The sequence below is a fragment of the Catharus ustulatus genome, chromosome 6 (genome assembly GCF_009819885.2).
Source record: "Catharus ustulatus isolate bCatUst1 chromosome 6, bCatUst1.pri.v2, whole genome shotgun sequence".
Taxonomy (NCBI): Eukaryota; Metazoa; Chordata; class Aves; order Passeriformes; family Turdidae; genus Catharus; species Catharus ustulatus.
In genome coordinates, this window is record NC_046226.1 from 38,592,532 (window position 1) to 38,735,394 (window position 142,863).

At 43.5% G+C, this 142,863-nt stretch overlaps 3 protein-coding genes across 5 annotated transcripts; 1 reads left to right on the top strand and 2 right to left on the bottom strand.

Moving 5' to 3' along the window:
* Positions 1-310: 310 nt before the first annotated feature.
* Positions 311-64,696, top strand: INO80 (INO80 complex ATPase subunit). 3 transcript variants are annotated; one of them, XM_033062631.2, is made up of 36 exons: positions 311-607; positions 7,789-7,974; positions 9,213-9,379; positions 9,476-9,543; positions 11,095-11,256; positions 12,985-13,105; positions 14,306-14,520; positions 15,537-15,590; positions 17,037-17,240; positions 18,499-18,694; positions 18,888-18,955; positions 19,275-19,484; positions 20,053-20,133; positions 21,243-21,338; positions 23,922-23,981; positions 24,565-24,707; positions 25,752-25,836; positions 26,342-26,459; positions 26,839-26,924; positions 27,893-28,060; positions 28,503-28,636; positions 29,308-29,375; positions 30,490-30,583; positions 31,700-31,877; positions 37,265-37,405; positions 42,151-42,376; positions 47,570-47,697; positions 51,856-51,950; positions 53,916-53,988; positions 55,383-55,541; positions 56,823-56,925; positions 57,492-57,580; positions 58,353-58,508; positions 59,594-59,753; positions 61,942-62,142; positions 62,733-64,696. In XM_033062631.2, the coding sequence occupies exons 2-36, from the start codon at positions 7,832-7,834 to the stop codon at positions 62,948-62,950; spliced, it is 4,668 nt and encodes a 1,555-aa protein (XP_032918522.1). In that variant the 5' UTR covers positions 311-607; positions 7,789-7,831; the 3' UTR covers positions 62,951-64,696. The 3 variants fall into 3 exon arrangements, with proteins under 3 accessions (XP_032918522.1, XP_032918521.1, XP_032918523.1); XM_033062630.2 differs by lacking the exon at positions 311-607 and adding an exon at positions 1,237-5,795; XM_033062632.2 differs by lacking the exon at positions 311-607 and adding an exon at positions 1,237-1,416.
* Positions 64,697-76,477: 11,781 nt separating this feature from the next.
* CHAC1 (ChaC glutathione specific gamma-glutamylcyclotransferase 1) lies at positions 76,478-78,893 on the bottom strand. Its single transcript, XM_033062657.1, has 3 exons — positions 78,644-78,893; positions 78,524-78,559; positions 76,478-78,274 (listed from the first exon to the last, which is right to left on the bottom strand). Exons 1-3 carry the CDS (start codon positions 78,878-78,880, stop codon positions 77,843-77,845), a joined length of 705 nt encoding a protein of 234 aa, XP_032918548.1. The 5' UTR covers positions 78,881-78,893; the 3' UTR covers positions 76,478-77,842.
* A 26,876-nt stretch (positions 78,894-105,769) lies between these two features.
* On the bottom strand, positions 105,770-117,270 carry DLL4 (delta like canonical Notch ligand 4). Its single transcript, XM_033063770.1, has 11 exons — positions 116,686-117,270; positions 116,295-116,558; positions 115,825-115,882; positions 114,875-115,144; positions 114,127-114,187; positions 113,888-114,018; positions 112,343-112,512; positions 111,049-111,268; positions 109,884-110,592; positions 109,027-109,135; positions 105,770-107,612 (listed from the first exon to the last, which is right to left on the bottom strand). The coding sequence occupies exons 1-11, from the start codon at positions 116,737-116,739 to the stop codon at positions 107,607-107,609; spliced, it is 2,052 nt and encodes a 683-aa protein (XP_032919661.1). The 5' UTR covers positions 116,740-117,270; the 3' UTR covers positions 105,770-107,606.
* Positions 117,271-142,863: the final 25,593 nt, after the last annotated feature.

Here is a 142,863-nt window from a genome sequence, read left to right on the forward strand (position 1 = left end):
CCGGGACGCACCCGCCTCCTCGCGCCAGCATCGCGAGACCCCGCCCCGCCTCGCGCGAGACTCGCTGGCTCACCCGGCCGCCTGGCCGAGTCCCTTCGGCAATTTCCGTCACCGCCAGACCCTACCAATCGGCCGAAGGAGCGCATCGATGAGCAAGGGCCCCCCGCGGGGTCCCTGCGGCGCCGAGCCCCGGCAGTGCGGGCGTGGGGTCCGTGCGGCGGCCACGGTGCCGCGGGCGGGGCGGCGGGGCCCAGGCGCGGGGCCGAGGTGGCGGGGCGGCATGCGGGGTTCGATTGATCAGGCCTGGGCATGGCGCCTCTCCTCCCCCCCGCCATGGCTCCCCGTGTCCCTGCTCCTCTCCTCTCAGTGAGCGAAAGTGGCCGCCGCCGCCGTCCCAGCGCCCGCAGCCGCCGCCTCCTCCTCAGCACCAGCGCGGGCGCCATCTTGGCGAGGCAGGAGCCGGGAGCGCCCCGCGGCAGGAGACAGGCAACGCCAGCCCCGGCAACGCGGGGCGAGAGGCCGGGTGGAGCAAGCGGGGGAGCGAGCCCGGGAGACACCCCCAGCCCCCCGCCGCCGCCACCGCGTCGCCGCCGGGCCCGCTACCCAGGTGAGCCATCGCGGCCACTGCGCAAGGGCACGCCGGGCCGGGGCTGTTGGAGGCGGCAGTGGGGGCGCCGGCTGGGCAGGCCGCGGCTTCACCCCCCGCGCCGACCGGCGGCCGCAGCAGCCGGGCCTCTTCTTAAAGAGACAGGCCTCTTCCCCGCCCTGCCCGCCGGATGCGCCTCGCGGTACCGGCGGCCGTGAACCCGCCGTTCGTTCCCCCACAGCCCCCGTCCAGAGCGGCGGCGGGGCCCCGCCAGGCGCGGGGGGAGCTGGGCGGGGGGGGTCGGCGGTGGGGGGCGGGGGCGCCGTCGCGCACCTGCGGGCGCACGTGCGGGCGGTGGCGCGTGCGCGGGGTGCGGGCGCGGGGTGCGGGGGGGGGGGGGGGTGGCGCGCGGCGAGGGCGGCGGCGCGGCCGGACCGGGAGCGCCGCGTCACCGGCGGGAGCGCGCGCCCGCCGCCGCCTGTGGGGGCGCGCCTGCGGGAACGCGCCCGCCTCCCCCCCGGTGCCGTCAGAGCGCGGCCTCCGCCCCGGCAGCCGCGGCGGGGCCGGACCGGGCCGGGCCGCCCCTGTGCGTGAGGCCGCGTGGCGCGGCGCTGCCCTTAGAGCCCGGCGGGGCGGGGGCCGGGGCTGCCCCAGCGCTCCCGGAATAGCCACCGGCACCTGCAGGAAGGGGCCGCCTGCCAGACTCGTGGCGTTGTTGATGGAAAGTGTCTCCCGGGTGCCCACGAAACGTAGTTGCGTGCTGTGTTCGCGCTGGTGAATGCGCACTTCTCTAAAGCTGCGCTGTAAAGTCTGCTCCTGTTTGCAAACAGGTAGCCTAGTGCGGTTTCTCTCTGTGACTCTGTACAATTTCTGTTCATGATTTAGCATTATACATTCTCAACATTGCCAATCTGCTGTGGAAGATTCTCCCCCTCTGCGGTGTTGCTGATAATAATAAATTGCTTCAGGTTTTTTTCGCCTTTGCATGAAGAAAATGGTGCAAGTCAAGTTAGTTTTTTATAGTGAAATGTGTAAAATTCAGATTTTAGTTTCCTCTCTTACAAACAAATCTACTGCATGGTTTTGTACAGCACTTCTGATATGCCCGTATGTATGTGACCAACAAATTTTTTAACTTACACGAGTAATTTTTGTTGTCGCTCCTTTAGTGAGTATGTATAAGAGTGTCGTGACTCTGAGAGGTTGGCAAGATAGTGAGGGAAAAGTACAAGAAACAGAACTGTAGCTTAAACCTTTTTCTAGGGCTGAGGAATGTTGCCTGTAATTTTTCTCTTGTGTATTGTCTCACACGTATATTGTTGAAGTTGCTGAAAATACTGCCTCCAAATTCGTGATGGTTCAAATGAGCAAGTTTTGTTCCATTTGGGTATAACTCAATAAGCTGTAAATTCTGTAATAAGCATTCTCTTCAACAGGCTAGACTACATGCTAGAGATTGGTTTAGATGGCAAGTCCTCTTGGAACTTTTTTTAGACGTAGTTCCCTTTTCGTGGTCTGGGGTGGAGGGAGTAAAAAGCAAACAAAACTGAAAATATCCATGCAGTTGTTATTTTGTGTGCGCAGAATGGTAAAGTGTGACGGTAACTTGGTGCTGCTGTGTTGAGCAGAGTATAAATGCATTGTCAGAGGCCTCCATAAATACTAAATAAATAAATATTAACTGCTCTTTTGGGACAAGTGTTACTCTAATTGAACAATTAAATAATTAGGGTTTTTTTTTCTGCTGGTTTAAATTTGGAGGCAGAGCTCTGACATGCCAAATTTTGTGTTCAGTACATTTGAAGGTATTCTGCTGTTTACTCCATATACGCTTCTGATACACTGCTGTGTAGCTTTTCTTTTAAATAATAAATTAGCCCCTATCTCTAAGTGAGTTTTTTTGGGAATTGGAAAATCTGGAGCCGTTGCCTCACTGACTCCTGTCTGTATTTAAAAGTGATTAAAAGGTGGAACACAGAACACTGAAATGCTGTCTCATTCCTTGGAAAACAATATGAAACCTTACCACAAAAGCAGAACATCAAAGTAAAGCATCCAGTTTACCTAGATTTCATTGCTCAGAAAAGCAATTTAAATGGCTTTTTAAAATTTCAAACTCAAATGGTGTGAACTCAAAGTTCACTTGTATATACATTAATTTTATTTGCTCAACTTGAGGTTAGTGGAGGGCTTCAGGTTCATACGAAATACTGTATTTGCTTTTTGAAAAACCATGGTGTCTTGCATATCCCTGTTATATCTAAGACACTGCCATGAAAAAAAGCCCCATATGGGAATTTATTTGCTTTAAAATGTGGTCTATAACTCTGGGAAATTGTTGTTAGTGTAACTATACATTTACCAAAGCAAGCTAAAATTTGAGCGGGGAAAGGAGAGCATGTAATTCTCTGTCAAGCAAAATAGTTCTTCAAGATTTTTATACCACCACAGTTTCCTCTGTTGGAGATTATATGTATGAAGAAGTCTGACAAAATTATGCCTAGCTGCTATTACAGTGCTAGTCCATGTTTTCCACACAGATCTTGACTGAGTGAATCTTCTGTTTGGATATGTATATATTTGTGTCAGGATTTATTCTGGAGATATTACTACTGGAAAATCTCACAGCGTTAAGTATTCTGCTGTTACAATGAGACCTGTATGTCTCAATTCTAAATTTCTTCAATTTCTTCTTCTTCTGTCAGATTACAAAGCACGAAAAACCTGTGTGTGGGAAAAACCCAGAAAACTGCTAAGATTGCAAGGCAGCTAAGGTGGCATAGAATATTGTATTTTTGTCCAGTTTTTAATCCTGCTATGGATAAAACTTTCAATGCTATAAATAAATGAGGAATACATACTTTGTGTGATTTCAGGTTTTTGTCCACGTGGATGTTTTGTCAGTGTGCTTACAGTGATGGGATGGGCTAGAGAAAAGAAGCTACTTCTGTGGGCTGAAATACTGTAACAAGTGTTAGTGCTCACCTGCCAGCTGGTCATGCTTCATATCCATGCACTTAGTGTGTGGCTGGTAAAACTGAATTGCTTTTACCTCCCTGATTTGCCTTGCTAGGAAGAGGTACTGTGCATCAGCTGCAATCCAGTGCCTTTTACTTTCATGGCAGCTTGTGTTTGTGTATGTGCCCTCAGCAGGAGTGGTTATCATTATTTACTGTGATGGTTGACGTTAGTTGTAAAGAGCAGAAAAACTAATCCTCTGGGCCTTATCTGAAGTACAGAGGTGGCAGCAGCTGAAGGGAAAAGCCACAAGAAACTCATGGATGAAAAAGTACTGCTTGAAACAGCTCTGCAAAGCAAAGCCCATCCAGCTTGCAGCTAGGCACAAGAGCCAGGTTTTGTACTTAGCACTTACGGGGTTCCTGTTGGATACCAGTAAGAAAAACTTGCTGGATGTCCATTCAGAAATACACAGTGGATATTTGTTTAAGTTGGGAGAATCTACTTTTAAAGCTAAGCTGCTTCAGGAGACCATGCTTTTGCTGTTTTGTTGGTGCAGGTCGGTGGGCATAAAATTAAGAAACCTTGTTATAAAACCTAACTGCGCTCAGGAGATGTCCTTGGAGGATTCTCCTCCAGTGCAGGGTGTTTACTTACTGACTGGATGCTGTAAATGGGCAGGTTTGAGAAAACAAGAGTGGGGGAAGAAATCCCACACCTGTATGAACTAAGCAATGTGATTTAAAACAGGATAAGGAAGACTCTTTCAGAACTGAACTTAGATATTTAAAAAATACGATTATTATGAAGGTTATTTGCATGAAATTACTACATTCCTGCTAACACTTTACCTGTACTTTTAGTAATTTAGTGGTCCATATGATACAATTAAATGGCTTAAATGTGAACTTCTGATTAAGAATGCTAGGAGATGCAAAGTGCCAACCTGGCAGTGCAGAAGCTATTTATTTCCAAATACTGTTTTCTAAACTTTTCAAACTCTGGGGGAGAGGAAGGGAGAAAGTGAATAGCTATTGAATTTGATACTGAAACTTAACCTAAAGTTGGTATATATCAGTAAGAAAGTCATGATGGCACAAGGATTACTCTGCAGCTTCTGCTTATTTTGCCCCTGTAACATATGAGTATTTGCCTAAATGTTATCATTAGTAATGAAATCTTTTGAAAATCTGTGTTTTGTCCTTAAACTGAGTAGGCAAAAGGATAGATTTGTTTCAAAAATGTCAAAGAAAGGTGGAATGAATGTCATCACCATGTAGATCACTGAAGCAGTATGGTCGTGATGTCTTAAACAGTTATGTACAGTAGTGTACAGTACATACAGTAGAAAGGCTGTGTGCCTTTCATTTGTTTGTTCCTATCTTCTCTCACTTCAGTATTCAATCAGTTTTTGCTATTGGAAATCTTCGTTTGTTAAAATCTAGAGTGGAAGTGAAAGAATGGAGAATAAAGAATTATCTATCACTTAGCCTTCTGTATTATTACTTTGATCATCAGAGAAGCACTCTGTGACTGTCAGCATATAAATAAAGTCTGAATTAATTGTCTGAGTTATTAACTATTCAGAATGCTTGTGTAACATCTTCCAAATTTCTTTTGGGCATTGTAAATATGTTTTAAGGATATTGTTAAGTTCTTCCGGGCTTATTTGTGTATTTGGTAGGCAGGATACAGATTAGGAACTGTTTTGAGGACAAGAGGTCCTCAGGTAAAGAGGTATAGAGGAGCAACAAGAGGTATAGGAGCCTTGTGGAGCAACTAAAATAGGAAGACAAGCAAAAGCATGTCTTTTTATGTGGGTGAAATGTAGAGTAGTTATACTATGTCACGTCAAGGAGGACTTTATTAAATGTGGAAATACAAGGTTAAGTTTTGGGAATGTGGTTTTTTGCAAAGAGGAATAATACATGCCCTTGTTGATGGATGCGTTTTGAAATGGAATGAGAAAAGGAATTACCATACTTTTTTTGCTATGATAGGGAGACATTTCTGGTCCTGTAATATATGTAATTTTTATTAGTGCTCATAAGGAGAGGAAAACCTCTTTTCACCTTCAAGGTGTTCTTGTCTACCACCTCATGGATGATCTCTTCCATTAGAGGCACAAGTTTCATGTTTCCTCTCATTTTTAAACCCTTTTACCTAATTTCTTCACAGAAAGGGTTGCCAAGCATTGGAACAGGCTGCCCAGGCAAGAAGTTGAGTCACTGTCCCTGGAGGTATTTAAAAGGTGTGTGGATGTGGTACTTGGGGACATGGTTTAGTGGTGGACTTGACAGTGTTGGATTAGCAGCTGGACATGATGATCCTAGAGGTCTTTCCCATCCTAAATGATTTTGTGGTTCATAGCCCTCTCTCTGAAGACAGTTTTGATTGTTTGGTTTGGTTTGGTTTCAAATGCCTGTTAAGCACTATGACATAGGTAGATGAAAGTTCCTTGGAAAATGTGCATTTTACTACCGTTATCATAGGGCAAGCTTTCAGGTGATGCTAAGCTCTGCTGGAAATGAGTATTTGGTGACAGAGGGTGGTCATTCAATTGCTGTCAAGTATGCAAAGACCTAATATGTAGAAAGCTTCCATGTAAAAATAATTTTTATTATGGAGTTGTTACCTTGTGTAACAAATCCTAGTGTGTTACTGGTTATTCTCTGTGGATAAGGATGTTAACTGAAGACCCAGTATTAAATTAGAAATAATACTATTTCCTCTTGTTCAAGCACAGCCATTAGTCTTAAGATGAGAATCACTTATCACAGTTTATTGTAACTTTGAAGTTCTGATTCTGTTCTGTAATTTTGGAGGATAAAAGATTTAGAGAAGGTTAGATGCTGGGTTTTGGATCTGTTTATGTGAAGAGAGAGCAACTTGAAGATTGGATACTCTATCTGTATGTTCACTTACATAAGCATAAAACAATTTAGTCGTTGATTTAATAATTAAACAAATATAAAATGTCTTTCAGTAAATTAATGTGAGGTTTGCTTCGGGTAGAAGTGCTAGAAACCAGAAGAATCCTTCAGAAGAAGAATTAAGTCTGACTGGTTTTGAGTATCCTGTTCCAGTGAGAGGTGTCACTGCCTATGGTGGGGGTTGGAACTAGATATTCTTTAACCTAAACCATTCTATGTTATTTTTGTCTCCACCAGAAGTAAAAGGTTAAGATATTTATTGAATTGTTTGTTTGTAAGTATTTAAGATCTTGACAGCACTTTCATTTACACAGTAACAACTCTGGCTTTGTTCTCACTACTATTGTAACAATGATGGCATCTTTTGTAGTCAAAGAAAAGTAAAATTTGAGTTGACAGAGCTGCTATTGTAACAGTTGTTATGATATCCTTTGTAGTTGAAGGAAAACTACAGTTGACAGAAATAAAGTGTTTTGATATCTTTGCATCTAGAGTGTGTAGTATGCAAATATTGCAGGGGGGTGCATTTAGCTTTATTAAGAATCTTAAATGCAGAGAAAAAAAATCAGGTGGACTATTTTTACTAGTTGAAAAACATAATGCTAGACTACGTTCTAAATTTGTAAATATTAAAAATATGTTGCAAATTGGTTTTTATGTGTTATTTTTCTTTAATAAAATAACAATTGCACTTTAGAATGAAAGGGTTTTTGTTTGAGTATTTGTAGCTTGTTTGCCAACAGGTAACAGCTATATTTTCAATGCTGAAAGAGTAGCATTGCTTTTAAGGTAATGGAGAAATATTGCAAGTATTCAGTAGACTCCAACTGTGAACTGAATAGTAAAAACAAGAGGGGAATAATGTTTTTAGTAGTTGTTCCTTTCTGGAGTCAGTTATTTTGTGTGTGTGTGTGTGTGTATATATATATATATATACACATATATATATACGTACACCTTCTGTTCAGGGTTAAACACATTATCTTCAATAATGATGGAAGCTTACTTTGCATGCTTGAGGACTGTCTTCATAATACTTTGAATTTCTGTCACCACTTGGATTATCATACTAGGTTAAAACAGTGCTTGTTCCTATCAAACAGCAACCACAAAATCGTAAACCAGGAAACTAAGAATCCAGTTTTTGTCTGTGGTAGTAATGTGGTGGAAAGTTGAATGGCAATTTCTGTTTACTATACCTCTTAACTGCAACCTAGGCTTTTGCCCAGAATTGCCTTGGTAGATCTGTCTGCTCGCCAGGTTTCCTCCTTTTAGAGTTGTGGTGCTGATGGCCCTTGTTTCCTGTTACAGCTGCGTGTTCAGAGGCACCTGTGCATGAGGAGAAGTTTGTTCTATGGCCTCGGAGCTGGGTGCCAGGGAGGATGGCAGCTGCTCAGAGCTGGCAAAACCCCTCTATCTGCAATACCTGGAAAAAGCTCTGCAACTGGATCAGTTCTTACGACAGACATCTGCCATCTTTAACAGGAGTATATCCAGGTACAAAAGCTTTTCCACTTTCCCTTGGGAGTGCCAAAGAAAGACAGGCATTTTTATTATATTGTTCCCAGCCAGCACCATATTAAGAATTTATCAGTGACCTGTTAATTAGAAACTCTTCTGCTTCAAAGGAGATGAGGTCACTTGGATTGTTCAGCCTAGAGAAACGGAAATCCAAAAAATACTATTAAATTTAATAATAAATCTAGCATTAGCTTTGAGTTCTGAAACAAAGCCTTTTTGATTTCTTCTGTCTGGTAACAGGACCTGAGGGGATGGCAGGAAGTTTTGTTAGGGGAGATTTAGGTGGGATATTAGGGAAAGGTTCTCTATTTGCAGAATGGTTGGGCTCTGGAACAGGCTCCTCAGAGAAGCAGTCACAGCACCAGCCTGACAGAGTTCAAGAAACTTTTGAACAACACTCTCAGGCACATGGTGTGATTCTTGGGGACTCTCCTGTGCAGGGCCAGAAGTTGGGCTTAAGGATTTTTGTGACTCCCTTCCAACTTGGGATATTCTATGATTGGATGAAAGATTTTAGGCTGTGCTTCTCTCAGTTCATGGCGATAATACAGTGTGTTACCAGCTCATGTATGAATTAGTACAATGTTTTAAAACTCTTTTTTGTAGCTAAGTGGACAAGACTTTCTTTGGTGAGGAAGCCCTAAATAGATTTTCGGGGATACTTACAGCCTGTAGTCATAAAGAAAATGGAAAAACTATTGTGAGATGCAGAATTTGTGTAAGTTGTAGCAATGAGGCATCATCAGTGTGTGTTTCTGTCCCAGAAAAATTAACATTTTAATTTCATCAGTGTTTTGGAATTGGAGAGTTACAGAGCTGATAACTGAATGGGCGACACATAACAGATACATTTACAAGCATGTAGTAAGACTCACAACAAGGTTAGAAAAAGTGTATATATGTATCTCACGTCCCAGTGAGTGTGACAGTATTGTGCTTCAGTTTGACTTGTAGTTCATGTTTCCAAAACTAGATAGCTAGTTAAAGACTGGAGGTGACGTTGATAGCATATCCAGGCTGATCTCATGGTTAAGTATTGCTAAGGGGTTAATGGGAAATTATAACTGCAGTATTTCTAATGTGTAAAATGACATTTGAAGCTGTCTCAATTCTCAAACCTTTAGACAAATGCCCATAGGTAAGAAAGCTGGCTGGGCATCTTCTCTTTTCAATATTTTCCTGTCATTATCACTGTATTGTGGATCTTTTTGCAGTGATGAAAGTGAAGATGGATTGGATGACAATCCTTTGCTGCCTCAGCCTGGGGATTCCCTGATGCAAGTTAAGGAAGAGCCTCCAGACTCCTTGCTTGGAGAGTCTTCTGGAGCAGGGAATTCTGGGATGCTGAACACACATTCCCTGAATGGAGTACTCGAGCCAGGTAGGCATGTACTAGGTTGAATCTCTGCTTTCTTTGGGTTAGTCTGGAAAAGCATTATTTCTTAAGAACTTTTTTTTTAATTTTTTCTCTAAACAGAACCAAAGTCTGAAAAAGGGAGCTTGTATAATTTTTCCAAACTGAAGAAAAGCAGAAAGTGGCTGAAGGTAAGAATATTGTAAAGAAATGCAGCTATCTGCATCTAAATGCAGTGGAATCTGTGAGTAGAGTTACTCTCAGCCATTCTCAGTCACTTGCAGAAAGCTTGGGTAGGAATGTTCATTAGCTGGAGGGCAGAGAGGCTCTACAGGGGGACCTGGACAGGCTGGATCAAGGGCCCAGGCCAGTTGCATGAGCTTCAACAAGGCCAAGTGTCAGGTGCTGCACTTGAGTCACAACCACCCCATGCAGCACTACAGGCTGGGGGAAGCAGGGCTGGGAACCTGCCCAGCAGAAAAGGACCTGGAGGTGCTGGCTGACAGCAGCTGAACATGATCCAGTGTGTGTCCAGGTGGCCAAGAGGGCCGGTGGCATCCTGATCTGTATCAGCAGTAGTGTGGCCAGCAGGACCAGGACAGTGATTGTCTCCCTGTACTTGTTGTCCTTGAGCCCTGTGTCCAGTTTGGGCCTTTCACTGTGAGAAAGACATTGAGGTGCTGGGGCATGTCCAGAGAAGGGCAATGGAGCTGGGGAAGGCTCTGGAGCACAAGTCTTAGGAGCAGCTGAGGGAGCTGGGGATATTAAGCCTGGAGAAAAGGAGGTTTGGGGGGGACTATATTGCTCTCTACAACTCCCTGAAGGGAGATTGTAGTGTGGTGAGGATGAGTCTTTTCTCCCAAGTAACAAGCAATAGGGCAGGAGAAATTGCCTGAAGTTGTGCCAGGGGAGGTTTGGATTATATATTAGTAAACTTTTCTTCACTGGGAAGGATGATCAGGTATTACAACAGGCTGCCCATGGAAGTGTTGGAATCACCATCCCTGGAGGTGTCCAAAAGGCATGGGGATGTGGCACATGGGAATGCAGTTCAGTGATGGACTTGGCAATTAGTTAACATTCAGAATCTGAATTTTAGTACATTCTCCAAATTAAACTGATATACTATAAAATGTCTTAAACTGAGATTTGAGACTCAACTGAAAAGTAGTTTTTAGGTTGAACTCGGTACAACGTCTCAGTGGGGATGGCAGAAGAGAGCAGAATGGTACCTTTATGCTGCCTTTGCATTTTCACTGTATTGTAGCCATCTCAAGTTAGCAAAATCAAGTTGCCAAGTTGAACAAGCGCCAAACATGCAGAAACTGATGCAGGTAGAAGTGGTGGAATAGTGAGACAAACTACAAATAGGGTAGGGAAGCACCTGCCAACCACACATCGCAAAATACCCCTGCTGCAATCCTGGCTTTTGTCACTGCTGCTTTTCTGAGACCACAAACAGATAAAGTGGACTAAAATTATTTAACTATCACAAACTAACAGAAAACTACTTTCCTCCAAATCAGAATATGTATATTGAATTCACTGCTACACAGGAATGCTTCTCGGAAAACTGATTTTCTATGAGGCATTTTAGATGGACACTTTGTAAGTGCTAAGTATCATTGTTGGACCAGACCCACACTGCTTTATTAGGCAAAGGCTCAAGAGTACTTTGCATGAATAAACAATTGAACACAGGGACTTGGGATTGTTAAATTAGTTCCATTTATTCTTGTTAGAGTATCCTTCTGAGCGATGATTCCAGTGACACAGATTCACCAAGTGATGAGGATGGAGAAGAGGAAGAAGAATTTTCTCTTTCAAGGGAGGAACTTCACGACATGCTGCGATTACACAAGTATAAGAAATTGCATCAAAGTAAATATAGCAAAGACAAAGAGGTAAAAACTTAGAATTTTTACATTTCCTTGATCTTTATTCTTTCCTTTAATAGCATTATTTTAACTGCTCTTATGTTTTTATAAAAATTCGTAATTTTGTGGACTGAAAAATACATTGGTAGACAGTAACTAACATCACTTTTAGACAAGGCTTATTTAATCAATAACCTGCATAGAGTGAAAGATGCTGTGAATGTCAGTAATGTAAGCAACTTGTACTGGCACATGTTATCTATAGCTTGCACAGTGCTCTGTCCCAGTCACTAGAGCAAATAATGGGTGTTAGAATGCAGGATTTGGATGATATATATGCAATGTATATAAAGATGGAGATGTTGTGAGTTAAATTCTAATACAGGTCGTAGCTGCTATTCAAGTGTATTTATATCATCACTGAAGTGATGAGTAGTAAGGTGATGTTTACAATCTTGAAAGGGAGTGCCTAGTTCAGTACCTTGTCTTTTTGTGTCATGATTTGAAGCTTTACCTGATTATTTTTCTTTCTTTTTACCTTTTTTTTTGTGTTTCTTTTGGGTTTTCTTTTGATATTCTCTTTACTTTCCCTTAGAAGAAAATAGTCTGCTACATTTTTGTGTTTTGCTTAAAGTTTAGCCAAATTCTATGGCTTAACAAATTCCGTGGCTTCTTTGATTCTAATAATATATTTTTTCAAATTATAAGGTCTTTTGCAGAAATGTTCACTGCTGATTTGAATTGCAGCAGAAAGTCTTACAAGGAGTTATCCTATTCTGTTATCTGAGAATGTGTCTGAAGTTAAAATTTATATTCTTTTTTAATTTCTCCAGAAAAGTGAAGAAATATTTTCCCACACAGGTTTTTGCTTCTCTCTACTTCTTTCCTTTGCTTACTTGGAAAGCTCTGAACCAATATTTTGTTAACTTCCTGAAATACTGCATAGCTATACAAATATTCATACACCACATTTTTACACAGGTCATAATTTTGTTAGATTTTACACAAATACTTATTTCCAGACTAGTAAGAAATAATACCCAGTGAAAGTAACCAGTGAGTGTATTGTCAGATCAGCTGTACTCAGTTATGGGGGGAGGGGAACATATATCAGAAAAGTTTGTTTATACTCATGGTCTCACTTTTCAAACATTTTCTATTAACTTAAAAGTATGCTTAGGTTTTAAATAGTTAATTTCTGAGTGGTATTGCCTTTAATTTGCCTGTTTATGTTTGACCTGTGTGGAGTTCTTCAGTACTTCATTTGAATAATGCTGGGAATATACTGGCATTTTTCATCATTTAGGGGAAAAAATGCCGAGGCAGCTATATTTTTGCTTGACAATCTGAGCATCCTTGTGGAAATCTTTTAAATGCCTTTTCTTTAAGCCCATCCTTTTACATCCTTTGGAATGATAAAGTAGAACATGTATGTAATTTGGGAATGCAAGCAGAACAATAATTGAACCACTTCATGTAATGTGATGTTTTGCTGGGCAACACCTGTATGGAAAAGGTAGAGCAATATGTTTTGAAAGTGCAACCTTCATTGCCTGCTCTTCCCTCTTAACCAGGTGGGCTCGGTTCCCAGTGCAAAACTTGGAAGCCACCCCTGGGAGCAGTGGTTTCACTTTAGACACTCTGATAGTTGATAACAAATGCTGAATGAAGTGCATGCTTCCTGATGTCTTCTTTATGTTCAGGATCTGAGCTTGTTTTGGGTGTCTCTGTCACCTGCTCACTTTCACCCTTCAGTTGCAGCAGTACCAGTACTACAGCGCGGGGCTGCTCTCTACCTACGACCCCTACTACGAGCAGCAGCGCCACCTGCTAGGGCCCAAGAAAAAGAAGTTTAAAGAAGAGAAGAAAATAAAAGGTAAAGTCACTAACCTTATTCTTTTAAATGGCTACTGTGGTTTAACTTCTTTCCTATGGTGTTTCCTTTTTTTAAGCATAAATGTTCAAAACTTGTGGGTTTTGCAGGGAAATGCCAACTTCTGACAAAGAAAAATGTCTTCAGAAAACATTGTGCTTTATTACCTGGCTTCTAGAAAGCTAGGGAGGAAAAAAGGAGAGTTCACAGCTTAGTATTTTCCTTGTGGACCTTATTCAGTGGTTTGGAATCCATAAACATTCTTTCATATCATGGTCATTTACTCAAGAGTATTTTGAAAACATGATAGGTCCTTGAAAAGTGTAAGAATTTACCCACTACTTGCTGCAGTTATTCCTGAATATGTAGTCTAAGTGATCAGGAAGTTACAGAGAATGAGAGTGTTTTCTGGAAAATAGAGGGAACTCAGAGTTGATGTTTGATGTCAGTTAGAATAGAATTATATCTCTGATATAACAGCTGGAGTTTCTGAAATGCACATTTTCCAGGAAGTACAGTTTCCTTTCTTGTTTGGGCTGGCAGTAGTTGTAAATCTGTAAAGAAGCAGAGAAGGCTATGAACTGTCAGTGTAAAATGAACTCTCTTAGTGTAAGTACTTAAGTTTGAGTTGTGTTTTAAAGGGGTTATTTCAGACTCTCTTCCTTTCTTTTTGCAAGTTCCTTTAATTGTGGTGGTTTTTTCTCCACTAATCTTGCAGCATCCATAATTTTGCATACTCACAGTGAACATTTTGAATATCTGATAATGGTATGTTTCCTCTGAAAGCTGGTATGACATGACAACATGCCAATCTCTTTTAATGCAATCTTCTCATTGCAGAGAAATTTGCTTTGAGACTTATTGTACAAAATGATAATGTTGTCACCTTTGAATATCTTACCGTTATGTATAAGCAAGAAACATTGCACCAAGTCCTAGACATTTTACCTCTCAAGGCATATTTCCCTCAGTGGAAGCAATTGCATTTCACCCCTCTATTAAACAGGAAAATCTTTCCATTATAAAGCAATGAGGAACTGTCTAATAGTATAAATTAATTGTACCAGAATTGGAAAACATAGTTTTGGCTTTTTTGTTGCTTCCACATATATATTGACTAGGAGAATTTACTCAGGAAAGGTGCCTGTTTACATGCACCCCAAAAATAGAAGTGGTTTTTTTATGATTGTTATTGCCATGCAGGCAAGTTGAAAAAAGTAAAGAAAAAGAGAAGACGGGATGAAGAACTCTCTTCAGAGGAGTCACCACGACGCCACCATCACCAGACCAAAGTTTTTGCCAAGTTTTCCCACGATACACCACCACCTGGGTCCAAGAAAAAGCATTTGTCTATTGAGCAGCTTAATGCACGTCGGCGGAAAGTGTGGCTGAGCATTGTTAAGAAGGAGTTGCCGAAGGTGAGCTTGGCTAGTGGCAGTAGATCAGTGATGATACAAGAAAGTGAAATAGAAAATTAACTTAGTGGGGACTTGACACTTGAAAAACAGTAAATAAAGTAAGACCTGATTTTTCTGGTGGTCATTAATGACCTAACTAGAATTCTGTAATCCATAAGCAACGCGTAGTTGAAATATCACTGGTGGTACCTAAATGGATCATGTAGTGCTTTGCCATGGCTATTCAACCCTCAGCAAGGAAAAGTGCAGTAAGCTCAGCTCACACTGATCTATAAGATGGCAGTGTAGAACAAACCAGTGTCTAGGTTTGCAGTAAAGTTCAGGAAAAGGGTGTTTCAGTCACAGCACCTTGTTTTTCAAACCTTACCTCAGAAACAGACTAGGGAAAAGTGTTCATGTCGTTTACCGGACAAGCTTCATGCACATTTGAAACAGAGGGCTGGGTTCACTGTTGATAGTTTTCTGAGGTGGTCAGAGTGGACTTTAGAACCTGCTTTTTGAAGTTCACAGTTAACAGACTTTGAATTCTAGGAAATTACAACGAGTTATGACTGTATCATCCTTTATGAACTTAAAAGCCAAACACAGGATATGTGCAGTGAGAGAGACCATATTTTTTCAAGATTAATTTTGATCGTGCGGAGAACATGGGATCAACGTAAACTCTAAACATCTTTGGGAAACAGTGGAAAATACTGTTGGCCTCAGTGATAAAAATGGAATAGGAGAATCCTGCTTTGCAACAGAAGTAATTAAAGAAACAGTTGTGAAAAAGGAGGTGTTTTGCATGCTTCCTTCAGGATTTGGAATATATTTATGTATGCCTTTAGTAATTTAGGGAGGAAAAGCTGTTTCAGTCAAAATGAAGAATACTTGCAGTACCTATTCTCAATTATACAGTAGTGTCCGTGACTGAAGTTGGCACATGAACTTGCTGAAGACTAGATAGTGATTTTTTTCAAAGTACTGTGAAGCCGTTACCTTATACCTAATTTACAGGTTGTGTTCTTTTACAGGCATACAAACAGAAAGCTTCTGCCCGTAACCTCTTCCTAACCAACAGCAAAAAGGTAGGTGGTGTTTAATTTCTTACTGTTCCTTGTACTGGATATAATAAGCAAACTCTTTTAAGTTTCTTTCGTTTCTTGCAATTCTGACAATACTAGCAGGGCAGTATAGGAGAAAGCGCTGTATACAAGTAATTGTGATTTATTAGAAGGCTTTTCATTTTTTAGTTGTGTCATTTTGTCTTGTTTCATAAGCAATAGATGAAACAACTAACATGAGTTCCTTTCATGACATCTTTCTGACTTTTGAAAGATTTAGTTTGTACATTTAAGTTTACTGATCTTTGATACTTTACATTAGTGGCTTTGGTACACTTTGACTTTTGAGTTGCCCATCTATCCACTACTTAAAACTTGCTGGTTTTAAGCATGCTGGTTAAAATCCAGGGAGTTTTTGGAATATTAAGTGCTTTAATTTAGATAAATATGTAGAGGACCTGAGATTAAAAATAGAGCAATTTTCAGCTTAAGTGATTACAAAAGCAATCCATCTTCTCATCAGTCTTCTCTGAGAATCAGCATTGTTTCTACCTAGAGGACTTTACTTACAAACACTGGTTACAGCTTTCTGAGACTTTTCAAGGGTTATGCTCAAGTGTCTGGTTCATTTTTATGGCTAATGGTGAAAAGATAATCAAGTAGATGACTGAAAATTGTTAGAGACAAGGTGATGTGGGAAATTTGCTATTCTGTATATACATTATCGAGAAAGGGAGCATTTTCCATGTAAGGGATGCAGAAAATGGGGCTTGCTTGTGTATGTTTAAAAAACTTGGCTGTAGGATTTACAGGTTTTAAAGTTCCACTTTTTTATGCCGTATTTTGTTTTATCGTTTGAAATCTGTTGTTGATGTGCAAATTATAGTGAAAGGAAAAAAACCTGTCACAAAAAAACCCAGCAATTTTGATTGCTATGACAGTGACATCGATTTATTTATACTAGAACAAAAAATTACATTGTCTTATGCTTCTTCCTGAAATAGTAGCGAAACTGTAAAATGCTTCCTCATTTTTCTGTATATTCATGTGAAAAGGATTGTTTTCTACCAATACTGCTATTGCAGTATTCTTAAGTATATTCATATTGAAAAGGGAGAAAATAACCCCAGAGAAGTGCCAAGAAATAGGTGAGTCAGAGCTGTAGGCAAACCTTGAATTTTGTTCTTCTGACGTAGGTCTTTTAAGGACCTACCCGTCAGATCAGTCTTCTAAGTATTATGCTATGTTGAAACTGTCTTCAGATTTTGTCTTCTCCACTATCTCAGAATTTTTGTATAAGAGTGCATTCTCTCATGTCACTTCAGAAACATTGCTGCTGAGTAAAGTATCACCATTTTGTCTCTTTTGAAATATAAGACTTGGTTATAATTAAATCTGATATTGTTTATTGCTGACTTTCTTTACAATCTGCCCATTTTACCACTGTTCCCAAATCTTATCTCCCTCTAGCTTGCCCACCAGTGCATGAGGGAGGTACGTAGAGCTGCTATCCAAGCACAGAAAAACTGTAAGGAAACTCTTCCACGAGCGCGTCGTCTCACCAAGGAGATGCTTCTCTATTGGAAAAAGTATGAAAAGGTGGAAAAAGAGCATCGGAAACGAGCTGAGAAGGAGGCTCTGGAGCAACGCAAACTGGATGAGGAGATGAGAGAGGTATAGCAAAATCAAAGATTGCTGATGTTTAATCTGCTGACGAGACACAGAAGTGACTGGATAATTTCTAAATCCAAGCCATGAAATTGTTATTTGTTCTGTTTCAGTGCTATTCCACATATTTTTTCTGATACCTTGTTTTTGTTTATATAATTATTCTAATGTTAGCAAGAGGTGATTAAAAAAAGCCCTTCAACCTGCCTGAATCCTTTATAATTGAGTGAAATTGAGGAAGAAATTAGAGAAGCAGTGCATGTCTCACAGACATACACAGCTCAGTGTTGGTAAGGGCCATGTTTTGTGATGGTTTGTACATCTTTCTGGGTCCAGAAGGGAAGGCAGTTTTGTTGACATTGAATTTTTTTCCTGTCCTTTTCTTTTTCCTTTCTGTAAGCTGATACTGTAGCTGATGTATGGGGCACAGAATTTTTCTGTGCTTGCTTTTCTGTTCACCAACTAGCAACTTCCTGAACTCCATTACAGAGTAAAAGGGATTGAATTTAAGAAAGTTTCCTTGTAAAATCTCTGTAGTGAATCTGTGGTTGTTGCTTTAGATGTGTATGCCTTAAATGAGGAAAGGTTGAATCTTTAGAATGCCTTATATTTAGTTTTATGCTTAAATTATACTTGTATTGTTTGTGTTCCTGTTTTTCTTGCAAATTCATAAGGATTTTGTGAAGTTTTCTGCTGACTCAGGTTAATAAGCATTTTTTGCCAGAGCCTAAGGGTGAGCAGAGCTTCTGCAAGGTCTTGCTGAATGCTGAGTAATGATAATACCTCAGCTGTATGACCTATTGGTGTATTTCTTGTGTACTACCATAATTCCCTCTACCACTAATAAGTAACAGAATGTGGGAGTGAGGTTGCCACGAAAGCATTTCTTAACTGCTGATTTCCTTTACTATAGACCACTAAAGTCATGCTATTTTTTGTTAATATTTTAATTTTTCAGTGCAAACAAAACTTTTAAACTTTCTTTTATTATATTATTGTGTTTTTTGTCATAATTACTGAATTTAAAAAATTTCTAATTTATAACAATTTTATATTTTAATATAGGTATTTATGGAGTTGGTCAGTGTTCTTATGTGCAACTAATAATGTAGCACTTAGCAAAGTGATGTGCTTAACGTAATCTAGATAGATTAGTTGATGATACATTATTAGATAATTTTTTTTGTTTAATTCTATTTTTAACATTAAACTCTTTTCCTGTCTCTTTTTCCCCTTCTTTTGTTTTTCCCTTTTCTTCTCTTAGGCTAAGAGACAGCAGCGAAAACTTAACTTCCTGATCACACAAACTGAATTATACGCCCATTTTATGAGTCGTAAACGAGACATTGGTCATGATGGGATACAGGAGGAAATCCTGCGCAAACTGGAAGACAGCTCTACCCAAAGGCAGATTGATATTGGTGGAGGAGTAGTGGTCAACATCACCCAAGAAGATTATGGTAAGTGATTCATCTACAGTCCTTTCCTTGCACTCTTCTGAAATTTACTGTACTCTGTGGGTAATTGTGCAAACTTAACAATTTCAAGCACAACATCTTTCTCTGCAAGAGGGAGTGCTGCAATTATTGGAATTTATCTGTGAGTTTGGGTGGTTACTGCTGCAGAGCTCTAATATGGATATGGTATTTTCAGATAGCAACTATTACAAGGCCCAAGCTCTGAAGAATGCTGAGGATGCTTACCAGATTCATCAAGCCCGGGTATGTGTTTTTTGGATCCATGAAGTAAGAGAGCAGGCAAAATAATTGGCAGAGGCCACAGTACCAGGATCTTTCATAGAGGTTGAGTCAAATAGGTTAATCCGGGGGCCAGATTTTAATTTAATTCCCTTGACACATTTTGTGCTAAATAAGTAGAAAACCAAAGTATAAAGATTTGGGTTATAGGAACAGGCTCATTTTCTCTTCATTTCTGGCGAGTATCATGTTTTAATGTGAATTGTAAAGCCTTTTACAATACAGTTTCTTGATAAGTGGATGTATTCACCGTCTTCTGCACTACCTTGCTCTTCCTGTTCAGACCAGGTCATTTGATGAAGATGCGAAGGAGAGCCGGGCAGCTGCTTTACGGGCTGCTAACAAGTCTGGTACTGGGTTTGGAGAGAGCTACAGCTTAGCAAATCCATCTATCCGAGCAGGAGAAGATATTCCACAGCCTACCATTTTCAATGGAAAACTGAAAGCTTATCAACTGAAAGGCATGAACTGGCTGGCTAACCTATATGAGCAGGTATATTAGTACATCTTGCAAATTTTTATAACTTCTGAGATTATATGAGTCATTAAAGTTGGCCAAAAGAATGTACTGTTTTTTAAAAAGACTGTGTATAGTTGATCTTTAATGTATTTGGAAGAAAGAAAAATATTAGGTAGGCCATGCACCAGTGTTCTTGATTATTGAGGACAAAACAGTTTGAATGGGACATTGACTTCAGTGTTCCTGATGGGGTTTATACAGCTGTATCACTTAGATCATACATGGAGGAGACTTCAACTTGGAGTTGCATACTGTTTCAGGCTTGGGTCAGCTGATAAACTGCAGGTAGTCTTGTCCTTGTGAGTGTACCCAGGTCACAATAGGATCATGAGGTGCAGAGATGTTTAGGAGAAAAATTAGACTGAGAGATCAATCAAATACAGTTGAGATCAGTTACCTCTCAGGAGCAGATGTAAGAGATGATAAAGTGTCAGAGTTGTTAGTGTGGCTGTTCTCACTCAACTCAGTAGCAACTCTTCTGCTTGGGATTTTTTTGCTAAAAGTAGTAAAACAAAGGTGTTCATGCATGGATCTTTTGCAGGGCATCAATGGAATCCTGGCAGATGAAATGGGTCTGGGTAAAACAGTACAAAGTATTGCTCTCCTTGCACATCTGGCTGAGGTAGGTGGATTGTAGCTTGTTCCTGATACGCATCCTAGAAGATGCATACATGTTGGAAATGAATTTTGGATTATAAAGCTTAAATGTCTTAAAAGGTATTTTATACATTGTTTTCAAGTAGAGCTATTGAAATAGTTATAAATATGTATATATGTCAGTTTTTATTTATATAGAGTCTTCATTTATTCACAGATAGTATCTTCTCACACTGAATGTAAAAGCCTCAGGAGAGAACAAGTTGTACCCTTGATGGTTCACTGAGTTTTACAGATCAAAGTGCTCAAATTCTGAGCTTGAGGCAATTAGCATTAATTTACATATTCCAGTGGGGTTTTTTAGGAAGCATAGTGATTCTTCTGTGCCAGGGCAGGCAAACAAACATAGTAAACAACAGGAGCTTATTTCTTAATGCAGAAATAGATACATTTATTTAAAAAATAAAGGTCTTGATTGCAATCCAGTCACTTGCCCTAAATAGAAGGTATCAGTGAAGTGACACTAGAAGCAAAATTAGCTGCACTAGTGACAATTGTGTGCACTTCTTTATGTTACTGGCACTGTTGGCCAAAATACTGTAAAGGTGTGTGGAGCTGGAGGTTCTTGAGCTCATCTGTGTGGAAGGAATAACAATCTTGTCTCCCTGTGACACTGCACCTTGAAGTTTTAGAAAGTTATACGAAGTTCTATTCTTCTGCCTCTCTTTTATGAGGGCCAGCTTGTAACTGCTAATATATTAATGGATCAACTCAGTTATTCACCAGAGAGTACTGTAATTTGTGATGTGTCAGAGCAAAGTTTTTCAATGCCACCTGAAGTTCTTTTTCTTATCAAAATGGCAGGGCTATATAGTTAATACCATAAAGGTGGCAACTGTCAGAAACAAAGGAGTTTGTTGTGGGAGCAACTTTGCTGTTATGAAATAAGTCTTGGTTAAACATTAGGTCTGCTCTGTTTGATTTTATATCACCCTGCATGTTTGAAATGTTGCATACAGTTCTCTGTCATGTAGCTACTGTCATTTAGTAGATGTAAAGCCATATCTAACCATCTCTATATTACCTCCCTTCAATTATTTTTTTTTAATTTAATTTTTTATGTGTGTTTTTCAGAGAGAGAACATCTGGGGACCTTTTTTAATAATTTCGCCTGCCTCTACCCTGAACAACTGGCACCAGGAGTTTGCCAGATTCGTACCTAAATTTAAGGTAATGAGCATGTCCGAGAAGTTCTTTCTGTTTTCTCAAAAAGATGTAAACAGAAACAGAGTAAACCATTTTGTTTTCCTGAGTTCTGTATCACATATGGGTGCTTACTGACCTTGGAATGTGAATCTCTGTAATGAGACTGTTTCTGGTATTTTTTTCCCTCATCCTGTTTTTTTCTGGAGTGTTTAGTTATCTAGGGCTTAAAAATATTCTTTCTTTAATCACATGACTTTCATTTTGCATCGACTAAAAAGACACCTTCTCAGTAAGGAACTACATTAGGACAGCAAGGGGGCATGTAATTTTAACATGTGGGCCTGGCAGCAGAACCAAGAATTACATACCAAGTTTTATGTAATGTCTTTAGGGTTAGAGCTGTGTTTTCAGTCATTCATATGAATTTGAGTCAGATAAAGATTGCATGTGAACAAATGCTGAACAGATAAGAGGGAAGCAAAGTGTAATTATTACAGAAAAATAGAAGAATCATGGACATACCATTAATAAGAAAAAGGAGAGAAGAGAAGCATAAAAATAACAAAAAGACTGAAAGAAAACAAATGGAGTTTTTCAGATATATTGTGAATGTGAAAACATAGTAAATAGAAATAGTAAATAGTAAATTAGAAAGTGAGGAGCTATCAGTTACTGAAAAACATGCTGCTTATCTGTGCCGCAGTGGAAAACATTGGAGTGCTGCAAAGGAAAACTTGAAAAGAAACGTGTACTGCTAAAACAGTACTGTTATGTCAGAATTCAGGATATTGTCAGAAGCTTTGCAGTTACATCTGCAAAGAGGAACAGATCATAGTTTAAGAATTTGAATTGTTAATATGGTAACCTTTGAAATGAAGAAGTCTTGATTGGGTTTATTTGAAACATGAGATTTTCCTTTTTACAGAAAACAATAGAAGGCACCTAGTTATGAGTAGCCAGTATACCAGTGACATCAGGCTAATTGTTTGAATGTCTTGGCTACTTTAAAAAGTTCAGGGAAAATACTTTGAATATATTACTGTAAGTGATACTTGATTTTTTTGATCTGGGGCAGGACAAAATTAAAGGACTTAGCTTTTTTCAGATAGCTTGCTTTGGAGATCCATGATAAGACTGTGTGTTGGTTGTGGTGTTGTGTAGTTTGAGATATCTGTGTGAGGAGAAGAGAGAATAGTTCAATTATGCTAGAGCATGGTTCAGTACTGGATTATTCAAGTGACTTGCATTTTGGAATAAATTGGCATTACCAAGCCTTTAAAGCAACTAATGAAGAAATACAAACACTTGTGTTGTGGAGGTACTCAAAAGAAAAAAAAAGCCAACACAACCTAAAAATAATCCATTTGTGTCTTTTCATAGCCTAAAATAATAGGGGGTCTTGATTAGAAAACTTGAGAGCTGTTGGCCATTCTGCTTTCTCCCACTTCCTTTGATTGGTTCATTGTATAGAATAGGCAAGCAACTGATTATGCTTTCTCCTTCTCAGGAATTAAATACAGCAAATGTTTGAAAAATGCAGTATGGATGCTTGTAAAAAGATAGTTTTCTCTTTTTTGACTTAAACCCTGAACTGCTTATATCATTGTACAGCTGTTCTTTGGCACGATGATGTTATTGCATGCTGATGTTTACCTCATCCATGGAACAAAACATATTTTAAAAAAAAGTTTTCTGAACTTGCTGTCACATGTTTCCAACTTCAGTCTTTTTCAACTAGTTTTGTTTCTGGCTCTAGTCATACAGAAGTGTGCAGTCACTTCTGTTTGTAGTAAATCATGTCCATGGCAGAATATGTAAACTAAAAGATCACTTTTTGATCAGTCTGGTTGTTTTACAAGCATCCTTATTTCAGAACAGTAGGAAGATTTTTGAACCTGTTAGTTGAAGTAAGACTTTTCACCACCTCAGAAGGCAGCATTCTTCCTTCCTCCCAGACCTCCCAGTCTCAGCTGACTGTAGGTCCTTCCACCAGGCAGGAGATGGCAGTACAATGTTATTAACCAGTGACAGGAAGACAGTGCTCTGCAAAGCTCTGAGTAATAGGACCCATGCAATTTTGATCTGTAGATAGTTTAACAGTTTTCTCTGGCAACTGTGCTTGCTTTTAAAGTTATTGTATTAAATATATCCAGGCCAGACATTTTAAATTCATCTTAGGATTTTAGGGTCAGTTCTGAAGAGAAAACCAACAGGACCATGGAGTTGTTAATCAGGCAACAAGCCATCTAGTCCTCTAGGTTTATCTATAGCAGTTGAGTGCAGACCTCTTTCTGTCATAAGCAAAATATAATTTTTAATTTTTAGAAAAACCTGGCTAGATGGCCTGTGTTAAATGCTAATGGGCATTTTTAGATTCTCAGCATAGCTTGATTAGGCCAAGTTGCTTGGTATACCTTTTGCTGCAATGCTCTTTTTCGGAATATTTTTAAATGCTTTTTGATTTTTCTTGGTGGTAAAAAAGATAATTTCCCTTTTTGTTGTTCTGGCGAAAAGAGGTATGTCATTTTGTAGACTACAGACTATAAAATTCCAGAACTGGTGTCATTATTTGAAAATAATGTCTTTCTCTTTTTTTTACTGTTTCAGGTGCTACCTTATTGGGGAAATCCTCACGATAGAAAAGTGATCAGAAAGTTCTGGAGTCAGGTAATACCAGCATAAGCATGTGCTTTGACTTTCTTTGTGCAGAGTAGACCAGAAACTGTTGCTACACATCACCAAACTAAACTAATGTGTGGATGCAGTTTCTTCATTCCTGTAGTAGCATTTTCATTAAGATAATGAGGTGAAGACTTCTCTTATGCTGAAGAGCATTAGCACTCAGTGCAATTCAATGCAGTGTGGAGTTCAGACAAAGAACTAGAGCTCTGTAAATAAAGCAGGAAGTTTCAGTGTCAAGGCCTGTTTGTTCTGTTTGAGTAGCCTGACTCAGAATGCCCCAATCCAGAATCCCTGCAGTTCTGTCAAGATTGATCCTTATTTAACAATAGCATTTTGTAGGGTTCAGTACCCAGGTCTTGTCTTGCACGTTAAGAAGTGTGTGAAATTGTTCAAGGGTGGAAGTCCAGATCCACTCGTTGAGTAACTGTGATATAATTAATTTTAAAAATCAGGTGGGGAAAATGCAATAGTAATGAGAAGATTGTAAAACAGAAGTTTGCAATTGCAGTGAACTCTTGACAATGTATTTACACTATGTGGACACTTGTTTCTTCTTTTGTGGTTATAGAAGACATTGTATACTCAGGATGCTCCTTTCCACGTGGTAATTACCAGTTACCAGCTGGTAGTGCAGGATGTGAAGTATTTCCAGCGAGTGAAGTGGCAGTATATGGTGCTGGATGAAGCACAAGCACTCAAGAGTAGCTCCAGGTAATAAACTAACTGGAAACAAAATCTTTTCTGTGGATCAACCTCTTGGGGGAATATCAAGAGAACATAAAATGATAGAAGTTAAAATTTACGCACGTAAGACCCCTCAAGTATCTGACCTAGTTAAATATCTATATAACTCTCTGACACTGAATTAATCCATTAGGTTTTTTGCATTTCGATTTTCCAAATATGTAATTAAAAGGTAGCTCTGGAGCAGAAGTTTGTATGGAGCAGAGGACAGTTAAACAAAACAGTGTGAAATATTGTTCACTTTCCCTTCTGACTACTCACAGAATTCTGCCTGGTGAATGGCCTGCGGTCTTTAGCTTATATTGCTTATATTGGCTCCATTTAATGTGTTATTTTGATTCCTTATGCAGTGGCATTTCCAGACATGAATGAAGGTCAGAACCCCATGAGTACTTGTTGGCTGCAGTAAAGCCCAATCTGTGTCATGAGACTCTATGCCAGAAAATTTTCTGTTTGTTTTCAAGTAATGGATTTGTCCGTCTTTACTTCTGTAATTGCTTTCCCATAACCTTTGTCCAAGTTGCCACTGTGCTCAGTAAGTTGATGACTGCTTTAGATGCGGCCTCATTCTGACCAAAGTTTGTCTCTTCAGCATTCTTGGGAAATCACCCCTCTAAGGTGATTTTAATGGATAGCTTGGTGCTCCTGCCACAGCTGCCTATACACTTCCTCTTGTAAAGTCTGAAAAATACATGACATGACATTCAAAGTACCTGTTTCTTTTGGAAAGTTAATTATTCTGATAATGAGATTTTATTAGTAAGAATTTGTTTTAAAAATGAGTAAAAAAGATACTTAGAAAAATAAAATAAATTATGTTCTCTTAATATCTTTTTAAATTGGAAAAAGGCTACTTTTGAAAGACTGGGGAACAGCTGTAATAGTTTTGTCCAGTGACTTCCAAAGATCATTTGGGAAACTCACTGGAAGCAATTGGCCTTAAAGTACCCTATGTTTCATATCATTCTACAGTTTTCTCTAGAAATGATTTTTCTTACTTTTATTCACCAGTGTTCGTTGGAAGATCCTACTACAGTTCCAGTGTCGAAACAGATTGTTGTTGACTGGGACCCCAATCCAGAACACGATGGCTGAGGTATTTGGGAGTTCACAAGAGTGGATTTTTCTTTATAACAAGAATGCATACTAAATATAAGTGAATAGTTGAGAAATCTGTTGTATTTGTGTGATTGTGAGATTGTGCTTGTAGCAAATCACTGGCAAACAAACATGAATCAACTCTGTGAGGGAAAATTATAAAAACTTGCCACACATTGAAATAAAAGTAAAACTAAAGATATTTGAAGTAATAGATTACAGGATGAAATCTAATTCTAGTGACTTTTCCTTTTGTTGGCTGAAGTAATTATGCTGTATTTCTTGCTGCTTTCTAATGGGGTTTTTTAAAGTTACTATCTGTGGAATTTTGGGGGGGATGCAGAAAGAAAATGCAGCTGGGATTTTGTTTAATTTTGCCATGTCTCATGATCACTAGTAAGGTGATTTTGCTTATAACGAGCTGCAAGATTTTGGGATCCTCAATTACCTTGTCCACAGTAGGATGACTCCTGCTAATCTAGTGTTTTCTCCTCTCCTTTTAGCTGTGGGCCCTGCTGCATTTTATCATGCCAACACTGTTTGATTCCCATGAAGAGTTCAATGAGTGGTTTTCTAAGGACATAGAGAGTCATGCAGAGAACAAATCTGCCATTGATGAGAGTGAGTGCAGTGTGTAACTGCTGTCATTTTTGTATTAAGAATCTGTTCCTTTTTGAACTAATAATGGCTAACCTCTCTATGAGATACGGCATTTAAAGCAGAGGGTACATAATGGGATTGGAACATTACTGGATTGTTGTCAATAGTTTATATTGAAGTTTCTGTTTCTGACTGTAATATAGCATGTGTAATGAATAGAAAAACAGCGTGGCACAGCACTCATTTAGAAAAAGAAAAATCAACAGAGAAATATCGACTCCATGCTGTAAGAACTCACATGGGGGGGAAATAGCTGAGCAGTAAGGGACTTCGTGTAAAGCACCATGTAATTTTCTTCCTTGAAATAATTGTTCTTTCTTTCCCCTTCCCTTTATTTCAGACCAGCTATCCCGCTTGCACATGATCCTAAAGCCTTTCATGTTGAGAAGAATCAAGAAGGATGTGGAAAATGAACTGTCAGATAAGGTGAGAAAAAGTATTTCTCTGGAGTGAGTATTACAGCTGTGTTGTCATAGCTCTGTTCTGGATCTGATTTTTGCAAACTCATTTGTCAGTTTGCGTACCTGAAATTTGACTGTAGACTTCTCTTGGAGCTTCACTTTCTTGCACCACATCCCAGCAATGTCATTAGATGTGCATGTAACTGAAGAACCTCTAACAACCTTTTTTTCCAGGGAAAACATTTTGCTACCAGTTAAAAATGAAACCTCTTTAGTCCGCATTAACTTGACATAAGTATCCCTAATGGCAGCGAAAGAGATTGATGCAGCAGTGACTGGATGACGAGCATTTCAGGTTGCCTTTGTGAAGGATTTGGCAGGGGTTTAGGATTTTTTTGCCCATACAAGAGTGAGAAATACATAGTGGCAGCATCACGCTCTTCTCTCTTGTCAGTCTCTTTTAATTTCACATGGATGTTAGCAATACTACATGATCTTGTGGTGAGCAGTCCCTGGGTTTTGCACCATTGGCTGAGAGACAGCTAGTTTGTTCTGATGTGTTTATTAATTTTATCGTCTGTGAACTTCCCACAGACACTGTTGTTGTGCAATGCACCCATCACTGTTGTGGGCTCCTGGTACTCCTTATTATTGCTCTAAGTGGGGAATTGTAGGATGGTAGAATTGAAGTCAGATTTTAAACTGATCAGCTGCAGATGTGGTTTCAGCTTCTTAAGAATATCTGTTGACTTAGTTATGTTCATGTACTTTTAAAGTCTCCTACATCCTTATGCGAACTTTCCAAAACACAGCTATCAGTTAAGTCCTTTCCAGGTTAGATCCTGAAATGCAGATCTGAATGCAACTGCCTATAGATGTATTTTTTGAGAAAGTTATGTTTTTCTCAAGGTGTTACTCGGCTTTATGTACACTGATGTCATCATCCTTCATTTCAGAGATAGAAATGGCTAAATCTGTATTATCATTTTGCAGATTGAAATTCTTATGTACTGCCAGCAGACAAGTCGACAGAAGCTCTTGTACCAAGCTCTGAAAAACAAAATCTCTATTGATGACCTCCTGCAGTCATCAATGGGCACTACTCAGCAAGCACAGACCACCACTAGTAGTCTCATGAATCTAGTCATGCAGTTTAGGAAGGTAAGGCTATTTTAAATAATAATTTTTGAAAAGTGTGATTGTTCATTAGCACAGAACTAAAATATGGCTTCTAGAAAACACAATATTTAAAAAAATCTGGCATAGGTAAGCAAGTTTGCATGCAGTTCAGTTGTGTTTTGTATGCAGTGTAGCTTGATGTTGGGTGAAGAGCTTTGGCCGTGCATCTGCTAACTGGTTTGGTTGCAAAGGTTAGTTTGGTTGAAGGAAGCCATTCACTTGGGAAGAAGAGGTAATAGCTGTTTTGTGAAGAGCAAAAGATATGGTGCTGTATTCAAATTTGAGCAGATACACTAAAATAACCATGCAATATTAAGCAACACTGAGGTTTTAGTGATCATTGGTTATGGTTGATTTGGGATGTAGGTGCTGCATTGGACTAAGTTAATTCCTCCCAGCTTTTGACATGCTCTCTGTCTTACAGGTGTGCAATCACCCAGAGCTGTTTGAGCGACAAGAGACTTGGTCTCCATTTCACATCTCCCTAAAGCCATACCAGATTTCCAAGTTCATCTACCGTCATGGACAGATCAGGGTCTTTAACCACTCACGGGACAGGCAAGCCAATTCTACTTCCTATCCAGTTTAGCCTATTTAGTGTTATTACTCATAGTTATCTTATTTTTGTAAGTCCTAATCATAGAATATCCCTTTGATTGAATAAGAAAGTCAGGAAAAGGAGTTTGGAGTTGTTGCTGCTACTGAGTAATAGAATTAAGCTTTAAGATTCTTAAAACTAAAAAACCCACCTGATTTCCCCTCAATGAGTTTTCACATTCTAGGAAGTTATCAATGTCTGTCTATTGCAACATGCCATGTGAGCATCTGCTAGTGTCTTGACAGCTTTTGATGCTCACCTTGGATGGGGAGAATCCGCCGAAGTGCAGTTTGCTATTTCCTCAAACCATGGCAATTCTTGATTAATTTTGTCTGCATTCAGTTATGAGAAGTGCTAAGGGAAGAGACAAGAGCGATGATCAGCTTTTCTAGACCATATAATGCAGTTCCACAATCAATGATGTGTCTCAGTGTCAAATTAGCAGCAGTGCTTGTAAACTGATGGCACTTTCCTTCTACTGGTGTGCAATTCCAGATATTCAGAGTTCTAAAATACTTACAATGAAGAAGTGAATGACTACTCTGTATCTTCTGCTGATTGTATGATTGAACACGTTATGTGTTAACGCTTTCTTAGTGATGTTGTTTCATTTTGTTCTCTTCGTTTTCAGGTGGTTACGGGTTTTACTTTCGCCATTTGCACCAGACCACATCCAGCAGTCTCTCTTCCACAGGAAGGGTAGGTTTACAGTCTTGGGAGGCAAGCTGGATTTTAATGTTTTCTTCAGGGGGAAGGACTGAGAGGCCAGATGAATTAGTTTTCAAGATAATCTGATCAGAATTTACTAGAATTTTGTTAGTGTTTGTACATGCATTTAATTTGCTCGGAGAGGAAAGGATGGAAAGCAACTGGAAGAATCTCTGGATAACTTGTCATTTAGTTACTGCTTAATCTTAGTGCAATATCTTAATTCAGTCTGTCTTGTTTTAACTTGCTTCAAGAGATTAGTGCTACCTTTTTAGTCTAATGTGAATTTTTCAGAGGTTCAATTTCAAGAAATTTTGGATTCATTCCAGTACAGTCTGTGTTGTATCTTAAACTGCCAACCTACTTTCAACTCAAAGCTAGATGAGATGCAAGTGACCCAGAATCTATCAATGAGCAAAAACCCCAGAAAAGCTGCTGGTATTGACAGATAGAATTTATTATAGATGATTGAATATTTTTCCTACAAGAGCTAATTAGATCACTGAGCTACTGAGATGGGAAAATCTTCAGAAGTCTAAAGCAAAGGAGATACTGGCTGCATTACTATGCTGAAATCTGTTAGCATGGACCCCTTCAGCTAGTGTTGGGGCTATGCAATGCACATGGGTGGGCCTGCAAGGCTTTTCCCTCCCAATACCTGCATCTCCTTCTAACCCATTGATGTCCTGAGAAGGTGAGAGGGAGCACGTGAGACAGGCCTCCTGAGGTACGCATGTTCTGGTCAGCTGTCTGGAAGATATTTGTTCGAATTTGCACATATGCACACTGCCTATTGATTCTTAATAAGTGAAACTAATGTTCTTACTGGCTGCCCTTGATCCTAGAGTGTATTTCTCTTTTTTGGTAAGTGCCCTTCTCTTACCCACACTGAAAAATGAACTGGAATGTGGAGTCAGGCAACAGAAATTCAAATTGAGTTTTCAGTATTTCTAAAAGACTAGGTTAAATTAGGATCTTCCATTTACTCACCTAGATTTGTCATGTGTCACAGAATGTTTATCCTGAATTGATGAAGTAAATACAGTTTTCAGTTATGAGTGTCTGTGAAATGTGTTGGCCTAACTTCAGTATTTCTGTGATCTAGGCATCAATGAAGAAAGCTGTTTTTCTTTCCTCCGGTTTATTGATGTCTCTCCAGCAGAAATGGCAAACCTTATGAATCAGGGACATTTAGCCAGGTGAAGACAACTTTTTTTTTCTATTTTAGTAATTAAAGTTAAAGTATAGATTATGTCAGTTATTCCTCTCTAAAGCTGCATTTTCTATGCCTCCTAGTATTATCATTTCTATGTCATTATCTAGTACTAGAACAACTTCTAGAGTGTTCCTCCAGATATAGTGCACCATTATGCAATGCAATTTTTGTTCCCTTGTCACAAGAAACTCCATGTTACAAAGAGTTGCCATTGTAAACACACAAGATGGTCAAAGGGCAAAAGCAGAGTTTGCTTAGGGTTACACTGCAGGTTGCTGGCATAATCAGGTGCAAAATGCAGACTTTGGAAGGCCAGTGCAGTGCAATTCTTACCAGATGTACTTGAGAGTATGTTTTAAGCATACGAGGAATACCTGTGTGCTGTGATAGTTGTTCTTGAGCCCTGAGCCATAGTGCCTACTTTCCACCACTTTTTTTTAATATGGAATGGAATTCTGAGATGTAGGCTTAGCACTGTGGATTTATAGCATCAGCTGCATTATCTTGAAAGAAGAGGTGATCTTTTAAGTCAGTGTACTATGAAAAGGACTCTGAGTGAAGTTAATAGTGATTGTAAGGAATTTTAGACTAAAAGTAAGTCATTATTAAAAATATAGATGTTCTGCTTTAGGGCTTTGTAGGTTTTTTTTTCTGGTTATTTCAAATTACTGTTTCTTGACTGCACTTCAGTAATGTAATTCAGATTTCTCTTGATGTGTCTCGATGGTATTTATGTTAAATTCTGTATTCATTACACAGGTTGTTATGAATAATTTATATGTAGAGTAATTTACAAAGAAGTCGGTGCAGTTTTAAACAGTAGTGGCTAACTGGGGCTTGACCATTTTAGATTAAAGTACTTCAAAGTATATCCTGATATAATCACTTAGATTCAGTTAAACCACCTTAGAAAAAATTGAAATAAGAATAATTTGAAGAAATTATTCTAGTAGAAATAATTTACTTTAAGGCAGGACCTTGTAAGCCTGATATTCTGAAAAAATCCTCCATTTCTGTCAAATAGAGTTATGCTGTAAATATATTCAAGCCTTTCTTTCACAAAGCAGTGAATAAATGCATCTCCTGTGTTTTGTTTCAGATGGTTAGCTCTTTTCCTGTCTCTGAAAGCATCATACAGGCTCCATCACATGCGTTCCTGGATGGAGACTGAAGAGGACAGAGAGCAGGGGTCATGTTTTCTGAGGAACAGGGATTTCTTGCTTGATGTAAATTTCCCACTGTCTTTCCCTAACTTGCACAGCTGCACTTTGCTGCAGGTAAGCAACATTTCTGTGATTTTGAGACAGTAAAAAATCCTTATGAGTGAGAAATGGGGAAAACCATTCTGTCCTTATAAAATAGGGAAAACAAACTTGGAAATAGAATGATGATACTGTCTCCTTTTTTAGATGCAGTTAAGAGACTTTAGAATGCTGAACAGAAAAATAGTTTAACCCCTGTCTCCATCCCATGTGGCATTACATTTCAAAACTTGCTATAATGAATAAATCAGTTGACTTAGAAGATTTCAAAATATTACTGGAGCACAAAAAGTAGGTACAGGAGCAAGAGAACTAGACTCATGATTTGTTAGGCATAGACCATATGTAAGCTTAAGAGTTTTGTGATGTTTTTTATGTGCAAAATGCTCATTTTCAGGCTGAAACTATTCTTTTCTTATCAAATTCAATACATTGTGCAGCAGCTGGGGAAAACAGAGACCAACCTGACAATGTTTGGTATAGTTGGTAGACAAGCATTTTCAGTGGTGTATTTCTACTATGAAATTTGCTTCTGCTGCTACCTGGTAGATCCAGATGTATTCCGATTACTGTGTAATGCAAGATCATTTTTGTTAATCTTTGGCCTAGGATATGTGTGAAGATTTTACCTTTTTATGACTAAATTGCAGTTGATTTCCTGAGTTAGATTAAGGCTCCATTGATTCAGTTCACTGGGAAATAAGTTCACAGAAGTGATAGCGTGGAGTCAGGAAAGCATCTAGGACAGTTATCAGATATGCAGTAAAAAAACTCTTTTCCGAAACAGTGAGATCATGCCAAATTTCTCTAGGGAATATTGCTTCTGCTCATGAGTCTGGAAGGGGAAGGAGATAGCCAGAATTCAATTGAATAGAGTGTAGAGGAAGTTGAAACTGAAGACGCATAAGCAGTAGGAAACCAACCTTGGACTTGGTGTCATGTTTTGCAGCATTAACAGCAAAGCCAACAAAATGAGTCTTCCTAGTTATCAAACAAAGATCCAGCCAAGTGAATGTGTGTGCCTGTTAACTCTGACTGTGCTGGTATTTCAATAGTCTGTGTTTCTGTCTAGCTTGATAAAATCTCTATGCTGTATGAATTTGCTTTCAGGTTTTTTGAGATTGCAGTCAGCTGTTTCTATAGTGCCTGCAATGCTTATCTCTGAGACTGTAGTGTAGCTCTGTCCTGTTGTTGATATGGTTAAGGAGAATTTGTGTGGTGTCACAAGTATGGCAGTAAAGAAGATGGTATCAGAAGTTGTGCGCTCTTAGAGAAGGTGTCATTCATTTTTACATATGTAGAAAGACAATCTAAGTCCTTACATAGCCCTTGGTTTGGTGTGTATGAATATCAAAATGAAAATCATTACATTTTCTGCAGGACAGAAGATGGGTTAAGATTATAGATTTTAAATATAAGATGTGGAATATGCATGTGTAGGTTTTAATATTAAGGATTAAATGTAAAGCATTTGGATAGGCTGCAGACCCACCTATACCACAGTCTAGCAAAATTTAAACATAACTTTGTTTTCTCCAAATAATTTCTATTCTTTGAGGATGTCAGTACTTGTGTCCTAGGGGTTCCCAGGGCTGTTGACTGTGTAACTAACGTGTGTAACTAATGACTTTCGCAACTTATACATTCAGCACAGAAAACAGCCATCTAGGGAGCAGAGTTCTTCAGTGTGTGCAATACAGTGCATTTGTGATAACCCCCGTAAATCTAAAGGAAGAATAACCTTGCAGTTATGACAGATACTTTAAAGCTGTTTTCTAACCTGTCTATTAAACAAATTACCACCTGAAGTCACTTTAAAATAAGCTGTATTTACAGAATTTTGTTTGCAGAGCTTGCATTTAGAACACCTTTTAAAAAAAGAGGTGGTTTGGGGGGTGCAAAACCTAAAGGAGAGTTGAAAAACAAGCTGCCTTTTACATGCCTGGCTTTTAACACTGCACGTTAGTGTGAGTGGAAATGAACTTTTTCCTTAGTCTAAACTGGAGAAGCTTTCAATGTAACATTCCCCAAGGCTTCCTCTTTGGCTTCATAAGATAATAACATGTAGGGAGTGAGGAGGGTGAGAAAAGAGGAAAAAGGAAATGGTAAAAATCTGGAAAGGCTTTTCTTAACTGCTCAGATCAGCATTTCCGACATTAGAGACAAAGTATGAAAATAAGTCAGTAGAAAAAGAAACATATTTATTTTTAATGGATATTTCTGAAATTGTAGTAACATCTGTCTAAAGATAGTATTATGTTTCATCATGTACATACAGAAATTGCTTGCAGAGTGGGAGGTCTCCATTGCCCCTGCTCAACACCTCCACAGAATATGCGTTGCGTTTGTATGCATTGAATCAAATTCATATAAAATCTGCTCTCTTTACATGAACCCTTCTCTCCTTTCCTAATTTTATTTCCATTAAAAAATTTAGGACTGTTAATGTGCCTAAGATGCTGGTAGCAGTCACCCATATTTATGTGCAACTCTATTTGCAATATAGGAGAGCCTTTTCCTTTACTTATTTTGTATTGCATAGTTGTAGTAGATGTGTACATTCATGGGTTTTAACAATTTTTCTCTTTGGTTTCTGGCTTTGTTGTACTAAAGTATGTGAGCCGTTTCAGAGCTGGGCTGGGCTCAGTTCTGTAACTTTACCCATGTGTGTGGTTGATGGGAAGCTGATGGGTTGATGGGTTTCCACTGTCCTGTTATATCTGGTGACTACTCCATTCATGAATACTTAACAGCTGCATATGTCAGAATTCAGAGGGAAGTTTCTTATGTGATCTGCTCATAATTTGTACACAGGTAATCTAGCACTCAGAGCCAGATTAATGCCCAGGTACAAATATTTTTCTCTTATTTGGGACACCTTCTTGAAGCTTTATTTGTGTTTCCTCCTAGGTCCTTCAACTGCCCTCAAATCATCTTAAATAGGTCTTTGATACTGTTTTCCAAAAGAGAATTAAGTAACAAACTTGCATAGGTTTGGAATTACTGTTTGTTAACTTCCTCTCTATCCATTTCTTGTATTCTGACTTTCCAGGAAATAATTACCAAACCCCTGTATTGACCAGGGCCACAATCAGTATATCAGTGCTTGCTGTCATAAGACTTATGGGAAAGCTCTTGTGACTGCTGCAAAGATGATGATTCTTCATAAAATCAGCTGTACTCCCTGTGTGGGGTCCAGGGGTGGGGAAGTGAGAAGCTTTGAGCCACAGCAGCTGTTCACTCTTCCCCCTCTAACTGTTGCTGTCCTTTCTTTATTCTCAGCGGCAGAACCCTGCGCCTCCTGATACAGGCATACCCATACATCCTTGTATGAGCCAGCTGCAGAAAGCCTTGTATTTTCATAGCTGTTAAATTTTTAGTTTGATCAGATGTGTATGTGAATAGGCTTCTGGAGAGTAGACCAAACTAGCACAGGAAGTGGCACAAACATATCATGGGAAAGGACTCGCCCTTTTCAGCAGCAGTGTTGGTGCTCTGTTGCCACTGTTTCTGATTCTAAGATGAGTAAACCAGCATTCATATTCATTGTCCATAGGCATGTATTCCCAGGCCTGTGATTCCCACCCTGCTGTTTGAGCACATAATGTGTTTTACCAGGTGGTGAAGCATGTCCCAAAACTCACTTGGAGCAGAGGGGCAAGGGTTTGTTTTCATCTTGGTCAGCATCTTAATGAATACAGGCTGCTAGGCCAGCAAGAAGGGCCTCTGTGGGGACCAGAGTAAACATGTGAAGCAGTTGTTGCTTAAGCCAGCGTTACTGATTAAGAGTTGTCAGCTGAGTAAGCGCCTGGTTTTGGGATCACTTCACATTATCCAGTGTGGGCCAAGCTTTGACCTGTGCTTTTTAGCTCTGCTGAGTGTCAGTGAAAGACTATTATCAGCTTTAGGCTCTCACCTTTTATATCTAGAGAAGGCAGTGTTCAGTCAGAGTATGAACTTTATTTTTTCCAGCTCCAGCCCATATGAGTCTCAGTGGCAGCAGCCAACAGACATGCTTAGGAGCTAGGGTTGAGTGCAGGTAACACTGGCATGTATGTACAGTCAGACTGTTTTCCTCTCTTGTCAGCAGGTTTCAAATGATATGTGCTTGCCATCTGTATCTTGACCAGGGAATGGAAATGAAAGGGCCCAGAACGCATGATCCATAATAGACTCCTACTGTGGGTTTTTTCTAGTGTTTTTTGGCATACATAGGAGTGCATATATCCAGTGTATGACATGCTGTTCAGGGTGTCTGCTTCTATCACGTACCTGGATGTTTACAGCATCAAATACTGGGATTTCATAAAATTGGGAGGCTTTGTAAAGTAAAAGTAGCATACTAATAATTTTGGTGCATTAGGAACTGGAGCAGAAAAATACCAAAACTTGAGATCCTGTTTATCTTTTACTTAAGTGACCTTAGGTTCTGGCTTGAATTGCCAGAAGGGCACATCCTGTGGTCCTATGGCAGTGAGAGGTATACCTCTTAATGCTTCTCAAATTATTGCTAGTTTCCTACTGTGTGCAGAATAATGCTCTGCATGCTATAGGAAACAAGTATAATCTAGAACTATTGATCTCTATGAATATAGAAGAGTCAGAATAAAAGCTGAGTGGCTTAGTCTATAAGCAGTTTATTTCATTGTTTGATGCAGCTATTTACAATAAAAAGGAACTATAACTGATGCAAGCAAAGAAAATCTGATTTTTTGTTATTTTTCTGTGTAGAGCTGAGCATCTTCAAAGAGCTTTCCTTTCTTTAGACTGTACTGTCATCTGAATGTCCCCACTTCTGAGTCAGTGTGTTTTTCTGTATCAAAAGGACATTTTACCAAATTCCAGGTTTTAAACATGGGTTTCTTCATGTATGTAACCCTGCTAGCACTTTTAAAATTTTCAGGATACTATTTAGAGCCTTTTTGTACAGGAAAGAAGGAAAAAGTTGGAAAATATGCAAGTCTAAAGATACCAATCCAGCCTTATTTCAATTCTTAAATTTTTTTTCTCTATGCAAGGTTTTATTTTAATTCAGAATAAATAAATGAGTAGCTAGAAAACACCCTGAGGGTCAGACCTACTAGAAGGTTCCTGTACTTCATTAGAAAAGCTAAGGTCAGAAGGTTCAAAGGTGGAAAAGCTTGTTTCTGTATCCAGCTGAGCATCCAGCCAAGTATTGATATGATCTATTCTGATTGCAAACATTTCCAGATTTGAACGTTCTGATAATTGCACAAGGTTTCTTGACATATTCACAGCAGAACATGTGTAGAGTTTTCCTTACTCAAAGAGAAATATGTACAGAATGTGCTTTGGCTGTCTTCCTCGTGGGTGGATACAAGATTTGAGAGGAGTATTTCTTCACAGACATAGTAACTTCTTAATTTTAATTTTGTTTTCAGAACCTTGTGTTCAGCAGCCACTGTAAAGCAGTTACTGGCTATTCAGACCATGTCATATACAGAAGGAAATCAGCTACCTCATGTGTACGATGCTGCCAGGTGACGGAGCTGCCGTCCTTCCTGTGCATAGCCAGTCCACGGGTAAGTCCAAGTTCAGTTGTAAATCATGTATTTTCCATTGTGTTTTAAACCTTGCTAGAATTGTGTCTTAGGAACACAGTGATAGATGACTTTGGTTGAGTAAAGCTGTTGCGAGGATATCCTTTTGCTACAGTATTCAATTGTGGGGTTTTTGTAGGGGAAGTGGCTGTAATGTGTACTGAGGGGAAAAGGAAAGTTGTAAGATACACCCAACAGGAGTTCTGAGATTTCACTTTCTCTCCTAGAACCTAGAGCAATTATAGAAGAGATATTAAAGTAAATTATTAATTGATAACCCAAGGGGGAGATTTAGGTGTAATATTAACAGAATGAGATGATTGGTGGACTCTGGACAGAAGAGGGCTGGGAAGCCATGCTTTTTTGAAAAGGATGGTTGTTTTCTCTCTTACGCTCCAGAGAGGAAATACCAAATTGCAATATATAAGGATTACTCAAGTTGACATTTTCTAGGTCTTTTGGATGTTAAGTGCTACTGCATGGGGTTGTCCATCATATCTTAAATGAATTTTGAAACTAATTAGTTCCCTGGACTGACACAAGAGACCCTCATTAGGTCTATGGCTATTGCATTCCATGTTGTTGGATATTGACAAAACTGGGCAAAATACAATTTTATTGCCAGCCCATACAGATGTTATATTCTTAAGTCACTGTTGAAGATAGTCTGTAGGCCTCATCAAATCATGTGCAATTATACTTCTACATCTGGAGAAGGGTGGATGGCAAGCAGGACCTCTTGCAAATGCAAGTTCATTACCTACCTGCTGCTGCTCAAGCTGAATTTATTTGTGTCAGCAGTTCTAGAGGCTGGGAATTCAGCTGAACTGCTGGAAGTCACATGTCGCCTCCCTGTTACAATTACTACCTCACTGGAGAACGGGAGGGTTGTTCTGAGAGTACATTGTGAAAACCACCTCCAGATTCCTTTAATTTGTCCCTCTTTGTACTTAAATTTGCGTCATGGATGAAGAATATGCTGAATTGCTCCCCTACAGCAGAAAGGGTGGACAGGGGCTTAGAAGGCTACAAATGGAGGGAAAGGCAAGAAGAAATCGTATCCGACATTTATTCTAGTGAATAAAAGTTATTTGTTTTGGTTTGGCTGCTGTATAAAAATGATTAAGTGTAGATATGTGTTTTTGTTTCTAGGAGTACAAAGACTTAATTTTTTGCTTGTTAGAAACTTTTAGCAGGAGTGTAAAAGACCTGAAAGAGCACATACGTTCCCAGAAACTGTAGCCTTCTGTTGTTGTTTGACCCGTGATGAATTTTGGGAAGTTAATGGAGCAAATGATAGAAATAGAAGTTAATGTTTATGTAGCAGCTGGGAGAGGGGGTCATTCTTCTTTCTGTGCAGGCAGTTTTTGTGAGTACAGATAGGTCTCAGTTACAAAAAAGGTAACTTGGAGAATGGATCTTGCATTGTCATTAAGAAGCTAATTAATTAAATTTTGAGTTATGCTGTTTGGTTTAATTTCAATAGATTTCTTACACACTGGAATATCATATGAAGGAATTTTGGTCATACCACAATGTCTGAAAGGTTAACTTTGCATGCAGATAAATGCAGGAAGCATTTTGGTATTGCCTTAGCTTAACTAAGTTGTTTAATTTAGGGTGGAGATGCATTCATACATCCCTATCACTGTACTTCTGATATGTCTCTGAACCATGACTCTTACAATCAGTCAGTTTGACAATAATGTGTTGACAGAGAAGGGTTTAGTACTAAGGACTGCTTTACCGTTTGTTAAACCACAAAAACAAACCTGTGGGGAAAAATTTTGAAAAAATGTGCCATGACAAAATAAATAGGACAGTGAATAAACTTGAATGAAAGATTTAATTTTTTTTCTCTGTTTCAGAAAAGTGTTGTTTTCTCTTGTAAGGGCATGTAGAAGGTACAGGACTCTACACTAGAAATGTGTGCCTGCATTCTTAAAAAAAAAGGAACTGGTGGTAAAGATAGTCTTAGGTCCTCAGAGGTCAGTCAGTTTTGCACAGGATTTGTAGGAAGATTAGTTCTTGTTAATGTAGAAATAGTACTGAGGCACAGAGTTTGTCTCAAGATTGTCTCCTACTATTTCTTCCTTAGATTGAGGTGTTACTGAAACATGACTTGTAGAATCTTCTGACTTTGTTTGTCTTGTAAAAATCCTGGTGTACAAATCTGTGTATTCTTTTCAGTAGATAAGATATGTTTAGAGAAGTTAGTCTGCTCTGGTTTATGTGTATTGGCTGTCTGTCCTAGGGGTGGAAAATCTTGGTCCTGGAAGTCAGTATGGCAAGTTGTCTGTGCTTGAAAAGAGTATTTGTTCCAGTCTGTTCGGTGTAGAAATATGACCTGAAATGTGGTGGTGAATAGTGTCTCTTAACTTAAGTCTGTACTATCATTTGTGGTTTATAGCAATGTTCAAGTGACAGAACTTGCTTGCATTTTGAATTTTTTGTATTTTGAAAGAGGTTTTGCCCTTTCTCACAAAGGTCAAACATATGCTTTGACTGCAGGTGGCAGTACAGGATAGCAGCAACTCTTAGGAGCACCTTTTAGTGGAAATGTGTTCAAAGTATGAACATAGCCCCTTTCACTTCGCAGTGTTTTGTGTGGCTTTGTGTAAGACCCATAGATAGATTTTAAAATAGCTCTTGGCATCTTGAAAAACAATGGCTTTACCATTATTGCAAAGACTGTGTGCTTCTTTGTTAGTTTTTTTTGTGACTACGTACTACAACTGTGGTCATTAATCTGTTTAAACAATTGTTTGGTCCTTGTAAAGAGAAGTCTCTATGAGATTAATTTATTCCTATGAGAAGAGCACCTGTAAAACTGGTATGGGCTACAGTTCCAGCTAGGAAACCTTGCTTAGTACCTGTTAGTACCTGAGTTATCTGGCAGATGTTCAGAGAGGTACAGCCAACATCTCAAGATACCAGGCAGTCCTGAGGTATGGGTTGCTCTCTTTACATTACAGTTCTAAAGTGCAGTTTAAAACTGGTGCTAATTAAACTATCTATTGCTTATCATTTAGATAAGCTGTTAAAATATCTCCATTTGCATGATACAATGTTGTATATATTACTCTCAATATGCAGCAGTTTCATCACACCAGAGTAAGCTGGAACAAAAATTGAAACCCCCTTGAAATATAGAAGGTTTTCATCCGCAATACATAGTTCTTTTATTGTGTTTAATGTTTCAGGTGTCCCATTATCACCCTAATTCCTACCTCATCTCAGTTCTGCAGGAAGTTCACTGCTTACTGTTCACCATGAAAACCATGAAAAGGTTTTGTGACAATATTTTAAACTTAGATGACTGTACATGGGGGATTTTTTCATTGTACTTCTGAAATAAAAGCAACAATGACTTCTAAATTAATGATACATTTGCTTCTTACATTGGTGAAGAAATTGTCTTGGCATTTCAAATTTCTCTTTTGCTAGCCTATACTGTAAAGTTGTCTTAATAGTAAAATTTATTTTCAATTCTAGATATTTTCATATCTATTGAATTTCTATTTTAATTTCATTTCTATTTTCATTTCTACTAATAGAAATGGAAATAAATTATAGCACATTATTAAGTCTTTAGATAGTATGTAAAAGCTTCTTTTAGCCTCTATAAACTTGGTTATACGTAGTTTCTGTAAACACCTCAGAGTGTTTTCCCAGAACAGGCTTACATTCAAAAAAATATTTTTTTTCTTTTTTCAATTTTTGTGTTAGACAGTGAATTGTTTTAGCATTTATATTTGTGTTTAAGTGTTGTGATTGTGTTTACTTTGGATCATAGTGTCTAACTCTTGGTGAAGTATCTGAAGTTAAATCCAGCAGAGCAGTCTGTCCTGCTTTGTACCATGGCTCAGTTTCACTTTTGGTTGTTGTCCTTTACTGTGGTAAGGGAGAGTTAAGAGAATACTTCAGATTTTACAAAATCCAGCCTTGTCTGCTGGAACAGAGATTTTTCTTCAGCACTTTGCAGCCATTGGCATTCAGCTGTTTGGCTCATGTGCACCTTCCACTCTGTACAGATTTGGGTGGACGAGGCAGAAAAGGGGGAGTTAAACTGATGGAGCTGTTCCAGAACAGCTCACATGGCATGAAATCACACTTCCTGTGTTTGCAACACTGGTCTGTCCAGCTGGGTTGTATATATTGAAACAGGTAATAGGGCATAGGATTCATAGAATGCCACAAGAAAAGGAGGACTATTTCTGTGGCCTACTTCACTCAAAGCAGCTATAAAGCCCAAGAAATACACTGTTCCTTTGTTTCCCCTTTCTAATTTATGAATCTCCCTAACTTGAGTTATCACATGAATTTCTGTTAAGGACAATACCTGTTGTTTCTGTTAAGAAGATAAATACTTGATTGCGAAGGGTGGAACTAAAAATAAATAAATAAATAAATTTTGGCAAAAGAAGAGGTAGAGCAAGGATAATACTCTTCTACTTTGCTGTCAGTTGTGTAGTAGCTGGCACAAGGCATAGTTTATCAAAAGGCAGATTTTCTGTGCATGGTTGTTCATACGGTGTTTTCTGTGGTGTGGAGAGATGTTGTATCTTTGCTTGGTTTAAGTCCAATCAAAGATTGTTTTCTACTTCTACATATTGTAATGACTTTTAATATTTGATCCTGTGGTAAGGTACTTGAGCTGGGGATTTGGGGAAAGGGAGAAATGTGAACTAGAATATTGATTATTATTATTATTATTTTACTTGTAGGTAACAGCTGTGCCACTGGAGTTCTACTGCAATGACCGAAGCGCAGAATATGAGCGCAGGGCACTAAGGGAAGGAGGAAGTCTTGAAGCAAAGCAATGTGTACTCCATGGATCCCCTGAGCTAGCAGCTGACTGGCTGAATCAGTGCTCCCAGTTCTTCCCAGAGCATCCAGGAGGGCTGCTAGGGATCAGGCCTCAGAACGGCTGGTCTTTTATCAGGATACCAGGTAAGTTTGGAGGTTGTAGTGGAATGGAGATGAAATAAATAAGGACATCTGTTATTTGATGGTAATTTATGCTTGGTTAGGAATGGTTATGTGTTTGTTTTTCCTTCTGAGTGAAAGTTAACCCTGGTATCTTAAAATACACCATGATTTTGCATCCTCTGTCTGAAGTAAATCTTCGATGGATACCAAAAAAATCTAATACAGGTTTTTCTAATGCTTAGAAGACTCTCTTTGCATGTCAGTCCTCCAAATGCTGTAAAGAGATAGACTTGCCCACTAAAGCACAATCTGCTCTCACAACCAAATACTGTTTTGAGGTTGGAGATTGCATGAAATTAGAGACATACCTTGCCTCCCAAGGTGTTGGAAGAGCTTCATATTGTCCTGAAAGATGTTTTATTGGTCTACCTAGTGAAAAGATTAAAATTACTTGTAGCAGTCTATCATGAGAAGGATAGGTTTGAGGACCAAATTCAGAGGAAATTGGCCTGGAAAATAAGGCATGAGGGATTTACTGAATTTCGGTTGAAGTAAAGATGACTTATTCATATTTCCTTGTAAAATGGGAAAAAGGTACCAGTGTACCAGAAAAATAAATGTACTTTGTTTTTTCTTAGAATTAGACTACAGTAATCCAAGAATCTCGTAGGATTTGAGTGCCAGTACTGTGGTGACTTTCATGGGCCAGACATGCTCTAGCTGTCAGAACATGGTCCTGAGAAGCAAGCAGAATTCTGCAGAAAGTACTAGAGATCTGATAGATAGCCAAGAGGAAAAACAGCTTACACTGCCAGATGCAAAGTTATTCCCAGACCCTTTTGGGTCAAGGATGTTTGGCAGGGGAAGTTAGTACAGTAAAAGGAAAATGGCCTTTTGCTTGCTCCAGTCAGTTTAAGAAGGTACCTTCTTAAGTGTTTGGAGTCATTTGAAGCACATGCACGTTTGTACCTAAGTAATGGAGAAGCCATTTTTCATGAGCTTGCACTGGATTAATACTCAGTCATAGTTGATGATTTTATAATATCTTTAGGTATTCTCTTTATTGTTTTCCAGTTATTTGGAAAGAGAAAATTATTCTCTGTAGCAGAAAAGTGGGAAGTATTGAAGAGATAATTAAGATAGAGGACATGGATAGAGAAATGCAGAAAAGTAGCCAATGCAGAAAAGAGCATTCTCCTGAAAGACTTCCATTTTAAGCTGGGGACTTTGTTATCAGCAAAAAATTTTAGAGGAATAGAGGTAGGGTGCAAGAAGCTTTCAGGAGTAAAAGAACAGGTGCAAGGTTAGGCAAATTGTTGTCAAAGCACAACAGAATTTGGTTGAGAAGGAGGTTGGGATAAATGTGTTATGTAAAGCTGGCTTAATTTAGGAAGTGTTGGACCTAGAAGTGGGGTAAAAAAGTAGTTTTGTACAGCTGTGTTTTAATGAAGTAGAAAGCAGCATTCAAACCTAAACTTACTCTAAGAGGAGAGGGCACACACCACAACAGGACAGCTGTGTTCATAGATGCAGGCACGGTGCCTTACAGAAAGTGAGTGATGTGCTGAAGGAGCTGTTTGCCAGGCAGAAGTCTAGCAAATGTCAAATGGAGCACTTGCTGTGAAGGTCTGTGGCAAATAGGTGACAAGAAAACAAGAGGAGCACCTCTCCCTCCTAAACCCTGATCTATCCTCTCCCAGACTCAGCGTTCCCAGTACCCTGGCAGCAGGCTCAGCTGTGATCACTGTGGGAATCTCTTGAGGTTTTTCCTGTTCTTTGAAAGAAAAATGGTCCTGGATTAAATGGCAGGAAGTGTCTGAGTCCTTTTAGTATCGATAAAAAGCACTGGCCTCACTGGCTGTTTACTGTGAGAGCCAGCTAGCTCCTCACTGACCCCATTGTGCCGTCAGGAGGGGAACCAGGGGTGTCAACTGGAACCCAGGCTTTATCTCTCTTTCCTCTGCTTTTTGCATGTCCAGAGGCACTTTTTCTCATTCTCCAGAGAGAGTCGAGCCCAGCTACAGTCATGAGCCACAGCTCCTGACAAAGGTTATTCTGAGTCATAATCATCTGTAACTATTCTTCCCAGGCCCACTGTATCCCCTGGTAGATAATTTATGTCCATATCCTAGCATGGCTGGAGGCAGTTGAGTTTGGTTTTTTTTCAGACTGAGAGCCATTTGATCTGGTTTCTTTTTCTTGTTTGTGTCATTCAGTACTGAAGAACCCAAAAATTGTGTCCTAGGGAGAGCTCTTTGACAGTGCAGTACAGGACTCTTTGACTGACTTAAAGTTTTAAAAGTTCCTTTTAAACAGAAAAAAAAAAAATCCAAAGAATTTGTAATGTGAAGTTGTTGCTGATCATTAAAAGTAAAAACATATAGAACTGCAAATTTTGGAAATCCCCTTTAAAAAAAAGTAATAGTTTGTCTTTTTCTTCTCTAGGTAAGAGAAAATTAGAAGTGAGAGAAACTAGTGGTGAAAGACACGTTTGTGGTTTTTTTTCTCTTTTGATTAATTTTGGTATTTTCTGAAGATGGCATGAGTAAAATACGTTTTCTGGAATTTGTTGTTTGAAGCACTAGGTGGCAGGCTTTCAGCATGGAAAAATACTTGATCTTGGAAAACACAATGGCGTCAGGATAGCATGCTTGAAGGTGCCAGGTTAAGGACAAATTATTTTCTCTTCCAGAGACGATAAATCTTTTTTGGTAGTACTGTTTTGCTCCCCTAAAGAAACCTCAAAAACTTTCTCACTAGTGCAGTCTGCTCTGCTGCTGAAATGTTGGATGATTTATGAACTGTTAGCGAGTTGCTAACTTTTCAGATGTCTGCAAATAAATTCTTTACTTGTAATTTGCATTTCATTGCAATTTAAAAATAGTAACTTACACAATGGAGACCTCAGGAGCCAGCAGCAAAGGACATGCATCATTTCCAGTTAGCAAAGCTTAATTCTACCTATTCATGCCTTTGTGAGGAAAACTGTAGCATTTTACTTTTGGAAACTTGCTAATATGTTAATCCTATCCTGTCAACACTGATTTTTGAACAGACCCTGCTGGTTCTCTGAGTTTCTTCCAGTTAGATAGCTTTTAGTTAATAATCATGTTAGTTTGTCACGTATATCTAGACTTTTCATGTAGCTTCACTCAATATAATTATCGATATAATTTTTTTCTGAAATAGCAAACTGACAGATTAGAATGAAAACTGAATGTCATGGCTGTATTTATAGTTAAAGGAAATAATAACATTTTGCATAAAGAGTAAATATTGCTGTTTTACAACAGTTTTTAGCAGCCATAGGTGTATTTTAAAACCAACTAGCTGTAAGTAATTTCCATTTTGCTTAATTGCCTAAGTTGAAAATTTGGTTTTCCTTAGAAGAACACATGAAGCTATTAATGATTTATACGTAATTGAGACTGAATGCTGTTCGAGACATGAGTGCATCATTATGCATTATGTTGCACTTAGAGCAAATGCAGTCTGATGTGTGGGCATGAGTTTTCCTTACAGTATTTCCTTGGCTTGGCTCTCCAGTTAGTGGAGTCCCTCAGGTAGTTGCTAACAGTTCAAGCAATGATGTGGTACTTGCTCCGGGCAGAGCAAGAGCATCACTGCCAAAAGGAAGAGAAAAAGGGGGAAAAACAGTCACTAGATAGGCAGACAAACAAGAAAGAACTGACTTGTCTTGTGTTGGGCTCTCAGCTAGTGAATTGCAGGTGCATGGCTCTAAAATTACCACAGGAGAGAGGATTCACGGTATTGATTTATAGAGCAAGTGGAGTAGCTAATTATTTTAAACCATATGGAAACTCACAATTTTTTGAATTTCAGAAAGGAGATGGTTGGTTGCATTTTCTGATGTTCTGATGCAGATTCCAGCATCAAGTCTATTATTTGTATTTAAGCTAAATATATTTTTGAAAGAGAACAGCTTTATTCCTGCTTTTATCAGCAAGCTCATAGCTGTACTTGCAGGAATTGCTTACTACTCTGCACATCACCGCACACCTACCACATCACTTATGTACTTACTTGTGGGGACTATATTACCTGCTGTGCTTGTGTGATCTTTTTAGGAGTGCTGTTATGTGATCTATGCTCCTCTCTTCTACTAGTATGAACCTGCTTTGGGTTATATTAAAATGCAAGGTGGTCAAATGAAAGAATTAATTTTGCATATAACTTTTTTTAATTGAGATGTTGGGCAGGACAGTTAAATGCCTTACAGAAAGCGAATTTTCTTTAACCCATGAGTTGATTCATTCTATGAAACAGGAAGTGTGCAAAAGTGTTACCTACTAGACATTCGAGAGCATTACCTGCTAGACATGTTGAAAATACTTGGGTTCTGTACTAGCCTGCACCATCTGCAGTTGTCAGCTTTCCGTTTTGGCTGTAAACCTAAGTTCAGACATCCAGAAGAATAGAGAATCATCAATGGCCTTTCCAACAGATAATTTTTTGGAAGAAAATTTCTCTTCATCCTCTTTCAACAGTAATGTATTGTTTACTGAAGTTTATGTACAGAATGTACAAACAGGAAGGTCTCCTTCCTGAAAAATACTTCATGAGCAGTGCTGAAATAGAGAGGACATGAAGTATAAAATCTGAAGTGACTGAAAAGATTGCCATCTGGAAACATTTCTTAAACAAAACAAAAGGGAAAAAAAAAACCAGAGGGCAGGGAAGAACTGGGCAGTGCTGTGAGGGGATTGTTGTTTTACAGTGACCTAGACAACTGTTCTTTTCTGGGGGCCTGAGGGGTTTGATCTGTGGAGGATAAGGCTAAAGCTCAGCAGGCAGGTATCAGCAAATGTGCAAAGGACAGCATTTTCATGTGTGAAGTGGCAAGTATTTCTTCAAGTGTTAAGGCATATAGTGCTTGTTGATCTGGACAGAATAAAACCTTAGATGAGGGATATGGCTGTCCAAAAAAGGATATAGCACTTACTTGAGATCAGTCTGTAGTGAGATTTCGATGCCTGTAGCATAGATGTGTGCTCCCATCCCAGCAAACAAAAGTTATTGTTACCATTGTGATTTTAAATATCAGCCAGAAGGGATGTTGCAGTTTCTTCCATTACACCTCCTTACTTCAGAGATTATAATGCAGTGAAGTGCTAGGAAAACTTAGAAGATAATTTGTTGCATGTATCTGGGTTTGCTTTTATTAGTTACCTGCTTTTCTTCTATTCTTTTTAGATAAAGAGAGTCTGATCACTGACAGTGGAAAACTTCATGCTCTTGATCTTCTGTTGACACGGCTGAAATCTCAAGGACACAGAGTTCTCATTTACTCCCAGATGACTCGGATGATTGACTTACTGGAGGTAGGAGAGCTACAGCTGACAGAAGACAAATTATGAAGATGGAGATTTAGCAACACTGTTTTGGAGAAAGTGCAATAATTTGGATGTAGCAAACTTGACATAAAATTACTATACCAGAGTTAATTACCCAGTTAATGCATTAATATGAGACTGTAAGAACTGCTGTACAAAGTTAGACATAAAGTCCAACCTAGTGTTCTACTGATACCAGTGTATAACAGCAGATGGTACGGGGAAAATGTAGAAGAATAGTGATACTTCACCATTACTCACTCAGTTTCTAGCAGTTTGCTGTTCAGGGGGGTTTCTGAACCAAGTATGCCTCCTATATACTCAGTAGTCAAACATGGATTCTCCTTCTATGAAGTTGTTCATTTGCGTCTTGGCACCTTGTTAGATGTTGGCATTTGCACTGCCCTGTGGCAAGGAGTTACATGGCTTAATTATCCTCTTCTGCTGGTCTGAACTGCTTCCTTCTTTTTTCATTTGATGCCTACATGCCCTTCTATTGGAAGGAAGAGGAAGAACAGTGGTAAATTTTACAGTGTTTATGTTGCTTGTAATTTCACAGATCATTACCGTTTCTCTCTAATACCTGATTCCTCTGCAGAAGTTTCATAAGCAGTGAAGAGGTTCTCTGGATAGGAAAGAAGTAAGGAATGAAGTCATAATTTAAAAACAGACATTTGCCTCTGAAGAAAAAAAAAAATAACTCTTTATGTGATGAGCAGCCATGCCATCAGGGAGCTAGGCTACTGGCTTCTCCACAATAAACTGAAGAGAAAAAGTGAGAAGCCTGAATCAATAGCTGCCTAAGTCATGAGTTCTGTATGAACAGGAGAGTATTTTAAGGTCAGCAGTTAATAGTTCAATAACAAATCACAAGCTGAATTTTGTTTTTGCTGCTGTGAGGAAAAACAGAACTTGCATGGTTGCAATTCTGTATTTTGGCACTTTGCCTAGGATTGCTTTGTATGCCTCTTTTTTTGGCAAACATTGGACATGGTGTAGGTTTGTTGATACCCTGCATTACACCATGAAGCTCATAATGCTGTGTTTAGTACTTCTGTCTTTTCTCTTAGTGTTCCATTTGAAAGATTGTAAGCACACCATTTTGCTGTTCCATCTCTTGAACATTCATCTTCACTTGTGCTTTGTTATCCAGAGAAGCCACCTACTAAGACCTCTGTTTTTCTTTCTCCCCACCCAAGTAACAGAAGCTGAAGTTAAGCAAGCTAAAAGTAAAGACTCAATTAATAAGAAAATCCTTGCAAAAGCTGTGTCTCTGTAGATATTTATTTTTTTTCCTGATCTATCAAAATATATCTGCCTATTTGAATATGAAAAAACACAGGATGTCTTTTTTAACAGTATTTGGATTATATTGCACTAACCTAATCTATGCAGGGCAGAGAGCACAAAGCACATTGTTTACAAAGTTATAAAACCCTGTTTATGTAGCTTCAGCTGAAGAATTGCTGTGTAGTTCAGCCATTATAAAATGGCAGATATAAATACAGTGAGAAAAATTATTGTTTTTCAAAAGAAGAGGATAATTTATAATTTCAGTATTGTTTTTTTCATGCAGGTGTGTATTTCACATTTTTAAAGGTTTTGTTTGTTTTTCTCCATGTGATTGCTTTCTTCTGTAAGAGCAATTGTCCACGGTTTCAGTGGGAATCAGATTGTATTCATGAGATGAGGGATCAAATTATGTTCTGCATGAAGTAAAATGTCTTGGTTATACTCTACCAAAAGTTAATGAGTTGTGTGGAAACATAAGAGTACTCAATTTAGACTGTGAAATAATATGAAGGGAAAACATTTTCCTGAGAAAGTATCAAGAGTGGAAGCCCAGAAGAGCACCGGCTTTAGCAGCACTGTGTTCTCACCATACTCAGCCGTATTGTTTCCTGTGTAGGTGCTCTGTTGCAAGGGTTTTTCATGGTTGTTCTAGGCTGATGCTTCTGGTGCCTTGGTGACCCCTTACACTAACAAGACTGGCAGGTAGATTTTTCAAGCAGGTCTAATACAAGGATCTCTGTATGAGGCTGAAGCCTCCCTTAGGCTTCCCCCACCCCACTCCATCCCTTGTGGGGAACTAGGAAAATGAGTAGTCATCGAGTGCCTTCCACAGTTGCTGTAGAGAACAGGTATATTTACTTCTAAATATCTTCTTTGCCATCAGGGTTCTCTCTTTAGCTGAAAGCATACCTTTTCTATGAGCGATCAGAACACTGAACTGCTGAGAAGTGTAGCAATGTGGAGCTTCTTTTCTGAATTGAAAGGGTGTACTTTTAATATTTGGGAAAGTGCTGCACAAAACCAGTTCACAGCAAAAGGATGTTTCATATGACCACTGTTACATTACTGTGAGATATCCACCTTGGTCAGAGGAAGGTGGATGGAGGCAGACCAGAACCTGTTAGGTGATTACCTAAGGGCTAATGTGCAAAGCTAATTTGCAGACCTGGGGAAATAAATGTCAGTAGTGCAGGTGTAGAATAACTTGTTCTTTTGCACATTATGCCTTTGTGAAAATGTCTGAAGTCTGGAACAAGGATGAATGCACCTGATGGAATGAATGAAGTTGTTTTCTGTACTAAAGTTTGTTTAGAAGACAGATACTGAAAAGATGATTAACAGATGAGGGAAGATTAAATCAAGTTCAAAGGATTGAATCATCATAAAGGCAGATAGAGATAGAAACAAAGAAATGAAAGAAAAAGGTTCCTGTGATAATAGTAAAAGAATTTATTAAATCTAGAGAAAATATGGCATAGTGCCTAACTGACAACTCTGTATCTCTGGTTTTAGTTGGTGACAGAAACCTGTCAGAGAAATTGAATAAATTAATAGTTAATTAGGATTTGTTTGTCTGTATAGTGAAGTAGTTGTTCTCTGCTTTGAGCTTCTGTTGTTGTACTCCAGAAATCCAGTAGCCATGAGCTCTGTTTCATAGAGGTAGTCCAAGTGTTGTTTTGGCCATTTCCACACTGTTTTATTTATCTAATTTTCTCTTCCATCTGCCTCACGTTGAAACTTGCTTCCTCTGCATCAGTCTTTTTCTCATTTTCCTTATAATATGACTGCTCTTTCACTATTTCTGCAGAACACAAAGGACCAGGAGCCTTGAAGGATAGGTGAAATGGAGAACTGGGCATGTACTGTCAGAAGGTTCAGTGCAAGCACTGCCATGTCTTCTCACAGCACATCAGTACTGTGGCTTGGAGCAAGATTAATCCAATAGTTCTTGCTGCTAAAGCACTGTCTGTTCCTTTGTGTCTTCGTTTGCACTCATGGCCTCTCAAAAAGACTCATGCACCAGTATGGTTAAACCTAACTCGTGTAACCAGTAGGTGTTGCCTCTTGTCAGCCAAGCAAGGATCCCATTGTTTAAGCACCCCAGAGGATATTTTTCCAGAGAAACTCTGATTATTTGAGCTTTGTATGTAATTCAGATTTTATTGATAGTTGCAGAGGTATCAAAAAATGCTGAGAACCTTAGAGCATGAAAAATATGTCTCAAAGGAAAAAGCCTTTGCTTACAGCATTCCTAACTGATGCCATTTGATTTGTGCCTCAAACACTGGTTTTAGTTCTGCTGCTTGGCAGGAGCTATGGGCTGACACACCAGTGTAATGTTCAGTGTTCTTGTATGCAAGAGATTCACAGGCACTTCACTGCTGAGATAAAGCCTGGACAGACATTATACAGAACCAGGTTTTTAAAACTACCAGTCAAATGGTGTAAAATCAACAGGGAGCAGGTGTAATTGGTTTGTTTGGAAAGGTTTGCTTGCCCAGTTTTAGACTCTGTGGAAACAAACTTCCCATTTTAGTGATTTTTGTTTACCTGCTTATTTATAGGAAAAGGAATGTACCAGGTCTGCAGTGCAGCAAATGTATCCCCAGCTCTGAACTGAGATTGTCATTTATCTCTTACGTGAAATGTAGAAGCTGACATATGATTGAGTAGCTTTAATTTTTGGATTGTATTATTATCAACTATTGCTTACAGAACATTTGTTGATGATGTTTATGGAACCTTGTTGTAATTAGCAATCCTGCTTTTATTGTGTGTAGGGGGGAGTTCTGAAAAATCCAAGACTGAACAGTTGCAGGAACAACTGTATTTTTTGGTGTCTGTTCTTTGCAGGAATACATGGTTTATAGGAAACATACCTACATGAGATTGGATGGCTCTTCAAAGATTTCTGAACGAAGGGACATGGTAGCAGATTTTCAGAACAGGTAATGTATTCTGCAAGATGTGTTTGTGCTAAATACATGTACCTAGGAAATTGGTGTAAGATGTAGTGAAAATAAATGAAATCCGCATTTACCTTTCCTTATAGCAAATTGACCTAATTTATCTGAAACAGTTTTTTGGTGGTTTGCTGACCAGTAGTCTGTGATGTTGATATGAATCTGTTAAAAGAGTACTGGAAGCAGTTTTATTGTTGCCACCAATTGTACTTCTTGCCAATCCAAATAGGCTATTGCTTAGAAAGACGCTCAGTAGGAAAGTAGCATGTCCAATGGTTATTAAATGCTTTGACAATTGACACTGTAAAGATGAGATTGAAAATCTTGCATGTACTAGAGTACTGAAAGTGACCTAGTTTTCTGCAAAACAAACCATTTAACCATATTTTACTAAGAAACCTTAAACTGGTATACCAAAAGATAAAATGGGGATTTTATTAGCTAAAAAGGTAGGGTAACTCTTCTCATGTAGTAAGCCAAAATGGATCCTGACAATTTTAATAAGCAAATCAGGGTGCATTACTTATAATGATTGAATTTATGGTATTAAATTTCCTTTTAATCATGAGATACGGCTTGGTTCACAGTAAGGTTATCTTGCTGTATGTTGGTGTGAGCTTGTAAGGAGGTCACTTTCCTATTTCTGTGGAGTTAGGTTCATACATAGTTTTTATTGCAGGGTGAAAGCAACATTCTAGACTTGAGAAAATTCCTTATGTTATTGGTCCCAAAGTATTGTAGCCAAAGATAGGAGTCAAGGCCTCTCAGGTCACTGGTTCATGAGGTTGAAGGACCTGAAGGACTGTGTTGCAATGATGACTCTTCTCGTGAACTTGGACATGTGCAGAAGCGAGAGGACCATGTAGGACCTTTCTTTCTACCTGTTTCTAGGTGACAGTTTAAAAGAAGTGAAAAAATGGTTTTATTAATGAATAGAATTTGTTTTTATTAATGAATAAAACAGCTGAAGAAAAATAATAATTTCAGCAGGAAATCCCTTTGAAATGTAGGTCAGCCAGTCTAAACAAGAATTCCTATTAAAACGTTAGTTGAGTTCCTCTTATACATGATTTACTTATGAGAAATATTTCCAGGAAAAAAAGCATGACTGAGACTAAACTATTCTGCAGGATATCCTTGCAAAGTGCTGAAAATATATTGCTATGGGATGATAATTTGTTCACGTAGTCTGTGGCTCTGTCCACTTTCCTTCCCATATGGCATATCCAGAAGTATTTCACAGCTGGATGTTGAGGTGACTGTCTATACACACATCCCAGTATTGTTACAAAAGAACAGATTACCTGCCCAAGGATTACCTTCAGTGCAAACAGACACCTGTTGACTCCTTTGACTTTGTTACCTACAAGATAAAGTCTGAAGATTGACAGCTTGGTTGTCAGCATTGTAGTACCTAAAGGATGTGGCATTCCAGATTGTCTTCTCTTAATCAGAGGAGGACAATGTGTCAGTGTCTTTGGAGTCCTTACTAGCGTACTGTCTGCTTTGTTTGTGTCAGCCTGCTCACAAATCCATAAGATGTTGAATGCTTCTAAATACTGCTGACCCTGCAGAGGCACTAGTGTAGTTCACAATCTTAGCAGAAACTTTGATTTTGCTGTTACCACTTGAATTTTCATCATTACCTGGTCATACTACATATAGGCTTGTCTCCTTGTTTGTTCTCTTCAATGCACCAAATTTAGAACAAAACTTGCATCTACACAGTTCTGACTTATTTTTCTTTTTTTATTAATTGAGGATCATTAAGGCAAGATTTCTTTAATATCGGGTCAGTTCTGTGAAACAATAGATTGTTCTTTGCCTGTATGAAGTCTTAATTTCCAGGGTGGGCAAGATAAACAAGCCTCATATGGGTCCAAAAATTGCTTCTGTAGTTATTCCTTGTTCATGCATGAAATAAGGGGATTTAATCTCTTTCCTTTACAGGAATGATATTTTTGTGTTCCTGTTAAGTACAAGAGCTGGAGGCTTGGGCATTAACCTTACAGCTGCAGATACGGTAGGTGAAATTTGGTAACAGTTTATATGGGAAAATGGGTCATTCTGTGCAAAAGTTGGCACTCTCTTGCCCATACTGATCAATATTTTTAGTACTGCTATTCACATTGTGAAATTGCCTATCCTGCTTACTTTGTTATTTCCAATGTAATATTATCTTGATGATAAAGTTGTAGAATATTGGACATTTTGGTACACGGTTTTTGGTTGCAGTTGGAAATTTCTTCCCACTCCATACATACAGAGTCCAGGAAGGAGTTGGATTGCTGAAGGGGTTTACAGGTGCAAATGACATTTAGATGAAACAGCATTCACTGTATGAATGACTCTTTGCTCCTAAAGTCAGTTGCAAAGGAACCAGTGGAATAGTTACCAGTTACCCATTGTTCTGTACCCAGAAGAATGAAACAATACCTATAAAAGTAGGAAACCATTTGTAGTTGAGGATCAGCTACTCAGGAAGGATAAATTTCTTTCCCTGAGGTGTAAAGACAAACTGATTTAGGTGAATTTCAAGGATTTGTACTCTGGAGCAGCTGCCACTAATCACTAGGGAAGGAATACTGATGAACCATTCATCTTTTCATTAACAGCTATTCTTGTGCTTCTAACCTGCACCTGGTGTGCTTGCAGATTTGACCTCAAGTTCATAGCCACACAAACCCAAAGATCTCTGAATAAAAAAATCTATCATGTCTTGCTGTCAGTCACAAGAAATCAGAAGAAAACAAGTATCTGTAGGATTTTCAGGGTTTAAAAGAAGAAATAAACAGGTGGCAGCTCAGGCAGGCTTCTTGCATGAGCACTTTTAGGTCTGTGTTTTTCTGTGTAACTTTCTTAATACTTTGCTGTCTAAAATTTTTTAAAATGCTTTTGGTTTTTATGCTTATTGTGCATAAAGTACTACTAGAGTGATAGTGCAGTATTAATGTGGCATTTCAGTTTTTTATAGTCAAGGTACTATAAATGTTAGACTTGATATAGGTTTTGAATAAAAAATGGAGTATTACTTTTTGCATAAAATTCTGACATAATGGTAACACTAAAATGCGTCCGTGATGTGGTTAGTCTGTAATTAATTGCATGACAGTGATTTAATGTGATAACAAATTTTGGGATTTTGTGCTTCCCTGTTAGGTCTGTTTAAAAATATATTGAAGGCATGTGAAGTTGAAACGTTCATAGTGTCAGTTAGTTTGAATTCACCTGAAATACAATGGAAGAGGCTCCACAGAACTGGGCAAGGCTGGTTTAACAAAGCCTACAGCAGGGCTGTAATTCTGTGAAACATGATTGAACTTTCATTGTTATGAGTATATCAGATTTCTGTTTGTTTAATCACCAGGTGCTCTAAACATATGTTTTTATTTAATCCTTTCTGGTGTTGCCTTGCAGGTAATTTTCTATGACAGTGATTGGAACCCAACAGTAGACCAGCAAGCCATGGACCGGGCCCACAGGCTGGGTCAGACCAAACAAGTCACCGTGTACCGCTTGATTTGTAAAGGCACTATTGAGGAGCGCATCCTTCAGCGGGCAAAGGAAAAGAGTGAGGTAGGAATAAGGAACTCACCTGGAATGAGAAGTTACAGGAATGGTATCATAGAGCACCTATCAACGTGAATAAAGAGACAGAAAAAATGTCTGCAGGGAGACAGAAGAGAAGGCAAAATGAAGTGTCTTTGTTCAAATATGTCTCTAACACAGCAGCAGTCCAGTGACTTTATATGAACTGGAAAGAAGCTAATTGTTTGCAGTATGACTTCATGAAAACTATTTCTTATGTTGCAGTGGAATTACTCAGGCTTCTTTAAGAACAGGGCTTCTGTCTTTGCTGTGTCAGAGTTACTGATTCTTCTCATGTTGCACAACAGCTGATTTTTTTTAAAAAGACATTTGGAAGGTAATCAAGTGGAAATTATTTGAGGTGTGAGTGTTGCCAGAAAAACTCAGTGTCCTGCAGCATCAAGCAGTAAATGTACTAGGAACTTTAAACCTCATGATACTTTATTGGCAAGAAAATAACTAAGGAGATTAATGTTTTTGGTAGCAGTAGGTACACTATATACAGCATTCAGATGTTTTGTGTACTTGGAGTTTCTTCTAGCTTTTGTCTTACTTGGATGCTGCTCATGATGTTGCAGCAACTGAATGCATTCACATTTCCTTTGTTGAAACCATTTTTTTCTGAGATACTGCACTAGAGGTACCTGAAATCAGCCTGAAAATTAGGTCTAGTCTTCTGCCTGGTGATCAAAATCATTGAAATTGCCTTATGTTAAAGCTTGTTCTCTTCTGTTAAGTTACGATTCTTCTTAGTTGTTGTATTTTTTTTAATATAGTTGTAGTAATAGATACTGAGTTAATTGCTTCAACTGCAACACCAGCTCAGGATGGAGATACAGCTTTCAGTGAAGGAGACTAAAAATATTGCACCCTTTAAGAATGCGATCTTCATGATCCTCTGTGCAGTTACTCGAAAATTTGAATGGATAAATTATAACTGAGAGGGGTCTTGTTGTATTTTTGTTTTGTTTTGTTCAGCAGTATATTAATTAATACTGTTTTAATTTGCAGTTTATTACATACTGCTTCAGAAAAAATGTAGCTTTCCATAAGGAATGGTAATATTTTACCTTCTCTCTCAGTTGCTTCTTGTATTTTATACCCTGAAATTTTGCTACTAACTTTGGTACGATAGAGAAATTGGATTGAGTCTGACTTAAAGAGATGTACTTGCATGATTTTTGCAGATTTCAGTGATGGGTAATGAGAAATGTTTCATGGCTGATTTCACTAATTTTTCCTTTTCTTCACTTGTTTTTTTCCTTCTAGATTCAACGGATGGTAATTTCAGGTGGCAATTTCAAACCTGACACCCTGAAGCCAAAAGAGGTGGTCAGCCTTCTGCTGGATGATGAGGAACTAGAAAAGAAATGTATGTGAAATTGATGTTTCAGCAATTCCTCCATTTTCCACTTCATTACCTTATGAAATCTGTGTTTTTATCTCTACAAACACATGTGTTGCTGATAACAACTTCTGTTTCCTGTCTCTTTTTGTGTTGCCAGCTCTTGTTAGTACAAGCTGGTTTGATATCACTGCTGAGTTGAATGAAGTTGTGCAAAATGAGACATGATGATGTGATTAAGTTTTTATTGGCATTCATTCAGGATCATTACATTGTCCCTTAATGACAGGGCTTTGACAAGAACTATGTAGGTCATGACAAGAAAAGTAAAATTCCTATTATTCATAATATTTTGTATTTTTGAAGTTAGAGGCATATTCTTTTATGTTGCTTGAAAGAAGAATTTCCCTGTAAGACTTTCTAGTGACTTAGAAACAAATAGTTTTAGTAGAGAAATGTTTTCAATGTGTTTTAGTTTCAATGCAACTGAATTTTCTTCTCAGTTCTGTTAGAATTAGAACTTCTTGTAAGATTCATAAAAGGATAGGAAGTATCTTCCCAGTGGTGACAGTTTTGTATTTCTTTTCCAACAGTGCGTCAGCGTCAAGAAGAGAAGCGACAGCAAGAAGAAACAAATCGTGTGAAGGAACGTAAACGTAAAAGGGAAAAATATGCTGAGAAGGTACTTTGATACAGAGAGGATTCCTGTGTCAGAGATACAGCCAGAAGAGCTTTGGGATCACTGTTAGGCAATGTGGAAATGTTTTATGCCAAGGCAGCCTTAATGAGTAAACCTTCTTGCCTTTGCTGTTGAAAGTCACTCGGTGGCAGTTCCTTACTAGAGGAGGGATATTACAAAATAAGTAATGCATAAGCAACTTCAAAAATACGGAAGTACTGCCTATCCAAACAAACCTGACAGTCAAGTGATTGTTAAATTGGCGACTTTATCAAGATTTTGTTCTGCAAGGATAAAAGGGGAATGTAAAGAAAGCACCAAACAGGGATAAAACCCAGATAGCTATGAGGCTTCTGTTGTACTAGGAAAGATCAGCTTGTTTAAAAAGCATCACTAAAACCAATTTATGAAAATTCTGAGTTGTTAAGACAATGAGGCTTTGCATTAATTAATTGGAATTTTGTGTAATGGTAAAGAATCTCAAGCTTACTCCAAAAGGAACTAGAAATCAAGGTTATTTTATAAGATAAGAGTAATGTTCCATTATCCCAGCTATTTTATGAAGTAAAACAAACAAAACCCTTCTGAAATCTAAATAAGGAGCATTAAAGGGATCTGTTATCATCTGTTTCCTTCAGAAACCTGTTCTGGGAAATTCTTCATGTGGCATTCCTTGAGTTAAAGTACTGCACTAGATTTTGAGATTTTGGGTTGCTTGTTCCCATTCTTTTGTTTTATTGCCTTTTCATTCCTGGTATTACTTGATTTATTTCAGAAGAAGAAGGAAGATGAATTGGATGGGAAGAGAAAGAAAGAGAACATGAACCTTGTGATCCCATTTGTTCCCTCAGCTGATAACTCCAACCTGTCTGCTGATGGAGATGACTCTTTCATTAGTGTAGACTCTGCCATGCCCAGTCCTTTCAGTGAGGTAAGACTCACCACTGCTTTAACCACATACTGTTTCAGTTGTGACCCTAGATCTTGTATGATTCTTGCTGTCTGTTACTTTAGCTCTTGTAGAGTTTTGAGTACGTGGGGAAGTGATGTATCTTAAAGGTGAACCATGCAAATGAAATCAGTTTATTGAAAATGCAACAGCTGCTAATAAGCTGCCCTACAACTCCTCATGTTATTTGACATTCTATTACTCCCCTCTTCCTTTACTCTCTGCCTCCCTTTTCTTACAGTGAATTTATTCCTTGGCTTTCCTCCTTTCCAGTCTGTGAAAGTTTTCCACTCGTACCTGGAGTCCCGCTTACCTTTTTCCTTCTTTCTTGTCCCTTTTTCCTGCCTTTCTCATGCTCACATTTATAACCATGTGCCCTCTCCCATGCCAATATCTTTCATAGCAAGAACATTCTACTTCTGAGCCAAACAGTATCCCTCAAATAGCTCCTTGACATTCAGTGTCTTTGTAAGTACCCCTCACTAGTCTCATCTGTCTACACCTCTGCTTCCTCACTTGCATCAGGTTCTGAATTATTGTGGTTCTTCTCCTCTGGAATTTAAATTAAAAATTCTCAGTGGACGCATCTTATTTTCCTTCACCTGTGTGTAAAGAATTGCAAACTGGTTTTAGCAGCAGGTGTATTTTGTTCTGTGCTGTGTCAATTAAGATTTCTGTATTGTACTGTTCCTTTATTGATCAAGATTTTTATTAACAGTAGTAGTGGGTTAAGAATCCTATTTTCTCATTTGCAGTTGAAAATGCACAGTTGAACAGCAATTTACTTAAATCTCTGCTGAGCCCATTAGTCTTTTGCTTCATAACTTAGCATGTATTTTCATTAATTGAAGATAAATAGTGGGTGGAGTTTAAATAAGGCTGCTCGGCATGTAAATAAAGTGTGGTATGATCAGGCAGATGATGTATCCTGCTCATGCTGCCATTGTAGAGGAATGGGAAAGAGCAAGTACCAATTACTTGTGGTTGTATGGGTTTTGAAGATCTTACTGTCTTTGTGCTCTTTCTTAACCTGAGAAGCTAATGGTTTTGTTCTCTGTCACATTTAGATATCCATCAGCAGCGAATTACATATGGGCTCTATCCCTCCTGATGAGAGCAGTAATGATATGCTTGTGATTGTGGATGATCCGGCTTCTTCAGCACCTCAGTCAAGGGCAACAAATTCTCCTGCTTCCATTACTGGCTCAGTTTCAGACACCGTGAATGGTAAGTACTCTTGCCTTGATTTATTACTAGCATTTATTAAACCTTGACTTCGCATGACTAAGTGACAGGTTTTCTGCATTTTACTCAGGATATATGAATCGTTGGCAAGATTTGAGGAAAAATAATTGCCTTTTCATTGCAAAGTTACTTCTGATTTGATAGGAAATACCTGTTTATAGTCTGTCATTCACTTACCTCTTTTCTGTGTTAGTTACTTCAAAACGTTGTGTCCTTTGTTCCTATGTTATGGAGGGCTCTTCCTGTCAGTGTGTTGCCAAATTACAGGCAACCACAGAATTCTTAATCTCTAATGTTTTCCTTGAATTTGCTGTTGGGTTGATAATTAGTTCTCTATCTCCAGTGGGTGGTTGGAGCAATTTTTTCAAGTGCAATGTAGTTTTAAATAATGTAAACTGGTTTTAATTACTGTAGTTTTCAGAATCATAGTTCTTGACAAGTTTCTTCAGAGATAGCAGATGGATGATAACTGCATCTCCATGTTCAAATAAGAAAATTCATCGTCCTGAAGTAAACTCAGAATCCTCCATCTCTTTGTAGATTGGATTCATAATAACACAAGTAGTTGCGGTTAATAAGATACTGTTGCTGAAGGGTGACGTTTTGTATACGTACAGTAATTTCACGAATACAAGCCGCACCAATTTGACCAAAATTTTGGTGGAAACCCAGAAGTGCGGCTAATATTCCGGGGCGGCTAATCTATTAACAAAATTCTAAAAGCTGCCAACACGGAAGTGAGAGCCCGCGGCAGCCCCAAGCCAAGCTGGAGCCCGGCCGGCCCCGGCAGAGGTGGGAAAGCCTGGCAGAGGCGGGGCCAGCAGTGTCGGGGGCGGGCGGCAGAGCCTGAGCCAGCAGGGCGGGGCAGGGAGGGCGGCAGAGCCTGAGCCAGCAGGGCGGGGGAGCCCGGGAGAACTGGGGCTAGCAGTGCAGGGGAGCATGGCAGAAGCAGGAAGGCCGGCGGGTGGGGCTGCCTGGCAGCGGGGGAAGCCCAGCATAATCGGGGCCAGCAGCGTGGGGGAGCCCGGCGGTGCGGGGGCCTGCAGTGCCGGCCAGGGCGAGGAAACGCGGCGGCGGTGCAGACGGGAGGGGGCGGCCGGCGAGCCTGGTGGCGGCGGCGGCAGCCCTGCCGGCGGGGCGAGCGAAAGCGGCGCTCGCGAAAGCGCCGCCGCGAGCCGCGAAAGCGCCGCTCGCGAAAGCGCCGCCGCGAGCCGCGAAAGCGCCGCCGCTCGCCGCGAAAGCGCCGCCGCTCGCCGCGAACCGCGAGCCGCGAAAGCGCCGCCGCTCGCCGCGAACCGCGAGCCGCGAAAGCGCCGCCGCTCGCCGCGAACCGCGAGCCGCGAAAGCGCCGCCGCGAGCCGCGAACCGCGAGCCGCGAAAGCGCCGCCGCGAGCCGCGAACCGCGAGCCGCGAAAGCGCCGCCGCGAGCCGCGAACCGCGAGCCGCGAAAGCGCCGCCGTGAGCCGCGAACCGCGAACCGCGAGCCGCGAAAGCGCCGCCGCGAGCCGCGAACCGCGAACCGCGAACCGCGAGCCGCGAAAGCGCCGCCGCGAGCCGCGAAAGCGCCGCGGGGCGGGCGCGGCGCTCGCGAGGCGCGGCGCGGGGCGAGCGAAAGCGGCAGCGGGGCGGGCGGCGAGCCCGGCGGCGGCAGCCCTGCCAGCCGGGCGAGCGAACGCGGCAGCTGGGCGGTGCTGACGGGAGAGGGGGGCCAGCGAGCCCGGCGGCGGCGGCAGCACCACCCGGCCAGCCCCGCCGAGCCGTGGCGCTGAGCTGGGCCACCCGGCCCCGTCGGCAACCATGAGCGGGCCGAGCCTGCCTGGCCCCGCCCCGAGCCAGTAAAGCCCGCTATGCCGCGATCCTCTTACTAATTGGCCAATTTGTGAAAGCTGCGCACGGATTCTCGCGACGAACGAAAGTGCGGCTAATATTCGGGGTGCGGCTTATCTATTGACAAAGACAGCAACATTGTCAAGGCACCGGGGGTGCGGCTTATAATCCGTGCGGCTTGTATTCGTGAAACTACTGTAATTTCTTTCCATGAGACCGCTGCTTGCTCACAGTGCCCCTGTTACTGTAAATGCCACATAGTATTAATGTAACCCATGTGCAACTTTGATGCTGCACTCACTTGTGAGGCATGTGGAAAACTGTACATCCTTTCCTTGTTCAGGTGTTTCAATGCAAGATACTGCGAGAGGCCAGTCCAGTCGAAACCGGGGTCGTCCCAAAGCTGGCTCCAAAGGTGGTACTGGGAAGGGCAGGAGCCGGAAGTCGATAGCGGGGAGCGCAGCGGCGATGGCGGGGGCCAAGGCGGGGGCAGCAGCCGCCTCTGCGGCAGCGTACGCAGCCTACGGGTACAACGTCTCCAAAGGTACGTGGGGCAGGGCAGGCACCAGCACAGAGCACGGCCAACGAGAGCTTGTGTGACGGCTGCTTGCAGCCTGTCAACAGATAGGCTAAAAGTGGTGTGTTGTTGGCATTACTCATCCATTATATTCTGAGATGCAGGCAGTACAAAGTGGGACATGGTAAGGGTATGAGTGGATAGCCAGTTTTACCTTGGATTACCTTGAGTTTTGTCTGCCCTTTCAATTATCTCATACCAAATACTTTTCCTCTTTTTTTTTTTTTGGTTGGTTTTGAGGTTTTTTTATGTGGTGTTCAGACAGATCAGATAGTGTTGTTTATGCCATGGCTATGTCTGTGGTTTTCCTGCGTTGCATCATGTTGAAGTTAAAGTATCGCATGGTGATTGAGCTACAGCTTTACACTAGCTGGAGATAGCCCAGGGTATAACTGTAAGATGTTTTGCATCTTAAAGACATCCCTCTTCATTGCACTGTCTTAAGTCATGAAAACATAGTAGTCTTAGGACTGATAGTTAATACATTGTCTGCTGTTGAAGAACTACAAGTGGAATGATATACTCATGTAGAATGTGATTTTCTTTTTCATTGCTAGGCATGTCTGCAAGTAGCCCTCTACAAACTGCAATCATTCGGCCTTCTGGACTTGCAGATTTTGGACCTTCAAATGCCTCTTCTCCCCTGAGCTCCCCTTTGAGCAAAGGAAACAATGTCTGTGGGACCTCCAAAAGTTTAAACCTGACCAGCAGTCTCATATCAGAAACTTCAATTCGGAAGCAAAGCAAAGGTGCCCACACCTCAGGTGGTCGGTAGTAATTTTGAACCCCCAAAGCTTGTCTGAACTGTGTTGGCTTTCAGAGTAGACCACCCTGCCAGTCAAAGGCATGCTAACAAATGCCTTGTTGCTGTCCAGCACATGTGTGGAAAGAAAATCAAAGCACAGTGGGAGTGGGTGGTTGATGTGAGCACTTTGATTATGTGTATTCCAAAAAACTATCTTTGCAGACTCTGCAAGAAGGAGGGAAGGGAGTCTGGGGTAAGAAAGCATCCAACTACTCCATGCAATATCCTGCAGCTGTGTGTGCTTGAAGTCACACCAATATACTTCCTCTCTTGTAGCCTGAGGTGGAGCCCAGAATTAATTTTGTCCTATGAAATCAGTATCTGAACCCCAGGAGAATCCTGTAGAGTCACAAGACATTTCTGTCCTGGCAGCTGGTCAGTGAACATGCAGGAGTAATTGGGGGTTATACTGAAGGTGACGTGTGATCAAAAAAATTATTGGCTTCTTCTGTTGTGGGTCTCTGGGTTCTTTAAAGACTTGAAATTCAAAGGAAGGTGTCTCAGGTGGTTTCCAGGGAGCGGACTCTTTTCAGCAGCATTTGTCAGGAAGATGTTGAGAGCTGCAGAACACAGGGAGTGCTGTCAGGCCTCGTGAGACCAGCAGCACAGCCTCTACTTCACACAGTGGAAGAAACCACAGGCCAGTGATTGGTTCTCATCAGCACGAACACTCACCATGTTCAGAATGATTTCTCTCATTTTTGGGGTGCACAGAACTCTTAAAAACTTGGAAACAAAATAATGCTCTATTTGTACAAATCTCGAGAAGGAGGAAAAGGAAGTGCTGAGGAGGAGTTTGTGCTGCTTCTCTCACTGTGTTGTAGCAGCACGTGGATCTGCAGCTTGCAGTGCTGTGAGAGGAGCAATGAAAAACAATCCTGAGTGAGAGAAAACTGTGCCATTCCCCCTTCCAGCCAAATTCTGGGAAAAAATTGTCTCATATGCCAGCCATCCCATTGACTGTTGTTGCAGTGTGTTTTCCCTTCATCTTTGTGATCATCACACTTACTGGCGTGGTTGAGTTCACCGCAGTGTGCGGGCAGTAGCCGTGTCCCATGAGGCTGATAGAAGGCAGTGCTGCCAGCACCCATCCGTGTTCTTGTTCCCTGGTTGCTCCTTCCCCATTCTTGATGCACAAACCCTGCCCGTAGCCCCTTGCTTTGCTGTAAGCGTTGTCTGCATTGCACTGAGATTTAGGTGTGGGACATTTGTTCTGTCTCACACATTGAATTAAGAGGCTGTTCTGCCGGGCACTTTCATCCCTTGAGAGAAGCAAGTTGAGTTGCAGGTCTGGGCTGTGACAGTGGAAGATGATTTCTTTTTTTATTATTATAATTTTTTTCTGACCCCAAATCCTTTGCCTGGCGTCCTACAGTGTAGAGCGAGTGCTTCCTGTTGGTTCTGCCTCTAATTTGCACACCTGAAAATAGCAGAACTGAGCTTAGTTAGATTGATTTTTGAACAGATTTGCAGGGGATAATTGAGGGGGAGGTGATGTTTAATTAACTCATGAAGACTTCCCCCTTCCCCTTCTATTCACATGTATATATGATATTTAGAGGGAATCAGACAAATGCCAAGCCTTTTTTTCTCTTTGAATGTGCTGTCTATTTTTGTAACTGAACTTGTACATATGTATAAAGAGAGACACATCTTTCTTTTACTAACTGGAGGAGAAAATCTTAAATAAAATGGAGTGAGATAATTTTATGTAAATCAGTGTCTTTGTGGTTTTTATGCATGTAGCTGTATGAATGAGAGGATTAGGGAAGAGAGCATGGAGGGCTGTGCATCTGGAAGTGCTTCTGGAGACAAACACTGCTCAATGTAAAGCTCTAGAGTGTCTGTGCTCTGCCAAGTATCATGTTTGTAACCTTCTTCAATTACAACTGTACCCTTATCACATGTTTGTATTCAGTGATTACCTCATAATCTATTTTGGAGTAAGTATGCAGCAAGTCACAAGAAAACAGAAGCAACTATAATATATATAATTACACAGTACCTGAACTTCAGTGGTTGAATTCGGTACAGTTGATTGTTGAGACATCATTCTCTTACAGTTATTTCTTATTTTTTTCCTTTTTTTCTTTCCAGTGGGAGTTAAAAGGACTTTTTTATGCGCTGTCTTGATTTCCCAAATGCTAGACAGTTGCATTGATTTATTATCCAAAGCGGAGAGAAAAAAAAATTATAATTTGAAAAACTTGCAAAAATGTAATATGTACTGTTGCATGCTATACTTTTGGAAGATTAAATTATTGATATTTAAAACATTGATAAGTATAAAAATGAAAATATGTATATAAGAGTATAAATCTATTTAGAATCTATTTATAAAATAAATTATTAAATATATTTAACATAACATAAAATTTTAAAATATTAAAAATAATTTAGTTTTCAAGAGAAATGCCAAATGACATCACAAGTTGTGGCAAAAGCAGTGGTAGCTTGCACAGTTTGTGTCAGGCTGAGAAGTTCAGGAAGATCTAACAGTTGTAAAATAAATGAACTGCTAGATCATATTCAGTACAATTGCTATAGGACATTAAATTTCAACATTCTTGGTATTATGCATCATAGAAGAAGGGATTCTGTAATAGTAATCAAGAAATTGGGAAAAATCATGTGATGGCTGTCCTAGTCTAATTTCTTGTTTTGGGGAAGAATGTAGTGTTATAAAGGCAAAGACTGGGTAGAGGTATTTTTGTAATTAATACCTGGGGGAACACTTCTGTTGAAGTGAAATGGGTGCACAAATGGATGTGCAGACTGAAGCTTTGTAATTTCATCTGAGCATCTTTTCACTCCAACTGTGTGTTATGCACTCATGGATTAATGGCAGAGTAAGTCACTTTACTGCAAGAGATCAAGGTATTTGCTAAAGGTGGACACAATAATTGAATGAACTGAGTTTGTGTATTGAGCTGGAATGGTGAAATAGCTGTCAGTATGGTTTGGGGATGTTGGGAGTGCTGTGTGTTCATCATGCTAGTTGATTATAGCATTTTACTCTCTGATTACAAAACTGTTAAATACAGTTCACTGATCAATGCTACTATTGAAGACATTTGAAGGTGGTAATTTTTATAGGTCCTGAGAAGTTAGGACTTAAATTAAAAGTGCTGTGGTTTCCCAGCCTCACACATATTTTTGTAGTTTAGCCTACAAGGGTTATGTAGTTCAGAAGAGTTCCCAGAACGCCCTTTGTCCCCTAGACTGCATTTTCTCTTTTCTATTATGGCTCAAGTCTGCTGTCTTTTCCATTTAGCCAGCCACTAAATTTCCTTTCCTTATTCTGCCAAGAGATGAACTGCAGGATTACTGCAGGATGGTTTCAACTGGGAACTGCTTTAATTCTTCACTTCAGAATATTACTGCTGCACTGTCCAAATGTAGTGTTATTTCTGTGCCTTCTCCCCTCTGTCGCATGCTTTCCCCACCACAGTGTCCCTGCCCTTTGCTGTCCTGTGTCCCCTTTGTAGAAAGCTGCCTGTCTGCCCGGAGCTGTATCTTGCTTTATTTCCATATCCCCAAAGTATTTCCTTCAGCAACATTTCCCAGTGGGGGAGGCACGCAAAGCTCAGTGGGAAAAGCTCCATGCAGCAGGAATAGGAACTGCACTACTTTGATTGTAGCTCAGGAACAGCCAAGTTGCAGCTAAGAGGAGGAAGAGTACAATTGATAAAATCACTCTGGGGCAGGATGTGGATCAGTGTAATTTGAGAAGTGCTGCCCTATGACCACTGCACTGCATGTCCTGTCCTGGTCTCCTCAGTGGAGTGAGCTGACCTGCTTCTGCTCCCAAATAGACTTACAGGCTCCTCAGCTTCTCACTTCTGCCTCCATCTTTCTTTTTTTCTTGACTCTCCAGTCTCAAACACACATTATAACTCTCAGGGAGCCTTACAGGCATGTCTTGTGTTCCCCTTCTTGCTCAAGGAGAGCTAGTGGTGCACACCCTGCTGTCCTTTGAAAATTTCTGTTGGAGTGGCTGGAAAATAATTTGTAGCTCACTACCCAAAGGGATGCTGCTTGCATGTGAAGTATAACTGGGACATATGTACTAAAATAAAGGTAATGATATCTTATACTCCTGGAACTGTGAAGGATTTATTTTTTATTTCAGCCTGCACCAATTGCATAGCAGTGAATGAGAGGGGAAGGGATGATTCAGTCTTTCTCTCATGAGCATCTATTAGGGCAATACAGATGGCCCAGCTCTCAGATTCAACCAGCAGATCTGTTGAGTAAACAAGCTGTTCTTGCAGCACTCATATTAGCATGTGCTCCCCTGAAAAGCATCCAACAAAAGCCTCTTGTAATGGAGGAATGCATGATAAGATGAGTTGGGTTTCCTCCAGCTCCGGCCTCCTCTTCATTCTTGCCTACCCCTTCAGAAAAGTGAAGTTACTCCAAAGCTAATGGGCCTTCTAGGCATTTTGTACTGTACTCTATTTATAGAATGTTCTAGGGGCATATGAGGGAATTCTTTTGCATCCTAAGCATGAGGAAGTGTTTCAGTACTCAGGTATGAAACAATGACTCCTTCCTTCCTCAGCTGATGAGCATCCCTGATAGAATGAGGGATGAAAGCATTGGAACACCACTTCTGTGTCTTCTTGAGTTTCCCATGGACTGTCTCTTCCTTCTTTGTTAGTATTGCTGGTTCTGTTAGGTCTGCTGTACTTAACAGGTGACCATGTGAGCTTCTAACATCCAAGCACTACAGTATTCCTTGTCATCTCTGTGACCTTTTTTTTGCAAGCAGTTGCTTTTTTCCTCCCTGTCCTCAACCTTATCCAACTCTTTTTAAGACCCAAGTGTTGTCTTCTGTGGTTGGTAGGGGAAATGCTTCTGTCTAAAGTGTTAGCTTTTAAATGCATGACCCTTATACCTTGTACCTCTGTTGTGAGGACTGTGAATTAAGATAAATTTAAACATACAAGAAAAATTCCTACTGTTGCTCAGAGATTAGAATTTACTTGGAAATTTACTACTGCTTTGGATTGTCTTACAAAACTGATTTTTGGACTATTTGTTAAATTTATTCAAATTTTCTTATTCATAACAAGAAACTAGCGGCTTTCTTTTCAATATGTGTGTTTAAGAGATGCTTTCCTATTAGGTGAAGCAGATCCTGTTAATCTCACCTTCATCTATTCCTATGTTCCTCTGATGTGTCCCTACATCTTAACTTCCCAACTGGGTCTTCCTCTAGGAAGAAATACGTCAGAGCTGGGAGCCCTCCCTCCATTCCATGGTAAGATGTCATCTGTCTTTCAGGTGACTGTCCTTCAGATTTCAAGTGTGGTGTTACAGTTTCCCTTGATGTTACAGTAGAGTTCAAACACAGACATTCTCATTTTTATTCAGTTTAGTGAGTACATTTTAGAGTTTTGCAGCTGCTGCTGGTTTTGTGATGCTTGTTCTTCAACAATGTTCCTGAAGAACTCCCCTCCCGGGTAAGCTCTGTTGAGGAAGAACATTCGTGTTTGCTGGGAACACCAATCTCTAATTCACAGCCTTCTGTAATTCAAGTAACTTTCCTCAAGTCAAAACTTGTATCAGGATTGGTCTAAACCCATCTGAGTTCCTCACAGAAGTGCTTCCAAAGCAGTCACCTTTGGCAGCCCTTGCTCTCTCTACAGTTGAAGCGGCAGAGCAGAGTGCCTGTCTGTATTTCACTTGGCCTATGGAAGGCTGATGGGGTTTTTTTAAGAATGGGAGAGTCATCAAATTTCACATGTAGTTGGCTGAATGTTGCTTTGGGGTTTTTTTTTAAACTACATTAAGCTTTTTGCGTGTGACTGCAATTAGCTACGTGCTGATCAGCGGAGCGTGCTGCTGCACAGTAAATGCAATGGCACGTGGCCCGACACACCCTTGAGTGACACTTCATTGTCTGTGACAAAGCTCCTATGTTTTACCTTTGCAAGCAGGGGAAACAGAAGAGGTGTTCAGGCTGTATGAACCTTCAGAGAATTTTGAAAATTAACTGCCAAAAACCTGTTCTGGGGGGTTACTCCATGCATCTGGTGGGTGCTAATGGGAGGACCCTTCTGAGTCTTGTTTTTCTTGTTGCTCATGGTCTTTCCATGGAGTTCCTGTGAACATTTTCTTGAACATGTGCATTCCTGCAGACCTCCCTCTTCTTGCCATTTAATCTAGATTTTTCATTGATTTAATCTTATTCACAATCATAGTACTATGGTATTTTGTAAGACTTTAGAATGGTTTTGGTTGGAAGGGACCTTGAAGGTCATATAGTTCCAAACCTCCTGCTATGGGCAGGAACACCATTTTCGTTGAAGTGGATCTTGAAATAGCTCTAAAAGTGCATAATGGGACATTGCAGTCTCTGGATTTCAAGAGCCCCTGACACAGTAATTCAGCTTCATAATGTCTGTTTGTCCAGATGATTGCAGTCTTTGATAATTCTTTGCATTTTCAGAGTTTGGAAGAAATCACTGTAACTAACTTGCAGTCATAAATTTAATGAGATATTTATTTAATCTGGTCAGCCCCAAAAATTATTTTTTTCTTAGTATTTTAGTAATTTGACACTCAGATCAATTCCGATTGACTAACTGGAAGCTTACTGACATTGTGATGCTGAATCTGTAATGCACAAGGAGGTTTCTAAAACCATGTTGACTTGGGACTGGAAGTCCTAACAATTCCTTTTATTGGCTGCTTTGAAGTGCTTTATATGATTTTGAAACAACCAATCATGACCTTTACAGCTTCCCTGGCTTTAATAACTTGCTGTTAGCATACACAATCAGGGGTATATATTGTATAATTAATGTAATATGGTTTCACTGCATTTTGCTGTCCTTTGTATCATTGTGTCTGTCTTGAATCAAGTAACTAAATACTAAAGAGTGAGAACTGATTTGGTAGAATATTCACAGACAGATTAGAGAAGCCCAGCTGTGCCTTGCAGTCATATAATTGATAGCATATGAGAAAAGTAATGTTGTTTAAATTTCTAATTTAGACCAGATCTCATGTTTGAGATGTTACAGGAATTAACACAAGTGAGATGTTTGGAACTGTCTGCAGGTAAAAGAGCTTGAGATGCTGCAAGAAATTTGAGTGATACCTATAAAGCAAAAACACCCCAAGCTATATAAAAATGTTTCTCTGCTGAGCTTAAATTTTAGTTGCTGTGGTATGTGAAAATTTAAGAATATTGAGAGTAAATCACTAAACTTGCAACCACACAGATTCTCAGTGTGCAGCTGCAAACATAAGAATATCCATGAAAATATGGGATGACTCTTGCATGTTTGCGTCAGGGTGTAGTGCTGATTACAGGAGCACACGCTATCTCTTTTCCAGTGTGGTATCACTGAACACCCAATGTGCAGTTCCAAGTACTCTGAAAAACATCTCCCCTCAGTATTTCACAGTGTGCTGTGAAAATCACTGTACACTTTTGAAATCATATTCTTGACATATCTGCTCCCCATCTGTAAAATAGAAATTATTACACCTCTTCACAGAGGAATTTCAGCTTGCCAAGGTGACCAGTGGTATGCAGATGTTGCTGTAGTGATTTGCCAGAGAAAAGCCAAAGTGGGGAACAGTCCCCCTGTGTTTGTGTGCATAAAGGCATAAACAAATATAGGACCAGACAAGAGAAAAAGGAATTGAATTGCTGCTCATTTCGAACGTCCTCCCATGAAATGAAATGAGGTAGCAATCCTCTTGGAAAAAACATAGTGGATATTTATTCTGAATGAGCCTAGTCCCACAGTTACTTTTTTTCCCTCAGTCCTGAACTCATCTGCCCTCAAATTATAGGATGTGTTCCCAGGAATAGATTCAGAATATATGTAGTTTAGAGACAGAAATGCTGCCAGAATCAACTGTATTGTGCAGCAGCAAGAGACACTTTCATCTGGCTCCTGTCTAACATGTCCAGAGGTAATTTAGTCTTACAGTTGCTGTCAAAGGAAAGATGAAAAGCAGCATCTATCATAGCTGTGGGGAGCTGGGCACTTTTCCCTCTCTAAAAATGGGATTGTGTGTTTGTGGACAGAAACAACTTGGAGTAAAACACACTCCTATAAAGCAGAGCCAAGAATGAATGTATATATAATCTAAAATTAATTTATGTATAATCAAAGAACCTGCTAGCTGTTTGAAACATACTTTTGGCTCAATTTTACTTAAAGAAATTAGTACTTCACTGGAAAACAAGAGGGAGAGATTTCAGCCTGTGACGCCAGTAGAAGTATTCTGAGGACAGAGCTGCTGACCCCAGCTGTCTGTAACAGGATCTCCCACCCCTGTGCACCTCCAGCACATCCAACAACGAGTCAGCCGCAGTCCTGGGAGGTCACTTCAGCGCTGGCTGTTGCTTGGTGCTGTGGCAGGTGGGAGCGCACACGTGCCCGCGGCGTGGGCACAGGTGGCGGCTCCTGCCTTTCCTGGCCGGCCCCGGGGGCCAGCCCAGCACCTGCTCCTCCCCTCCTTCCCTGCTTCCCTCCTTCCCTGCTTCCCTCCTTCCCTTTTTCCTTCCTTCCCTCCTTCCCTCCATCCTATGGCATCACACGCTTCCTCGAGGCAGACTCGGAGTTTGGAAAGGCTGGTGCGCCGTCTAGACATGGAGGGGATAAAAATCTGCTTTTAGAAGTTTGTTTTCTAAATGTTTTCAAATGTCACATATGCTTTGTGTAGACAGAGTCTAATATCACAGGCTGGCTGTGGTTGCCCCTCAGGCGGTTCGGTTGTAGACGAGGCTGTAATTGCCAAGTGGGCTGGATGTGCGTCTGTGAAATGACTTCCATGCTGTGTGTGCTGTTGGTGTCTCTCAGTCCACAGCTTCAGTTTAAGGCAAGGCAGAGCACTGAGGCCAGAAAGCAGTGAAACCCAGGGCTCACTGCAGCCTGCAGTGTTCCCTAGCCTCTCTCTGCCCACGAACAAGGGCTGTGGGCTGGGTGTCGTGCCAGTGGGCACGTCTTGTGCTGGTGTGTGCGGGTGGCAGGGGAGCCCTGGCCTGCAGAGATGGAGCATGGGCTGGTGCCCAGGGTGCCAGAGCTCTCTGCAGGGCACAGGTGAGCTGCACGTACCCAGCATGTGCCCAGCCAGCTCAGGTGTGAGTTCATCATGTTTCTGAAAGTCAGGCTTGCTAACCAGCACGGGTACGTGCAACCTCTCCCTTCCAAACTCTCCAAAAGTCACCCTTTCTGTGAGTGAAACTCTTACAGATTTCCAGGTGCCTCAATAGCTGATAACTGCTTGTGGACAAAGCAGCTTGTAAGCCAGCAGGATTTGGGTAGTGGGATGAAAACTTCCCCTTTCCTTGTGTGATAGGAGTTTTAAGTGCCAGTAGCTATCAAGTGTGTCTTCAGTTGTCAGGCTTAGGCCAAATTGATCCCTGGTGGTTTTAACTGAAGCTGCATGGAAATGAGTCCTTTCAAAGCAGCGAGGTGAGGGAGGCAAAAAGCAGCGTAAACAGGAGGACATAAGAGAGAAGTCTTTGTTCTTGTGTTCCCAGAGCAGCCCAGCGTGGTCTGGGAACAGTGTGGTGTCCCCAGCTAGGAAAACAGCACCTCTGTCTTTGAACTTCCCTGACCTTTTACGTTATTTCAGTCTCATTCTCTAGAGTTCAAGGTACTGGCTGTGCTTCAGGAATTCACAAGCATAAACACTCATCAGTGTGGCTGGCACTACGATGAGATGAAAAGGGAGTTGAGAAAGGATAAAACACATCCAAAAGCCAAACAAAAAGTGTACAGGGTTTGTAAACAAAGCATGTAGAGCTTCCCCAGTGCTGCCCAGAATGCCTACTTCCTTCCGCCCTCCCTCCCTCCTCTCCAGGGCTCAAGGCTCCTTCAAAGCCACAAGGGGCTTCTCTCATCATTTTAATACAGCATATAAATCAGGGAGGTTTTCACCTAAGCAAAGGCAACTAGTTAGTAGGAAATTCTTAAGTCTTTTGAGCAGCAGCTAGTTTTGCTGCAAGTGTAGTTTTTCCACAGCCTGACTGTAAATCAATTTTGTTAATCCTTTTCCTGTTCCTCCCACAGGGACTGATTATGTACTGAGCTGGGCTGTGTGCTGGTGGCACATCACTGCTCAATCATGCACTGGGACTGCACTTTTTTATGCTGCCTCAGTCCTTGAGTTCTAAAAAAACATTTGGATTTGGTGCTACTGAACTCTGTGCTCTGTCATTAAAACTGGCAGCATCAAAGTGAGAAAGAAATCTGACTCGAGGAACATCTCCCATCCAAATTCTTCTCATTTGTTTTCCCTTCTGCCTTTGGGCTGAAATTACTGTACTGAATGTGATAAAACCTGATTTAAAGTTTCAGCCCTAGGATTGACTACCAGGTTTTGGGACTTGTCAGCTGTGTCCCCGTTCTGGTGCTGAACTATCTGGAATGTGTTACATGGAGAAGTGTCAGAGCACACAGGTGACAATGTCTGGATACTTTATGCAAAGCCTTGTCCTTGTACAGGCTGTATACCTAGTAGATCATCTTTCTTCCTGCTGCTTTTTCCCTCCAAGCTTTCCTGGTGGTGGGAGCAGAAGAACAGGCTGTTACCAAGCCAGATGTGATTTCTGGATATATCCACCCTGTGCTCAGTGCACACAAAGTGCTTCTGCTGCAAGGGGAGTGCTGGCCAGCACAGCCTCTGCAGGGTCTGTCTCACAGAAGCATCAGCTGCTCTCACCTGCTCTGGCTGCAGGGGAGCAGTGATAAGCATTCTTTGGGGTTTTATCTTTTCTATTCATCTAAACATCTGTAGGTAATTAAATCTGTATTTCAGCATGTCTCTTGAGCAGCAAGCTGACACATATGGAATAACATGTCCTACATACAACCAGCTGCAGTTCCTGTAACAGATGCTAGGTCCAGTGTGTGCCATTCCTTGTGACTTGCAGGCCACCTGCAAGACTTTCCCTGCCACACACGGCAGAGCCCAGGGACCCTCTCGAGCCTGTGGGCATGCATGCAGAGCTCCACCTTCCCCCTTCAGCTCCTCCTGGGACTGAGATCCTGGGCTGGCTCCTCAGTAGCCTTAAAAGTTTGTGCTGGCCCCACTCTTGGGATGCCCAAATGTACATTTTTCTCAGGTAGACTTGGCCAAGCCATTGGCTGCTTTCACACCCGTTTGAGGAAATCTGGTCTGTTCCCACTCATCTCCCCTCTCCTACTACCTCCTTCCCTTGCAAAGTTGCATTTATTGTCATCAGCCACAAATACGAGTTTGGTCTCATCAATTTTCTGACCCAGAGAAGTACATGAAGCACAGGTAAGTTCACACCTTGGAGATGCTATATTTAAACTACATTTTTACTAAAGCTGGAATTACTTTGATAGATTTACCTGTGTGGTCTCCACTATTCTGGATGCTCCATCTTCAAACTGCAATGATATTGTAGCATCTAAAAAAGAGATTTTTCCTCTTGCTTTGGTCTTTGAATCTTTTTAACATTGCTGAGTTTGCTTATAATTTCCCCTGCCTTTTAAGGACTGTTTGCCCTCAGGAGTGCTTTAACATATGAATGCTGGGCCCGGATTAACTGTTGTCATCTTCATTATTTAGTTGGCTTGTGCCACTGCAAAGCATCTGGGTAGGTCCTGTCTTACAGTACTCAAGGAAATGGTTATTCAGGCTTGTGTTTCAAGACTGTGTGGGAACTGCTGGGCAGGAAAATGGAAAAGGTTGAAGAAGGAACTAAAATCATGTGAATTGTGCTGGGTTCAGACTTGGGAAATATGCAATTGATAGTGCTTGTAAATGTGTTTCCATTGCAATCGGTTTCTAATGTGAGGCGACCTGATAGGCACAAGCTTGTCATAGGGAAGTCAGAGAAAATTGCACATGCAAGAGGAAGCCACTGGATAAGGAAGCATCTCCAGAGGTGTCTGGCAACTCTGTTTGTCCCACTGTCTGACAATGGTGAGTGTTTTTTCCCTGGCCAGTTTCAGCAGCAGAGCTGCCGGAAGCTGGAGCTGCACCCAGAGCCATCGGCTTCGCTTGGGCTGGCAAGCCATGGCACAGGGAGAGGAAAGCTGTAGTGAAATACATCTGGGCTAGGACACTGCCTTTGTGTGTCACCATCGACCTGGCACTCCCGAGTGCCATGGCTGTGAGACTGCCTCCAGGCAGCAATTCTATTCCTCCCACTTGGTTCAGCAGAGGCAAGCAGCCCTACATTTGTGTAGCAGTACAAACTTCAGTGTCTTACTGACTTGAAGGTGCAGTGACAGGGTGAGAGCAGGAAGCTGCCATATTCATCATTTCTGATGAGAAAATGGGGTCCTTTTTTTGGAAGTTAACTACAAAGAATTCCTTGGGAAGAAAATAGCAATGGAATAGTGTACCTGTGCTTAAAACAGTGAAGTTTTCCAGGGAACAACAAACAGCCACTGAAGGAACATTCCTAGTGCAGCTGCGTTGTTCACAAGCATTCACTGCTTATCTTTTACCAGATGTGAAAGAAGCATGGGGCCAAGCCAGGCTAGGCAGGACAAGGGGCTCTCCCTGTGCAATGGCAATGCGGGTTGCTCAGTGCTCATCTGATACTCATTCCTGTCAGTGGCATCTTTATGCTTGTGAAGATTTGAAAGGTGTGAAAATGGTTTTATTTTATCTGGAGTTATTCTGGAATCTGACCCCAGTCTTGTACTAGTGTGGGAGTGTTTCTCTGCAGGTAAGTTCATTCTTTAACTCTTTGATTTTCCAGCTGGAGGATACCCCAGCCCCCGTGGTGCAGTTGCTCAGCTGAAGCGAGAGCCTCCACCCTGAAAGCGAACTTTTCTCTAGTCTGTTATCCCTGAAACACACGATTGCCTTTAATTAGTGGTATATTCAGTTGTTTCAATTAGTTTTCACTCCATCACTCCAGTCCTGATACAGGTTATACTGGTAGGTACAGTGAGCTGCTGGTGCTGAGAGAGCTGGTAACTAGGGGAATGGGAATGTGCACATTACCCCTGTACACACCACGTGGGGCACAAGGCTGAAGAAAAATAACTGACTCCCTTAGTGCAGTCAGCAGATCTGGCTGCAGCTGCAGTTTCTTGGAAACAGCAATACCAAATTACACTCAGAATGAAAATCCTTTCACCTGCCAAGGAAGAATTACATTTCTGTGCCTGGCCTGCAGAGTTTGGAAGGCTGGCTTATGCCTGTTATCAGTACCAGCACTCCACGATCAGCAAGAGCTGGAAAAAGAAAATCACTGAATCCCCTTTTCTCAAAGGGAAAGAGTCAGTCAGTTCTTTTGCTAGATCTTGCAGGGGCATGCTGCTCAGCAGCAAGATGATTAAAAAACAAAACCAAAACAACAAAAAAATCCATAGGAACTTCAGCACCATTAGAAGTTAAGGCTTTGTTTAAAACAAAAATCACCACCAAAAAACCCACAAAAACCAAACAAAAAAAACCCACAACAACAAAAAAAATCCCCAAGACTTCTTAGTTTGAACTCTAAGTCTGTAATTAAAAAGACCAACACCAGAGTATATGAGACTGACTTTGTCAGTTTGTTTTATTACTGGGCACAGCATGGTACCACTTCATATGCATACAAGCCACAGTAATACAAACAGTCCCTAGCCTTTTTTATAATTAAAAAAACACATGGTATTTGGGAGGAGCCAACAGTCCCAGGGGTTAGCTCTCAAGAGCTATTTTGCTGCAGTTGCAGTAGCAGCAGTTTTCTCACAAAATACTGTGTGTTTTCATGCTGTTAATAGGTGAAAGTCTGAGCTTGCAGCAGTGCCTCTGCTTAACGTGATCAAGGCAGGCTTTTCAGCAGCTCACAGGCTTGCAAGTATGCTCAGTCATGGTGCTCTGCAGTCAAATGGAAGTGTGCCAGACAGACAACCCTGTATGGAACTAGAACCCTCAAATGTTTCTACAGAAACCCACATCGTCCTGAAGCACCAGAGGTTTATCCAGTGCAGGGCTAGTTAAAACTCTCCTGCATCCTGACAGCTTTCCTGCAGGCAGCACAGGCTTCCCACACAGGCAGACCATTTCTTACAGAGTCAGTTATGTCTGGAGCAGCACAAGGACAATGAAGCTTGGAAAAAAGCTTGTCATTAAAGCAGGCTTAGCTCCTCAGAGAACAGATTTAAAACTAGAAGGCACAAATGCAAGGTTGAGTGTGGGCTGCATACCACTGTGGCATGTGAGTAGATACCCCTCCTAAGAGGAAATATATTACATAATAAATACAATATGACATTTTAGAAAACAAGTGCATAACTGTGATCCTTCACAACATAAGGAAGTAGGATACACAAGTGCATGAAGAAGCCTGTTCACTTCATATTGCACAAATGTTCTAAAATTTAGTGTCAGGTCATTGTACTGGAGGTGGGACAAGGCAGGGAGAAAAAAAGGTTTTATTTGGCAGAATCTGCCAAAGTCTCCACCGCTATACAAACAGCTTTTTGCCAATCTGAGGTAGAATTACATATATACTGCTTAAACCCAGTCAAGTCCTGCTCAACTAGTCTTCAAAGAAAACAAAAGAAAAGAAAAAAAGAGAAAGTGCACAGAATAGATGAGCCTCTTTCTCTAAAGGAAATGAGTGCCTCAGGTTTGACTCCCAGAAGCAAGTCTTACAGAGCAGAGTTCCTGTAAAGATCCCAGCTCTCCATCTGGAAAGTAGTGATGGGTATCATGATGCTACAGATAAGGAGTGTAACAGGTACTAATTGCAAGTCCTATAACTCTCCACTTCCTCCCTCCCCAAATACTTGCTAATTCTCCCTTTATTCACTCAGTCCAGTATATTTTATCAGAGCAAAGATTGTCCCCACTGCTTTCTTCTCCCTTATGTCCCTTCTATTGAATCCTGCAAAAAAAATTCCTATTTCAACCCTTGGATTTCTGAGGGACACTTGCAGTTTCTTCTAGAGACTCCTCTGTGTAGTATAGACATGGAAGGATGGAAATAAGAGCCTCTTCGATGGAGAAGAGATGTTTATCCTCTGCTTGAGGACAGAAGTAGCGCATAAAGTCTGCCAGTCTCAGCAAGTACTCAATGTTGTGACCAGCACAACCACTTGAGACAATGATTTGAGCTGCAATGTCTTCTTCAGATGCTGGGCCAAGGTAAGAAGGGTTCTGGGGTGTTGCAATGTAAACAAGAGCCAGGATGGGTTCCTCTGCATCTTTCTCCTGAGGGTGGAACTTCACCAGCTTGGTGTCATAGCCTCCCAGGACAGCTTCTCGCATGTTGAGATACTCGAGCGATGCAGCGATCTGTTCCCCACGGACTTCATAGGCGACACCCCACGTGCACGCCTGAAAGGGAGGGAGCAGGGTGGTTACGGGATGCTGTAACTGCAGCGGCCCGCCCCGCCGCCCCCGATGTTCCAAACCACGGCTCCCTGACTCGGGGGTCTCCGCACAAGGATAACAGAGCAGGGTAACACACCCCGCACACCCCCACATCCCGGCGGGCTCAAGAGCACTCGGCCGCTTCCACACCCTTCCAGGCGCTGACGCGAGCATCCCCCCGCCCAGGCCAGCTCCCGGCTCCCCGGTACTCACCCCGCAGTCCTCCAGCAGCGTCACCACCCGGCCGGGCTGTGGGCACAGAGAGGCAGCGATGTTAGAGCCGAGCCGCGGCACCGGCGCCCCTTGCCCCCCGCCGCCCCGTGCCCCCCTTACCATCTTCTCGCTGCCGCGGTGGAAGGTGTCCCCCTGCCAGAAGCGCCGGCTGTAGCCGCGGATGAAGCCCACCTTGCGCGACGTGAACTCGAAGCCCGGCCTCCACACCAGCGAGCCGTAGCCGAAGATCCACACCGGCAGCTCCGCGCCCTCCGCCTGCCCCGAGGGCGACGAGGGCAGGGCCGGGCGTGGGGGCGGCTCCGGGCGCTCCTCGGGGCGCTGCGGGTCGCGCTTCATGTCGGGGCTGGGGCTGGGGCTGGGGCTGGGGATGCGGCTGCGGGCGGCGCTGGGCGCTGATGGAGCGGCTCGGCCGCCGCGGCGCTTTAAAGGCGGCCCGGGCCGCCCGCCCCGCCCCGCCCGGCACGGGTGATGCAACGAGGGCGGGAGGTTTCGCCGTGCCCGAGTGGGGCAAAGCGGGCCGCGGGTTGCGTCAGGCGGGGCTGTCCGGCCCGGGACGGGCTGTCCGGCAGCGCTGGGTGCGAGATTCCCGCCTGGGAATGCCGAGGGATCAGCCGCTGGCAGAACACCGCGGCCGCTGGAGCAGAGCGCGCCGTGCCCAAAGGAAGAGGCTGGGCTGGAAGGAGCGGGCCAGCTCTCCGCAGGTGCCTGCCCCACGCTCCCGGCTTTGGCTTTATACCTGAGGTGCTGCGCTGGAAAACCAAACAGTTAATGTTTAACAGCGTGACGTGACAGCTCCTGACATCAACAGCGCCAAAACGTAAGGCACACAGGCAAAACAGAACAGTAACATCCACACTAGGGCAAGGACATGGTGCTGAATCCAGCTGCTTGAGTGCATTTTCCCTAGTACAATACCCGGGCTGGAGCATCAGCTCGTGATACATAACATTTGTTACGTGGAGGGGTGCAAGTGCTGTCTGTATATGGGATGGACACCCAGCTGTCAACCAGCTTTAGGCAGTGGACTTTCACATCACAAAGTTACTAATTTTGGTGAGACAGGAGGAGAGAGAATGAGAAGCAAAATCATCAAAGTGTGTCTCGTTGGTCTTGTCCTTTGCACTTAATCAATCTGAACAGTCTATTTACAGTTTTTTTATTATTACAGTTATTCCATCCAACTGGAACCCACCTTTCCATTCCACTTAACAGGGCATTGCAGCTACAACACCCACGGTCTGTGGTGGGCGCTCCCTGTACTGCTCTGTGTTCCACGGGTGACAAGAGCCTGCATGGCTGTCACACCTGCCCTGCTGCTCCGTGCCTTACACAGCACATCCTTTCCTCCTGCCCTGCACGACTGATTCTCTGACTTGTCACTGTGGATGACCCTTCACAAGGTCAGCCCTGTAACAGAGCCCAAAGCTCCTTCATTTTCCTCCCCACTTGCGCTTTTCCCAGTCACCTTCTCTGTCTTACTCAGGCTCAAAGGTATGGGGTTGGCATGGCACGCTCCCAGCCCTTCACGCCACACACCCATGCTGGCACAGCCTTGCAGCCTCTTAATCCTTTTCTGATGGTCCCTTTTCCACAGGCAGAAGGTGAATCTGTTGCCTCTTTTTACAGCTGCTCTATTCAGAATGCTTAGTCAGACCAGAAAATGTTCCATGAACTGTTCTGTCTGTATCAAAGCTCCACTTGGCAAAACAAGAAATTAATCTCTAGTCTTGTATTTTTTCAGTCTTGTGGTCCCTGTTCCCTAACATATAAGACTCCTGCCTTAGCAGGAGTTTGGCAATGCTAAAATGGTGTGGCCTTTAAATCAAATGAAACCAGTGTCCTCTGGGAATTAAACCAGTCTTCTATGTCCCACTATATGTGTAGAACAAGTGTAAATTTTTCATATTTAGTTCTTTATTTTTTGTTTCCTGCTAAAATCAAAGAAATTTGAGCAAACCCTCAATATGCAGTTAACAAAAGCATTAAAACACTTGTCTGTAGGTGCACCCTCATTATTAAGAGCACAAAAAGAGACAAATCAGTCTAAAAGATAAGATGAAGAAGGTCTCGCTGGGTTCTGGTCTTAGCAACACCAGTTAAAAAAAAAAAAATCTGACCTCTTTCTTCAGCTCTTCCCAGGATGTGAAATCTATCAATTTTCTTGGTTTGTTTAGTCTGGAGGGGAGACCTCGTTGTGGTCTTTGACAGTCTCATGAGGGGAAGCAAAGAGGCAAGTGCCAATCTCTTCACTCTCGTGACCAGGGACAGGACATGAGGAAACATCATGAAGCTGAGTCAGGAGAGATTTAGGTTGGATATCAGGAAAAAGTTTTTCATCTAAAAGTGGCTGAGCACTGAAACAGGCTTCCCAAGGAAGTGGTCACAGCACCAAGCCTGTCTGGGTTCAAGAAGTGTTTGAATAACATTCTCTGGTGGATGGTGTAATTCTTGGGGTCAAGAGTTGGACTCGATGATCCTGATGGGTCCCTTCCAACTCAGCAGCTTCTGTGATTCTGTGATCTGAGAAATGCACTGAATTATGCATGTGTGACAAACAAAGCTCTAGGTATCTTATCTGCTGGTACTAACCTAGGGAAAATTAAACCAAGAAATTCAAAATTATACCACTGGCAAGTGACTGCATGCTCACTGGTGAGGGAGAAAAATTGCTCCTTCCTTTGCAGAGCTGTCTCATTTGTGTGTCTGCCTTTGCCAAAAGGCTCTGCTGTGTGGCTAAGCCAGATTTGCAATGGAGAGTCAATGTGTACAGCAAAAGCCTCAGGGTACCAGCTTTAGATCCCACAGCAGTTAAATACTACAGTTCTCTGCTCCCTGCAGTGCTGTACAACCAGGTCAATGAGGTATGAGGTTAGAAACTCCTTTTGAAGTCCCTGATTTTCTTGTGTAAATTGGGATATTGCTCCATCATTAGGACCATAGCTTGAGGAAAGACTATAACTGATGTTGTAGCATATACAGCAAGAGGTTAAGAATTTGTTGTTGTTGTTGTTGTTGTTGTTGTTGTTTCAAGTTTTCATTCACTTCTTATCTTGACTGTACCTTCACTGTACTTTGGTTAAATAAACCAAGGGCATGAGGATCACTAGGGGAAAATGCCTGAGAAGAAAAGGTGTCTTGCAGGCAGTATAGGTGCAGCTATTTAAATGAAGCAGGTGGGTATAAAGGAGAGGATTTAGTGTCTCTTGATATGGTTGGAGTTTGTGTTCAAAATACCAGGGGAGCAGCCTGACAAACTGAACCACAGGAATGTTCAAACAGGTGTGAGAGAAGATGCGGAGCAGCAGTGGAGTTAACTGTTAGGGAATATATTGTAGATTTTGTAGTACAATAAAAGGAGATGGAAAAAATGCACAGAATTTTAACCATTTAAGAGTGCCTAAGGGAAAAATAAATGGAATTTTTATTATGGTCATACTATGTTAATATACTAATAATTAAACAACCCCCTTAACAGCAGTAAGAATGTTTGCTTTGCCCTGCATCCTTTGGGAAAGAGAAAAAGGGAATCAGTAGCTTTATTTGTTACTCCTGAAACAAGTTTTTCAATGTTTCAGGAAAAGGAAGAGCTAGTTTCTCTTTAGCAGTACGTGCTGTGCTTCCCCAGAGCAAGCACTCTGATAGTAGTGTGGGGTGACCAGCAGTGCCAGGGCTGCTTGTTTTTCAGGATAGTGGTGAATCACCTTAGGGCCAGAGGAATCAACAACAAGACTGGCATGACACATAGCAGTGGCTTGTGTGTCAGGCTCTTATTTACTTCAATAAATTGAGGGCATGTACTAGGTCTTACCAAAAGTTGTTCTGTTCAGAAAATATGAGAATTGGAGAATTTGCAGATCATTTCCAGATACCACAGATCTTCCAACAGCTTGGCACTGCTTTCCTCTCTACAATGAGCAGACAGGAGAATCTGAAAACTAATTGTCCTCTTTTCCTGAAGGCTTCAGTAAAGATTAAAGGTACTGGAGATGAAGTTCAAACAATGCCACAGACTCTATAAAGCAATGTAAATCAATGCTATTCACCTGATATTCACAAAGCCACATCCATGTGCATCACCAGGGGGTCTTACTCACTTCTGTTTGAGGAATCCAATTCTTATGGCATTTACAAATCCCCTCCAGATGTGAACACTTACCATAGAAACATGCAGTCAGCCTTTTTTGAAACACAGAAATGCAGAAGCCACATTGTCAAAGCTTCTGTATTAAAACCTGGGGATCAAGAAAGATGTATAGAACAGTAGGAAGTGGGTGTATTTGAATTTGTTTGCTGCATCCAAAGGGAACACAATTCCATTGTTAAATGCATTAACTCATGGGTTTAAATACAGTCCTGAGCAAAGAGAACTGAAAAATGGTGAAGGACATACTGGTACGTTAAAGAGAACAGCTGTAAAATCCAGGGGGAAAAGTACCATAAGGACATCAGACTGAAAAACAAGTCTAGGACAAGGTGGTAGTTTGGACAATTCTGCAGGACAGAACTTCAGCTAATGCTGACCTACTCCACATTTAGTCTGTTAACCCCATGACTGCTACAGCTCTGACTGTTGTCAGCTGTGTTGGGAGACTTTGCAGCGTACCCAATTCACAACTGAGAGTGATGAACTTGATGGAGACATTACAAACTTGATTTGAATTAGTTATATGAGGGGGAAAAATAAATCCATATATCTAATGAGTGTTTTAACATGCCATCAATACCCTACCAGTGGCCTGGTAGTTGGCTGAGTAGTTTCCTTTAAGAAAACCCAGCACTGTCATTTTGGCTTTTGAGTTGTACACCAGAGAGATCTGCTGCACATTGAGTTTTGCTGAGTTTCCCCCACGCTGTTCTCACTTCAAGCTGGTGGGCAGTTTTGACTCCCCTGGCAGGGGCTGGACTTGACTGCTCTGGTCATCCTGTCCCTCTCTCATATTCCATGTTTCTGACAAATTCCCTCTCAGCATTAGTACATTAAAATTCTCTATAAAGAATCTGAACTACAATTTCAGATTTGTTTCTTTACTGGTTAAAGGTAGATACAGTGAGTAGAGAGTGAGGAAACTGTGTAGAGTTGTAGCAGGAGCTTAGGGAATTTTGTCTTTCTTCCCTTCAGGGTAGGAAAGAAGCTCAAACTCCCTACTAGCTTAGCCTGAGGGATGAACAAATTGGACACTGAACTTAAAATCTGAGTACAGACTTGTGGAAACTCCTCTTGCTTGAGCCCATAGCATCCCAAACCTAGGAGCTCATGTGAGTGCCAGGCTGTGAATCATGAACTAGATTGGCTCATCTTTTGGTACAGTATAGCCCCCTGCTCTTTGCTCCCCATGGTCTCACTCTGCTGCCCAAACACTAGAGGGACATTTTGAGGAGTCATGTGGATGTCCACAGTGGCAGCTTTGAGGTGAGGCACAGATGGAGGAGGCATGGGATCACAAGGACAGGGTTGAGAACCTCAGCCCTGGCTGTAAAAGTCAGTATCTTATCTGGGCTGATGTAATTTTATTTAGTAGTTTCACTTCCGGAAGTGATTTAGTTTCAGCTCCAGTATAAAAAGAAGAAAAATGGGTTTATAGCTAAAATTTTAAACAGGTCTGAGGAAACACCTGAAGGAACTTGTTGATGCAAGCAGGTAGACTGAAGAGTCCAAAGAAAGAAATGTGGAAGAACAACAGAAATTACAATTCAAAGGCAGAAAGCAAATCTATGATTTGCATCCTAAGTAGGGAAGGATAACTGTTTAGGGAAGTAACCAGCTGATTTCAAGAACAATTTAAGAAATAATGGGGAACTCATACAGGATTGAAAAGGACTAATGCAACAGAGAAAACTTCTCTTTTGGCACTTAGCTATGTAATAAAGTAAGAGCTGCAGAAGTTAGGGCCAATTTGCACATTTGCGAAGAGTTTAAAACCCAGTAAGAAGCTTTCTAGTCAAATAAAAAGAGGATCAAGATAGAAGTGAGATTACAGGCAGGGATATGACTGTCAACACCAAAGACACCTTAGATGCCAACCAATAAAAGACAGGATGGTGATTGCTGTGAGTCCCTTAAAAAATTACCACATCTGAAGGAAAAGCGCTCTTCTTAGAACTCCTGGTGCTTGTGTCAAGGGAGATAAAAAAAAAGAGACACAAACCAAAAGTTTACAAGCAAAGAATGTAAATATGTAAGTGGGGCAGGTACCATGACTGGAAAATACCAAGCTGTTCCTGTATTTGAGACATGAAAAATAAATCACAATTGAGCAAACTAAACCCCTGTTATTGAAACTGAATTCACACAAAGGAATATGAGCATTAACTGGACAGGAGTGGCTTAGCCTGAAGATTAAGAAGAGTATCCTAACCTGCAGAGCAGCAAATTTTTACATCTGCACCCCTCACTCCTTCATATGAAGGGCCAATACCAGAAAAATAAGTTATGTAGATTTGACTGCAACAGAGATTATGTGATGTCATTACCTCTATTACCTACTGCCTTTCTATCCAGTGCTCTTGTTTGATGAGCAGAAAGTTTTCAATTCAGGAGTATCACAGGGAGTAGCTGGAGTGTAGCAAAGCACCAGAATTTCCACAGATTTGTGGTGTTGGAAAGGCTTCTCTGTGGCTTAGATGCTGTGGATTCATTATCTACAACACAGCTAGAGTATGACCACAAAGCCCTAAACAAGCACAAACTGAGAGTTCTGAAATATCTGGCTGATATACTAATGGCAAAGCAAGGGCTGCAGAGCAAATGCAAACTTGAGTCACCATCTCATCCCTTGACTACTGAGAAACTCCAGATGAAGCAATATTACAGTATCATCTGGAATTCCAAAGGGTATAAGGAAGTTGAAATTCATGTTCTACTTAGGAGCAGAGAAGTGATCTGTAAAGTCAGCCAGTCAGCCACCAGGCTTTAAGAAAGGACCACGAGTAGCCAGCATGCTTTTCAAAGAGAGGAAGCAGCAAGCTGCCAAGTGTAGCAAAGGCACAAGAGATTCCTCCTTGGGAACAAAGCCCATAAAGCACACAGCTAAAGAGATGAGAGAGAGGCCTATAAAGAGAGAGTAAGGGTAAAGTCTACAAGACTGAACAGCACAAAGAGGGGCAAAGTCCTCCCTCTACCTGGCATCTTGGCATCTGCTGATATACCCCCCTGTAAGGAGAGAGCCAGCCTCCTAGCAGCCCTGCCCCTCTTTGCAGTGGCCAGAGGCATGGATTTGCATCTGGAACAGCCACTAATAGTCTTCATGTGAGAGAGGGAGAAAACCTACCTGCTACGCTCTCATACAAGTCCTTATCACGGCAAAAAGGGGAGTAGGAAGAGTGCTTTTGTTTAGACTCTTGATTGCTCCAGGGCAGGAAGATGTGTGTATTGACTGTACAATCAAAGCAATAACCCAGCCACTCAATGTGTGGGATTTATGGATCAGTGTGGAGAAAGACTGATGAGTAGCTATCTCAATAAGGACTTCCTCCTTCACTGCATCCCTTCTCCTTTACAATGTTTAATGTGCAAGTATGACTCATTTTATATTTCACTCTTTTGAACATTTGAGTTGCAATCAAGTGACCTACCTAATGTGATGCCTAATGCAGAGCAAGACAGATGTTTTATGCTGTTGTATCAGTAAATGAGATTTGTTTATTTCTAGAATGACTGAAAGTCTCCTTGCTATGACCAAAACCCCCAAATAGTCCTGAGATTGTGGCTCATTAAGCAGATTATCGTTAATGACAAGTACTGAAAAATTCTGCTTTAAATGTGGCTATGCTGGGAAGAATTTTGTGTTCTGATGTAAAGCCTGCATCTCTGTCTGAAGGAAATTTGCAGAACTGCTGAAAATATTTGTCTTTCTCTTTTAGTATCTCTGGCACATACACTGAAAACTGTTTGTGGTTTGAAAAATAGGTGTAGATATGTTGTATGTGGTCCAGGATGTTTGATTTTGTGGCATTAACAGGAGAGATTCTGTCTCAACAGTAGCTCCATTCCTTTTGTGATTTCCTAAGTTATGTTCACTGAAGTTTTGGGCACGTAGTTCTCAGCTGTCTCAAAACAAAACCCTGCTTTCTTTGCACTTTAATTTGGAAACTTAAGTCTGCAGTTTCCTTTTCTGAATCTTCCTGTGATTAACCCAGCAGATCCAAAGACCTCTCCTTCCTAATTACAGGTGCTCTTCCCAAAGATGAGGAGCAGAACATGCCAATGATCACCACCTTCCTTAAAGCCCAATGCTATTTATTTAGAACAAAATGTTATGGAAAAAAAGCTACTTAATAAGCCAAGAAATGACTCACACACCTGCTAAGTGTTGCCGGTCTTCCTTGTGGTGCCCTGGCAAATATGATAAGCAAGATCTGCCAGCTCTTTAATTCAGAGAGAGCATCTGTGTATCAGCTCGTGCTGTCTCTGCCCCAGAAGACAAAAATGAGTGCCAGGATAACAGGCATGAGAACTTGTGTGAAGACACACAGGTTCCACAGAAACACTTCTCACTCAGCCTGGAGCATAAGTAACATGTGCTGCCCAGCAGTCGGTCCGCACCATCCTTCCCATCCTGTGGGCCAGCAGTCAGTTCTGGAGCATCTCTGCAAAGCTGGGTAGACTCCTGCCTGTAACCAGTCATGCTGCTCTCTGAAGTCAAGTGCCTGCCACCTTCCTGCCTGTGGGAACAGCAAAACCTTGCGTGGTTGGACAGCTGAGAATACTCAAAAGCAGTCAGTGGCTGTTGGATTTTCTGTATGGCCAGTGATGGGCATTGTCCTCCTACACTCAACCACATGCAAGATCAAAACAGGAAGAGCATCTGCCTGGACAGAGCTGTCCTGTGTGTTGGTTGTGGCCAGTCCTGGGTTGTCCTGGTGCATTCCATGCCTCATAACCTTTGTGGCAGTTTGCTGTAGAAGAAAGCTCGGTGTTACCATTTCCATCACGGGACATCATGGCACTCAAATTATGCAGATTATGAAGATAAAATTATTTCAACATTAAACCTCTTTCAGCTGAGGTTTTAGCAGATATGATGCTTCCACACCCTCTAGAATGAGAGGTCAGAAAGTGCAGCTGTAACCCCTGTGGGGACTGAACTTTTCTAGTGAAATGAGATTAATCCTGTCTAGAAAAGAAATAATGTTTTTTCTGGTCTTGTTACCAGGCAATGGCTCTGGTCACAGCCTCTTTGAAATCTGGTTTGGCTTTACAAAACCCCCAGCAATATGTGTGTCTTACTGTGCTCTTTGTGGGGAGGGAAGGTTTCCTTCCTGCCCCGTATGGAACACCAGGGCCATGTAGCCGATGGGTTGCGCTGTCCTGCACTAAGATGGAAACAGAAGGCTTCTGAGAACATATCCTATCAAGTCATAGGCTGTGGTGGTGACAGAAGGTGGGTAGGAGGAACACCAGTGTCCAGGCTTCAGGCACTTGACTGCCTGGCCAAGACTGCTGTTGTAGTGGCTGCAAGAGAGAAGCTGATCAACAGGGTGACTCAGAGCATTAGCATAAATGGAGGTGAATTCCCTGTGGCTGCCCCGAGTGTTTGGGGAAGCTGACTCCGGGCACGTATAAGCCTGGGAGCTGCTGGGCTGATTCAGCTGCGCTAGCTGTGACGCACGGCGCAGGCAGCGCTCAGCCCTGCACTGCACGGCCCCGGCAGCCCGGCTTGCAGTGACCACTGGTGTTTCTGCCCCACCTTCGTGTCACCCAGACGTGCCCATGCCTGCAGGCACTGACTTCACCTCCCTCCTCCAGGCAGAAACCAGAAGCTGTGTCTTTGCTTTTGTTCTCTGGGCATAAGTCATGGGTACGCTTTGTGTGCAATGGTAGCTCTGTTGCCGTCCTGTGTCAAAATATCTGAGCAAGCAGGGCTCCTGCAGCCCTGAGCAGCCTCTCCATGAGCTAGTTATAACTTCCCTGCTCCCACTGCATGTGTGAGAAGGGTTCTTTCTGCCAGGTTTTCATGGAATGTGTGGCAAGGAAGGGTAACTTGACGGCTTTTCTAGGTGCAGAGAAGATGTTTCTGCTGCACCTTCTCGCTGTGTAAGCAGTGTGTGGGAAGTGTTGACAGTGCAGTTCTGTGGGCCGTGCTCCTAAATGGGAGGCAACAGGGAAGTGACTCATGAGACATTGCATCCTCTTCTGTGCAGGCAACATAGTGACTTGAAGAGCAGGCACTGCACTGCACAGAAGCTGTGGGATTGACAGCAGAATGATATAGGCTGACAGTGACCAAGCTCTTGGCTGGTTAAGACCATGACTGAAGTCATCTGAGCTCCTCTTAGGAGTTCCTCAGCTATCAGTGACCTGTGGGCACCAGCAAAGAGAGTTCTGCTCCATCCAGAGCTGTCATACTTTGCTGGGTTTTGATAGCTATGGCCGAAAACAGCATCCAGTGTTGACAGAACAAGGTATTTACTGTTCACCTGTCTGCTTGCGTAACTTCTCTGTGCATGTAACTGCAGTGTCTGAACTTTTTCCTGTGCTCACCATGTCCTGATGTCGCTGCCCTTTTGGCTGACCCTGACCTATCAATATTCCCTGTGAGATTGCTTTTCTCTGTCTGGTCTGATTCTGCTATCAATCCTGTTCTGGCATGAACCTTTTCCAACTGTGCCATGACACATCTCCATTGCAGATTTTAATTCTTCTAATGTTCCTAACCTTGTCTTATCTGAAACCTAGCTAGATGCTGAGTTTTTTGGAACTGATGCGAGAGCAGAAACTCAGGTGAGCCACGCTGAATTCAGTAACTTCATCTCTTTATGACAAGGCCAGGGATTTCCTTGTCATTCTTCCCATTCTAATGTCATCTCTCAGTAGCTCTTCAGTAGTTTGAGGTGCTGTGGTATCTTCCCAATGCCAAATACCCGCCTAGTTATGTCTGTACGTGGAGACAGTAACAATGTCACCAAAGCAGAATGTAAGCGCAGCTTATCTGTCTTGTCTGGAGTAAAGGATAGAGTAGGATGCAGTACTACATGCATCTGGGCCCATTTGACTATAAAAAAACAATGGGACTTTTTTGAGAGGACGTGGAAAAGAGGAAGAAGTGAGACTGATTTGTGGTTTTTTAGAAGTAATCTACTTAAATTAATCCAATCTGAATTCTACCTGCATCCCTGTAACAATATTTGTAGGACTTGTTCCTCCAAAGCCAGTTGTAGCAACGCAGAGTAAAGGGTGTTGTAGTTTGGTTGAATCTGTATCCGGGTTTTACCAGGGCACCCTCCCTGTTTAATGTCCAGTGTGAAATCTGGCAGTGAGAGATACAGTGCTGACCATGGGGAATCTCCTGAGACAGACTAAACGTGCAGGCACTCTGGTGGCAGTGACACTGGAAGCTGATGACTGGTGTGTCAGTGGAATATCAAAATCATAGCTCGAGTGGTTGGTGTGTTACGTAATGATTGGACTGGAATGTTGTACACAAGCAGGGGCACCGTCACCTGTTTACTAACTCTGATGTTACCCATAGCCTGAGGTTACATCAGGCTGAAGAGCACACATAGAGATTCTCATGAGGTGGGAACACTAGACTGGTGCCAGGACAACAGCTGACAGTGTCAGCTTTTTTTGAGAGGTATTTCCCTCCCCTCATTTCAAGGAGAAGCCTCGAAATGTTCCCTTGACGATATCCTCAGTATAAGATTTCAGGACTCAGCTAACACGTGTATTTCAAATCCTCAGAGATGTGTGAATCCCAGATTGGTACAGATTGCACTGTTGAGGAAAGACTGTCCTGTTATCTGTGTTTTGCATAGAAACAGTTCCTTGAGTACATCTTTTCAGTAAGAAAATAAATAAGGTCTTACCCCAGAGCCTCCAGACCCTTATAACAAAGTGGCTGTACAGCTGCTTTTGTTCCAATTTCTGATGAATGTGGCATTGCTATCAGTAGAGCTGGGACATGTACAGCCTATTCTTAATTTAACACATACATGTCATGTTGTGGAGCAGTGAGGGATTTCCAATATCTTTTAATCTATTCTAGCTGTGTTCCCTTTTTAGGAAATCTGTGCTGGCTAAGATAGGCAGGCTGTTGCCTTTTAGGCTTTAAGAGGTTAATGATTCTTCAGGATAATAATTTTCTCTTTTTAAAGTTGCCTTCTAATCTCAACCTCCAGTCCCAGAGCACCTGGCTATAATCTGCCAAGACCCCAGCCTAGCAGCAGGTAGCTTGCAGCATCAGCTGGAGCACCTGGGCACTCTCTGGAGGAGAGAGGCTTCAGGCAGAGGTGGATGCAGGGTGAAAGGACAATAGTGTTCTCCTCTCTAGGATCTTGATTGCCAGAAGCTAATTCCTAAAGTCTCTCGCTGCAGGCTAATGCCAAAGCCTTTACTTTATCCCATGTCACGCTGCCACAAACTGTGGAATGGGCAGTCACAGTGCTGCCCTCTCATAGGCTGACCATCTGTGTGTTTCATGTTATGATCAGACCCCACTGTGTTTTAAAGCTTAGACAAGAAAACAAGGATCAGAGCTTCCTGACTGAAGATTGATAAGAATGTGCTTAAATCACTTGATGCTGAACTTAGTAATGTGCTTAAGATTAAGCAGTTAGTGATTCCTTTGAGTCTGAGCCTATGCATAAGAGAGGTCTTCAGAGTCAGAGGTAGAAAGAATCCCTCCAAATCTGCCAGTGTCTTTTCTTTTCAATCCTGAAGATGGCTGTGGCAATCACACCATTGCCCAAGGACTGTTTCATGTTGCATCTCCACCCATTCTCCTGTCCTCCCCTCCATTACCTTCTGTGCTGAAATTGGAGCCTCTAACATGAAGTTTTCTCAAATTAAGGCTGTGGATGGCTGCTCTCTTCAAGACCCAGATGGTGGGAAGCCCCAGCTTTTTTTGTTGCTTCTCCAGACCTGCTGGCAGAGCTGTGTGTGTATGTTTTATCCTAAATGAGCAGGACAAGCACACTGCTCTTCAGCAGTTTAAGAAAACATCTGATGTCACAGTAGCTTAGAGTGCACCTCCAAGAATCCTTCTTTTCCCTTAGCTGCCTCATTAAGCTGGCTTTACAAAATTTTCCCTTCCCTGTACTGCAAAGCATCACAGTAGAGCCTTAGGATTTCTTAGCCCTTGGAGTTCCATGGGTGAGCAGACAAAGGGAAGGGGAGAAGACAACTGTTGTGTGTCAAGGGCTTGGCTGTGAAAGAGCAGTTGTGGGTGGTCAGGCAGGTTAAATGCAGCTGCAGAAAGGATTTAGATTTCACTCCAAGGCAATGGAATGGCACCAAGCTGTGATGGTGTAGCTGAAGCAGGCTCCATTCTAACAAAGCTTATGTACTGCACTTCTTTGCAGTCAACCAATACAAATATGGGAGACCAAATCTAGGCCAAGAGCTCTCTCTTATCTTCCTCCCTTCAATCCAAGGTGACTTGGTGTATACTGAACATAAATATAGCTTTGCCATGTGTCTTCTTTCAAACATCAGCAGGTGTGAGAGCTTCTAGTTCTGTCATAACATTGGGTTATGCACCAAAGAAAAGTTAAAGCCAGGCTCCATAGCATCCTCTGTGGAGCTTTGAGCCTGAGAGGTAACCCCTCAGACAAATTTCAGCCACTTCCCTGTAACAGAGCTGGCCCATTTTCTTTGAGCTATTTCTGGGTGTTCTTTAGGGATGTGGTAGAGGAAGATATTGAGAGCAATTAGGAAGGAATTTCAAGGTGCTGTGCTGGAGGTAATGGAAAGAAGGTGTCATGACATGATTGTGCAACAGCCTCACGTTTCAGGTATTGCTCATTGTGGAACACGCCATGAGAGGACTCAGTACCTGAGTAAAAGGGTCATTATGGCTCATTACAGCATCCATGATATATGTGGCAAAGATTGCCTCATACATCTGAACATTAGCATTAAAGAGCATCTGAAGAGCCTTTAAGTGGAAGAAATCCATGTGGGAAGGCCAGCTGGTGGCTACATGTGGCTTTTCCCAGAAGGTATCAGATCAAAATAGTTACAAGCTGAATCCTCCAGTTTTTCTGTGTGTTTGTTGGGAACACAGTGCACTGGTTTTGAAAACAATTGATCTTATGCTTTGTGAGCAGGCTAGTCAAAAAACAGCTACAAATGGGAAACTGAGAAACAAAGGCAGGGCAGGAAACAGAGCTGAGCTCTCAATATGACCCTTTAAATTGAAAAAGCTATAAAAGGCTGGCATAGATTTCATAAACAAGGGAGTTTGGGAACAACACAGTTTGAAAGCATCATTGTTTTGTGACAAATTTTTATTGACAAATCTTTTTCCTGGTATGTTGCCTCTGTATGACAGAAATTAAAGCTACTGGTTAGATACTGTTATTTGACAAATATTGTACCAATGGATCCTCTTAAGAAAACTGAGCAGGCAAATTCCTCTTCCCATGCAGGTTTTTATCCTCTGCTGATCTCTTATTCTTCTCGTCTGCAAGGGCCCTAGGCAGTACCACTCAGAATACTCTGATTTGGAAGGAACCCACAGGATCATCTGCACAGGACAGCCTCAAGATTCACATCATGTGCCTCTTAGCAAGCTCTAATCTGCATGTGGAGAGGTGATGTGGAAGAAAGATGCTGATGACCATGACATCTGACATTATTTTATGACTTTAGTAGACCTCAAGTATTATCAAAGTTTGTGTCGACCTTGCTCTATTCAGTGCTCTAGCCTGAGCATCCTCTTGCCTGAGCAGGCTCAGATATAGCATCAGTGTCCTCCAGTAACTCACAGAACTCTTTTTACACCAGTTAATTGAGTCTAACTATCCCTCTTGGCAGATGAGTGAGTGCCAGCCCCACTTTACACCTAGGAAGAGTGGGAGGGGAAAGTGGTTTGACCCAAGTTTAATTGGCAACCAGCGTGAACAATGTCAAATACCCTGTTTGCCTGCACCGAGCTCTGTGCATGCAGAAATGGTGAAGTTCCTTGCAGAACACGGGAGAGGAGTTAAGTGTTGGGCTAACATTCTGTGTTAGATATTACATTGCTTGTTGGGTGCTAGGTAATGTACTGAGAAATGCGTGAGGGGAGTGGGCTCAGGGGCACAAGCTGCATTGCCAAGCAGAATAACAGTGCTGGTGACATGGCAGGCAGGCACCAGGCTTGCACTGGCCTGCTGAGCACTGGCAGGAGGACAGCCTGGGTAGTCTGATGGCACAAGGGATGCTGGCCTCGTTTCAACTGCTCAGTCTGGCTGCATCAGTGCCCTGGTTGGTATTTCCTTCCTTCTTCTCTAAAGAAAAGACAAGATAATTTGAAGCAAAAAGCCAAGGCTTTGCCCTCTGGAGGGATTCCAGGGCTGCAGATGGACCGGGCTGTTCGCAGTGCTGCTGGAAAGCAATTACATTTGCAGTTCAGGGGAAGGGAAGAGGAGGAGGGAGAGTCACTGAACTGACAGCAGGGATAAGAAGGTAGCTCATTAGCACATCATCTTTTCTGCACCCTTCTGTGTGGGAGCAGATCTCCATATGATGACATTCAGAGTCTGGCAGGAATGTCATCCTGGAACTAGTAGGAATTTTTCTGCAAGAAAGTGTGAGCAAGTAGGTTTAAAGAGATCAAAAGTGAGTTCCTCTGTGGTCCAAAGAACATAAGGATTCATCCTTCTAGGTTGTTCTCAAACTTCACCACCAGCTGCTGACTTGGAATATGAAGACAAAGCATGGAAGTCATGAGGTATTCATTAAAACCAAAAAAATACAAAAAAAACATGAACAAACAAACAAAACCCCAAACAACCCCCCCCAAGACAGAAAAACCTCAAACCAACCAACGAAAACAGAACACCCCCCCCACCCCAACCTTCTGCTTTTCTCAGTCCAACCTTGGAGTGCATGCCAGGAAGTACCTATTTATTGCACTGTATCTATGGTAAGGCATAGCTGCAAAGATCATATCTCCCTTTATAAACATCCTCTATGGTGGATGAATTTTAACTGAACATTAGAATTAGACAGCTGATCACGTACTGATCAGTTACTTGAGCTTGGAGTATTCCAGGAGAAGCCAAGCAAAAAACCTTCTCTTTATGGCTTTCATAAAAATTTGGAGAGCAAGTCCTGTGTCAGTGACAGTGGCCTGTTGAAAACCCCAGAATACAGGAGTAATAAAGATATAATAATCCACTTAATTATGACCTAAAGGGTGAATTCCTTATGGACTTATTCAAAAGACTCATGTGACTGCTTAACAAGACTCCCATCCCCTGAGCAATCCTCATGGTCCCACAGGAAAATATCAGAAAAAGCATACCTTAACTGTTCCCTAAAGGAACAGCTGAGAATGGGAAATGTGTGTGTCTCACATCAGGCAAGCAAAAATCTGTGCACTGAGACAATCCTCAGGGGCAGAGCTGCTCTCCTTTTTATGAAGATTTCTGTTTGCATGTGAAACCATCAGTGTGGGCATCTTGAGTCCTTTTGTTGAGACACGGATGAAGGGGCAAAGAATGAACTCATGCCGAAAGCTTTTGAAGGCAGTGAAGCACCAGGTAAAGACCAACCCTCCTTATTTTCTCTTAATTCTTCTGCCGCCTCAGTGTTAAGCTTGTCCAGCCCAGAGTGGAGGAACTGGAGTGCCCACAGGACCCACAGCGCCATGCTGTGGTGACACCTCTGTTTGGACAAGCAGTCAGCTCCAGCAGCCAGGATTCCGAAAGGAATCTCTCCACTATTGCCTCTCCAGGGCTCTGCTTGTGTCAGTGTAGGAGCTATGCCATTTTCTTGGGCACAGCCCTCAGGGGGCGAAGTGATAGCAAGGTGGAGGGCAGGACTGCAGAGAGGTGTTTGTCCTGATTGTTACCACTGCCTCCATCAACAGAGGACCTCCAAGCACTGTACAAACCTGCTGGAACCTACAGTGGACAAACAATACCTGATGTAGAACACTGTAGACAGAAAAACGGGATTCTGCAGAGAGTGGCTGCAGAGACTGTACAGTAGGAACTGGGAGAGAAGAGAGGGAATGCATCCCTAACCCTGAATGCCTCTCATCCTGATTCACACCAACCTGTAACTGTTGGACTCAGTGCAATTACATTAGTAGGAAAGCTAGCCAAGAAATAGAAAAATTAGCTCCATGTCTCTTCACCAGTTGTTCTTTGTACTATAGCAAAGCTTTCTTCACACTCCCGAACACCCTCCATCCAGCTTACAGGAAATTACACGCTCAAACTGTTTAGCAAGGCTTTTTATGTAAAACTAAAGCAGAGGACAAAAGGAGAACATGAGATGTGTGCATCAATACCGCACAGGTTAATGCAAAGGCATTTCGGACCTAATCATTCAGCTCTGCAAAATTACAGGTGAGACTGCTCAGCAGCCTGAAGTCAGATGTGTTCCTGCATGAAGAGGGGTTCTTTCCTTTGGCATTAGCTGCCTCAGGACACAGGGGGATGGCTGGGCTAAGCATTGAAACAAAGGTGATGTCTATGGAAGTGAACAACTGCACTTAGAAATATACAGAGAATGGCATCCACCCTTCTGGGAAGTGGCTGATCTCTGCAGGTCTGGGGTGGTGCCTTCTCCTGAAGTATCTATCCTGTGTGACTGCCTAGCAGTGCCTTGAATGCCTCTCCCTCTCTGGAATATGACTCAGAAAGGTTGGAGAGCTGCAGTTACTTGGGAAGGAGGGAACAGGGTCTGAAGCAATGAAACAAAAGTGAAAGAGAAACAGAGGTAGAGAGTGAGAAATCCTTTTCAAAGTAAATGTACAGAGTGCAGCTATTTGCTATGACATTCTTAAGACTTTTCATTGAATCTTAGAATGTTTGGGTTGGAAGGGACCCTAAAGACCATCTAATTCCAATTGTCCTGCTGTGGACAGGGACAGTTTCCACTAGACCAGGTTGGCCAAAGCCCCATCCAACCTGTCCCCAAACACTTCCAGAGATGGGGCATCCATTTTTGGTCAGGCTGTGCAACTGCTCACTGCAGAGTTCACCCTCTTTCTGTGTCTCTCACATTCCCCACCAGGTATTGCTATCTAATTCTGGTGTAGGTTTACAAATACTTCTGAAACTGTTCTAACTGCCCTTTCACTAGTATAATTTCAGCATGTGTGTGAGCCTGAGAAAAGGAAAACAAAAACTAACCAGCCACACCCAGAACGTCAGTGCTGCAGAACTGACTAACTGCTGGACCTTGGTTCTGGTGACGTCTTTAACCACACCTAAAGAAGCACATGGTCTGCCTCCAGGCTACCTTAGGCCAGGCCTTCTGAGCCTGTAGTCCCACTGGCAGAACTCTCCTGCAAACCTTCAGAAGCACTGTGCTCCATGGCCTCTCTCGCTATTTGCCTTGGAGGCACCGATTAAATATCTGTATGTTAGTGAGCCTCTGACAAGAAACACAGTGCTGCACGTACAGTCTGGTGTTGGGAAATCTGGAGCTGTTCCCTGCTCCCCCAAGGGCTCCAGTGCTGCCATGGACCTTACTGCTGCTGAGGCTGGTGTACAGGTGTCCCCTAAAGCAAAAGGGCAACTGAGAAAAGCAGAAAGCTTTTCTGTGCCTTCAAAGCACCAATTGGAGGGTGGCTGCTCTGCAGCCTTCTGGTTCAGCTATTTTCAGTCAGTTTGGTGATAGTGGGCTGAGAGATACAACTTGCTGTCTCCCACACAGTGTTAGCCTGTCTTTTGTCACTGAGGAACTCCTCCTGGTGCTACAGCTGCCACCCACAATCCAGCTCTGGTGGCTAGGGAGCACCAGAAGAGCGTCCTGGGGTGGGAATCTGGTGCTGAGGGGAAAGGATGCTGTTTGTTTTCTCCCTGTGCTGCTCTGCAGTAATACTCCCCATCTGGAGCTGCAGGCTGAAGCTGAAACATGAGCAGTGACTTTCAGAGAGATGCCCTTCCTGGCTGTGCACACTGGCACTGCATTAATGTGTTATTACCCAATGTGCTGCATCAGGTACCACGCAGAAATTAGTCACTGAAAGCCAGGGTACAAAACTTCCCTGATCCCTGTGGGTTTCTCAGAGAGCAGAGTTTGGTTTGTCCCTTATAGCTTAGAGAGGGTGTTAACACTGTCTCATTGAAAATACCCGAGTTGCCTTCCCTTGGCTGCTGTGGAACGTTCTGACACCTTGTCTGTACTGTAGTGTGGATTTGGGTGCCAAACACCCTTCTCCCATGACTCCAACCTGACCCTTGAAGGCAGCGTTTTGCAATGCCTCAGTGCACTTTCCATGGTCACTCGTGACTTTGCAATTGGTATTCCAGAGCTGTGCAAAACGTTTTAACTATGTTTAAAAACGCATTTTGTCCAGACATCTGTGAGCTGTGACCATGCAATGATGCACCTGAATCCCAGTATTAGTAAGGGATCCCTGCAGCCACAAATCTTGCTGGCAATATTTGCCCTCTGTGAGCCCCACTATTCTGTTCCCCATTAACCCACAGGGACAGAGCTCTGGTGTTCCTTCAGCTCCAAGAGCCCCACAGTTCTGCTCAGTTAAGGTGCCTTGTGACAGAAGATGCAGTCTGCCACCTACCCTGAGCTCTCACAGCCTGCAGCTGCAGGCTCAGGCTGTGCTGACTCTACAGACCTCTACTGGCTGAACAGGGCTGCTCAGGGCTGCTGTGTGCCAGCTCCTCAGGGGCTGCAAGGCTTGTGCAACTCGTGCACACTCCCTTTTCCTGCTGCTCTCCCACTCTCTGGTGCAGATGAACACACTCAGCTTTCCAAAGACAAAATCTGAGTTCAACAGCTTGTACATGGTGAAGAGCTCCTTCCACCCTCTCCACTCTCAGATGCTGCTGTTTTGGATTCACCTGGCATGATCCATTCCTCTCCAGCCTGTTTCCAGCAGTGTGCCCCACAGTTACTTGTTGTGGGAGAGTCTATAATAAATTTAATGGACAGAAAGTGCCCTGCTACTGTTGTCTGCCCAGATTTCTCATAAGAACACTCAAAGAGCTTTATAAGGCAAGGGGACCACTGGCAGTGGTGCAGTCTTACTGCCAGGTGTTTTAGTAAGAAAACACCTGGTACAAACATGCACATTGTGTTCATTCAGGGTCAGCTAGGAAAATCAGCTTTTGTTTTTTGTGTTACAGATCAATTATTGCCACTTCCATGTCTTCACTCTGCAGTTTAGAATGTCCAGGGTCTTTCCTGTGTTGCATCGGTGAAACACCTGAATATTATGAAAGCTGAAGCAAAGGACAGGTCCTTTCTCAAATATTTTACAGTTTAAACAGACTGGACAGGCAAAAGGTGAAGGAACAGGCATGCTGGTTTTTTTGTTGGGCTGGGGTTTTTTTTGCTTACTGTAGATGAGATGTATGGAAATAAGAGTACCAGCTTAAAAGCGCCACACTTCTGGTGCACGTCTGCAAAGGCTCTTTATTTTTCTTTGTATATGAAAAGTGGTGACACCACACAGTAAGTAATTGGAAATGTGTATTAACTGGGTCAGGCCCTGGACTGGGTGCTGGAGGGGTAGGGACACCTACCAAGGGCCCTTCTAAGGGCCATGAGTTCCTTGTGTGTTTAAACAAGTATGTAAAGAGTACTAAGAGGAAGGTTTTTTCTTCCCACCTGAGCCAGGGACCTCACCTCAGCTTTTGCAGCTGTGACATGCAAGAAGAGACTGAAAGGGCTCAGCTGCCTCAGGTATCAAAACAAGAACATAACTTTATTACAAGTAATGAGAAAATACCACACGCTAATAAGCTCTAAATAGAGTGGAGAAAGGTATAACCAGAAGTGTCTGGATGATGAAAGCAAATTCAGCTATGAAAATGGAAGCATTTCTGCCATGGAGGTGATGAGGCATTGGAGACCACACTGTCCCTTGTACTCTGATGCCTTCATGTGATTTTTCCAGAGCATTTGGTTTAGGCAGCTCAGTGCCAGGTGTCTGGGAAAGCAGAAAGCCCAGTGGCACAGAGGGTGTCTGTAGAGATGGCCCCATGAGTCCCTCATATCCTCACCTTCTTGTCCAGCTGACTCATGGTCTGCAGGGTACCTTGCTGCCTTCTGCTGGTTTGCAATAAAACCCTGGGAACCATCAGCACCTCATTTTGTTCTCTTCTACTTTAGGGAATGCGTGAGACTCGCTTCCTTAGCTTGGGACTGGGCACCCAAGTGGGCAGGGAGAGGGAAGGTGACAGTGCAGGGAGAAGGCTGCACTTCACATGGCAGCCAGGAGCACCCTCTGCCAGCAGGACAGTGTCCATGATGGTGTTTTTGTAGGAGTTGAAATGGGGGTGCTGGGAAGCTGGTTCAGGCCTGGGAAAAACAGTTGGCATGGACATAATCAGGCAGGAAACGGGAAATGGAGCTGTGAGGTAACAAACAGGAAGCGATGATGGCAGCACAGCACAGCCCAGTTTGGGCTCAAACTCCAGGAAAACGCTGCTCCACTGTGAGGGAGGCAAGAGCAGTGTCTGCTCTGCACCCTGTACCACAACTTGGTGTGCCCAGAGGCTCTTTGTCCTTAGCAGCTACTTAAACAATAAGTCAGAACCAGGAAAGGCTTATTTGCACTTCCGTAGCCATGAGGAGACTGAAGGATGTGAAGGACCCCTTGCAATATCCTTCAGAGTCACATCAGCATTAACAATTCCACTCATATGTCAGCATGGAGAAACAGCCAGCCAGAAAAACACAACCTCCTCCAGGACATGTAGGGGTTAAGTGTCTGCATCCCACTCCCTCCAGAGAAGCACTGCCTGCTCCTCAAATTCCTGCCCAAGGATGCCTCTTGCACAGCTCAAACCATCTTAAAAGTAGTTGCCAGGTTTCAGTTAATGACATTGACCCTTCCAAGCGTCATCCTCCACCCTCAATTATTTCAGATGCCTCTCCAGGAGCAAACACTGGAAAGATCTACCTTTCTCTGTGAACCCTGGATAAGCCACACGCTTGGCTTAAATGAGACGCTTCACGCTTGGATGGCTGCAGTGAGGTGAGATGAATCTGCATCTGCTGGAGATGACTGAGAGCAGATTGTGCAGCAACTGCCAAAAAGGCAAGGAAATTCTTCCTCCTCATGTTTGAAAAATGTGTATCTGATGCAAGGGCTCCTTAACATTACAGTCTCCATGAAAGAGAAGATTTTTGGAGCTATAAGCACACAGGTAATTCTACCTCTTCCTAGGATATAAGTGTACTCTATCTCCAGAAACCTGGACAGTTTCAATTATGAATTGTATCTAGAGTTTTGAAGAACTTCAAAAACCTCTGGAGCAATTTTTGAAAAACATAAATACCATTAATAGCATGAAAATCAGTGTAATCTTCATGAAGATAGAGGGTTGGGAGGAAGAAAAGAGCCTCTGTGCTATAAGGAGACATGAGAGGATGGGAAGCTATTGATGAAGAAACTAACACTGGGACCTGGTGGGCTGAATTGAAAGAGAGGATTAGAACGGGGCCATTTTCTTTTTTAATTACCATGCTTTTATCTCATGTGGGTTTTTACCCCCCAGATACATTTTGTTCAGATTGTCTTTTGTTTCTTTGTTGACAATCTTCCAGAGAACAAATGAGTGTATGATCAAGAACAAAATGCTTTGGCAATGCTTTGGTATTTTCTGCCAAAGCAGAAAATGTAAGGCAAATATTAAACAGTGTTAATAGAGAAGTAATTTCAAAGTAATTTCAATTGCACAGTGATGCATATCGGCACCAGGAATTTCAACCCTGCTCCATGGGAGCCATATGCCCCAGTACAGGGATCATCAGAGCTCCTTCATGGTGCCAAGAAAGGCCAAATCCTGTTCTGACTGGTGAAGGTGTTATAAACCTAACTCTCAGCAGATCTGTTTGGATGTTAAATACAACTTAGTTCAATTTCATTTATAAAAACAAACATGGTGCCTGTGTGACCTTCTAGGCAATTAGTTAAAAATATAATCACCAAAATCACTTGAAGCAAGCAACAATTAAACAAATAAGCTATAAAGTACAGCTAAAAGATGTCATCACCAAACAGCCTCTCCTCAAACTGCATGTTTTCCTCCATTAAATGTGTGTTTGCAAAACACAAGCAAGGTGCTCCTTTTGAACCTTTGGACTCTCTGGGGATGACCTGATCTTCATGCAGAGCAGCTGGCAGGGTGGGTTGGCTGCAGGAATAGATGGAGTCTGAGCACTATTTCCAACTTGGCTGGCAAGAGGAAAGACAGAAGGCTTGCAGAGGAAATGAAGAAGGATTAAGCCCTTCCATGGTGTGTTACACAGGTCACACAACACCCAGGGCTATTTTATCTCCAGGTGTAGACCCCTCTACATGCCTTAGCTGTCTCCTCTCACATGGCATGTCAGCCAGAAGTGACCCAGTCAGAGGAAAGGATGGTGAGATGGAGACTGGGGCAGCAGGAGTTATTTTCCAGTCAGTGCCCTGCACTTTTAAACTTGACCTACTCTTCCTGTCCAGGGGAGCATTCCTGCAGTGTGGGGAGCTGCACAGAGCCTGTCACCACTGATTTCCTTTGGGACATGTGTGGAGTGCTGCTGGAAGGCAGTGAAGACCTCTGGGTGGCAGTGACTGCTAGGTGAGCTTTGTAAGCAGATCAATGTTGTGTCTCTTTCCCTTTGCATCTCCCGAGGGCTGAAAAGCTCGTTGGAGGGGACAGCTGATGCATCTGAGAATGGAGAACTTCTAAGAAGGTGATGGTCTGTCATCAGGATTTAAAAGGGAGGAAACAAATGTACATTCCATGTTCCAAGGTTCTTGGAATCAAATGCTCTGAGTGGAACAATTGCTTTGGCATCTGAAATTATTGCTGGGTACACAATCAATTACCTGATGGACCAGAGAGTTCCATCCTAGCCCTGCAGCATGATAGACCACTGTGCTGCAGAAATATGCCCCAGAACTGTACAGGGAAAGAGGAGCAAGGATGGTAGTGGTAATGTCCAGCAGAAGCAGGATGGGGCTGGGTCACACCGTTTCCCAGAGAAGGTCTGAGAGCAGAGTAGGATGGTTTAGAGCTGATGCAAGCATGATCAAGGAGAAATCTTGTTGCTTTGAGTGTCACTGGCCAACCTGCTAGCTCTGGGAGCTGAGCTGGCAAACTAACAAGGGAGAGCAGGGTTTAGGGAGGGAGAGGCAAAATGAGGGCAGGGAATCTTGATGGAGAGGGCATAAAATTGAAGTTGTGAAAACAGTGAAGCATGGCAGAGGGTCACTGAGTGATGTCAATTCTCCACAAATGGAGTTTGGATTGAGAGCAAAATGTACTGGGAGTGTCGTATTTGCTGCATAAAAGCAATGTGTGTTTATGGGTCAGGTGTGGGAGATAAGGGAATGACAGGCAAACACAGACACGTAACTGTCGCTGTAGTTGAAGCTGCTGCAGTGAAGGTTTGTTAGTGACCTATGGTGCCTTTCTCATTTTAGCATAAATTAATGAAAGAAAAGACTGAGGGGCATTGAAAATGCCCAATAAGCATTTTTACAGAGGTAGTTTCATCTGTTGGACTAGGTGGCTGCAATTGCACAATAACTAATTAACTCTTCCTAAGCAGAACTTTCGGGGCTGAAAGATGTTGCTGGTCAAGTCTTGTGCATGTCCTGTATTGACCCTAATTTCTACAAGCACCCCTCACCTGCACCCACTTGAGTAAACTCTGCCCTGTGCTGTGTCCTGCTGCATGTTGTCTCAGCACCAGTGGGTGCTATAGCTGCGGGTATATCCCAGCATCTGCCTCCCTTCATCAGCAGAGTCGTCAAAGAGGAAAGTGATGTGGGGCTGGAGCTGAACATGAAACAACTCAGGCGAAGCACTGCCCGAGGCAGTACCCCTCTCACTCATTCCAGCTCCAAAATCACTTAGACTGAAGGGCTCTGCGTGGCTGTGGAATAGTTTTTGACAGGTGTTAAACATGAAAGAAGCAGAGTCCATTCTTAAAATTGTTGTTTTGTCACATGGCTTTCAAGTGAATTTATGCACTCTTAAAACTGAATGCCAAGTTTAGCTGCAGTCCTTGAGCCCAATCCATAATCTTACCATAGTTACTGCAAATTATGCTGAAAGCAATAAACTGTACAGTTTGGTCTGAGAAGTCTGTAAGCTCATTAAAAGCTTGTTAAGAGACAAGGCACTGATTATCACAATATTTTGGTCCTGACGTGGTCCGTGGTCCTCAAGAGAATCTCTGACACTGAGGCTGAGGAGTCTTGCAGCCAGAAGGATCTCAGCTCCTCCCAGTGAGTTCCCACACCGTGGCTCAGAGATGTTCTCACCTGGGGGGAGCCAGGCTGCTGAGCAGCCCGAGCACAGTGGCCCTCGCTGAGGAAGGTTTTGGCCAAAGATGTAGGTTAAACCCAGGTCGTATTATGTTATGTGTTCAGCTAATTTGCTTGTGGTTTCTTTGGCAGCGACTTGGGGATGTGCACACGTGCGTAGATTCACATATGCTTTCCATCTCCCCCTGTGTGGAAGCCGGCACCGCTCCTGTTTTTCCTGTGTAGGATCTGTGATCTATTCCCGTAGCTGCACCGTGCAGTGCTGCCTCCAGTAAATATTCACAGATTTCCTTGTAAGATGATGCTTTTTTTTTATTTTCCTCTCTCCTGTGTGGATACACAAAGGCATGTGTTGTACCTGCTTTACCCCATGGGATCTACATAATCAGGTCCACAGGTTTTAATGGATTTCAACTCCCTTCTGTCCATGGGTACAGTTTCCTGTCATGTTTTGAGCAGGAAGAGCTGAGTCTTTTTTGGTCTTAGCATTCCTGCTTGCCTAGGCATTGGGAAGAGTTCTCCGTCTATTTTCCTGTTTGGTTTTTGTGTGTGTTTTGTTTTAAGCAGGACAGAGTGCATGTGTGTATGTAATCCATGTGCTCAATTAAGAGAGGCATCTGTTGGGTTTATTTCACATTGCCGAGGAAGGACTGCAAGCAGGGAGCATCTGCTCAGCTTTTTGTCAATGGCTTGTTTTTCATAATTTGCTCTACAGGGTGAATGTTTGGGGAGGGGGAGGTGGCTTTTTATTTCTGAGTTTCATCTTAAATTTATTTTTTATGGTAGCTGGGGAAATTGGCTGGGATTTGAAAGTTAATTTTGCCATGAAAAGATCTAAAGAGGGAGAAACAAAACCATTTAAAGTAAACACTATTTATGTAACCTTAATAATACACTCAGAAGCACCCTTATGAATCATTATTTGCAGTATTTTACTGACAAAGTAAAAAGAATTTGTTATGGTGCTTTTTAAATGCCACTGGGGTTTAAAATTTTTCATTTTTTGAAGAAAAAAAAAGGCGAATTTTGCTTAGATTTTATTTTGGGGAAAGATAGGAAAGGCATCCAATATTCCAATGATTTTTTGGCACTTTGTCAACAACAACAAAACCCCCTGATTTTAAAATAGAGCAGCAGTAGTTTCCTGTTCTTATAGTTTTGCTTTTGTGCACTCAGATGTTGGCTGTATTGCACCTAGCAGATTTAGTGAGAGATTTAATTGCCTGTAAATGTATGTGCTTCAAAGGCTACTAAACCTGCTGGGAGTGTTTATACAAGTGTGCTTTTTACACTTTTTTTGGGTGGAAATATCCTCCAAAAGCGCTGTAGAGGACAATGACTTTGTGATGCCCCGGGAGGACACAGCTGCTGATGTAGTGTGGGGAACTCAGGAGGAGAAAGCCTGAAACTCCCCCTAATCCCACAAGTGAAAGACAAATCTTACCCCTTGCAATCAAACAAACAAGGATACAATCTCACATATGTAGGTGTAGATGTAGATGCTGTGCCAGAGTAACCTGTGGACCAAGATTTGGATCTTATTAAAAGTGTTTAAAGAAGCAGGATTGAAAAAGATAGTAATAGTGTTTTGTTCTGTAAGCGAACCCCAAGACAATGCATTTATTAAGCCACTTTGAAATGGTATTAAATCTGCATCTTTCATGAGTTGTCAGGGGAGAGGAAGAGTGAAGCATTAATAAAAATAACTTTCCTCACAGTTCAGTCCCACACCATAGCAAGAAAATGTGTGTGTATGTGTGTATATGTGTGTATATACATATATGTAATTCAAGTATTATCTATCACAATATAAATATGTATAACATTTCAAAATGTCACCTGAATGCCACTCAGCTGAACAACTTTGTTGACATGTGTTAACACTGTAACTTTTTAAATAAAAAGCAGCTGATACCAGTTGGTGTGCAAATGTAAATGTAGGACTGCAATGACCAGGCAGACGAGGTTACTTCTGGGGGGCTCCACTAACCTTGGCTGTCCCAAAATAACACGTGTAAAAGGACAAACCACAACAAACTTTGTAGTAGCAGGAAAGTATTTTCATTGCTTGAAAAAAAAAATAAAATTCAAACTTTGTCATCACATTAAAAACATTACACGAGAAGTAATAAACATATTTACACTTCTGTTTTGATTATAAATATACATTATATACAAAATAATGTTATAAAACGTAGAAAGTTCAGTGCTTCTGATTTTTTTAAATTACTGAAATACTAGTCTTCAAAATAAACTACAAACAGACAAACTAAAACCCATATTATTGATTTCTGAAGGTCATCTTCAAAATGGTCCTACGTGGTCAGAGCAGAAGGTCAGTAGTGGACAATATGAAGGGGTCTTGTCTGCACAGTTCAAGGGAGTAGATGGGCTAGTCCAACAACAGGCTTTACAAGGGCAGGAATATCGCTGTCAGAGAGATAGCACAGTCCAGGTTTCTTGTAAGAGATCTTGTTTCTCCCTCCTCATTCTGCCCCATGCCCTGGTCTCATTCACAAGTGTCACGGCACTTTCCACTGGGGTGTCCGGTATTATTGCTGTAAATATGGATAGAAGAAAGGAGCTTCTGCCTGCCTCTGCTGTCCAGGGACAGACACAACATGTTTTCCATGCAGCAGTCAGGGGGTATGAAAGAAATAGGATGAGCCTAAAACCTTCTAACTCTAATCTGCACCTGTCTTGGCAGAGGGCATCTCAGTGGGTGCTTCACTACTGGGCATTTAGAACCGGGATGAAGAATGAAGTTGGAGTTTTGCAGCCAGATGGAGAAATGGGGGCTGTGCCACACGGCTGCTGCTTCTTCAGAAAGTAACAGCTGCAATTTTGAGACTATTTGCAGTAAAAGGTGGCACCTAATTCAGAAACACGACATAAACCCCTGAATTTGTGTCAAAATAAGGCAGGGGGAAGAGAATGAGGAAGGAGAAGAAAAGAAGTAGTGTCTATTCACAATCACTGGTAGTGCAAAGGGCATGAAAACAGCTGAGACAGCTCAGCACATAAAGGTTCTAGGAGCTGATTGATTTTAAACGCATTTGTAAGGCTTTATATAGAGCTGGGATCACCTCCTCCCTATTAATAGGGATGAGGCAGTACACATTCCTTATCACAACTTCCACAAAAATCATGTTCCACATCATGGCTCGAGTCAATCAGTTCTCCAAAGCATCACCAAATGAGATGACATGTAAATTCGGTTTTCTTCTTTCCTCCTCCTCTCACCCCTTACACAGTCTCCTTAGGTGCAGCAGGAGAGAGGAGATGCAAATGGATGTGTAGCAGGAAGTATCAACCACCTCTGCCCAGTACTGTTCAGGTAACTGCAAAAAGAGCAGTCAAGTTTCTGTTTGGGCTTGTTAGATTCTCTTGACACATTATAGGCACTTTTAAACCCAGAAAAAATGGAGACCTCATTTATGCTGTATCCATTATCTGCATAGCAATGTGTCTTGCTTCGCACCTTCCATGGCAACACCTGTGACAGTTATGTGCCTCCTTATCTACCAGCACCTCCCATAACCAGAGTTCTGGAAAGCCAGGGGTCTGTCCATGAGGAACTGGCCTCAGCATCTTTTAAAACACCAACATTTTTAACCTCTCTCTTCCCTCTGCCTCCCCTTTTCAATAGCAAATGAGATTTCTGGTATCAAACTTCAAACAAGGGCAGTAAGAACAAAAAGGTGTATTGCATCTTTCAGTAAATTCACAGTCTGTCCAGTTCACTCAGTTCCATCCTCCGCCTGAGAGCAGCAAGTTGCATGTAATTAAAAACAGTCCAATCCAGTTCTGAATTGTAAACAATGCAGCAGGAACGTCCATCTACTGGCATCACCAAATCTGAGGTGCAAATGGGCCTATCTTCAGTCTTATACCTGTTAGGATATAAAACAACACCAGGAATGAGAAGGGATCACCGCATACAAAGTAGTGCAGAACCAATGAATATAATTTAGCTATGTCAAACCAAAGCAATTTAAGCCAAACATTACTGCAGTTTAATTCTCAGTGCTTTCAGCTGGGTCCAGAGGCAAAAAATTACCAGCAAAAAAAAAATAGTCATCTGTGTGATGAGTGGCCTCTCTACCTGGCCTGAGGGGGAGAATGCTTACAAACATTAGGGATCTGCAAAAAGTACATGGTATAGTTAAATAGCTTGTGTTTAGAAGCATTGAGCCTGAATGATGTGGAGAGATTCTAGGGGCTGTCATTCTGAAAATAGAAACATTTCTGGAGATGCCTGATGTAAATTCGGGAGCCTAACTTTGGTCAGCAAGATCTTCCAAGATACAGTATTTAGGTGACTTAATGGGAATGAAGCGTCCAGCTGTCATTTGTATCTTTGAATGCTTTCACTTAGTCTTAAACTTTTAATATTGTTGGTTGACTTGTGTTCCAGCTTGCTTTCAAGGGGAAATCTGATATCCACCTTGGAAAGGGAGACTGAATCCTGCAGATCTGACTTCACAGATCACTGCTGTATGGCACAGCAAGCTTCTCTTTCCTACAGGGTGAAAGTAATCCTAAAGATGGCTACACCAAAGAAGACAGGTATTGGTTAACATCAAATTGCCTTTAACTTCCACTGAGACTTTTTCTAAAAGGCTGGTAATTGTTCAGGAACTAGCTGGTTCCTCAATACCTGCTTTTTAGTCTTTAAAGTTCAATGTTAGGCCTCTTCTTTTTTTGTGTATCCAGCTTTTCAATACAATGTAAAAATCGAGATTTTTTTTCATTAACAGCATTAACTTCTGTTAGAGAATATTTAGCTGGAGCTTAAATGCTAAGAGGTTGAAATTACCTTATAACAGACTCCCTAAATGGCTGTTATGCCTATCCACTAACACATTCTGCTACCTTCCATCTTCAGCTAGAAATCTATAGCTTTGCCTGTTTCCACAGAACAAAGATTATCCATTGTAGTCACAGGAAAAAACATGGCCTTACATCAATAGGCCTAAGAATGATTATTATTTCCATTTTTTCTGACCACCTATTTAAGAGGAAATAATCCTACAATGTGCTGAATTTTTATGGGCTGATGCTCTGTGTTTTCATCTACCACTGACTTATCTATGCCCAAAACCACTCATTTAATAAAATCAGAGTGGCTACTTTTTAAATTTTTCCCGCTTGTATATTCTTTGTGGGCCGCAGAAGAGGAGAGGAAAATGCTGGGAAGCATTATGATCCCTAGAAATAAAGGAACCTTCTCAGATAACATTACTAAAGGATAATTTACCCTTTTATTTTGTGAATTTATTCCTGTCCACCTCTGTACTGACTTACCTCTGTGGCTATGATGCACTCATTCCTTTCTTCTGTTATCACAAAGACGGACTGGTACATTGAATCCCTCGGAGAGCATATCGCTGATATTCTGCATTCTGGCTTTTCACTAAGGCAGAGCAGAGAAAAAAGAGCATTAGCTGACTACTAACAAGCTGGACTCTCAAAATCTACCATGAATATGGAGCGGTGGAATGAGATAGCCATGTGGAAGGGAAGTGCATGGGATCAAGTTTCACGCGTTCTGTGTCTGTCGGAATATTATGCCAGAGAAGTGGAAGTAAGGAACAGTGAGAGCCTTCCTATGCTCCTGCCATGTCCAGCCTAACAGTGTGTTCCTCAGAGCCCTTGGTGTAACAACCACACACAGATCCCAGACAAGACCTTCAGTACATGAGTCAGAAGACTGATAAGCCACTGAATATCCGCCCTTTTCTCCTTTTGAAAAAGGGGAGGTGTTTTCACTCCATCATTCTTCTCAGTAAGCAGGTCATCTTGCCTTCTTACAAAGCGAAATACTTATTTTTAATCACTGTATGCCTTAACTGTTGTTCCTCCAAGATCTACTGAGGAAGGAAAGACACTTCGTACTTTCACCACTGGCCTAGCCACTCCAGGTTCCTTCCCAGTATCCATACTAACAGCACCCTGCACAAACACTCAAATTAATTTACTTAGCTAAGGATACCAGCTGGTTGTGACACACATACTCCAGTATGAAGATTCCTGGCGTTGATCTGGTTTGTTTTGTATATTCTCTGCTTGAGATTTTTTTTCCCCTCATATGGTTACCTACTTCTAGACTGATACAAAGATGAGTGGCTTTCAGAAAGACTGTAACAAAAACTGCTTCTCACCTGTGTAGTCGGAGGGGAGACTTCTCTCCTAAACACTTTTCACTTTTGTAATATTTATCTTCTGGTGTCCCTCTACTTGTCAGGTCTTTTACCAGATTGTAGTCCAGTTTATGGTTCTTGGGTTTGTAGTTTGATTTCTCCAGCCCACAGTCCACTTCGAGGTCTTTATTTTTATTGGTGTTTTTCAGCTGGGAAGCTGGAATGAGATTGTCCTTCTGGAAGTCAGACAGGTTGTTCATTGTCTCCAACTCCTGCTCTGGGTGCATCCTCATCTGCCTGATGACCATTGCTATCATGCAGAACAGTATGAGCAAAGCCACCAGCCCCACCCCCATGGATATAGCAATCCAGGGGACTGGTTTAGGAGGAAGTGTAACGGGCACTGAATAAACTGGCAATTCACAGCGGTTGCCCATGAAGCCAGAAGGACAGTAGCAAACAAAGTTGGCACTGTAAAGTCCACTGTAGCATGTGCCTCCATTCTCACATGGCCCAGAAGCACATTCATCTCTGGTTTTGATGTCACAGTTCCTGCCACTGTAGCCTGGCATGCATGTGCAGGTGTAATCGTTGATTAGATCATGACAAGTCCCCCCATTGGAACATGGGTTTCTGGCACACTCGTTGATGTTTATCTCACATTTCTGACCAGAGAAACCAGGCCGACAGCGGCACACACGAATCTGCCCAACGTGAAAGCAACTACCATCTGAGGGAAAAAAAAGTAACATAAAAATTAGTTTGCAATGCACTTCACTCAGAAATCTAAGCCTTTCCCTGGTCAGCATGTTATACCACCTCAAGAAGAGAGAGGTTATTTTACGAAACAACTGCACATCTAAAAGTTCATTCTACTTTACCTAACTGTATCACCGTGCCTTAAAATTATGCCTCTTTTAAATATATGTGACAGAGCTAATTTAATTTAATTCTGCCATCTTTCCCATCATATAATAAACCTCATGCATTGTTTTGCTGCATAGAAAATGCCAGTGAAAGTCCTACTCCAGCAAGAGACTAAAATTAGGGTGGATGTGGAATACAGTGGGGGAGAGGACTAATGTTCTAGAGGAAGAGTAGAGGTCAGATTGGATTTCTATCACTTCTGCACTGAAAAGCACAAATGAGTCAGGGTCATGAGATTTTTTTTGATAAAAAGACTCACCATTTGCACACGGGTTGCTTGTGCACCTGTCTACTTTTTTTTCACAGTTTGACCCTGTGAAGCCAAAAGGGCAAACGCAGGCATAGCTGGCCCCTTGCTCCTTTTCCAAGCACGTGCCACCGTTGAAGCACGGGGAATCTATACACGTCAGAGCGCTGTGCTCACAGTGAGTGCCATAGTAGCCAGGGGGGCACAGGCAGTGATAACCGTTCTCCATATCCTGCAAAACACAACATTAGGCTGCTGTTATTTAATGGAAACAAATGACAGTTTGTTAGTTCTGCTCAGCAGCAAGCGCTGTTCAGTCCCTTCTCATCCACAGCCTGGTGTGGCAAAAGGGCCACAGGAGGGCAAACAGCTGCAGGTTGGACTGAGAGGGACAGAGTTGTGGATCAGCCGTACTCAGCGTACAGGAGTAATTGCGCAGATGAGTTGTAGGGAGCATGCAGGCAGCTAGACAAAAATATTGCTAACACCACTTCTGTCTAATGGGATCCAGAGGTCTTCCCAGAGGCCTTCCCAGAGCAGAGTGGTATGTGTTGACCTCCCAGCTGTGATTAGGCCATTTATCCTCAGTGTGAGAGCCCTTTTTTTATTTCACAAGGGTTTAAGTTGCTTTGGCTTGGCTAAGTCCCACCACTTAAATCATAACAAACTGTTTCTTCTTTCCAAGTATTGTATGTCCAAGGCCTTGGGAGAAGGGAGGTAGGATCTTGTGCTTTAATCTAAAAATCGCATTGGCTTTAATCTAAACATGCATCAGATTACATTTGGTATCTATAATCAATCTGCCTTCACCAATCCATCATTGGTAAGAATCTGTCATTAACTGGGTCCAAAAACAGGCGGAAACACAAATCTACAAGAGTCTAAAAGTGTGGAATTCTGATTGCCCCCTTATTGTTTGACACTATTTTCTCATAGCAGATAGCAAAATTTTCTTTTATTTGCTGCTAAAATACAGACTTAGTGCGTTTCTGTATGAATGGCGCTTTGAGAAGCTTATTTTTAACAGACCTGCTCCCTCATCAACCCTGGGTCTTGCCTAGTTCTCCTAATGGCTGCCACAGAAACCCAAGGATCAGTTGACTAGCTCTAATCTAGATGATCCATCTCCTCCTGTGACAGACTTCCTCCCCTGACACCTCTCGGAAAGGGTTCACTATGATAGTTGTGAGCGTCAGTAATGAACCCGCGTCCTATCGAATTCCCATTATGTTGTTACAGAACCGTTTCTGAAAAGGTACACCAGGGCTTGCTTCACACAGAGGCTTTACTTTGAAAATGCCCCTACCGTGCAGCTACCGCCGTTCCTGCAGGGATTGCTATCGCACTCGCTGATCTCGTGCTCGCAGTCGACGCCGGTGAAGCCGGGTTTGCACGCGCACGTGTAGCTGCCCTGGCCAGTGTTCATGCAAGTTGCTCCATTTTTGCACGGCCTGTGGTGAGTGCAGTAGTTCAGATCTGCAAAAATACCAGGAGTTAGGACAACACGTCTCTGACAGATAAACATACAAAGATATGCATACAAAAAGGCTGTAATCAAGAAAAACGACAGAATTCCCAGTGAAGCATTTCATTTTGCTATCAATGGGAACACTGGAGATTGTTATCTGCGTTATTATCAGTCATAATCAGACTACCATCTATCTCTTGAGCTCTGAATTTTGAGAGAGCTGGCAAAAATATAACTGTCTTAAGTGTTTTGGTACATTCTCCCTTTTTTGTGGGCAAAAAACTGTTAGCTGCAATGGCATTTAGGTACAAAACTGGAAAATGTACTTCATAAGAGTGTGTTCTCCGAAACATACACCACAGCACTATGGACACGTCATGTACAGCATGTTACACACTAAAACAGTGAGCCCCATCTTTAAAAGGTGTGCTCTGAGGCACATTCTAGAAAGGCAGGGAGTAAAAATAAAAGATGTTTTGGATTTGAGATTTAAACAAACACTAGAAATCTTTTATTGTTTATTTGCTCTCTTTTTATGGATGTTAGTAGATTAAACTGTAAAATGCTCTGCCAAGCTTGACGGTTTTGTTTTTTTTTCCTTTAAATTTGAGACAGAGGTTAAGCATAAGTTCATAGGAGGTAAGTAAGAAAAGCTTTATTATCTCTATAAATACTATAGAGTAATTTGAATGCAACTGGTTAATAGATAACTATAAGCAGAAAAAAAATCTGCAACTTTACTTTTCCTGCTTAATTCAGCCTTCACCATCTTAATCCTATAACTGTTCTGGAAACACTTAGCCTCTGCTTTGAGCACTTAATGATCTCAGTGCCAGCAGTGCATATATGGCCTTGAGGACATGACTGCTCAGCTGGCTACGGTTCAGTGATTCAGAGGGTTGAATAGGTGGAAGTGGTCTGGTGTACCTTAAAATGGAACCTGTACTTTTCATTCTTACATGATTTTTCTCTCATGCTCCAGACTTATCATATGAGTTAACTTCCTTGTATGCAAAATAAGGAAGGCCCAAATCATGGTGTTTATTGCTGCTGGAAACTATTTATTAAATTGTTATACTTGTGCAAGGAGTAAATTAAACTTTGCATGAGCAGGCAGAAAACTTGTCTGTTCAACACTCATCCAGATTGTTAAGTCTTTCTCCAAGAGAAACATATTTTGCAAGAGAAAAACAGCAGCTACCAAAAAGGTTTCCTTGTTTTCAGACAAAATTACTACAAGAACTGGTATGTAAGGCTGCAGTGCTGCAAACTGTGAAGATGTACCTTGGGGAAATTTAATTCCAGATCCGGTGGGTCAGATTCCTTAGTGCAGTACTAAGGAGCACCCAACCTAGAGCTCTAAGTGCAAGCTTCAGAACCAACCTTGATCACAGAAGAGGCCACCCCATCCTTCATCACATATGCACTGCCATTGTGTTTTACACGTCCCGTGGCGGCAGCCTATATGGGGAATGCATTCATCACAGTAGCGGCCTTGCCAACCAGGACGGCAGCTAGAAGAAAAGTCCAATTAAAACATTAATGACATGGGGAAGAGTTTAAGTTTCTATTACAAGGTGACATTTTAACTGATGTTCAGACTGCTATTGCCATCTACTCACATGCACTCTCCAGGCTTGTTGCAATATCCATTCTGTTCGGTACATCCAGCCAGACAGATGGCTGTGAAGAGAACATAAAAAAGCATAAATGTTTAGGTAAATACACATGGTGCCACAGAAAACACTTTAAAATGATAAAAAGCTTTTAAAAAACACTTTTAAAAATGAGTTTTACACTTTAAAAGTTTTGTTTTAGAACTTATTGGTACTGGGATTTCTGGAGCAGGAGGAAGTGAACAAGGAGAGCCAACGCTCAACAACTTGTCCTTTAGTTTTTCTGTTTATACAACAAACATGAACTCTTGCAAATCTTGCAAGAAAAGCAGCAAGAGAAACGGCTTTGGCTTGTGCTAATGAAAGGCTCAAAAAAGCCAGCAGTACCCTGAACTCAGAGTGAAGGTTCCCACTACTACACTGCAACACCTGTCTCATGTCCTCTGGCTGCAGGAATGGCTGGTGGCACACTTTGTGTGAGCAAGGTGCTACCCTTTTACCTTGCAACAGCTACTGCTATTGAGGGCTATCAGCCAAGGTCCCTTTCCTGCCAGCGCGCTCTTTGCTGCTAAGGCTCGCAGAGGTGCAGCACAGCGTTGGGTGGCTGCAGCCAAAGGGGGCAAAGTCCTCAGCACGCAACTTTGCTCTCCAGACTGGGAGTGGAGAGGTCGGCATGAAAACACGGCCGGGCCACGGGAGGCCTCCGTAAGCTTTGGAGCCGCGCCCGCCCCCGCCCGCTGCCCGCGGCACTCACGCTCGGTGCAGTACTCGCCGGCCCAGCCGGGCAGGCAGGCCAGGCTCCCGTCCGCCGCGCACACGTAGTGCCCGAAGCGGTCGTCGCGGCGCTTGCACAGGCGGGAGCAGCTCTCGCCGTAGTAGTTCTCGCTGCAGACCACGCGGTAGGAGTAGCGCAGCTTGGTCAGCGGGCCCTGATGCACGTCCTGCGACCAGTCCTCGCCCACCGACAGCGAGCGCTGGATCGACATCTGGCTGATGAGCCACTCGTCCGGGGGCGGCCGGGAGCCTGCGGGAGAGCGGACGCGGGTCAGCGGCTCTGAGCCCGCCCCGCCGGGCCAGCGGAGCGGGATGCGCCGCCCGCGAGTACATACACACATACATATATACATACACACACATATACATACACACATGCATATATACACACATGCATATATACATCTACACATACATATACCCAGGCACGCGTGTGGATATTGGCGTATGCAAGGGTACAAAAAGGTGGCCACCAGGGTGTGCGAACCCGGGCCAAAGGGACTCAGCTGAGGGGCCTGTGAAAGGAGGGCTGCTGTGAAATATCCTTTTCCTTTCCTCTCAGAAAAACATCCCAAAGCCATTATTCCTTTCCAAAGGGCGGAATTCGAGCAAGGTGTAAAATACAGGAAAAGGCGGACGGGGCTTGCTGGCAGGCTCCCGGCTTTCTCACCGCAGCCCGCCTCGCTTTCCCACGCCAAAAATAAACCGGAGGAAACGCAATTGTGTTGGAGATTAGGCCGGGGCAGAATCAAAGCGGCCCCTGATGGATATCGTAGGGGGACCGGCTCCTGATGGTGGGATAAAGCCGGCCCTGGAGTTATGGCATAAACAGCTGAGCCGGGGGGGTCGGGCCGGGGGGGACACTCGGGACGGGCCCGGGGCGCTCCCGCCGCGCGCGCTCCCCCTGCCGGCCGCGCGCGCACTATTCACCTTCCGGCAGGTAGTTGTCGGGCGCGTGCCAGGCCTGGATGATCAGGGAGAAGGTTCCCTGCGGGAGAGAAAGCAGCGTCAGCCCCGCACCCCTCCGCGCACAGCCGCGCCGAGCCGCGCCCCGCCGCACACCGGCCGTGCCCTGCCCTGCCCCGCGTTCGCGCTCTCTCCCCGCGGCTACGCGCTTCCCTCCTTCCTACAGACCACGGATACACATCCCCACCTCCAAGCCCCCCAGCCCCTTGCTTTATCTCTCTTAATAACATTGGTTATCCCAAGTACTTCTGATCTGGATAAGCTTTCTCATTGCGCTTTTTTTTTTTCCCTCACTGTTTTTTTGAAGGAAGTTCTGGAAATAAGTCTAAAGGCAAAAGTAGTTTGTTGACATTACAGGTTATCAGCCCGCCGCGCTTAGCCTGCTCTTGCCACCCTGCCCCACCATCGCAATCGGGTTAAAAGTAGAGTCTCACCGGCCACGTGAAGTTGAAGGGCAGCTTAATGGGGCTGTCAAATCTCTCTGTATCCTTGATGCTGAAGGAGTTTATTCCCAGAACCGGGGTGATGATGCTGCCGAAAGTGCAGGAGCCCGGGGAAACCACTGTCTGAAAATGCTTCAAACAAACGCGAAAGAAGGTCCTGCAGTGGGGGGAGCAGGTCTTCCCACTGGCCAGAGACCCGTGGCTATTCACGAATTCGTGTAGCTCCAGCTGGAAGACGCCGGAGCCGGACACCCTCTGCACAAAGGGGAGACACACAAAATAGCCAAATCAGACCTTACCCGGCTTTGCCATGCAAACTTGCTTCCATCACCCACTTTACATTTCGCGAACCCTTTTTTTTTTTTTTTTCGTGTGTGATTACCTGCTGCAAAATCGTTAACAGAAACGTCAAGCCAAAGATGCGCAAGGCTGTCATCCTTGTGTTATTCGAGCTTCCAGTTCTTAGTGGGTTTAGTTTTCCTTCTGTATTCCTCAAATGGACCAAGCAAGCGTTTCCCGTTCGAGGGAGAAAAGAGAGGCGTCACGGCGATTCTCCTGGAGCAACCTGCTCTTCCAAATATTCCCCGAGCACCAGCAGAAATCGGAAGGTAAAATCCAGGTGCCGATCCGTCCCCTTCTGGGAATTAATCCTGCAGCCAGCCGCCGACCTCTGATCGCTGTCGTCGCCTTTATAAACTCCAAAGCCGGGTGGGTTTGGTGAGAGACGCGGAGGGGAGTGCTTAGTGTGGAACCGCTCCTCCTTTAACCGGTGCTAACAGCTCTCAGTAATGGGAAAGTTGGTTCCCTTCGAGCTGTTTATATAGTTGCCTCGCATCCTCACAAGCTCATTATGTAAACTGTCAGTCAGACTCACGGGCGATCCCTCCCCTTTTCCATCTTTCCTTTCTGGAAAAAAGAACCAAATGTTGCGGAGAGCCCTCATATCCCGAATTAATACCCTGCTGCCGCCGCCGCCGCCGCCGCTGCCGCGCTGCCCGCCGAGGAGCCGAGCTGATTACGAACGAGCCGAGCATCTGTTGAGATATTTACGGCGCTCACACTGGGAGAGAGTTCCCTCGAAAATCAGACGGCTCTCCACAGGGCAGCTTTCTACAGCGGCCGAACAATAGAGAATTAAATGTTTCAAAAATACGCTAGTTAGTTAGTTAGTTAGTTAGTTAGTTAGTTAGTTAGTTAGTTAGTTAGTTAGCTTCCCGTTGCCCTCCACCCCACACCTCCACGAGTGTCCCCCTCCCCGGCCGTGTCCCGGCGGCGGGACGGGCGGCGCGGAGCCCTGCAGCCGCGGCAGGAGCTGCCCTGCCCGGCGGGGGCTGGCCCCGGCTAGAAACCAAAAGTAAAACGATGTTTGCCCGGCAGGCGGGCACCCGGGGCGGCTCCCGGGGCGCAGCGCCCGGCTCTGGGGCGCCCGTGCCGCAGGTCCGGCCCCATGGCTGACCCCGAGTGTCGGAGCCCACCGAGGAAGGGCTGGGTGATGGCAGGGCAGGCGGGCACGGCGGGGATCGGCGGGCGCTCGGTCGCCCTTCCGAATTCGGTGGCGAATGAGCGCTCCTGTGAGGTGGCCGGGGTCGACAGCAAGGACGGAGCTGGGTTTTCCCGAGACTGCCCCGGTTCCCAGAAACATGGGCAAGGGAAAACTCGGGCGCCTGCAGGCAAGCGGGGCGGGAGCGGGTCTGCGGGCCGTGTCTGGCTGCGGCCGGGTTGCGGTCTGGCGTGTGCCATAAAGCCCTTGGCCTGATTGCAGCGTGCGCTTATTGTTGGGTCGCGTGTCCCTCATTAAAGCCAAGCACAGAGAAGGCCTTTCATGTGGCTTTTTATTTCAGCTTGTTAAATGGATGGGAGGCCGGAGGGGGGAGGGAAGGAGGGAGGGAGAGATAAACCCTCAGCTGTATGGTAATGAGGTCTTGCCACCTTTCTGCCAGCGCCGGGCGCGCCAGGCTGCGGGCCTCCGCGGCGTGGGTCACCTGGGGAGCAGCGCGGGGCGCGGAGCGCTGCCGGTCCCTTTCCGCCCCTCTGCTCTCCCAAAGGGTCTGTTCTCGCAGCGTTACTTCCCCATTCCGAGTTCTTTTGGGGGAGATAAGGAAAGCCGGGGGTCCGGATGGTTTGGAGTCGAGGCAGCATGGAGAGGGCACACTCCAGCCAAACTTCCCAGGCTGTCGCGCTCCTTCGTATATTTAAAGCGGCTGCTCTCCCTGGAGATCGGCTTCGGCCCAGGATGTGGTCAGGGTCTAAACGCCCGAGGTGTCACCGGGAGGGCCGGGGGAGGGCTGGGGAACACGGCACGACTTCGCAGAGAAAACGTGGGAGGAAAGCCACGGGCACCGCCGGGATTGGTTTGGGCAGAGGAGCAGGCTAGAAGTCGGGGTCGCCACCAAAAGAGGATTAAAACTTCTCCCGGTCCCCACTGCGCCTGTGAAAGCCGGAGCCGGGAGGCACAAACTCTGGCAATGTCGGGGGACCGCACCCGAGGCCGGGCACCCTTGGCTTGGCTCCGTCCCGAGTAGCCCGGCTGTCGCCGGGGGTACGTGTTTGCGCGGACGGGAGCCGTGTCCGTGGAGGAGATAAACCGCGAGGCAGAGAGGCACAGGCGAGGAGCTCTTTTGTCTCGGCCTCGTAAACAAGTGGGAAGGAGGAATGTGTCGCCGCTGATGAACTCGGAATTTTGCAGCAGCGATCCACCCGGCCAGATCCCGGCTTTACCAGCAGCAGCGTCAACTGTCAAAATCAAATCTGATGCTAATAGCTTCGGTACTAAATAAAATGAGAGGCCAGATAACATCAGTGCTTGATAAATGGTAATGAGTGTCTAACCTAGGGGAACAGAAGGGCTGTGGGGCTCTTTAATTCAGTATTGAAAGGCTAGCTGGGTACTGCAGGCTCTAGCAGATGTTAGTATGTGTGTGTTTTGATTTTTGACTTGTATTGGACGTTTATTAGGCTAACCAGAGCCACCCCACGCATGGCCACTTGGTCCAGGCACCATCTGGCACAAGCAGGGCGGCGTGCAAGAATAGGGCCTTGCTTTGGTGCTGAGGATCCACAGGCAGCATCTACCATATGGACCCGGAGTTAATGTAGGTTAAAGCAAGACAAGCTCATCTCTGCTTTTCACAGCTCCGCCGAACCTCTCTGCCGTCCTGGAGGAGTGCACCTTGGCGGCTGGAGAAGAGCTGCCACCTCTGCCTTCCCCCAAACCTGACGAAAGGGGTGCAAGCCCCCCAAGCACTCCTCAGCCCGCTCAACCTCAGCCCTTGAGTGGCCGCTGTTTTTCGAGTCAAGCTTTGCACTTAGCTTTGCTTGCTGCCGGCGGGAGCACAAGTTGCTCCAGCTCCCTACGTGTCGTCCCCCCTAAAACCAAATATTTTCAGAAGATCGAGTGAATGGTGCAAAACAGACGCTAAATCCTCCTCGAAACTCCAGACCATTATTTTGATTGCAGCTATAAAAAGAGTTCGTAATAAAATAATAACAGGGGAATATAATAAACCACCTGCTGCATGTTGACACACACGCACAGGGAGTTCAGATAAGGGAAAAAAAAAGTTTCACTAATAGCATCAAACAGCTGAGCCTGAAAGTCGGCCGGCAGATTAGAAGCACAACTCCTGCAAACTCTTTCCTGTGCCCAGCACGCCATCCTGGGTCATTTGGAAAGCAGCAGCCCAGCCACCTTCCCTAAGACTCTCGGCTCAGTTCGAGGGGTACCTGTCCTCGGGACGGGGGGAAAGCCCGCAGAGCCCCCGACTTTGCCGAGGGGCTCTGCCCGCAGCCCCTGTCGGGATGCTGGGCACTGACCGGACCGGACAGACCCGGTGGTCGCTGCCTCCCCGTCCTTTCCACCCTGCTCTCTCTCTCCCTCCAGCTCACTTACTCGAGGTCAGGGCGCTTTCTTCCCCTCTTTCGCGCCCCATTTGCTGCCGATTTATCTCCAGGCTGGCCCGGCTCAGCATACGCGTGGCCGGGCCAAACGCCCCTCGCTAACGAGACAACGTTAATTAATTCCGGGCGGGTGAAAGTTGCCAGCCTGCCCAAGCCATCCCTCCCCCCGAGCCCTCGTGCCAGGCTGCCCTTCTCCATTCCCGGGGGGAGGTCCAGCGCTCCCCCACCCGCGGGACGTGCCCGAGCCCCCCCGCCCCCGGCCGCCCGTGTCCTGCTGCTCTCAGCCTGCCAAACCCCGGGGAAGGGACTGCGGAGAGCTCGCCACCGCCCGCAGGGACGCAGCCAGCAGCACCTGCATCGCCACCATCAGCCCCGCTTTTCTCTTCTTCTGAAGGCTCCATGCTTTCTAATCTGCCTGCCTCACTCACGGGGGAAAACTCCCGCGGGGAGTGGGTCTGGGCATAAGCGGGTCCCGCTAACGTTGTTGCCACCATGCGCTTTCTGCGTGGCTTCTGCAGGGCTGCTTTTAAAGTGCTGGAGATACAGAGCGCCCGTACCTACGGCCGGGGCGGGACCTGCCTGATGCTCCGGCCGCGCCGTGATGCCACCCGGGTTTTTTGGAATGGGACATGCCCGAGGCTGTCCCTGCTTCCCCCGTGTCCCAGGTGTCCTAGGCTGTCCTGTAAAACAGCATGAATCCACAGCCAAGCTGGCCTGGGTTCCTGGCCGGGTCGAGCCTAACTGGGAGCGTTCTGCATCTTCCTCTTTCCCCTAACCTGGGGGAGAACTGTCTCTTCCCGTGCCCGGGAGCAGTGCGGATGCCCGAGGGGCACGACTGCTCACTCCGCTCCCCTGCCCTCAGCGCCAGCCGCTGCCCTCCCACCTGCCCTTCTCCGCACTGATTTGGGAGCGGATGGCGGGGCGCGGAGCGGGGAGCAGCGCACTCGCGCCTTGGAACTCTTCAGTCGCCTTTCCCCGGGAGCCGACCCCCTCACCCCCAGTGTCTGCGGGGTGCCCAGAAACCCCTCGTAACTCCAGAGCCCCTCGGGCTGCCCTACACTTGTTCAAATTTGTCATAGCAAGTTTGCCGGTCAGTGCAGCATCCCTAGCGCCTGTACGAGCGCGGTGCGGTGTTTTACTGAGCGCCCTGCGCGCCTTTCTCGGGAGCGTTCCTGCTTCTTGGCTCTGCAGTCTGCTTCGGGGCTAGCCTCGCTGGTCACCTTTTGATCACTCAGTGAGTTTGATCTCTTAGTCAGAGACTCGCCCATTTATTCAGTGCTCGCCAGCCCTTCCATGTGCACAGCCCGCTTTTTGAGACGGATTCCCCGATGGCTTTAAAACCCCTTAGCTAGAAAGTTGCGCATCGATTCAGCGCTGACACACCCAGAGAACCTCTAAGGAGAAGAAAAAAAAAAAAAGAAAAGAAAAAGAAAAAACAAAAAAGAGAGAGAAAAGAAGAGGGAAAAAAATCCCCCTTACTTGTTTTGTTTCTGCCTAAATGCCCGTAGCGTGGAGCATCCCTCCAGGGAGCGCCGCTCGGAGGGGTGTTAATGTGGTCGATTTGGGGTACAAATGTTTGGAAATGTTTCCCGATTCGCACAGAAGGAGGGGGGATTTGCAAACTGTTGCTGCCACATGGCCCCTCCAGCCTGCCCATTCTCATTGTAATGAGGCCGGCGCGTGCCTCATCTGCCGCGGGGCGCTGCCACGGGCGGCCCGGACTCGCCGCGCTCTGGGGCGGGCGGCACCGCCCGGCACCGCCCGGGCCGGCCCGGGAGCGGGGAGCCCGCGGCAGCCGCCGCCGGCGGGCCCGGCCCGGCCCGGCCGCGCTCCCACCGCCCGCTCACCCCGGGCCGCCCCGCGCCCGGCCCGTGAAAAAAAGCACATTTCTGTTAAAGGCTGTAACGATCACCATTGAGTGTCCCGCTACAAATCGATGGCTTCTTTTCCATACAAATGCCTGCTTATGCCTTTATGTTCTCCATCTGTTTGTAGCTAACACCTGCCATTCAATAAATCGATTTGGCCATTTAATGTAACAGCTTCCCGGGACATTTTTTCATGCCAGATGCCACAGCAGCTCCAAACCTCTACCCCAGCCCAGCGCCCCATCGGCACAGCCGCCCAGCACGGCGCTGTGCCTTGGCAGAAACCTGCTGCCGGGGTGTGGAGCAGAGTGCAAAAGTAAAGAAAATATGAAAAAGTGTCTTTATTTAAAAAAGAAAAAATAACAATGACCCTGGGAATTTCACCTTTTTCTTTAATGCTGTAGTTTCTGTATGCCTGGGGAAGTGGCATCTGGTCCTCACTACCAGAGGCAGGTGTATGGGTGGTGCTGAGATTCTTGTGGGTCTCAGGCATCACGGCAGCTTGGGATATGTTTGGTTCCTTTTATTTTGCTCACCAATAGTTACTTAGCATGTTTTAGGGAGTTCCATATTTTAAGGACACAAAGACACTGCCTGCAGTTTATCACTGCATGACATGGGGCAAGGTTCCTAACAGGGATTACTGGGATGAGAAACCCCAACACTTCACTTGTTTCAGGGAGTTTTCCCTCTTTGAGAGGCCACTTTGATGGGCATCAAGGTTGAGCCCCCCAGCCTTCAGTTCCTGACAGGAAGAGCAAGGAGAGGTGAGTGCTTGCCCATGTGCTGCTCTGCCCCATATCCTGGCAAACCTAGGGTTTCCTTTTGGCTGCCCCAAAACACTTTCCCTGCTAGGCTGACACAGAGAGGGAAAAGTGGATCTCTCCAGGTGCCACCCCATAGGTCTCAGGGGAGGGAAAACAGCATCTGGGGATATGAGAAAGTGATATAATATAGCATGGGGAAGTTACAGGACTATCTTCTCATGGAGGAAGTGAGCAGCTCTGGGCTGGCTGAGTTCCTCCAGAACTGCCGGAATTTAGTTTGACTGTATTTGTGGTATAATTTATTGTGCTTAGAGCCTTTGCAAGGTACCTTTGCTTTAAATTCCAATAAATGCATAAAATGAAATGTAATACAAAAATATTTAGGAATATACACATATTTCAACTATATGGATCTGTTTCTTAATTAGTTTAGTGCAGGCCATGGATACCATTTGTAAATACACCTGTAAAAGGCTAATTTGCTTTGAAAGATACTAAGTCATGCAGTTGTTTGGCACTTTTACCTAAAATAGCTGGATAAAATTGGGATTTCTCATAAAAAACACCCCCAGAAGCTATGGCAGGAACTGAGAGTAGTTACCTGGGAGATGACCAAATCTTTATTTTAATTCTGAGAGTTGTGGCTGAAATTTCTCACTTGGAGCAGAAGTTCCCACACTTTGTTTCACGTACGAGTCATGTATGGATCAACATTCATGGATGGGGCAGTGGCCTGAAGCAGCATAACAAAACAAGTACAGGCTGCCTTCTTAAAAGGGAAGAATTCCCTTTGCAGGCTCCATAGTAAATGTCCCATGGGCCAGGCTTTGGGAACTCCTGCATCAGAAGGTTTGTGTCTTCAAACAGATGGCCAGGCAGCCCTTGGCTACTTAGAATATGTTTGGGGCTATATTATATAGCACTGAGTAAAGAGATCTGTCACAGAAAAACAGTAAAAGGCAGTTTTAGCCTTTCCCCTGGGGAGTGGTGTGGATCCACGCTCTCCCTGTGTTTCCAGTCCCTCCTCTCCTGTCCCCCATCCCGAGCCCACGGGATGTTTGGTAGGGGCCCAGCATTGTGGCACTCACTTCAGACAGTCAGAGGAGGAAGCCTCAGACCTCTGGCATGTGAGAGTTGGCAGAACAAATCCCAGAGTATGGCCTCAGTGCAACCACTGTGCAGTCTGTCCCAGAGGACAGAGAGGAGAGCAGAGCAGAGTTGGGAATAACTTCTGGAGTGGCCAGAGGTGCATGGCACACAGCCCTATGTGAACAGGAGGTTGTTGAGATGCTGCATCCCTGTGGGGCTTGGGGCTGATCCCTTGTAGCGCAGTGGCTGAACGGAGTGTTTGCTGAACTCTTTTGCTTTCCTCACTCTCCTGGTAGACTAGAGTTGGGCAGAAGCTGTTAAATGTCCAGGCCTGAATTTCTGGAGAGATGTGTAGGCCAGTACTGTAAGGGAAAATTCTGTGGAACTCAGTGGAGTTGCACCTGCTCGTGCACCAGGATAAGCTGCAGCAAGGCAACAGCAGCAGCAAACATCTCAGAGCTGCACACTGGTAAAAGTACAGTTGGCCACCTAAGTATGAAAATCCACTTTGGAATCCCTTCACCAGAGGTAAAACTTGCTAATGATTGGAGAGAAAGACCTTCCTGACTTATATCCCTAGCATTTATATTTATTTCTAGTTAAAAAAAAAAGGTTTTAACCAGGACCAGCTGCTTCCACAGCCAATCAAAATCAGTCCTAGATTGCCCAGATGGAGTCACTCAAGACAGAGACTTGAACGAGGGCTGCCACTGGCTCCAGGATTTCTGGGTTTGTCCTATTTTAAGAAGATCTCACATCCTGCAAACACTGCTTATGGGAAATGATTGGGTGCAGAAATCCTGGTGGGGGCCCATGAGGCAGCCTCATGCAGAGATGTAGCCATGTGGCATGCTGACATTTTGGCATAACGTGGTGATGATTTTATGTTAGCATCAGCCCTCCAAGAGGAAAGTAAATATATGACATATTGTTCAGGGAAACAAAACAAACCAGACAATGAGGTCCCGTGCCCAGTGAGTGATGTAGCCTCTGCAGGCCCATGCAAAACCTCTATTCCTTTGTGATCTGGGGATGCTGGGAAAATGAGTGCATCAGGGTATCCAATACCCATCCCTGGACCATCCAGCCCTCCTTGCTTTTTGTCTTTGTGTGCGGCCATGCAGGGAGCAAACACAGAGCACCCGCTGAGTTTCTATTGTTTCTCCCGTCTAATGGCCCTACTTAGCCATGGAGGAGCGGGATGGATTTGCGCCTTGTGCACATTGTTCTTGGGGTTCAAAAGAATACTTAAACTAGAGCAGTGGTTAGTATGACAGTGGAATAAAAATGAACATTCACTCCCGTGGCTGTGGATGGCACAGGGGCTCAGAGAATGGGACAAGGGAGAAGAAGATTATTGAATCTGTCTGTTTGTCTGTTGACCTATCAGCATAAATATCTTGTTACTCATATGTGACAGCAGATCTCGTTGACTGGTAAGAGCCCAGCTTGCCCGAGCTCCCAGCTCTATTCTTTAAATCAAAAGTTTCATCAGGTAATTTAGCAGAGTGAAAAAAGCTGGTACTTGACCACATAGTGAGCCCCAAATGGATGAGCAATAAACACTTCATTTGCGAGTGCTAAATGATGTAAAACAGTGGTACACTGTACCAATTCCTTCCTCCTGCTCTGTGCCCATGGATGGTCACAGAGGTCGTCTTGTGCAGCCTACACATCAGCCTTTCTTGAATTGAGCAACTGTAAGGACTTCTCATGAGGCTTTTTAGTGCCCTTATATAGGACTGTGCTGCCACCCTTAGCCAGCAGCCAGGGATCAAGAAGTCTTCTGTCTCAGAGGATGCTTAAGGTTGGCAACCACTAAAAGTCTCTCCAGGTGACCAGAGGAAGGGCAGAGAGCAGCATCCATTGCATCCTAAAGGGAATTATGCTGTCCTGAAGCTGTCCTAAAGGAACAATTAAACAGTTGGGCAAGGCTGACATACAGTCCTCTTTAAAAGCCTGAGGTGAGGCAAGGGCCCATCCTGTGTGGTTCTTCTCACACATGCACACACAAATACTGGGTGCAAACCCTGCCTCTCAGAGCCTCTTCACCAACCTTTTAATAGGTACATAGGCTACATTAATGATCTACTTTTCCTCTTGAGTCAGCACTGAGAGGTGGGACCATATTGCTCATTCAGGGAGGGGACTCTGAGCTAGACAAGAGGAATCACCTTCTGCAGAAACCCTTCCCTCTCCACTGACTCCAGAGCACCCTACATGACTTGATCAGGTGAGACCTCTTACTTTTAGAAAGCTAAAGTGAGATGAGGTTGATCCTTTCCTTAGTGCCTGAGTAGAGATTATGTGGTTTACCCTGATGCACAACAGCTCAGGTGGAATCTGGGCATCAGCCACTGGCCAGTGCTTGGAATGTCCAGCTGAGATTAGGATCAGGAGTGTTTTATTTCTGTCAAGAACACAATCCTTACGACAAACCTTGCAGTACTAGGTATAAGATATAAATAAATACAGTCTCATAGATTGCTTGCATTTTGACACTATTTCCATTGAAACCTGCCTTATGCCACAGCAGACACCTGAGTAAAAGGCATCACTGCAGCCCAGAAAGGGTGCAAGCTGGGCTATCTGGATTAAGCCAGGGATCTCTACCACAATCATGGTGCTGAATGGATTAATTGGTAAAATCAGGTTGTGCGCTGTGGATTAGATTTTGAGCACCCTTTCAACTTTGGGGGCAGGGGAGTGTTATGCAAGATTCTGTTTTAGGCCCATTCCCAATAAAATCTGGAGTGTAATCTGCGGTAAAGGTAGAGCAAAGAATGCTGAAAAAAACATGTACCACAATTAATGAACTCTTTGTAGATTACAGAACATTCCTATTTTATTATTTATACATTGAGAATGCTTCAAAACAGATAGTGTGATGAATCAATAGCTTTTAAAATATGTCTGGGTTTTATTACTTCATTAGGGGATCTCATAGTTAACCCTTGAATAATCAGCTTAAAAGCAGAAGGCAGATTTACTGGCATACGGTTTTACACGGATGCTTTGCTGGTCAAGTGCCAAGATATATAACAATTTAGATATTCAGTGTATTTATTTTCGAGTATCTAGCAGAGGCTTTAGCCTTCAGTGTCCAATCATACACGGTGGCAGCTCAGGTTGTTGGATAGTATCACCAAAGTGGGATGCTGAGAAACATCTTATTCTGTTCATGATGAATTGACCAGTAGAGATACTTTACATGCTTATTTTGGTGCATGCTTGTTTCCCCATTTGAGAGTTTTGGCCACATTTTCATGTTGTGTTTCATTTCATTCTTGCTTCAGACCCCCTGTGGATGAGTGCTGCTTTTTGTCTCATTTTAGAAACAATTCACAGCTGATTAATTTCTGCTAACTCTTCAAGTTGATGAAAACAGTAAGCATTCACTTGCAAGGACTAATTGTGGCCTCAAAGTATTCCTAGATGCAGCTTTTTTATTTGAGTTTTTGCAAGGCCTTTATGAGCCTTTTCCCTCATAATTTCCCATTTCTTCTTCCATCAGAAAGGGTAGGAGGAGTTGCAACAGGAGGGTAGTCGATGTCCTATTGCCTTGAGTTTTAACCACCACGATATCTGTTTTTTCTCAGACCAAGTCTATATGACAGGGCACAATTTGCTTTACGTTAGCTCTCCAGCAGTGACTGCCACCAGTGGAGATCTGACAGGGAAGCAGCAACAGAAGATGCTGAAGATAAAAGTCTCTCAGGAATACAACTGCTAGTCCAAATTCTGCTTCCTCTCTCCCACCTGCTCTTCTTGCCTTGGGGGAGCCACTTCACTGGTACACTGAGGGTCGGTGGCACAGGAGCCATGTAATCCCACAAAATATCCTCTGTGATGAACCTGTTTCAAAGTATGGTGAGAAAATGGTTAAAAATAAGAAATATATTCACCTGCCAATGTACTTCTGTGGTTCTCATGAGAGTCTTACTGAAGGTGGCATCGCTATTCTTGCCTGAGGCAAGGCAGCCCTGCCAGGAAGCTCTTCCTAAACCCAGAGGCAGGTGTTCCATGTGATGTGCGCTGACCTGAGCTCTGTTGCTAGCCAGCACTACAGCAGGACAGGAGTGGTGAAATGGAGAGGGAAAAGCTGTGTGACTGGAAATACACTTGGTCTGTTGCTGGTACATTTTTGCTTGGAGATTTCAGGTGAGGCCAGAGATTGTGGGATATTTTGGATGGAGAATAAGCACTCAATAGGTGCTGAAGGTGATGTTGCTTGCTGAGATCTCAGCATAAAGAATGAAGGAAAGATGGAAAAGGACATAAGAAAACAGTAACAGGAAAAAAAGTATGGAGGTAATTTCTTTGTGTGGGGTGGAGAAGGAGGTGGGACAGAGGGCAGAGGGCTGGATTTAAAGAGGTGCCCAGGAAGTCTTCTTTAGCCCACATGTCCATGATATCCCAGATATGGGTGTATCTGCTCTTCTGAAGGCAACCATTTGGGAAAAAATCAATCAACAACTGAGTGCCTTTGCTGTGCATTGGTTGGCATCAGTTCTTAGAACAGGTTCTCAACTCTGATTCTTTCTCTTCTTATTTACCAGATAAACAAATCGGTGAAATCAAGCTTAATTCTAAAATTGTTGTTCACATTACAGTAATTTCACGACCATAAGGCGCACCGGACTATAAGGCGCACCCCCCGGGAGCCGGCACATTTTGCAACTTTGTAGATCAGATAAGGCGCACCGGTCTATAAGGCGCACCGGGTTTTTTTTTTGCAGCGAGGCTCCGCCCCCAGCTCCTCCCGCACGCTTGCTGGCCGAGGCCCCGCCTCAATCCGGCAGCCATTGGCTCCCGGGCCTGCCTGTACCCGGCAGGGCCGGGCTATGCCCACCGCCGCTCCGTGCAGCATCCCGCTGTTCCGGGAGTTCCCTGGCGCTCCGGGTGACCCAATGCCGGCAGGCTTGCCCCGTGCCGCCGCTGCCCCGATTCCAGCTGCTTGCCCCCTCCCCGCGTGGCAGCCGCTCCGATTCTGGCGGTTTTCCCCCTCTCCGCATGGCGGCCGCCGTGCTTCTGGGGGTTTTCGCCCCCCCCGCGCGGCGGCCGCGGTGCTTCCGGCGGCTTTCGCCCCCCCCGCGCGGCGACCGCCGTGATTCCGGGGGCTTTCGCCCCCCCCGCGCGGCGGCCGCCGTGTTTCCGGGGGCTTTCGCCCACCCCGCGCGGCGGCCGCCGTGATTCCGGGGGCTTTCGCCCCCCCCGCGCAGCGGCCGCCGTGCTTCTGGGGGTTTTCGCCCCACCCGCGCGGCGACCGCCGTGATTCCGGGGGCTTTCGCCCCCCCCCCGCGCGGCGGCCGCCGTGTTTCCGGGGGCTTTCGCCCCCCCCCCGCGCAGCGGCCGCCGTGATTCCGGGGGCTTTCGCCCCGCCCGCGCGGCGACCGCCGTGATTCCGGGGGCTTTCGCCCCCCCCCCGCGCGGCGGCCGCCGTGTTTCCGGGGGCTTTCGCCCTCCCCCGCGCAGCGGCCGCCGTGATTCCGGGGGCTTTCGCCCCGCCCGCGCGGCGACCGCCGTGATTCCGGGGGCTTTCGCCCCCCCCGCGCGGCGGCCGCCGTGTTTCCGGGGGCTTTCGCCCACCCCGCGCGGCGGCCGCCGTGATTCCGGGGGCTTTCGCCCCCCCCGCGCGGCGACCGCCGTGATTCCGGGGGCTTTCGCCCCGCCCGCGCAGCAGCCGATCCGATCCCTGCGGCTTTCGCCCCCCCCGCGCAGCAGCCGATCCGATTCCTGCGGCTTTAACACCCCCCGCAAGGGAGCCGTCCCAATGTCGGCGGGCCGGCCCCACGCGGGGGCGGCCCCGAAGCCGGCGGGGGCGGCCCCGAAGCCGGCGGGTCCGCCCCGCGCGGGGGCGGCCCCGATGCCGGCGGGACGGCCCCGATACCGGCGGGTCCGCCCCGCGCGGGGGCGGCCCCGATGCCGGCGGGGGCGGCCCCGATACCGGCGGGTCCGCCCCGCGCGGGGGCGGCCCCGAAGCCGGCGGGTCCGCCCCGCGCGGGGGCGGCCCCGATGCCGGCGGGTCCGCCCCGCGCGGGGGCGGCCCCGATGCCGGCGGGTCCGCCCCGCGCGGGGGCGGCCCCGATGCCGGCGGGGGCGGCCCCGATACCGGCGGGTCCGCCCCGCGCGGGGGCGGCCCCGAAGCCGGCGGGTCCGCCCCGCGCGGGGGCGGCCCCGATGCCGGCGGGACGGCCCCGATACCGGCGGGTCCGCCCCGCGCGGGGGCGGCCCCGAAGCCGGCGGGACGGCCCTGCGCGGGGGCGGCCCCGAAGCCGGCGGGGAGGCCCCGATGCCGGCGGGACGGCCCGCGCGGGGGCGGCCCCGAAGCCGGCGGACCCGCCCCGCACGGGGGAGGCCCCGATGCCGACGGGCTCTCACTTCCGGGGTGGCAAATGTTGCAACTTTGTAGATCAGATAAGGCGCACCGGACTATAAGGCGCACTTCCGGTTTTGGGGGGAGATTTTAGTCAAAAGGGTGCGCCTTATAGTCGTGAAATTACTGTACTTTCATTCACATTACTTTTATCTGCACAGTCATTCAGAGGCAGCCAACAAGGGTGATCAGAAAATTCACAAAAATCCCCACACTCTGCAGTGTGTGCAGCCTGGATGAGGAAGTTCCAATAAAATCTGCTGTACAAGTACAATACTTAAAAAACAAGTACAATACTTAAAAAACCCTTTCTTAGCAAAACACAGCAATGTTCACAGTATGGTTGAGTTTTGTGGTGTATCAACACTAAAGTATTTTCAGTTCACTTCTAAGACAACAGAGATTGGCAAGTTTTGTTGCTTAGAAATCTCTGCTGGAGTTTCAAAGCCTTGTATTGCAGTGGGCACCAAAGCACCTCTAAGAACAGACTCAGTACTGCCATATTTATTGAAGTGCTTTGTGTAGAGCTTAGCTAGCCTGGAAATGTGCTGCCCATAATCCTATCAGACACTGTTAAACCAATGAAAGCAGCCACCAAATTCTGTGTCAGTGGGTCACGGTTCAGACCAGGTTCCTGTGGTGCCCCAAACTAATTTGTCTTGAATCCAGTGCAACTGGGAGATTTTTGGCAGGAAACTTTATAGGATGATACTCTCCCTTACTAATGGATCCACTACAGCACAAACAGACTATGTGCAAGATATTCTGTGCCACTCATCTGTGGTGGTTTAACTCCAGCATCTTGCTCACTCCCTCATGGTGGGATGGGAGAGAGAATCAGAAGGCCAAATGTGAGAAAATTGATGGGATGATATAAAGATATTTTACTGGGCAAGGCAAAAGCTGCAGGTGTAAACCAAGCAAAACAAGGATTTAATTAACTACATCCCATGGGCAGGAAGATATTCAGCCATTTACAGGAAAGCAGGGCTCAATCACACATAACTTGACTTGGGAAGACAAATACCATAATTTCCAACATCCTCTTCCCTTCTTTTCCCCTTCTTCCCCCTCTACTCAACATGTATACTCAACATGATGCTGTAGTGTGTGGAATATCCCTTTGGTGACTTGGGGTCAGCTGTCCCAGCCATGTCTCCTCCAAACATCTTGTGCACCCCTAGCCCACTTGCTAGTGGGGTGGGGCAAGAGGCAGGGAAGGTCTTGGCACTGTGTAAGCACCTCTGTGCAGTACCAAAAACATCCCTGTGATATCAATGCTGTTTTCAGCACAAATCCAAAACACAGTCCCCAACTAGTTACTATGATGAAAACAAAGCCTATCCCAGCCAAATCCGTCACATCATCTAGTGTTCCTTCATGGCAATGTGGAGAGGTAGCATTAGAAAGTTTATACTACACCCATGTGAAAAGTTGCTTGCACGCTTTGCTTGTGGGTTGGTACCCATGGGCATTAAGGCAGAAGCCATCCAATCCATTGCATGTAAGACAGGAAGCAAATAGGGGTGGCAGCATCTTTTGGTCACTGACTTGTTCGGTGGTGACTTGAAGAGAAGCCACAAGTCCCTGAGCCAGCAGGTCCTGCTGGTGATTTTGCTGAGACTGCTGAGCTGCTGCTTTCCAGCAGTGGTTAACTTTGGTCATTGCAGTCTAAAAAGCCCCAGGGTTGGATGAAATGTGGAGCTCTAGCTGCTAACAGATGGAAGCTGATTAACATTGCTTTGACCTAAAGGTTAATAAGTCACAGAAGTGATTTCTGTCTATGAGTCCTTTGTAATTTCAAGTCCCTGAAATGTAGATTGCAAAGTTTGTGGCTATACTTGGTAACTTGTGTAGGGATGGTCCGAAAGCACCTGACTCTCCAGAGTTGTTGTCTCTGTCCTGTCCTAATACAGTGCCATAGGAATAAGAAGACTTCCCTTAGCTGGGCTCAGTGCAGGGTTGTCCATCAGGATTTGGATACTATTACTTTCCTCTTCTCTGTCTAGGTAAGATCTTACTCTGTTTGGGATGCTGGACTGCCATTGCCTGGTGGGATATCTGCAGAGGGAGAGCATTTGGGCAATAGGGAGCAGAGCAGCACCAAGCAGACTGTAAGCCTAATTCAAACATGCAAATCAGGATCAATATTTTGCATCAGAGAGGGTTTTTTGAGAGACCAGGTCTCCAGCGGCTGTGAGTGAATGCTGAAAGCTAGTCTAGCAAAGGAAGATTTTCTGTGGAGATAAGAGCTGATAATTTGTGCCAGTTCTTTATCAGTAAAGCAGCTCACAAGTATGAAAACTCTGGGAGCAGAGTTTTCCCTGGCCATTTCCCTGGAAATTGAGTGTGTGGAAGTGTGTGACTATGCATGCTAGCGCTCAAGTGAGATTTCTTACTAGACCTATTGTCAATGTATGTTTTGTCTCTCCCCAAACCAGGGAGTTACTTAAATAATTTGCCAGAGGTTTATAGATATGTGATGATTTCGGTGGAGTTTGGTAGTGAGCCTGCTGGTAACACCTAACCTGGGGTATCTGTTTATTTTGATGGGCTCTCGTTTCAAAATAACAGAGAGAACCCCACCACACCAGCACCATATGCATATCCAGGCTGAAAACTCACTCCTTTTTCAGGACATTACAGGATACTGCATGGTAATAAAAATCCTTCCCTTGCTCTGCGCACAGGCAGGGCCTGAATCTCAGGTGGCATTTGATGGCCTCATGTTATGTGGCAGCTGATCACTTCTGTCCACTGAGTCTGTGAAGCTCTCAATGGATCAAATTGTCTCTGCTTGCAGTCATTTTCACACCTTCCTTTGGGAATACACAGGTAGAATCTCAGAAGATTTTAGGACAGGACTTGGGAATAAAACTCAACTTCCTGTACTTCAAGATCTATAATACTGCCATCTTTGGAGCTCTGCACAGGGCTCTGATCATGCCATCCACAGGAAAGTAATAGGAAAGAACTACAAAATATTTGAGGAGATGGAGTGGCAGCTTCACACACATCTGCCAGCCATGGAGTGAGGGATCTGTGAGAAGACTATGTGAAATCTGAAGACAAAGCTTGAACAATGCAGTTACTGGCAATATATGTGATCTTGGACTGATACAGTGAGAAGAGACTGGTTAGCTCTGTGGTGTATTTTCCACATAGAGAGCAAATGAATGCTTAACTGAAATTATATCTTTTTTATCTTCTGTCCATCCAGAAATCAAAACTACAGGAAATCACTAGAATAAGCAAGAGCTGCCCATTTCTTTGGTGCGTTGCCACTGACACACAGCCATGGGCTATTAATGTTTACAGCAAGTTTGCTTTCACCTACAAGCCCTGTAACTCAGCCTATTCAGGTTTCTCTGACTCTTGGTTTTGTCTTGGTACAGCTATTTTAGTAATAGCTGAAGCTGTAGAGAGCTGCTATTACCTTGGGATAATGGTCCTAATCTTATCATCTGGTGAACAGAAAGCACAGTTTAACTGCAGTGCAACTTAGAGGAACTGAAAGTGGGCTGTATGCACTCATTTACGGTAAATAAGAAGTTTGCTGAAAAAGGTGGATTGTCTGTGAGTCAACACCTGTACCTGCTTTTGTGGTGTGTCATACCCTAGTATTTGCTGGACTGTGCAAGGAGGGCATCCTTGTTCCTGATATGATGAAGTGCTACCCCACTGCCAGCAGGTACCTCTCTCAGCTGTACCGAGGTTATGCTGATTTGTTTTGCTGGAGCACAGAAATGGTGACTCTGTGCAGTGGATCAGCTGATGTGTGGTAAACCTTTTCTGCTTTTTAGCTCTCCCCTGCAAGGAGAAAATTCACAGTTTGTTGGGGTTTTTTTCCCTTTTTTTCCTTTTTTTTTCTTTTATTTCTTTTTTTTTTTTTTCTTTTTTCCCCCCCACAGTCACAGAATTGCAGCTGGCTCAGCCAGAGCCCTTCAGAACATGGTTTTGTTGACTTAAGATTATTAATTTAGCAGATTTCCGTTGGAGATGCTCGCAAACGTGGGACTTGCTGGGTTAATCTTCATAAAAGATAGAAAAATTGGCAGCAGAAGGAATTTTTGAAAAAACAAATTAAAGTAAAGGAAAGAAGCGGGTGTGAAGTAAATTATTTGCTGTGGAGTGTTTTCCTTTCTGAACTTGCAGAGAATGTAAGGGTATTTCCTGGGGACAAGAATGTCACATTTAGAGGTGTCCTTCCTTTGCTAATAGAGAGGCAAAAACCCCTTACAGTTAAATATTTCCTGCTCAAACATGCCCATTACAGGCAGAAGAGGTTCTGTGATTAGTGTTTACTGGACCTTTGGTTCTTTGGTGTAGTTCCCACATACATTTAATTTGCTGTGAAGAATGAAGTTGCAGTACAAACAATTAAGGAAGTTCTTCCAAATCATGTTATTGTTCCATTTGTGCATGAGCAATTCCTGCAAAGAAGGAAACATGAACTAATTTAACATATTTATCACATATCTCAGAGAAGGTGGAGGCCATTGCCAGAGGAGATTTCTGTTCATGGACTTGCCTGTTGGGTTTTTCCACCAGAGAGAAAAAATTTTCTAGGTGGTAACTCAATTCAATGCCTGCCCTTTTGGTGTCTTTGTGAGAGCAGCTGAGCTTCTGTGAGCCCTGAAGAGCAGACTGTGCCACACTGTTCTTGAAACATCCTGGGGATTTGCATGCTACAGCAGGAGCTTTGGGTCCAAAAACTGGTGCAAAACTTCTGGAGGCAGAGTCAGCAACATATGAAATGAAAACCAATCAGTGGATTTCTGTCATCTCCCAGGTCTAAGCAAATAGTCAGACTTTTTGGTAGACTCTTTGAATCTGATAGGTCCCTCACATTTGCTGTCTCTTTATCTCTTATAATCTGATCCAGTTGAAGATGTCCTTGCTCATTTGCAGGAGTATTGGATTACATGACCTTTAAAGGTCCCTTGCAAGTCAAACTATTCCATGATTCTATATTGCAAGTAGAAACGGTGTTTTCCTGTCTTTATATCAACATTCAGCTTAGGACTGGCTTCAGGATCTGGAAGAAAAGACACAAGGCAGTTCTGATGTAGCTGATATGCTTATTTGAAGACGGTAGACAAACCTAAAGAGTGAGTTCAGACATTTTTGGCTTTCACTGCTGCAGATAGCTGCTCTTCCAGATGGGCTTGGACAAGTCTACCTTAAGCTTAGTGTCAAGCCTGACTTGCAAAAAAAGGGTAGAATACTTACTTTTTTTCTTTAGCAAGTGGGTTCTGCATGTTCCTCATATCTTACAGAGGGTCTGGCTTTGCTAATGTAATGAGATTTTTGCCTAAAGCAACTTGGAATGACTGTGCTTGAGAAATGCTTCCTATACAAGGTCTCCAGTACTCTTGACTCCCTTCTGAGTGAAGAGCATCTCAAGAGCAGCATTTCCCTCAGACGTGGAAAGTATAACCCCAAATGTGATCCTGCCTTGCACTGTGAATGTGACTACACGTGTATGTGGGTATGCAGGGGAGCAACGCACTCAAAACTTCTGCAGCTGGATGTTGAACATATGGAGGTCCCATTGAAAATCACTCTTGCAATTTAATGTGTTCAGCAGAGTGCTGTACAATCTGCAGAGCTTCTGTGCTGCTCTGACTGAGGTACCCTGGCAGTTGAGCCCGTGGTTGTGCTCGCTGCAGAAATGCCATCACCTGAGTAGCGACAGGTTTGAGGGATGTGAGTGTTTGGAGGTAGGGACAATTCAGATTCCAGGTTTCAAACACTGAGTGTGAAATGTATAAGACAGTTTTTAATCACCCTTCAGCCCAATGTATTTCTACCATTAATTCTGCAGTGCAACTAACCTTCACAGTAGGTGACCTTTTTCCTTTTTCCCCTTGTCATATATCTAGGTCCCACTTTGTGCCCATTCTAATTATTAGTGAAATACAGCATCTTTATGATGCCCTGGTAGTCCAGAGACTCCAGTCCAGGGCAGGAAATTCCCATCATTAAGGGTTTGCTGAACTCTCTCTCTCCAGAAAATGACATTTACTAATTACATCATTTTGATGTATATGATACCCAATCCAAACATGTTATAAATTAGCAAAAGCTCATTTGTTTCATGAAATGTATTGTTCTTCTTTTATTCAATGACCTTTTTGTTCCTCTACATCCTGGACCAATCAAGTGCCGGTGCAGTCGCTGACTTCTGAGCAGAGACAATAGCTTATTCCGTCTATTCTGTTCAGATGACTGTAGGAATAGGCAGTCACTTTGTCATGTGGAGACTGGAGGTTGTATAAAACCCTTTTTCCCACCATTTACAGAGAGTCTGAATCCTGAGAGGAAAACCCTGTCATAATAATAATAATAATAATCCAGAAGCTAGAGCCCATTGAAGTTTTCTCAGCTTTATGATTTGGGTGGGGCTGGAATGCAGCCCTCCCCAGCCAAAGCTCCCTCAAATTTTTGGAGCTATACTGTGGATTGCCTTTCATTACATTTCCAGCAGCAGGTCGTGTACTTTTCAATGAGCTTCTTATGCAGCTTTCGCAGAGAAGCTTCATTCACTCACAAATGTAGTAGGTTCAGGGGATGACTGGTGCAAATCCTTTGCTTTCTTCTCCAAGCATTCTGGGGCAGGGAGTGCCTTTCCCCTGTGCACTTGTCAAGCATCCCAGCACAACAGTCTTGGGCTGGTTGTGGCTCTTGTTCAAACACACAGCCATCCTCAGCCACCTTCTCAACGCTGTAGAGCCTGTGGCCTGTTAGCAAGGCATGGTGGCAGGCTCTGCTCCAGACAAAGCTTCCCATGGAGCATTTCTCTGGGAGGCTGATGGCCAGAGAACGGAAGGAGAAGGGTGATGGGGCAACTGGCACAGTAGCAAAGTCCTTAGGTTCCTTTTGTGAGTGGCCTCACAAACACCACCCTGGGACTGGGGCAAGGGGTGCCTGGGAAGAGGCAGGTGGATGATGACAGGGGTTTCTTCTGTGTTGGGAGGCTCTGCAGTGTTTTGTCCATCCAGGCACCAAGACAGCTGCAAGATTTGTGTGGCCAGCCAGAAGGGAGCAGCGTCCAGCAGAACCTCTTGGGCAGGGTCAGAGCTCATGGCTGCCCCACACCTGCAGCCTGTGCAGCACCAGCCTGCAGCAGCCTCTCACCATGCCACAGGGTCTCAGGGAGCAGGCAGGGACAGAGTGAGCAGGGAGCAGAGGCAGGAGGAGGACTAGGACTGCTGTGAATCCCAGGAATGCAGCAGTGCTCCAGTGCCGCTGCCATCCACAGGGGAAGCACTGAGACACAAACTGAGAGGCGTCACACGTGTTTGGTTGGGCTAGGAGAGGGCTGGGAGACCTCATTAGCATCATTCATATATTTCTGAGCATTCATTTAGTACTGCTCTTCTTCCTACCAGCCCTTTTGGAAGGCAGCGTGTACCATTCACAACAAGTGTTTATCTTCCAGCTTTAAAGACAGACGTCAGAATATTTCCCTCCTTATTCATGCTCCGTTTTTTCTCACAGCCCAATTATTCATGACATCACCACCTTTTCCTCCTCTGCCCCAGACATAGTGTTTCTGTGGCTACAATTTCCTGGACAAGAGTTTCCAGTTTGCATTGTTGGGGGGAGGGGGGGGGGAAGAACAGGAGGGGAAAAAAAAGGTTGTTTCGTGTGGAAATATTAAATGAGAAACACAGCCATGGAAAACTCAGATGCGCTCTCACACACACACACACACACACACACATGCAGAGCAACAACAACAACAACCACCAAGGTTATTATAATTAATTTAAAATCTGTTTAGAAAAGGGTTCCTTTTATGTTGGACAGGCTCTTTAAGCAGCTCAAGAAGTATGAAAAACAGGAAATCAAACTGCCTCATTAGGAATTGACTCTGCTCAGTAATTAGAGGCTAGAAAACAAAACAAGGAAAAGCAGGTGGCGAGTGAGCTCCAAGCAAGCAGCTATTGTAACATTTCAATGTTCTGCGGGCTAACAACATTACTTTTTTTTTCAGAAAAGTGTTACTTCCATGGAAAAATGACTATGAGAATCATCCAAAGTTTAATGGGAAAGTGCTGCTAGCTCAAAATCAATCCAGAGGCTGCTAACTTGGCTCAGCCTGGAGTTTAATTCATAATTAGGCAGTATTTTGCTGCGTTTAAAAAGACAACTCTGTTCTCCAGCGTCGACTGCTCTCCCGCGAAAATCATGTTAAAAGTAATTACCAAGTGATCCCATATTTTGCTGATACAATCAGATGAGATAACCCTAGACATTAATATCAATTATATCTTCTCACAATAACCTTTGCTGAGAAAATGCTGCCAATGATTTCCAGCAAATAGCTGTTTATGTTTTAGGCATGCCAGAATAAGGCTTTGCTTGCCGTACTCACTTGCTCCTTCATTTTTGAAGGAGTGTGCTTTTTGCAGAGAGCTCACTTCCACCCACAATTATTTGCCAAAACCAATTTTGAATAGTGAGAGAACAGTCATGCTTGAGAAGTGGCTGCTCTGTACCTCAGGGATGGTTGCAGGGCTTTCACTGACCCAAGAAGGTCCACATTGCAAAGGGCAAACAATTTTGGGGACTGGATAGCTCTTTATTGATCCATAATATAAGTCTGTTAATAAATCAAATGATTTCCCAACAATTAAGTAGATAGATGCAAAAGATCTAAAAATCCAATACAAACATCACCAAACTTTTTTGTGTGGGGAATAATAATGACGGAAATGGCTCTCTTCACATGGCTCTCCTGTGGGCAGAAAATAGAAGCTACTTTTGTTGTACACACTTTTTTTTTCAGTGGGAATTTTAGTCCAGTTCTCTAAAAACAACAAATACTAACCAATGATAAAGCATGAGTATTTACCTACTGTTTACTGCTGACATCCTGTCAGGATATGGTGCAGCTGAGTGAGTGCACTTTGGCTCAAGATGGGCCTGGTGACTTTGCAGGAAGAAGCCCTTGATCAGGAATGCTGAGCAAATGGAGGCAGCAGAGTGGTGCAGTTCATCCCCTTGCTGGATGGGTATTTCATGGCTCTGTGGTGGCCTGTCCCTTTGGGCAGGTGGTGGCTGTGGCTTGTGGAGAGGGTAATGCTTCCCACAGCGTTTGCAAGGGTCGGGCATGGTGAGAGGCAAGTCTGGCAAAGGGAAGCTGGAAGCCAGCTGCAATCAAAGCAGGTTCTCTGGTGTAAACAGGGTGTCAGTAAGATTAAAAATCAGCCTTCCTGTGGCTGAGCTGAGCCACAGAGCCAGGGAAGAGCTGCAATTGGCACCGAGCTGATTTATGCCAAGAGTGGTATTGCAGGAGGGACTGTGGCTGCTGCAGGGGTTTGTGATCTCTGGCACATTTTGTCTCCTGTAACAAAACTGAGATGGACAAAGAGGGCAGTGTCTGCTGGTTGTTCAAGCGTACTTAGGAACAGCCTTCAGCCCACTGCCCACAGGGACAGTGGGAGCATGGCAGCTTTATGCTTCTGGAGAAGTGCCCAACGATAGGATGTGTCACAGGTCTAGAAAATCCATTAAAAATATTCTATTGCTTGTTTTTAATGGTGACTCCTTAAACCACTATTTCTTCATGGAAAGGCTTCTAGCAGCTAGGAGGGGACATGGCTGAACCTCTGCAGTCACGAAAGGAGCTCCCTGTAGCTTTCTGCCCTGCTCTCAGCAGTGAGCATGGGGACCTTTTTCACACATGAGCTCTTTCTTTCGGGCTGCTGCCTGCCCTGGACAGGCTGCACAGGGAGGGAAAGGCCAGCAAGGGATGCAAGCAGTGCACAGCCAGCCCAGAGCTGCCCTTGGCTGCACATCGCTGCCTGTGCTCTGCCTTAGGAGGGAGCTTTGTGCTGAACAGCTTTTGAAATTGAAACCCAGAATGCTTTTCTGTCCTGAAGACAGTTTTCTTGTAAAAGGTGGTGAGGCTGACTCCTCCTGTTTGCATGAGTGGAAGCACTGTACGCGGCACAAACATGCCGTGTATTGCTTGGTTTATTCATTAAAGAGTTTCTTGCTCCTGGGCAGCAGGCTGAAGTAATGGGTCAGTCCCTTAGTGGAACACTGGCAAGTGCCATGTCTGGTGGAGGAGGAGAGGTGTGGCAGTGTCACCAAAGGGTTCAGGTGAGCAGTAGGAACATTCCTAGACGCTTACAGGCTGCACACCCATATGGAAAATGTTCCCCTTTCACCCTGTGGCTGGTGACAGCCTTGGAGGACACCTCGGGGCTGCTGGAAACCACCGTGCTGAACAAAGGGACCTTGTGCTGGCAAGGATGATCAAATGTGTGAAAGCAGCCCAGATTGCTAACCTTGCCTTGGTGGAATAACCCCAGAAAATGTGGATGCAGATTTGACAGAGCTTTTCCCTCCCATCACCCACCTCAGTGGGTTTCCTTCTGTCAGCAGCTTGTGTTGCTTTCCTGTTGTAGTGTTTGCTGCAAGGCTAAGGGTTTCCTTACAGGCAAGCTGAACCTTATTGCCAGATCTATTGACATTTACTATAAATGCTTAAGCTGGGCAAATAATCTATGAATATATGTTGACATTTCTAAACCAATTTGCTTTGGCTACTGCTACACCTGTCTAGGGATTACTCTTTGCAAACATTCAATGGACTGTCTTCTGCTGTAAAGATTCACAGGAAAGGTCTTCCAGCATTTCCGAGGCCACATTTGAAACCAGCTCACAGAAGTGTGGGGGTTGGACCTGCTGCTCTGTGTATTTATTAGGGAGCAGATATACATTCATGTCTTAATTACCTGATTGCAAGAGACGTTGCTACTTAAAACCATGGTAACTGCGACATGGGAGGCCTTTGAACCCCATATTGCTACACTTAAAATACACAGCCAAACATCAGAAACCGCATAAACCAGCATCACAAAATAACCTGTGAAAATAATAAATATCTTTATACAAAGCAAAAAATCCTCTGAATACATCAAATGTGAATAATTTGATCCACCCCGAAGTTCTTAGCAGGCACAGGTAATGATTTCCTGTGGTTTCAGAGCGCAGTGGCCGAGAGGGATGTGGGAAGGAATGCCACACTGTCTCCCTGTATTGTTTAAATCAGGCTCTTGTAGGTGAAATTTGTGAACACATGAGAATGAAAGTTTCGCAGCCCTGGCAGGGATCCAGGCAGAGTTTGGGCAGACATTGTGCAAACTTCCCCGTGCATCTCCAGGGGCTGATTTACTGCAGGATGAATGGGGTCCCGAGCATCCCTGCCAGCCCAGCCCAGCATTGGCCACATCTCCCAGTCTCACAGTGGGCGAGTGTCTGGGCTGCCCATCATTGTGGCTCTGCCTCCTTCCATCCCTCTCTCCCTCAAGAGGAGGAGGTACTGCTCCCTCTTCCCAAGCAGCTTCTATCCTGATTTGCATCAGGCTTGCTATTTCAGTCCTGGGAACCCCAAAGCTGCCGGATTAAGTTCTTTCGTTGTTTTTACACATGTCCCTCTGGGGCCGAGCTGAGCTGTTAAAAATAAGGCACTAGAAAGACAAATGGTTTCCGGGGGGGGTGGGGAGGGGAAAGGGAGAAGGGAAGAGGCTTAGGACAGCTGTAAAATGCTGCAAGGTTAAATAAAACTTTTGACTGCTTGTGTAGCTCTTCCTCATGTTCCTGAAACCACTGACGACCTGAAGAAGCTGGAGGAATCATTCTGCTTGCTGCATGTGGTTGTTTTGTTTTTAGTTTGTTGTTTTTTTTTTTTTTTTAAACTTGTTACACAAAACATTGTTTTTTCAATTTCAGGAAGTCTCTTGATGCCCTTTGGTTGATTTTGTTTTGCTTGTTATCTGGACAACTAATATTTTTTCCTGTTAGGGGGAAAAAAAGATTTTCCCAAGCAGATTAAAGATGTTTTTTAAGCATATGAATGGTGACATGGTTCACTTTCATTGCTTTGTTTATTTTTAATAATGAAAAACACCTTAATTTATCGTAGCAAGACGTCCATCCTGGAGTAAACCTTGAATTGAGTTTTCGCTTGTTGTTTCTGATTTGTTTGTGGCTTCTTATCTCAGGGAAGGCTGCAAGTGTTTTCTCATGCTTTTCTGAAGCCAAGGCACGTGACAGAGTTTTCTTCACAGCACATCGATGTCTGCCAACAGTGACAACCACATTTGCAAGAAGGGCTGACTTTATTTGATGGTTTTAAAGCTTATTCTAAATGAATTCGTTTAAAGAAGGTAGGTCCATCGAGCCCCAATATCAAGGGGGTTGTTTGATGTCATCTCAGGTCTTTTTAAAAAAGAATAAAGGAAATGGTTTGTGAATAAGCTGCAGGTCTGCAAGAGGGCAGCCGAGGTAAAGCCAACCAAACTCACTTTTGGGAATGCGGACCCCAGGTACCTTAATCCCTTCTCCTTCATGCCTTGGGTTCCTATTCCATGCTTTGAAAAAGCAGCAACATTTCAGTGCCTTCAGCCTAGTGGTCTATTTTGCATCAGTGCAAATGTAAGCACAGCAAGAGGAAATCAGGCTGTTAAGCTTTAAAGGAGAAAGGCCAAAACGAAGAAGAGGATAGGAGAAGGTGAAAAAAAAGTCTTAATTGTATATTGTGG

What these genes read in the sequence shown, in the direction of transcription:
- INO80 (XM_033062631.2), top strand. Translation starts at nt 7,832, where the DNA reads ATGGCCTCGGAGCTGGGTGCCAGGGAGGATGGCAGCTGCTCAGAGCTG. An exon ending in AAAGCAGAAAGTGGCTGAAG is followed by an intron (nt 9,544 to 11,094) that starts GTAAGAATATTG and finishes TATTCTTGTTAG; the next exon opens with AGTATCCTTCTGAGCGATGA. An exon ending in TAGTCATGCAGTTTAGGAAG is followed by an intron (nt 28,061 to 28,502) that starts GTAAGGCTATTT and finishes TCTGTCTTACAG; the next exon opens with GTGTGCAATCACCCAGAGCT.
- CHAC1 (XM_033062657.1), bottom strand. Translation starts at nt 78,880, where the DNA reads ATGAAGCGCGACCCGCAGCGCCCCGAGGAGCGCCCGGAGCCGCCCCCA. An exon ending in ACCGCGGCAGCGAGAAGATG is followed by an intron (nt 78,560 to 78,643) that starts GTAAGGGGGGCA and finishes CTGTGCCCACAG; the next exon opens with CCCGGCCGGGTGGTGACGCT. An exon ending in CGCTGCTGGAGGACTGCGGG is followed by an intron (nt 78,275 to 78,523) that starts GTGAGTACCGGG and finishes CCTCCCTTTCAG; the next exon opens with GCGTGCACGTGGGGTGTCGC.
- DLL4 (XM_033063770.1), bottom strand. Translation starts at nt 116,739, where the DNA reads ATGACAGCCTTGCGCATCTTTGGCTTGACGTTTCTGTTAACGATTTTG. An exon ending in CCTTCAACTTCACGTGGCCG is followed by an intron (nt 115,883 to 116,294) that starts GTGAGACTCTAC and finishes TCTCTCCCGCAG; the next exon opens with GGAACCTTCTCCCTGATCAT. An exon ending in AACAAGCCTGGAGAGTGCAT is followed by an intron (nt 114,019 to 114,126) that starts GTGAGTAGATGG and finishes CTTTTCTTCTAG; the next exon opens with CTGCCGTCCTGGTTGGCAAG.